General features: G+C 48.0%; 2 protein-coding genes across 5 annotated transcripts in view; both read right to left on the bottom strand.

Moving 5' to 3' along the window:
• KCNC4 (potassium voltage-gated channel subfamily C member 4) overlaps window positions 1–43,898 on the bottom strand; it is a 65,667-nt gene extending 21,769 nt beyond the window's left edge. For 2 of the 4 annotated variants that reach the window (XM_030561197.1, XM_030561196.1), the window contains exons 1-4: window positions 41,876–43,898; window positions 29,846–30,782; window positions 26,283–26,468; window positions 24,928–25,044 (exon numbers count right to left, since the gene is read on the bottom strand). In XM_030561197.1, coding sequence (XP_030417057.1) covers window positions 24,947–25,044; window positions 26,283–26,468; window positions 29,846–30,782; window positions 41,876–42,520 — 1,866 coding nt within the window. In that variant the 5' untranslated portion in view covers window positions 42,521–43,898 and the 3' untranslated portion in view covers window positions 24,928–24,946. The remainder of the gene's footprint in view (window positions 1–24,927; window positions 25,045–26,282; window positions 26,469–29,845; window positions 30,783–41,875) is intronic. The other 2 variants (XM_030561195.1, XM_030561198.1) reach the window with 1 other exon arrangement.
• Window positions 43,899–62,811: 18,913 nt separating this feature from the next.
• SLC6A17 (solute carrier family 6 member 17) lies at window positions 62,812–111,994 on the bottom strand. Its single transcript, XM_030561194.1, has 12 exons — window positions 110,899–111,994; window positions 89,823–90,224; window positions 80,356–80,513; window positions 77,747–77,873; window positions 76,879–77,060; window positions 74,968–75,078; window positions 72,737–72,978; window positions 71,426–71,618; window positions 71,062–71,254; window positions 66,380–66,539; window positions 65,199–65,361; window positions 62,812–64,616 (listed from the first exon to the last, which is right to left on the bottom strand). The coding sequence occupies exons 2-12, from the start codon at window positions 90,106–90,108 to the stop codon at window positions 64,248–64,250; spliced, it is 2,184 nt and encodes a 727-aa protein (XP_030417054.1). The 5' UTR covers window positions 90,109–90,224; window positions 110,899–111,994; the 3' UTR covers window positions 62,812–64,247.
• Between the last annotated feature and the right edge of the window lie 32,185 nt (window positions 111,995–144,179).

Here is a 144,179-nt window from a genome sequence, read left to right as displayed (position 1 = left end):
ACCAAAGACCCCAGACCCCCTGAATCCTCTGGGTGGCCCTGCTTTGATCCAAGGACAATCATAGACCTCTAAACTCAGTGGTTACATGACTCAATGGAAGGAGCAATTAAGCCCATTTTTATAGCAGACATCTACGAACAATGCAGGGACTGCCCAAGGCACATGACTGGTTGCAGCTCAGCTGTGTGGGCTGAGTTTCCCTGACTGCCAATGTAGGAGCTAGGAGATTGATTTTGCAGCCTGTGTGTTGGAAGCAGGAAACCTAGAGAAGCAGTTGTGAGCAAGACCCTTACAGGAAGCAGAAAGACAGAACTTCCTGGACACAGAGCTCACTGGAGTGGCAGGTGTGAGGGTTTCTGAGGTCCTGCTGTTTGCTTGATGCTATGAGTTAAGTAGTTTGTACCTCTCATTCTAATGATCCCAACCCTATAAGGCCCTGAGTATTGGCCAAGCAGTAGGCCAAAAAGACAGTGAAAATTTTGGCCCCATTGGGGGTACTGAGCAGTTAGAAATTGGCCCTACAAACAGATCTCCATGCCTGATGGCTACGTTCTGATAGGATCTTACATCCCCTGCTGGGAAAAGACAAGCTAGCTCACATGCACCAAAGCCATGAGTGAGGTACGCTGGCTGCTCTCATGCAAGGAAAGACATGTCACCAGGAAGATCAGCCAACATGCATTATACATCTAAAAATCTCCTTTTTAAAATCCCTCCTGCTGTTTGTCAGGGTGGGAACCGCCAAGATAGCAGTTGTGGGAAGTTAAAGAACTTGAGAAGTAGCAAGCTCAGTAATGAATATCCTTCAGCTTTGAAAACCTTGGGATTTGTTAGGGAAGCACGAAACACAGGGATCAGGGGTTAGACTAGAAAAAAATAGGAGGGGAAAAAACTCCAAGAATATTTAAACCACTATAACAATCACCCTAGATGGGTTATCTTCAGGGACTGAACCCAGGAGCTCTGGATCTAAGGGCATGTACTGCTAGATGATAAATAATCAGCCCCATTCACTCAGCCAGTGTAATTTAAATCTTCTTCCACAGTCTGACCACTAGAAGGGGACAAAGACTGACTTAGCTCACATGGTACGTAACTAGGCTAGGATGGATTACTGATTTTTTTTTTTTAAAATGTAAGTGTTGGTAAAAAAAAACCAAACCAATATCATTGCCCAGACAGATACTAACAAGGAGTATTTCCACCAAAGTTGACAGCTAGGCAAAATAAGAAAAATGCTGCTTGAGAACATCAAGTTTGATTTAAGGCAGCTTACTGCATACGTTTTGACAGGACATTGACAAATTTGTGTTTTAAGGGTTATAAACCCTTAACTTTTGAATCTCCACATCTACTGCCATTAAATCATTGTCTGACCCACTCAATTTCTGATAACTGTGAATGTTTAAATAGATAAAACTAGAAAAAATGCTTTAAAATAAAATCAATGTTAAAATGATAGAGGAAAATAATAATTCGATTCTGTCAAGCCTATCCCTAAATCAATCCCCAAACCCAGAGGCTGTCTTGTCTGGGATAAAATATATCATCTCCAGCTCCAAGCACAGGTCTCTATCACCTGAGCTAATTCTCCATTTCCTGGTAGAAACAGCATGCTTTTATGCTTTATGTGGATTAGCCACTAGAAGGGGTCAGGACATGCTCAATTGACGAGTTACGTTCATCTGTAAACAATATGTGTGGGAGAAAAATGATTTTGGTTACTTCAGAGGTTTTCTGCTTTAGTGCTATTCTTCTGGCCACCCCCTCGGCCAACACACTGGGACTGAATCAGTGACCTTCAAAGCTAAAAGCCTAGATAACAAGCCGAGGCTCTGTAGCCAGAGGCTGTAACAACTAATATCCTCTGTGGATCAGGCACAGAGAAGGACCCATAAGACACTCTCACCACTGTCACATTATCTTGTGGCAATGAGTTCCACAGGCTAATTGTGTGATGTGTAAATAAAAATAACCTAACACCATGATCTTCAGGTGAAGCCCCAGTGCTCTTTCCTGAGGGTGTATCTCCCTGTGATATAACTGATCCCATGCATGCAGTGAAGTGCCATTTATAGTAAAAGAGATGACGTTATAGGCTTTAATAATCTCTTTGCTCATACTGAGAAAAAAAAAAGTGTCCTCCAAAGCTGAATGGGGAATAAACTAACTCTTGCTTTGACGATAGATATTTCTCCAGAAAATCTGGAGACAGGAGGGAGTTCTCAGTCCTTGGCAGTACAGTAGAGCCAGGAGCTTAAACCGGAGTGAGATCAGAATCAACATTAGTGTAACGCAAGTGGAGCCACTCCCAGTTTACTCCTGTAAGTAGCAGCAGAATCATGCCCCAGGCTTCTAATCGAAGAAACGTGGCTCCTCAAAGGGGGCTTTTCTCCTCTGTTTATCTTCTAAAGTCCTATTTCTTACTCCATGTGAATTCCCCTAATTTCAGTGCTCACTAAATGTAGGGCCCAGGTTATGGAGCTCCTGCCTGCTTTCCCCACTGCCCTGTCCTCTCACCATCCTACCCCAAACTCTCTTCTCTAAGGAGCCTTATACCCCATCTTACAATGAAACCAAGACTCAATGGGACCCTCCATTGTCATCCATAGGGTGAGCGATGCAAATGACCAAACTTCTTCACCCTAGTCCTGCCCTGCCTGCTCCCCTTTATCTGTTGCTTCTTTCTGCAGCTAGTGTCTTAATTTAGGACCAGGTGGAGAGGCCTTTTCCACCCTGTTTTACACTTATGCATACAAGTAACTCCATTAAAGTATACTGGGAGTCAGTGATGCCTAATGCGGAGGGCATTGGATGGGGAATCAGACAGACCTGTGTTCTGCTCCTGGCTCTGTCCCTGACTTGTTGCGGGACCCGGTCAAGTCACTTCCTCTCTGTTTCCTTTGTCTATAGCTCCTTGGGGCAGGGGCTGTCTCTTGCTATGAGTGTCTGCAGCACGCAAGATCCAGGTGGTATGGAGACAAAAATAAACTCTGTGCCTTGGATTTTAAGTCCTTCTGGGCAGGGACTCCATCTTTGTTTTGCAAAGCACCACGTACATTTCTGATGCCTTGTATACAACAAATAATTACAAGGCATGATATGGGAAAATGAGCTTTGTAAGCTTCCCACCCACACAGCTCTATCAATACATTTCAGCCCTGACCTGCAGTACTCCCCGCTGTTCCAGTGCTGGGCTCCCACATACAGCTCTGCCTATGCTCCTCCTTTTTCCAGCAGGATCTCTGGTTTTCCTAGCTTGTACCACCCACACAGCTCTGCTAATCAGCCCTGACCCGCAACTCCCATTGCCCTCACCGAGCTCTGCTGCTGCATCTCAGTCCTGACTTCCCAGTCCCTCCCATAGCCCAGTCCTGGATCCCATCTTGGGCAGAGAGAGAGAGAGAGAGAGAGAGAGAGAGAGAGGCTGCTTATTTCTCTACAGGCAAACCTGACCACCCAGCCCTGCCTATGCTGAGCTCTGCCTATGTCACACAGCTCTGCCAGGTCCTGACGCCCCATGACCACCCAGCTCAGCCAAATCAGATACCTGATTTACAACACTCATTATCCTGTTCCAGACCCCTGCATTGGACAGGATGGTATGATGCATTCATGGTGATGAGTGGGATTTTTGTGACAGGGATTTAGCACTAAAAAATTTCATGTGTCGTCATTGCTTACAAAAGGAGATTCAAACGAGTGATGGAAGAATCTCTAAACGGGTTTGGAATTTGGAGCCATACGAGTTTCCAGAAGTTTGGCGGCTTCGCTGAGCCTCATCCAAACTACGGGGGTTACAAGTCTGTCAGTAATGTCCCAAGAAGAAGATCCCTGGGAGGTAGGGTGACCATATTCCCCCCCACAGGGAAAAATGGGCTATGCTTATGTGGTGTCCCAAGTCCTCTCCCCCCCATGTGTGGAGCTGGTGTTGCTGCTCACACGAGCCCTGCCTGGTGGGGCTAGCATTGCTGCTCCCACACACGCATTTCTCCTCACCCTCCTTTTGACAAAAATGGGTATTTGTCCCATTGATCAGTTGGCAAGAGCAAATGGGACAAATGTCCACTTTTGCCAAAAAAAGTAGGGATGGCTGGGACAGGGCTTAAAAAAGGGACTGTCCTGGCTAAAATGGGACATGCAGTCACTCTACTGGGGGTTGCCATTCAGGAAAGCAGCCTTTCACTCAGGATTCCAGGGATTTCTGCATCCATCCTGAACCATACTAGGAGGCTCAGATCAGTAAAAATGAAAGCAAAAGCCTTTCACACCTCCAAAAAGAGTTGGTTCAGAGATGGCCCCCCAAGACCCAGTTCTTCTATAGATAGAAAGAAAGATCCATTGATTTACCCCAGCAGAGGATCCAGCCCAGAGTTGGGATTCAGAACCAAACTTCGTTGGTCAGCACTGGGATTCTGATCCGTTCCCACCCCCAGCAAACATTCAGGTGGATTTTCACAGGAGCAGTTTTGCTCCCTCATACCTTACTGAAACCCAGATGTCCCAAAACCTAGAGCACTAGTAACCCATAGGGCTCTAGTCTGTGGCAAAGCAGAGACCTGAACCCATGTCTCCCAAGTCTGAGACAATTTGTTTCCCTGCTAGGAGGCTCTGTCCATTTGCCTCAGACCAGCCCAGTCCCCCAAAGAACGGGAAGGCCAGCCACAAAGCTCGTGAGGCTGTATGAAAACCTCTGAGCCACCACGTTGGGCAGATTCCATTGGAATTGCAAGCAGAGTCTGTTATCCAAGTGAAGAGAAGATCTCAGAGGAGGCTGTCAGGAATAGGATAACAGCTCACGCCTCCAGCTGATGGAACTGGTGGGGTGTCAGGGCTCTAGATAGGGATGAAAGGGGGAAGTGTCCTAGGCTAGCAGCGGTGTGGGGTAATCCAAGATACCTGCAGGACCCCAGCACTTGGCAATACCACTCCTGTCTGGATGGGGAGAAGATTGAGTCTGGACCTTGACTTGGGAGTGATCTCCCAGGAAAAGCCAGCTGTAGCCAGGGGCAGAGCTTCTGCTCAAAGCATCCCCTCTCACCTGTGCAAACAACACCCTGCCCTGCTTGTGAAGAAAGGGGCAGTGTTTAAAAGATTCCCGTTGTCCTTCAGTGCAGCTAGGAACACTCCAGCCTGCTCTATTGATTTCTCAGGACACCACTAAGCTTTTAGCTCCCCCAGCTTCCTTTACCTTCCAAGCTGTTTTTGCATCAAAGTCGTGATTGTCCAGGTCCCCCAGCGACTTGCCTTTGAAAACAGCTTCCCTAGTTTGAGAAATTAACCCAGCTAAGAAATAAATAGCAACAAAGGACTTTGTTTAGGCCCATCACCAGACAACAATGCCAAGAGTGCAATCTGCTTTCATAGAATTATTATTTGTATTATGGCAGACACTATCGTGGCCCCGACTGAGACTGGGGCCCCTCACTGCGCCGGGCCCTGCACAGGCCCTGACCAAGGTCAGGGGCCCGTAAGACTATATAGTCCCTGCCCCAATCTAAATAGACAAAGCAGAATTCTTCTCAGAACAGAGAGAACTATTTAATGACTTGCCCAAGGTCCCATACAGAGTCTGTTGCAGATCCAGGAATGGCACCCAACTCTCCAGAGCCCAAATTCAGTGCCATGGCCACAAGGCCAGCCTTCTACTCTGAAGCAAGCTACCCCAAGTGCCCCACACAGCACGCTGTCATAACAGCAGATTCTCACTGAAGTGACCACATGCCCCGGAATGGGAGCAGGATCGGGTCCTTATGTTATTTGCTACAGTAATGTCTCCTCAGGTGCAATCCCAGTGCACTGCCCACTGTCATAGCTTGGAATCCTCCATGGGCATGTCTACGGTGTAACCAGAGGTGTGATTGTAGTGCAAGTAGAAATACCTGTGCTGGCTTTACCCGGGCTAGCATGGCAAAAATAGCAATATAGACATGAGAGTACATGCCTCAAACTCAAAAAACAATTATTCACACAGCTCGACCCACGCCACATTGCTCCGATCGTGCGCATCCTACAATAGATCACCTGCTTTTGTGGTTCTCTTTGTCAAAGAACCTGTCTGAGCAGACAGAGCAGCTCAGGAAATGCTGGAACCTGAACCCACTCAAGCAAAACCAGCACAATATGAGCATGGACAGGAGCCAGAAACCTTCACAGATCCTTTCAAATGTAGGGAAGCCAATCTTGCTGGTTGAAAGGAATGGAGACGTTTTCTTGTCAAGAGGTTTTCAAAGTTGAAACAACAAGTGCTGGGTCCTCAGGGGGAGCGGAATGCTGGATGCTCAGCACTAAAAGGCACAAGCCTCTGTCACTTGAGTCAAATGCTCCTTGGCAGCTGTAGTAGGCTCTTATCCTCGTGAGAGCCAGCCACTAGAGGAAGATAAAGCCAGCCTGGGTTCATGTGGGTTACATGAACATTATTGCCCTCTGGATACCACACAGTTCTCCCTTGGAGACAAAACACTTGCCGGGGTGGAAGAAAGTCCTAGCAAGGGAAATCGCACCTGAGATTTCTAAGCAGCTTCTCCCGCTTCCTCTGCTGAATATCATTACCCAGGCTTCCAGACCTTAGAATCTAACTTTAATCTTTCAGATACATGGCTCTGAAGGAATTTTTCTTTCTAGATATGGAACATGATACTTTCCGGGACCATTTTCCTTCATCCCTTTCATTTTATTTCAGCAAACTATGACAGCCTCTAAAACTGCAGGAATTAAAATACCCAAAGCAGCTCTCTCAGCAACCTATTTTCTGAAGTCACTTCGCAGTTGCATCCCCTGGGCTTGCCTTGTAAGTAACATCTGTTGTTTATGGTTGGGATTTAAAATGGGTTCCCATTAACACATCACAGAGATGGGACAAAAAACACACCTATAATCCCTCCCCCCATCCCATAAACCACATGCTGTTACTTTAAAGCATCCATGTTCCTTGGGATTTGGATGTCTAAGGTGCCCATGGCACTGTGTGTCCTAGGTATATTGATAAATTACTTATATTTCCCCTTTGCAGTTTTAGCTGCTATTTGATATACTGATACAGTGCTGTAATTCTTTTCTTCCTATCCTGAAGTGCCATTTATTGTTGCACTGTGCTGTTGAGCAGCTGCTGTGTTCCACCTGAGAGGTGGCTGCATTTCAACAGTCAGAAAATGGCCCTTGTATAAGTGTGTTGTCAAGTGCTTTGTGGTCCTTCTGGAGGAATCATTACTTTCCATTGGGTTGTGGCTGGGAGGCAAGAGCCTGGCATAACAAGAAGCTATTGTCCAGAAAGCTGGAGGGGGACAACCCAAATCATATATCAGTAGCTTAAAGTTTAGCTAGAGAGCTCTCTCTTTATTCTAGGACTGCATCTTATACCAGTGGTTCTCATGCTAGGGCTGCCGCTTGTTCAGGGAAAACCTCTGGTGAGCTGGGCCGGTTTGTTTACCTGCCGTGTCCACAGATTCAGCCAATCACAGCTTGCCGCTCCAGGATGATGGGGGCTGCAGGAAGTGGCAGCCAGTATGTCCCTCGGCCCGCGCCACTTCCTGCAGCTCCCATTGGCCTGGAGCAGCGAACCACAGCCACTGGGAACTGTGATCGTTGGAACCTGTGAACGCGGCTGATAAACCAATGGGCCTGGCCGGTCAGGGGATTTCCCTGAGCAAGCAGCGGCCCTAGTTTGAGAACCACTGTCTTATACCACATTTGCCTTTGCTCTCTTATTTCCTCATAGGCATTGCTTAACTGACATTTTTTATTGTCATTAAATAGGCACTGCAGATTTTTACTGGCAGTGCTGGGGAAGCCTGGCACAGACTGTTTCTGGGCAATGCAATTATTTTCATAACACATCTATTTCTTGTCCAACTTATCGTTAGGTCTTTCCATTTTCTCAGCTCCTTCAGGACTCTGAGAAACGGAGCAATACTTTGCACATATCTTTCTTCCTGGGATCTAAAAGGGCTTCACAAGTATTAAACATACATGGAGGTTCTGGAAATTAGTTATCCAGAAGAAGAAGAAGAGCTGAAAGTGACTTCCTCAAAGTCATGCTGAAGGCGGCAGTGGAGGAGTTGGTAAAGGAATGTAGAATTTCTGGTGCCCAGTGCTCATACAGGCACCCAGGCACCAGAGTGATGAGCGTGTCAGCACTTCGGTGGCAGGGATCATCTGTTTTTCCCCCGTGTTTGTACAGCACATAACACAGTGGAGTCCTGTTTTGGAGCAGTAATAGGGACTAATGCATAGAGTCAGGATAGAAGATAAGCTGGCTGGCTGCACACACTCATCATTTGTGTTAGAATAGTGCCAAGTCCAGGGTCCCATTGTGCCTGTACCCAGTGAGAGAGAGTCTCCCTTCTGAAAGGCCTTGCAAGCTGAAGAGACCAGACAAGGAAAGGATGCAGAGACTTGCCCCAGGCAGATCAGTGATTAAGTTGAGAAGAGACCCTAGGAATCCTGCCAACCCTCCTGTGCCTTCATTATTGGACCATGCTACCCCACACCTTGATGGACTGCGTCTCTTTTCTGCCATCCACACCAGACCATCACATGGTTTTCCAAGTGGGAGTTTGAATCTACAGCAGTGTGCCGGCAGGTGTGTCCTATGGGTCATGTATGTAGATGTGGGGGTTGTGCCTGGGTATAGGTATGTGCAAACACAGTATATGCATAGACAGGCCTTGTGCAGTGTACTGCATCAGTGTGAGTGCGCACTGCTTGAGGGGAAGTGTATCCTTTGCATGCAGTGCTGATGCATTGTGGGTGTCATTAATGTATGGCTGAGTGCTCATATATAGACACATGATGGGTCTTTGTGCAGTGAGTGTGTACGCACCTTGGATGGGCCTGTGTGCACAATGTATGTATGTACTGAATTTCAGTGCAGCGAACATGTGAACTGTAGCAATCCTAGCCATTTCCAGGGCCTGCCTAGGGTGTGAGGGGGAGAGAAGGGGAATTTAACATACTCAGGCACCATATTTTCAGCAGCATTGACTTAATAAGGCATCTGTTAATATGAGGGAGTTTGAGAAATTACCTTGGATCCATAAACAACTTCAGGAAAAAAGTTACCAATCTAAATTTTGTGAAAATATTCTGATCCCAACACAGCTCCAATCAGGCTTCTAGCTTCAGAGCCCTGCCACAAGGGCTAATTGCAGCTGATTAGCCACAGCTGGTGTGACTCAGGGGACTGCTGATAGGCTAAGGAAGTTTTTATTGCTAAATCACAAGTTCAAATCCAGCTTGGGCTAGCAGCAATGGCCCATTACACCCAGAGGGCCATTCAGTGAGCCATGTGAAGCAATGAGTCTATGGTTTCACTCCAGTCCAGCCAACAGGTGTCACTGCCACCTCTGGCCCTCTGTTCCTGCAAGCAGAGGTGCCAAAGACTGAATGGGCATGAAGACCAAATGATACCTCCAGCCCAGAGCAGATGCACATTTAATTGAAGCTGGCACTGCCATTACTTGGGCCCTGCAGTTAAACAGAAGAATCAGACCCCAAGGCCATCAAGCCAGGATGGAGTTCAATGTGAAAGCCATACTTAGCAACATGTTCTTGTCAGAACTCTGGCAAAGGCAAATGAGCTGCTATTTTTTTTGGAGAATCTGAATAAAAAACTGCCCTGCTGCTCTTTCACAGACATTTCTCCTTAATTGGAAATGTCTCTTCTCCATAGAGCTCTAAACATCATGAAGAGGAAAGGCCCTTTTAAAAGGCTATTCCAGGCTGCAAAAAAACAACCCAACATGTACAGGTCCCCCACCCCAAAAGTTACTTATTCTTTAGGTGGAAAAGGAGAAAAAAATCCAATTGATTCCTCAGTTTGGTGCCTCTCACTACAAAAATCCCTGAATCTTACTCTATTTCTGGTTTCTGTTGCTGTAGAAGCAGGAAGGGCTGCACATTAGTCATGCTTTTTACCAAGTTACATAATGCTAATTCTAAAAATCACAGAGCACAGCTACATGTCAGGTCTAATACACATTAGATGAAACATTAGTAGCTTTGCTGATCATAAGTTTGTCTGCTGAGGGTTTTCCATGCCACACAGAGCAACAGGCTCCTCTTTGGTGTTTGCAGGAGTCTGTTTCAGGAGCTTAGTAGTTAGCTGCAGTGACAGCAAAGAACAGGCTCTTTGGACTTGTAGATGTATCCAATGTAGGGCCAGATTACAGCTTTCAAGTATCTCGGAACTAAGGTTTTCCTTGGAAAGGGGGCAGCAGGTCTGGATTCTATTCCTTGGTCTTCCCAACCTTTCTGTGTGACTTAAGCAAATCACTTATGATTCACAGATGCCAAGGCCAGAAAGGATCAGGGTGATCAATGTGTCTGATCCTGCATAGCACAGCCAGAGAATTTCACCTGCCACTTTCTGCAGACAGTGCAATAACTTACAGTTTCACTAACACAGCTCTTTCAGACACAGATACCTTATTTTGATTGACAGATCTGAAGAGATGGAGAATCTATCACATGATCTCTCCTGAAGATGCCCAGCTACTTACTATGATGATGCACCAGGTATTAAAATCTAAATAGGCTTTTGTTCCTCACTGCCTCAGTTTCCCCATCTGCAAAACCCAAATACCAATATTGACTTATTGTCAGGCTAGAATTTGGGGCATGGACCTTTTTTCTGTTCTGTATTGGTACAGCACCATGCACAATGGGATCTTGGCCCATGGCGGGAGCTCCTGTGTGCTATGGTAATACAAATAAAAAGACATTGTTTGTAAAGTCTGTTGAGATACAATAGATGCCAGGGGAGAAGGAGGAGACATTGTTAGTACTATGAGCTGTGGCCTTTTCTCTTTTCCCTTGGTTATATTAGAGGTGCTAACCATGAGTATTCTGTGACTCACAAACCTGTTAAAATTACCAGAATTGTTAGGTAAATGAATATGCCTAATTACTGAAATCAGACACATGCACTGCTACAGAATAGCTCCATGAAGAGCTTGTTTGAGGTAAAATGGCAGATGAGTCACAGGCATGGCAGAGTTCAGGGCAAGCCTGGCCCCGAGATTGGAAACGGATGAAAATGCAGGGCTAGGTTCTCTTTCAGGCTATGTCCACACTGGCCTGGGCGTGCACCCTTGGTATAACTACACCAGCAAAGTGCTCCTGGGCTGGATGCAGCTGTCGGCCAAAGTCATGCTTTGCACTGGCATAATGAAACCACTCCCTGCGAGCAGAACAGGCAATGCCAGTAAAAGCACACTGGGAACTGCTGCCAGCACGGCTGTCGGTCAGGTAGGGTGACCAGATGTCCTGATTTTATAGGGGACAGTCTGATTTTGGGGTCTCTCTTACATAGGCTCTTATTACCCCCCACCCCCATCCTGATTTTTCACATTTACTGTCTGGTCACCCTACAGTCAGGGATCACACCTCTCCTTGATCCATGTAGAATTGCGGGACTGGAAGGGACCTCGAGAGGTCATCTAGTCTTGTCCCTGCATTCATGGCAGGGCTAGGTATTATAGCTGCGCTGGCATTAGGCTGTAGTGTAAACACAGCCTTGGCCTGCACCACTGCTCCAAATTTGGTAACAGACCCGTGGAGGAGGTGGGGAAGGTACCATGTCAGAAATGGTTATTTAGCACTTAGCAACCCTGACACAAATTTGTCAGTGATCTGCAGCCTAAAGGAAGGCAGCTGAACAGTTTGCAGAGTGCTCCCGGCACAAGTCCCTGCTTTTAATTTTTTTTTCTTTTAATGATCCACAGACAAGCTTGGGGGGGGGGAGGGCGCAGGGGAGAAAGACAACCACGACTTCTCTAGTCTCTGCCCTGTGCTAACTAGGGCTCAGGAAAAAAAAACAAAAACAAAAAACACATTTTTTTCCTTCTGAAAGAAGAGGGAGATTTTTCTACACACTCCTGCGAGCTTGTTAAGCTCGGCAGGGAAATCAGGCCAGTCACACCACCCTTAAGTAGTACCTTTCATACACAGATCTCAGTACTGAGGGAGGTTGGTATCATTATCCCCCTTGTACAGATGGGGGAACTGAGGCAAAGAAGGGAAGCAATTACTGAACAGGTCCCCAGTAAAGCTGGGATTAGAACCCAGGTCTCTTGATTGCCTGTCTAGTGTGGATCATGGTACGTCCAAAACTACAGCAGGAACAAAGAGCCCAGTTGTTGAGTAGTACCCTACCCCTCAAGCTGTCCCATTGAAATAGAAGTGCTCAGCTCTGCTTTGCTAGTATTAGAGGAGGAGATTGGGTCCTTTGATGGGGTCAGTTAAAGCTCTGGGACCCTTAAAGAGACCAAAAACTGGGCTCTGATCCCCTTCCTTCACTTCACTGCTACATCCAACTGGGACATTCCACAAACATCAATAGTTTTCTTCTCCCCTCTTGCCTCCCAATTTTTCAAAGTGGAGATTTGCTGAAATGGACCCTTTCCCACAAACAGTGTCCTTTGACAAATCAGTGTTTTCCCCAGCTACAAGACATTTCGGCGGCGAATTCCTGACAAGTTCTGCTGTGGAATAAGGTGCTACCTAGCATGAGCGAGAGGCTCCCAACCTGGCCCCACAGCGGCCAACACAGAGCAAAGGTTAAGCCGTAGCCAATCACAGAGCAAGTGTGCAGGCCCTGCTTTGAGCAGGGCATTGGACTAGATGGCCTTCTGAGGTCTCTTCCAATCCTGATTTTCTATGGTTCTATGACACAGCATGCACAGGGCACCTGGCCCCATCAGCACACATCTATGGCTCCCAGCACAATAGCCTGCTTAGTACGTCTACACTGCAGCTGGGAGACTAGCTGCCAGCTGGGGTTGTGGATGTCCCAGCTTGGATTCTCTTAGCTTCAGAGCCAAAGTTCCCCCCCACTCCCCCGAGCCAGAACGCTGCTATTTTAAGTGCACTAGCTCAAGTCTACTTGACTTGAGCTAGGACATTCATTCATAGACATATCTTATGGGGGGAGGCACAACTGCTTCCCTGTTTCTCCCCCAGTACAGCTCTTCCTCCCCCATGCTTCCTTAATGACTAGCTCCCCTGACACAGCCAGCTGCCAAAGCCTCTTGCACCTGTAGAGGCTACAGGTTTCTGCCCCAGTGCTCCATTGCTCTAGCATTGCACAGGACTAGGGCTACCATTGACCTTAACAATCCAGTTGTTGGATAGACAAAACGGGCACTGACAGCAAGATGGAGACAGCTTAAATCACCAAAACTGGGGGTGGCTAAGGAGATGGGAAATAGAGGTCGCCCCCTCACCCCTTACGTTACAGTCTCATCTATTTTTTTTTTTTAATTTACTGCATCACCCAACTCAGTGACCCTTTATGTTCCACCCACTCACTTGCACCCACAGCTGTTCTGGGAGCAATTCGATTGAGAAGCTGAACATCCCTGCCCTGTTTTATTTAGGTTACACTTAAGGATTTGAGGAAAGTGGCAAATCTGCACCTGGGATTTTCCCCAAATGCACTTGGGAGAGAATAGATTTGTTCCCCTTACAGGGAAGTGAACGTGGCCAGAAAAACAAGTGGCTAGTGCCAAGGACAGTGCACTCAGTTGGAGGAGAGCACTTCCCAGTTTGATTCTCCTCTCCTGGCACTCAGTTGTCAATGTCAACGTCAACGTGCAGGGGAAGGGCAGAGTGGAGATGCAACATCATGTTGTGTGATGGTGGGGGTAGTGGAGCAGAGAACAGTGAAGGACAATGAAATGACAGAGAGGTCCGTATGCTGTTAGAGACTGGAAGATATTGGAGATTGAGGGTGTTTCAGAGAATAAGAGTTGCAGCATGATGGGAACACAGAGAGGCTCGGGGTATGACAGATATCAGCTATGATGTTCAGACTCCTGGGTTTTTCTATAGGCTTTGTGAAGAAAAAGAAAAATGGACACAAGTGAGGTTAAAGCCAAAGAAACTTCACTGGGCAGAGTCAGAGACAATCATGACCTAGATGTGCAGAAACCCTCAGAAGAGCATCATCAAGATCCTACATTTAAAAGGATCCATTCCTGAGTATGGTCCCCTAGAGACCACAGCCCACATTATCAAAAAAGCTATGAAAATAGGGATCATCAGTGTGGATGAGAATCCTTAAATCAACCTAGAGGGCAAAAAGTCAGTTCAGGAAGGAACTTTCCCTGCTGGAAAGACAACCATAGACAGGGCTTTCAGTCAGAGAGGAGTGAATTCTAAAACCAGTTTTGATTCAGCCATGTTCTCAACCTTCTCATGGTCACTGTCTGTGGATGGTTTTTACCACAGCATGAATTTTAAGCTCATTTGAAAGTCAAGCATTCACGGAGGGTGAATATAGACTGGAATATTCAGTAGTAAATATGTATTGCTTTGGTTAATTACAGAGATCATCCAGTCAGGGCATAGACGCTATGCCCTATGACTCATATAGCAAAACATCTTGGAAGTTTTGATAACAAGTTGTTCCTAGGGGAAATTGAATTCTGCCTCTTTCTCTGTTTGCTTGCAGCCCACAAAATCCTGTTTCATTTGTTTTTCATAATTATTTGTAAGACAAACAATCAGCTGATGATTCGTTATGAATTATTCCCTCAGCTCTCATTTTAAATTGGAGATAGTAGGGTTGATACCTGCTGCTGCTATGTTTACATATCAGGCAAGGCTGGTTGTAAAAAAGAAATCCAGTTGTTTTCCCATGAGAAATTTAAAAAAAAACCGTCATAAAAAAGATTCACACAGAAATTTTTCTATGAAAGACAAAAAGTAAAAAAAAAAAAATTATATATATATATATATATATATATATATATATATATATATATATATATATATATATATATATATATATATTTATTTTTTGGGAAATCAAAAGCAATTTTGCTTATTCATTAAAAAAATTAGAACATTTCAACCAAAATGAAAATTCTCTTTTGCATCAAAAAAAAAAAAAAAAAAAAAAAAAAAACCAAAAAAAAAAAACAAAAAAACAAACCAACCAACAAATTACCCCCCCTTTGGAAAAAACAATAAGTCTCATTGAAAAAAAAAATTATAATTAGCTCAAATATCAGTTCTACTTTTAGAGTCCTCCAGAGTCCACTTCAGGCCTTGTCTTCCCTCAGAAAATCCTGATGCCTAATTAACCCTCAATACAGCTCCACCCGAGGATGGAACATGTCTGTCCTACACTGCATCCTCCATGAACATTAATGACCGGTCCAGATTTTACCACCATTAACACAACCCAAGATTAAGGAGAGGGAAGCTTGCTCAAAGTAAGTGTGGCCTCATTCATGACCGACAAAGTATCCATTGATAACATGCAGGGCTCTTAGAATCATTTTGCATTCACCTGCCAGTCCCAGAGACAATAGATCACTCCTAAGAACCCTGCACTGGGGTTATCCCTTGAAAACAGATGCTTGAAGTTTCCCTCATCACCACATTGAGAACTTCTAGGGAAGGGCAGGAAATCAGTTCTTTGACAGCAAAAACTGTTAGTCAGTCAGTTTGATGGTGCCTGGAAACACTCTGTATAACCATCAGGTTTCTGTGTGTAGGTTTAGACACAAAAGGGTCTGATTCTGACCCCTGATGCACCCATTCCAATTTCAGTGGTGCTAAGTCCTTGTTTACTGGGATATAAGCAACAGCTGAATCAGGCCCACGGTAGAAAAGAGGCTCTGGTTTTGTAGAAAGCCACCAATTGGGGGTTTGTAAAGAAAGATCACTACAGCCAGGTGAACTATTGCGGCAAACAGCTTATTCAACAAATCCAGCCCTTTTTCTCAGGCAACAAGTTGCCTATTAGAGATCACAGTTCTTACTGATTTGAGTTTAAAATATTTGTGAAATGGCCACTGATTTCAAGTGCCTCAATTTCTTGGCCTCAACTTGAGGCCTTTTGGGCAAATGGAAGTGCCCAAAATTAGTGGGTCTTCATAATCATTCAACCAGAAGTTTGTGCAAAGCTGTGTCAGCCTGTGGATTGTTTGCTACTCATGATTTTCTAGTTGTGCTGCTTAATTGGCTAGCAAGGTCACAAGCTAGCTCCCTGCCTGGAGGACAGTAAAGGACTCTGTTTACAGGAGTTTAGGTTTGCAAATTATCCCCAAAAGTTTAGTGTTACTTACCTGATCTATTGCACATTCAGTTCCTCATGAGAAAGTTCATTACACTTGGGCTTTCCCCAAATATCCAGGTGAATTCAGAGATTCCTAAGGTAAGAGGGGACATAATGAACTTTCTCGTGAAGAACTGAATGTGCAGTAGATCAGGTAAGTAACACTAAACTTTTGGGGATAATTTGCAAACAAACTTTGCAAATGGAAAGAGTCCTTTACTGTCCTCCAGGCAGGGAGCTAGTTTGTGACCTTGCTAGCCAATTAAGCAGCACAGCTAGAGAATAATGACCTCTGACCTCCTGCATAGCACAAGCCAGAGAACCTCACCCCAAAATCCTTACTTCAATCCCTACCCTGGTTGAACAGCTACAGATCTTGTACACACCCAAAGTATCTTTATTCAGGACAGTAGTTAAGCACACATTTAGAAGTTAAGAGCATGCTTAAGTGCTTTCTTGAAGAGAGGCCTGTAAATGGGTCCTGCGTCCTGAGCACCCCTTTGTGGTGGCTCTGCAGCACCCTGCCTCAGTTTCCCCCTCTCACAGAGTTCCTCAAAAACTCTACCCAGTATATATCATTTTAAAACATTCTCCATCCGGAAGAAGGTGAGGGAGGTAACAATTAATGTAGTCCATACACACATTGGCCCTCCAGGCCCCAACCCTTCCCCCTAACCCAGGGAGCCCATAGCCATCTCTCCAGAACAATGCAGCACTTCACACCAGCTGGCCCCTTCAGACACCAGTTCTCTCCTTGAGTCAGGTGCCCCCAGCCCAACTTCCCTGTTATAATCCAAACAGCCCCAATCCTTACAGCACTCACCCGTAGCTTCCAGCTGACCTGTGGCTGGCTCAGATGCCTCCAACCTGCTCTTCCACGCTCCCTTATATTCCTGAGCCTGGTCAGTCAGTCACATGACCAGAATCATATGTCCCACCTGGGGAGATGTGCTGATCTCACCACAGGTGGGGCGCTGAGGCCCTTAAGGGGCCAGCCACCCTGTGACAGGGCCCAAGGATGGGAGAATCCACCCCACCCCACAGTAAACTGTTACAGTGGTCAGTTCCCCTCCCCACTCCCTTGTTAAAAATGTGCAGCTGGTTTGAATGATACCTGGCTTATGTGAGCAGGGCTGGCTCCAGGCCCCAGCACACCAAGCACGCTAACCATCAAAGGAAAGTTGCAAAGCATCGGAGGGTTTTGCTATGCTAATTGCCATCAGTGCTGTTAGTTAGGGAGGCTGGTTTCCCAGCAACACATATAGGTGCTAACTGAGGTCAGCCTAATTGGTTTAAAAATGGGTTTGTTACCAAGGAGCTGCATGGAGGCATTTTATAAACAGAGCGGCTGATGGCAGTGGGCACCTCGATGGTCTCTTCCCATGGAAAAGGGCATCAGAGGTTCCACCTTAGCCACATGCAAATACTCAGTGCTCAGTAATGTGCCTGCATGATCACACACGTGCACTGAATGGAGAACAGAAATGCATCGTCGCACATACAAGCACATGGACCCGACAATGCACATGGGTGGGGAGCTGCATTAACTCACGTACTCCTCTACTTCTGGTCACACCGGCACATCACAAATAACTCATGCACACATACTGTGCACTCACTTAGCATGAAAAACACATGGATGTTTGCACATCCATGACCCAGTCCATTAACTCAGGCACACACACTACTAAATGAATTATATACACATTCTCTCCTACATACCTAGCACTCAGATCAACACAGACTTATGTAGGTATCACTTCTGCATCACATATGCACATAATCTTGTAGTTACATAGATGGCAAAACCCTCAGTTGCTTGGTGCCCTAGGCTGATGCAGGACAATGGGACTGCACAGTTACCCAGGCTCTTACCCTCCCTACCTTCCACACAGAACAACCTCTAACCAGGGTTTGGAGGCATTTGAGCCCATGGGAAGTTACTCAGCTGGGAGTGTGGGTTAGAACCCAGGCTATGCTTTAACTAGGGCAGAATCATAGAATAGCAGTATTGGAAAGGACCTCAAGAGGTCATCTGGTCCTACCCCCTGCTCAAAGCAGGACCAACCCCAACTAAATCATCCCAGACAGGGCTTTGTCAATCCTAACCTTAAAAATCTCTAAGGAAGGAGATTCCACCACCTTCCTATGTAACCCATTCCAGTGCTTCACCACCCTCCTAGTGAAAAAGTTTTTCCTAATATTCAACCTAAACCTCCCCCACTGCAACTTGAGACCATTGCTCCTTGTTCTGTCATCTGCCACCACTCAGAACAGTCTAGATCCATCCTTTTTGGAACTCCTTTTCAGGTAGTTGAAAGCAGCTATCAAATCCCACCTCATTCTTCTCTTTTGCAGACTAAATAATCCCAGTTCCCTCAGCCTCTCCTTGTAAGTCATGTGCTCCGGCCCCCTAATTATTTTTGTTGCCCTCCACTGGACTCTCTCCAATTTTTCCACGTTCTTCTTGTAGTGTGGGGCCTAAAACTGGGCACAGTACTTCCGATGAGACCTCACCAATGCTGAATAGAGGGGAATGATCACGTCCCTCTATCTGCTGGCAAAGTGGAAACCTGCCTACTTTCAGTGAAGACACAAGCAAATCACTTGAGTTCTAATAGTCCTCCAATGCCTACCCACAATTCCCCCGAACGACAGAAATTCTCTCGCAATTGACTGAGAAAGAATCCTAGAGCATTTCAGCCCAAAGAACCATGGGATATGCTCAGACAGATATGAGTGAATGCAGAAACAGTAAGGACACAAGTATCAGAGGGTAGCCGTGTTAGTCTGGATCTGTAAAAGCAGCAAAGAATCCTGTGGCACCTTATAGACTAACAGACGTTTTGGAGCATGAGCTTTCGTGGGTGAATATGTCATGCATGTCATGCATCTGAGGAAGTGGGTATTCACCCACGAAAGCTCATGCTCCAAAACGTCTGTTAGTCTATAAGGTGCCACAGGATTCTTTGCTGCTAGTAAGGACACAGTACTGAGGGCAGGACTTAGGAGCTGAGATGCCAGTTTAGACTAACCAGGTTAACTGTGTAGTATAGACACAGCCTGAGGCAGTGGGAGTTAGATGGCTGGACAGACTGCAAAGTAGCACACAGGTGCTGGGTTAGGGGTCTGGCTGCCATGCCTGCTGCCCAACTACAGCCTCAAGGGGATGTGGTCTGCTCATCTCATGGCATTACGAGGCCCTGAAGCCCTCCAGGCATATGGGGCAAAATTTACCCTAATAACAAGGGCCAGCACCAGTGATAAATTTTACCCATAATCTGATTGGATGGTGGGGATGCGTGCTGCTCCTCTTGAAGAAGTACTAAGATGCTTATGAATCAATGTCCTAACATATGAAGTACTAGATGGGGGGCTACAGACCACCAAATCACACTAGAGAGCAGGATGATGGGATCCTTACATAACTATCTATAATGTGTAGGGGTAAAAAACAAACAAAAACAAACAATTGTGACCATGGAGGACTTCAATTTGCGATACACATGCTGGAGGTCTCATGCGGCCAGTATTAAAACACCCTTAAAAAGAACAGGAGGACTTGTGGCACCTTAGAGACTAACACATTTATTTGAGTATCAGCTTTTGTGGGCTACAGCCCACTTCATCGGACGCATAGAATGGAACATATAGTAAGAAGATATCTATCTATCTATCTATCTATCTACACTCACATACAGAGCATATGAAAAAGTGGAAGTAGCCATACCAACTGTAAGAGGCTAATTAATTAAAATGAGCTATTATCAGCAGGAGAAAAAAAAACTTTCATAGTGATAATCAAGATGGTCCATTTTAGACAGTTGACAAGAAGGTGTGACAATATTTAACATGAGGAAATAGATTCAACATGTGTAATGACCCAGCTGGGGTCATCTATTTCCCCATGTTAAGTATTCTCACACCTTCTTGTCAACTGTCTAAAATGGGCCATCTTGATTATCACTACAAAAGTTTTTTTTCTCCTGCTGAGGCTAGATTACCGACAAAGCGCAGTACGGATCACTTGGTAAATGGAGCACAAGCAAACAATATGCATTTTAACATGGCTAGATGTAAATGCACTCATCTAGGAACACAGAATATAAGCCATAGGTGCAGGATGGGGAGCAGAGACTCTGAAAAAGATTTGGGGGCCTGATGGATAATCAGCCGAACATGAGCTTCCAGTATGATGCTGTGGACAAAATAGCTAATGCCAGCCTGGGATGCATAAACAGGGGACTCTCAAGTAGGAGCAGAGAGGTTATTTTACCTCTGTATTTAGTACTGGTGAGACAGCTGATAGGATATTGTGTCCATTGCTGGTACCTACAATTCAAGAAGGATGTTGATAAACTGGAGAGGGTTCAGAGAAGAGCCATGAGAATGATGAAAGGATTAGAAAACCTGCCTTCTAGTGAGAGATGCAAGCAGCTCAATCTATGTAGTTTAGCAAAGGAAAGGTTAAGGGGTGGTTGCAGTCTACAAGCACCTACATAGGGACCAAATATTTAATAATGGACTCTTCAAGCTAGCAGAGAAAGGTTTAACATGATCCGACGGCTGGAAGCGGATGCTGGACAAATTCAGACTGGAAATAAGGCATAGATTTTGAAATAGTGAGAGTAATTAACCATTACCAAGGGTCGTGGTGGATTCTGCATCACTGGCAATTTTTAAACCAAGATTGGATGATTTTCTAAAAAGATCAGCTCTGGGAATTATTGTGGGGAAACTCTCTGGCCCGTACTCTAGAGAGGGTCAGTCGAGAATATCACAACTGTCCCTTTAGGCCTTAGAATCCAAGAGACTTTCCACATCTTTCCCAAGGGCTGCCCTGAACCACCCTTCCTGGTGCTGGCGGGATGAGTTCTGGACCTGCCACCGGCGTGTACCTTCCAGAGCCCTGTGTGTAACTCAGCAAAAGGGCAGGATGTGCACCCACATGCAGGGTACACGCAAAGTGAAACATGCGCACAGAAACATGCCAGTACAGATACACACAGCCATGTTTCAGGATAGCAACAAGTGATTCCCCCACTTCTGCTGCTGAGATGGTTTCAAACACATCATCTGTATGGATGAGGGATTGGGGTCATGCCCTCTGAAGGGAAAAGAGGGGGAAATGCTTCATCTGTGTTAGGATGGGCTTGCCCTTCTCAGGACCGAAGAAGAAGGATATTATGGGAAGGAGAATTATATTCTCCATCTTCCTGAAATAAACCATGCTCAGTTTGCAACATTTCTGCTGGAACCAGGACCAAAATCCTGTCGATGGCTGATATCTGCATTATTCTTCCAACCAAATGCCAATGTCCTGGCTTCCAGAGCTTGCAATAACATAAGTACCTGTCCCCAAATTTGACAGAAGTCTCTCAGTGCGCTGGGCTCAGAACCAAGGTACTCTGAGTTTGGAGCATTGCCAGGGTGTCCAGTACCAGGACGAAAAGCCGCAATAGGAGATTAATTAGGACATGAGCAGTCACAGCTCCCATTAACTTCATCTAGGACTGAGACAATCGAGCTAGAAGGTTCTAATATTTGGATACAAAGGACCCCCCAAGCATATCTAATCCTCTCTCTCTCTCTTCTGGTCCAAAGAAACCTCTTTAAATAACAATGCGTGAAACAAAGGCGGCAGTTAATAGAAACAATCACTAGTCTCCAGGCTAAATGTGTTTCACGAAGCATGTTGAGAAATGGCCATCTCACCCCTGAGAGACCTATCATTCATCACATCACACAGTAACTAGAAGTCACATCTCCAAATGAGCATCTTCCCCAGTTCTCAACCCAAATCATCTGATACCAAGTTCTGACCGCACCTCAGCCAGGAGGCCTAGATGTTTTGGGGAGACATTAAAGGAATGTGCTGGTCCATTTAATTTCATGCACCATGAACAAATGGTTACATTGATTCTCCGAGCTAAGCAGGGCCAGGCTGGGTCAGTCCTTGGATGAGAGATCTCTGGCAACCAAGGCAGATGATATAGGAAATAGTATTGGTGATCCAGTGGGGTGGCTGCGATTTGCTTGGACTTGTTAGCGAACCAGTGCCCCAGCATGGTGTTAGAGGATACTGTGCTCTGTTGGGTGAGATGTCCTGACCACATGTCATCATGAAAGATCCCATGGAGGTTTTCACCAGAGAAGGGACGCCAGTGCCAGTGTCCCACCTAATATGGGTAATTGCAGCCTGTCCACTTACATTTCCCAGTTGCTCCAGCTGGTTAAGGTAATCTCTCCCACTTTCTGTTTTAGAGCACCCTTGGAGTGTTACCCAAGCTATTCTAATGCCACATCCCACTCCAGAGGTGATGCATTTCAGCTGAGGGTGACGGCAAGTTACCCCTGTATGCATAGAATTCATACCTTTGTAAAGCCCCTTGTGCTTGCAAAAGGAACCATATAATCAAGCAGCAATCTTGACTTTATAAAAGACAGCTCAAGAGCCCATTGTAACACGCAATGAAATTTCCTGTTCAGATCCCACTCAACCCTCTACAATTGACTTGTGCAGTTTAAAAGAGAAGAGGTCAGATCTTCAGCAAGTTTACTTCCAGTTTACGCCAGCAGAGGCTCTGTCTAAAGAGGTTTTCCTGGAACGGGAAAAGCCCAGTGTTAATTCTTCCTCGTTTTCCCCAACCTGTTTCCCCATCTGGTCTGAAAGTTTACAAATCAGAGCTGGTTGACATTTTTTTTAATCAAAATATTTGTGAATGAAAAAATATGGCTTCAGGTCCAAAATAAAAAGTTTGCAGAAATTTTTCATTTAGGTCAAAAAAACCCTCAAAACCATTTTTTTGGTGGGAGGGGATGAATTTTTTTAACCCCCCCCTTTTTATTCTTTTAGTCAAAAATATTTTTATTTGGTCTAGTAAACATTGTTGGGTATTTTTGGCTTACAAAAGTCAATTTTTTAAAAACCAAAACCTAGTTTTGAATACTGAAGGAAAAAAGTCCTTTTCAGTTTTGCTTTTTCATTAAAAAGAAAGGCAGGAAAATGTATATAATAAAAAGTGTTTCAATGTTTCCCATGAAAAGTAATTGACATTTTTCTTCCAACTCTCTCAAAAATCTGAAAATCTTAATATCTCTGAGTTTCTAATTCCCTCCTTCACCTGATAAAGCACGAAGCTTCATATGTTATAAATTCCAGCTCCTCTGTGAATCATAGAATATCAGGGTTGGAAGGGACCTCAGGAGGTCATCTAGTCCAACCCCCGATCAAAGTAGGACCAACACCAACTAAATCAAAATATGCAGCTCCAATTTCCTAGCTGACCCAAAACCTGATCTAAATCCTAATGAAATCAGTGGACTTCAGTGCCCTTTGGATCTGGTTCCTAATCTCCACATTAGTGGAGAATAACAGAGGGTCCTTCCATGGCAGAGTCACACAGAAGGCTCCAGCTCTTGTCTCTGCTGGACGAGCTAGAGTGTTTTGGTCTAGCAATGTTGCTTCTACATCACAACAATGGGCTGGCAGCGGTGCCCAGTCCTGCGTAGTGTTGGATTAGCCAGAAGCTTTGATGGCAAAGTGAGGATGGAATTGACGAAGCTACTCAGGGCTCTCTGCATTGCCAGAGACTGGATCTGGCACAGCGACACAGCACTGGATCCACACTGACCACAGGAAAGGCAGTGCTGCTCCAAAGCGCCTCAGAGCTGGATCAGCCACTGCCACGACAAGGGAAACTGGAGTAAGGTGTGTCAAGTGGCAGCCCCTCTTTTGACTCCTCCAGAACCTTGTATTCAGATTCTGGCTGCACTTTTCCCTGCATTCCCTGATCTATGCACAAAGTCACGGGACTGGGACCTCCTTATCAACCTCCTCCTGGTGCTGGCCAAGATGGCCTCCATCACTGCAGCAGGAGGAAGCTGGGTGGTGGGGTGCGGTGTGCTCTGCAACTCTGGGAGCTATTTCCATTGCCTTGTTCAATCACACCTGGGGGCAGAGTTCCTTTGGGCAGTGTCCACTGACGATCTCGTGCCTTTGGGGAGCAGTGGGTGCTCTCCGAGGGTGTCCCCATCTGGTTCCTAGACTTTAAACCTTTGACCTCACTCCCGTTCCTGTTTTCCCCTTCATTGTCCCACACACTCCCTTGTAGCATGAGCATAGCAGCTACTCCCCCATTAGCTTTGGGGGGGCCTTGACCCACCTGTTCCTGGTTGGCAAATAATACAAAGGGAACTGAAGCTGGTTATTTTATTCTTGCTGTAAGAGAACACTGGAACTAGACTCTTGCCACTGGATTAGCCATTCAGACTGCAAGAGAGACTGGCACTGGTGAAGTGGCTCATGGCTCCCCAACCCTGGGCACTGCTCAGTGCTGGCTCATCCAGTCTCTAATGCCACAAGAGACAATAGCGTGGCAGCCAGTGTTCTTGGCTCACACCAAAGAATGAACGGAAATCCCCCACAGTTTGAGCTAAACTGCCTGGGTCCATCCCTGGGACCGTGAGAGACATCTCTGTAGACTAGGCACAGAGAGGGATGTGTAATACACACTGACCCTGCCTACTAGCAGAGCACCTAAGCATTGGCTTATGTTACACCATCAGAGAGAGAGAAAGGGGGGGAATAGGCCATGATGCCTCAGTGGCAGATTTAAAGAACAAAGCCACTGCTCAGAGCTTCTGAGCTCTAAATGCAGCAAGAGAGGACGGAGCCAGCAGATCGCTTTATGCGGCTCATTAAATAGGAAAGAGAAAAATCCTGATTTGATTTATTTTCCAAGTTTTCAGTTAAGCTCTTTGCAGAATTTGTTTATGAAACAACAACATACAAAGTGATCATCTGATGGACTAAAGGATCGAGGACCCAATGCGAAACCATCAGACCTGCACGAACCCACCTGGGTCAATCCCTTTGGGCTATTCAGTCAGATCTCTCAGTAACTTCATTGGCTGGATCCTTGGCTGGTGTAAATTAGGGTAACTGGAGCTAGTTGGAAAAGGCCAATTGTTTTTTGCTGGAAATTTAAAAAAAAAAAGTTTCAAAATTTCTCATGAACATTTTTTGTTTTCTCATTGAAAAATTGAAATTGCCCAACATTTCAGTTTTAGGAAACAGTTTTTGGTACTGAGGTACGGGATTTGAAATCCATAAATTCAAAATGCTTATAGAAAACCAAATATTTTCACCAAAAAAGTTCTAATTTTGATTTCTGTTTTTTCAATTGCAAAACCTGAACATTTTGACCAAACCCCGCCCTAGCATCACTTTTGTGCTAGAAAACATTTTGACCAGCTATAGCTGGAACTCCACGGACTTCAGTGGAGTTTCTCCAGTTTACATCAGCTGAGGATCTAGCTAGCTGAGTGGCATCAGAATGCTCTGTCAGGAAGTGGACAAACAAGATATGGGCAGAGCTGGAGGGTAAGGAAGCTGGCACAAAAGTCAGCAGCTGCAAAGAGAAGAGAAGATACTGGTGGCAAGGTAGCTTCACAGGCAGATAATCTAGCTGGATGGGAGGCAGGTAGATAAAGCAGACCTGATTCTCTGGGCAAAGTGAGCGTAAAGCACTCTCATGCTGAATTGGTAGCTTATTACACGCACTTTGCATAGATGTAAATGATCAGACAAGGTGCAGGGAAGAACCAGTGGTTCTAGGTAATGCTGTGGCTAGTGAAGCAGCTAGGTGTGGATGGGGAAGAAGGACCCCAAGAATACAGGTGAGGATTACGGGTAAGAGAAGCCCAAAGGGGATTCCAATTAGCACAGAAAGACAAAGGTAGAGGGAGATGGAGTAGGTGGGAAGGAAATAATCCTAGTGGTCTCCCGGGGACAGATGTGAAAGAGGAAAAAGGTCACACAGGACAATGGAAATGGATCACACAGTGCACTGGGCAAGCTCTTTGTAAGATCAGCACATGCCTGTGGCGCGCAGTGAAGGGATGAGCCTGAGGAAGCCAAAGCTCAGGGCAAGGTGGCATTTTATGGACAACCTCTGCTCCAGCATTCACTTCTAAACAGCCATTCTCATGCAATGGTGGGGGTGTTTCTTCTGAGAAACAAAGCATTTTGCTTTTGAAGGGGGCTGCTATTGGGGGAGCTAATGGGGAAGTGACTGGGAAATGTCCTCCCCCTGCCTTCCCCCACCCCCAGTGGGAAATCAGCTTTACGTGTCCATACTCGTCCCTCTGTCCTCCATCTCCCCGACCCGCGCTGCCACTCTGTCCACCAGATGCCTCTGGATCTCGTCTGTACCTTTCCGGATGCCACCGTCAGCCGTGCAGGAGAAATCGCTGGCGTTCAGCAGAAAGCAGGTGGCTGCTTTCTTGGTTTTGTCCCTGGTGCTGGAGCGCCTCATCGGCCGCTTCTCCTCGTGCAAGGACGAGAGGGGCTGCTCCTCGTCTGACAGCACTGTGTTGGCATCGCCGTTCTGCTTGGAGTCTTCAGGGCCAGGATGGGAGGGGGCAAAAAGGATGAAAAATATCAATTTTCCAGAGAAATTGACAAGCCAAGATACTTGTCTGCTTGCTTCTGCTACTGGCAATAGGGAGGTTGTGTGGCTGACTGTCCACTAGCTATGGTAGGGCAAGCTTTCCCCTTATGTGGCCCAAGTTGGTGAGTGGAACTGAGGCAGCAATGGGGTTTGCTGGCTCATCCCCCAGAGAATTTAATGCCGCTCTCCCAGAAATCAGAAATAACTTGAGGGGTTCTGTTCAAACCTTCCAAAAAGTAAAAATCCACCATTAGGTAGAGACGGAGGCCACCTTCCAGCAGGGGTAGACCGGAGAATCTCTACTGATTTCATTGGACCTATGTCAGTTTACCTCAGTTGAAGATCTGGTCTAGTAATGCCAATGGAGCTGCGCCAGTTTACACCAGCTCAGTACCTGGCTCTCTGGGCTCAACCCTCAGATCAGTCCTGAGGTGGCTCTGAATTACAACAAATAGCCACCTGCAGGATTGGGAAAACTATCCCCCAGCTCCTTTACAACTGTCCCAAGCTGCACCCAGTGGATTTTGGCTGAGAGCTGGGTCCGTTTAAAAGGGAAATGTTCCATGAGTGTGGACAAACGGGGTTAGAAAGGAAATTCCTGCAACTTTAATGGAGGTGCTCAGGTCCTGTGCTGATGAGTATAAAACACAGGCCTCTAGCAGACCCCACTATTCACCCAGGAGGGAACATGAGCAGGGCCAGATCTTCGGTTGGTGTAAGTCAGTGAAGCCCTTCAGTGGAGCTACAGCAATTTGCTCCAGCTGAGGATCTAGCCCTGTACATGGTGTGAATTTAGTGCTGATGAAGACACCACATTAACAGCCCTGCAGGGTGGAGATTCCTCTGTAGGGCAAGTACGATCAAGGGAAGTAGCAGGGCCAACTTCCCTCACAAACGTCTCAAATATCAGCAGCTCCTGGGGCCAGAGGGCAGTTCAGTCTCCACAGCCCATTCAGTCCTTGTTTTCTCTGCTGAGAATGCCAACAAGGCGGCCTGCTGGTGCCAGTTATGCTAGTGTCTTAGGGTATGTCCACACTGCAAGCGAAAGTGTGATTGTAGCATCGGTAGGCATACCCATGTTAGCTTCAATCTAGCTTGCCTAGGTAACAATAGCTATGCAGACACGATGGCATGGGCTAGCAACCAGAGTACAAGTCCACTAGGGTACATACTCTGGTTACTAGGCAGTAGCCAAGACCACGCCACCACGTCTACACAGCTATTGACACCCACGCTACCATCACCCCTTCACTTTGCAATGTAGACAGCAGCTTTGTGATGAAGACCCCTCTTCACCGGGAACTAGATTAAGACCCAGCCAACTCACTTTCAGCCACAGCTGTTGGTCACCGTCAACTTGCTATTGTAAGTATTTGTTGCTTTGATCTACAGCCTCTCATAGCCAGAACTGAGCTCAATAGATCTGAGCCAGTGACCTAGATGGCTCCAGGCCTGCAACAGGCCAAGCTAAGGATGGCTTTTCAGCTTTCACTCCGGATTCCTTGGCTCTAAGCCAAGCCTTTCCATGCAATTTAAATGCATCTTTTGTTTGCAATTCAAAACTGGAGACAAACATCAGGGGCAAGGCTCCCAATGGAGGCCTCAGAGTGCTTTCCTCTGCCAGCCAGGAGCCTGTAGCAAGAAATCTCAGAGAGAGGCAAACCCCAGGCAGCAGCCACACAGAGCTTAACTACTGCCAGGTGTTGGCACCAGGAGATACAGCAAAAATCAGGAGCATGCAGCAGCTCCTGAGCTCCAATGACAGGCTGTGCTCTGAAGACATCCCAGGAGTGATTCCAATCTATTACCCTGTAATCCATTCCATTGGGGGCTGGCTGCTAACCTTTGCACCCCAAAGACACGTGGATGCTTGGTGCTGGCAGCTCAATGCAGTGCAAATAAGACTGGACAAAACAGCACAGAGGATCTGCCAGATGCCAGTGGGGCTAGCAGGAAAATTTTCGACACAACCGTTTTCCATCGGAAAATGCGGTTTGGTCAAAATCGAAATGTTTGCCAGGATCAGCATCCATTGCAACAACATTTTAGAGGCAAATGTCAAAATGAATCATTTTGAGGTTTGTTGCAATAAAGTAAAACCATTTTGTTTTGCCTTTATCGTTTTGATTCATTTTGGTTCAACGTGTATATTAAAATGCCAATTTTAACATCAAGCTGCATTTGTGCAATTGGGTATGGTCACATTGTAACGTTACTGAAAGGAAACATTGTTACTGTATTGAAACTAACCAATTCGATGGCCCCAGAATTTTCATCCACGAGAATATTTCAAAATGTTTTGCTTTTTGCTGTAAAATTTGAAATTAAACAAAATTTTGAAATGTCGGAATTTCCCAGGGAATAGAAATTCCATTTCCTGACCTGATCCAGACCAAAGGGGTCATTGGAGCAGCTCAGGCAAATCACATGGCACAGGACAAGCTGGGCTAGCTACCAGGGAACAAGGTCATGACATGGGTGTGGCTAGCTACCAGGGCATAGGAGCGCTGCATGGCTGGGCTAGCTGCTAGCTACCACACAGGCCAGGCCAGCTAGGAAGGTGTCAGGGCAACGCACAGGTCAGGCTAGCCCAAAACACACTGAGGCATAGTGCTTGGCTAGTAACTGGCACTCTCGGGCTAGCTGCTAGCACAGAGGTACTTAGAGGATTTGCAGATGGATTAGCGCAATTTCTTAGCTAGCCATTAGCAATGGGAAGCTTGGCACATGCTAACCACTGAGACAGAAATGCCAGCCACAGACAGGAAGCAACACTGAACAAAACTCATCGCTACCACCTTCACTCTCGGGTTAGGCAAAATGGTTAACACACTGGGGTTGCTTCTGATCTCATGAGGGCTTTTAAATCAGGCAGTCCATCAGTGGAGTTACTCCTGGTTTACGCCAGGGGCAGTGAGAGAGGAATTAGGCCCCACTGACTTACTCCTAATCGACGCCAGCGTGAGAGCAGAATCAGGTCTATGTGACACCGTTCCTAATTGCTTTCCAAGGATTCTGCTTCCATCATGTTGCGATCACCTGAGCCAGCTGCCTCTGTCAAAGGCCTGGAATCCCTCTCAAAAAATCAGTACCTGAGTGCCACTGGTCCTTCTTGGGACAGCCTCCCCTTGAGGTGATGGCATCAGGCCAGATTCTGCTCTTGCTCCACCATGAAGCTGGAGTGTCCCCACTGAACCAAAGCAGTCAGCCAAACACCCCAGTGGGCGTGGACTCTTCCCTGGAGTCTCCATTAGGCGGGACTTACATACCTGGCACTTTTTCTTCCCCCACCAGTTCTTATTGACCGTGGGCTTTTGCATCTCACCTGATCGCTTTCGCTCCACCACCACCTCCTCCGCTGCCAGGGGGCAGGTGTCACTCTGCGTGCTGTTGCGAGGCGAGTTGTCCTCGGACTTGCAGTACGTGGGGGAGTCCAGTGGGGCTGGACGGGGTATATGCTTTTTCTTCTTCTTTGGGAGCTTCTGCTTTGCCATAGCTAGTGAGTAGTACATTCCAAAGTTGTTGACGATGACAGGCACTGGCATGGCGATGGTCAGCACCCCGGCCAGGGCACACAGAGCCCCCACCAGCATGCCCGACCAGGTCTTGGGGTACATGTCACCATAGCCCAGCGTTGTCATGGTGACCACTGCCCACCAGAACCCGATGGGGATGTTCTTAAAGTGAGTTTGATCGGTGCCGCTCTGGTCGGATGTCTTGGCCCCAATCCGCTCGGCATAGTAGATCATTGTAGCAAAGATCAAGACCCCCAAGGCCAGGAAGATGATGAGGAGCAAAAACTCATTGGTGCTGGCCCGGAGTGTGTGCCCTAGCACCCGGAGCCCCACAAAGTGGCGCGTCAGCTTGAAAATCCGGAGAATCCGGACGAAACGGACCACTCTCAGGAAGCCCAGAACGTCCCGGGCAGCCTTGGAGGACAAGCCACTGAGGCCTACCTCCAGGTAGAAGGGCAAGATAGCCACAAAGTCAATGATGTTGAGCAGTTTCTTGATGAAGAGCAGCTTATCTGGGCAGCAAATGATGCGCACCAGGAACTCCAGCGTGAACCACAGGACGCATACCCCCTCGATGTAGGTGAGGACAGGCTCCGTCTCCACCTTATTTGTCAGCAGGACCCTTGTGGTGTTGCCAACCACCATTGTCTCAGTCACGTTGACATTTCTATTAAAGGCCTCATGTGTTTCCAGGCAGAATGTCGTGATGGAGACCAGGATGAAGAAGAGCGAGGCAAAGGCAACTACCTGCAAGAAGAAATGAACTCAGTGATTAGGGGAACAACCCGGAGCAGACAGGGAAGGGTATGAAAGCACTTCAGAATAGACTGCCTTCCCCTTATCAATCACTACAAGGGGGTAGGAGGAAAGATACACACTGTGTCCAAATCTGAGGGGAAGGGTTCAACCACAGGACATTCCTGGTGTCATTTATATTTCATACACTCCCTCTGACCCAAGTCCTGCTCTTATCTCCTTCAGTTCCCTCTCAAAGCAGAGCCCAGAAGCTTGCCCTGCTAGAGATCACAGGCAAGGAGAGGATGCCGCCCCTCCAGTGACACCTAGGAGACTAGCACAGGGTACCTGTCACCAGAGCCCAGCATTGTTATGGTAACCACTGCCCTCCAGGACCCGGTGGGGATGTTCTTAAAGTGGTCACCTCTGCTGGGGTCAGAGGTCTCGGCCCTGCTCTACTCTTCATAACAAACCCTGGTGTCGAAGTTCAAGACTGCAAGGACCAGGAAGATGATACAACTACAGAGCGTTTCACTTCTAGCTCCCCTCTTCATCTTAGATCAGGGATCTCGGATGGCTCTTAGACCATTTCCGAGGGAACAGACGAGGACGTCACAAAGCCACCATGGCCTGACCCTCCTGTTGAGAAAAGGTGATGGACTGAACAGGCCAAGGGAAGCTTTCACAGCTGCTAGGGGTGGTGATGTATCTTATAGGACTTTGGCCTCCAAGGCTTTCAAAATGTCAGCCCAGCACCTTCCACCGGTACTACCAATAAAAAAAAGAAGTCCCTGATCCTATAGCTAGGCCTCTGCAGTTGAGGTGACCTGAGTATGTTTGTGCCTTTGCATCTCTCTCAGTCCATTTTCTCTTCACCTGAGCTCGCAGCTCCACATGAGAAATTAAAATTCACAATGCCACTATTCGATCATTAGACTCTCCTCTAAGTTGCAAAGGGCAATGGTGTGGTGTGATAACGACGTCTTCCCCGGGCACACGGTGACCTTGAGTTAAAGCTGGGAGACCCTGGGCTCATCTTTTCCTAGGGTAACCAGTCTGCTCCTCAGTTTGTATGAATGGCAGCCGCTCCATTCAAGTCCAAGTCCCCTCTGGCTCAAGGCCTCCCGGGGCAGAATTTCAAGAGCTCAAGTTGCAGCAGCTCCCATTGAGAACAATGGTTGCTCCTCACACACACCCTCCTGTGCACTATTGAGAACAATGGGAGGTGCTGGATCCTGAACTCAGCTGAAAATCTGGCCACTTCATCCAGGTGTCTGAATGGGAGCAGAGGATGTTTGAAATTCCAGCCCCACAGTGGTTTTGACCTCTACCACTATGCTCTCATTCAAATCCAACCCTGGAACCAAATCTCCATTGAAGCCTCTGGGAGCATCCCAGGGATGCATTTGACCCCAAGCCCAAAGAGACTCAGGTATATAAGTCATCTGAGGGCTGTTTGGCAGTCTAGGTGAGATCAGTGTTGTGTTCCTACTAGTAATAACAACACCTAGTTTGTAAAGAGCACATCAGTAGCTCGCAGAACACTCTACCAAGGAAGATCAGTATCATCATGCATATTTTAGAGATGGGGAAACTGAGGCACAGAGCAAGGCAGCAGCTTGCTCAAGGTACCCCTGCAGCTCAGAGATAGAATGCAGGTCTCTCGAGTCCTAGGCCAATGCATTATCCACTAGATTGCACACACACAAAGCTGCCCCACAGGCAGAGGTACACATCCGAACTGGGAGCCTCAGTTAAAAAGGGCAGTGCTGAATCGTTATAGAAGGGAAGGGCCAGCTCTTCCGCTGATGGAAATCTGCAGGGCTCCAGCTAAAGCCTTAAATCCCACTCCATTCCCAGGGCTAGAATTGGCCCCAGATGAGCTCTGAGGATCGTGTGCTGGGAAGCTTGCTGTGCCCATGTTGTACCCATCCCGTGGACTCCGAGCTCCAGGGCTGCCAGGCCAGATCCATTTACAAGAACTACAATCTGGTGTGACCGCGGGGCGTGTCAAGCTGCAGCAGCTGCTGGAATGAGGTGATGGAGATTCTGAAATGGAACTCCCTCTAGTAACAGATTTGTTTAAGTGTCCATTGAGAATTCACATGAAAGGCTGGTGTAACAGCACCAATTAAAAGCCTTCAATTGCTCTGCATGCAACCTCTCTTGCTGGAACTGATAGTGTTGCTATTCACAGCTCCAGAGTTAAGGATCTGTCTGGGTTTCTATTTGAATAGAGAAATTAATTTTGCTTGGGGGGGGGAGGGAAAGGTTTGTAACTCTAGTGTAAGAATCTCCAGAAATTTGTCAGACCCCATTGCAGCAAGAGGGCCCAGATTTTCAGATGGTGCAAATTGGTGTAGCTCTAATAGCAATTTACACCAGCTAAGCAGCTCCCAGGCTCTTATGTCCAGGCAGGATGCTGCTGTCCATTCATGTCTCACCCCCATTCTGAACAGGGAGGTAGGGTGAGGTGGGAGAGGCAGGTAAGGGATGGAGCCTGTATAAACAGCTGCCAGAGCTGAGATGCCACTAGGGGCGGGGTGTTAATTTTTTGCTCATAGGGAACAGCTGCAAAGTACAATTATTCCAGAGCAATTCCGGCTCTGGGATGATTCTGGAGTCTTGAAGCAGTGTAGGCAACCCAAACCCATAGAACCACAGGACGAATCTGGCTTTCCCGTGCTCCTTAGATAGACCTTTAACCCTTCAGTTGCTGGTTTCAAATGCTTAGCAAAGCTCCTCTACCAATAGCGACAGCAATCAGGCTTCTCATTCATCTAGACTCCAAGCAACTGCAAATAGGCCCAAAATAATAAGCTGGAAAGAAAACGCTCTGCAGAAGACATGGGTTTTATTCCCCAATCAGCCATGCTCAGACCTCCTTCCTGACAGGATTAGTTCATCATGAGTCCATTATCCAGAGCATGTGTTTTTAAAAGCACCTGAAAAGCCTCAGAGCAGAAAAGCCCCAGCCGAGGAAGCTTGCTGAATCTTCTCTGGTTCCTCTATTAACAGCACATACAGGCTTTCCGCTTTGCATGGACCTGATCTGCACTGAAGTGACATGCAGCATCCTATAGCATTGAACACAAGCCTGATTCTGCTAACACTGGAGTTGATAGCAAAACTCTCCGCTGCTGGCTGCAACACGAGCAGAATTGGGCCAAATTAAGTGCTCAGTCTCTTCTGGTCAAGAGGACTGGACCAGTTTGTGTGTCAGACCTTCTTTTGACCATCCTTGTTGCATCAGACCATGACACCACAAGACTGTTAAAAATTACAGGCCAGATCCTCAACTGGAGTGAATCAGAATCAGCTTCCAGCTACCTTAGTTCACACCAGTGGAGGGGCTGGTCCTAAATGCCAAGACTTGAGGGCTGCGGGAGGCTGAGAGGATCTGTATCCCGGAGCCCCATCCTGGGCTCCCCAAGGAAAAGAGAGCAGTTAGAAATGAATGACAACATATTACACTGTGTTCAGTGCAGAGAACCACTGAAGGGAAAGACACTGTCCCACAGCACACAGAAGGAGAAGAAGATGGAATGAATGAGACAGAGAGAGAGATGGAGAAAGTGGCAGACAAAGGACTTCATTTTGACCACCAGTGTAATTTGTCAGCCGGTGAAAACTGATGTAGCTCTGTTGAAGTCAATAGGCAATTAATAGGATCCAGCCCACAATTATTGACTTAAAAAGGACTAACTCCAGATTTACACCAGTGTAATTTAGATCCAAATTAAGCCCAAAAGACCAAACAAAAGAAAGAACAAATGTGATTTTGCTCTCTCTTGCACCAATGTAAATCTGGAGTGACTCTGCATAAGACATTGGTGCTACATTGGTTTTAAACCCAACATAGGGGAGAGCAGAATCAGGTCTGGAGTGTATAACTATCCTCTAAACACAGAAGGGTTGGATCCCCAGCCGATGTGAATTGATGACGTTCTACTGCAGTCAGTGGAACAGCTCCAGTTTTAGACCAGCTGAGGATCTGGTCCGTAATCTTTACCTTGGCTCCAACCTTTGTCTAGTAGCAAGTCAAAGTGTTTTTTTGGTTTTTTTTTTAAAGGGCTCCTTTCTGAGCCTGCTATTTAGAAGGCTCCAGCGTGAGCAAAGGGAGATCAAGTCACAGGAGAATTCCAGATCCCCAAATATTTCATTGTGATTTCAAGGTTTAAGGCTGGAGCATCTTACATGGGCCTGTAGGAGCTAAGTGTCCAATTGCCACTGGCTCTCCCAGTGCCAGGCATGCTCTTTGTCCATGGAGAGCCTGAACACTGCCTCTGAGTGACGTGACCTGCCATGTTCACCTCACTGGGATGCTGACTCAGATTCCCAAAAATGACCATTGAGATGTCAACATTGTTAAATCACTACCCTGCTGTCTGAGGCCAGGAACGGGACAGAGCATATTAGAAAGCGGACATATTACATGTGAATGACCACTCATTCTGGTGCCACAAGTGGGTGGCCCCTGGGGAGAGATTTTCACCCCTCAATTCTCACGATACTCAAGACGGCATCAAACCCAAGAAGCCTAGCAGAGCTCAGGAGGGCTTCTAAATCCCACTAAAGGGGCCCAACAGAACACATGGGATGATATTTAGAACATCTGCATATGTTACTGTGAGCGGCCCCTTGGCATCTTAAAGTGGGCAGGGCTTATTTTGCAGGTGGTTCTTGGAAGTGTCCAAATACCTCCCCTCCCCCTACTCCAAGTGACCTGTCTTTAATACAAGACTAGAAAACAGTGCCTGCTGTGCTGAAGCTATGCCCAACTAAGGATCAAGCTCTCTCCACAGAAGGGGGTGGGGAACAGAGCATAAACTAGGACCAATCTTGCACCAGTGCCAGGGAAGTTGTACTAGATAGATGAGCTAATTGGTCTATGAGCCTGCAGGCACTGATGGTGTCAACTTACCACAGGGGAGAGAGGTTAAATGCTTGTGGGAACCTTGTAAGCAGATGCTGAGTCAGTTGCCAAGCTCTACGGGTGGAGATACTAATAAAAAAACCAACCCACAAACTCTGCGCAGAGCAATATCCCAGCCACTGCACCAAGCAAAGTGCCCCTGAGCTACAATTTAGCTGCATTAAACTGGTCTACTTTCTCCAGAAGGGGCTCTAGGGTGTCTCACAATCCCCAGGCTGGGGGAGGAAATTGCTGCGTGCTGCTTGGGTGCTCTAGCCATTTAGCCAGGATCATTCCCATCAGCCTTTGTTGCTGTCAGGCTAATGCAGAGATAATGCAGAGTGCGAAGAAGAGGCTAGGCTGGCATCTAATCTCCATCTCAAGGGAAGCTGCCTGTGCTTTCTCTTGCTACCCCGGTCTTTCCCTCATGTTGCTTGTGAAAATAGTATGTGGAAGTAAAGACAAGAGAAGAACCTGGAGACGAGTTGTTCAGAGACTTCTAGAGCAGGACACGTGAGTTCGAGTCAGACAGCGACAAAAAGGCTGAAAGCTCCTCAGTCACCTTAGTGATTCAGTGCCAGAGAAAGATGACAGGTGGGCAGCTCTGAGGACTCAGCCGCAGAGATGGACAAGGGCAGCATGAGGTTTCTACCCTGGAGAGAATCCTGGGGATTGCAGTTATTGCTCCCCTGGGACGCGGGTAGGGCTAATGACAGCGATAGTCTCTGGGACACCAGCATATTGTCAATTCATTTCTCCTTGGCTGTCAAACAGCCATCACCTGGCAGCAGCTTCTGATCGCTGCCACTTTGGGCTGGACTTGAATCAGTGATCTGGGGCTGGGGGGAAGGGAAGGCTTCTAGAGCCTAATCGGAAGCTCACCCTGGTCTCTGTGTTGACTTCAATGGCCTGTTGATCAGCCCCTCGAAGCCACTGGCAGTCTTTCTGAGCCATTCAGCCTGAAGAGCGTTGGTGCCTTCCAGAAGTAACCCTCAGTGAAAGGGCTGGTTAGGAAGGAGCCTGGGGTCCAGGAGTGGGAGAGCCCATCTGTTCCTAATACTTCAGTCTTGATACTTCACAAGGACTGTAACTCTGCTTGGGAGATCTTCTATTCCCTCCTTCTCCTACATTTTTAATCCAAAAGGAACTTGCCGCTGCACATCTGGACTGTGGCACAGGAAGGGTTAAGCGCTCATAGGCCTGAATCTCCTCTCATTTGCACTAGTTTTACGCTGGTGTAACTCTATTGGCATCAGTAGAGTAACAATTGACTGACATTGGGGTTAGTGAGGGAGCAATCAGGCCCAGTGGAGATGCACTCGATTTACACTGGGATGAGAAAGAGGGGGAATCAGGCTCCCTTCTTTGTTACCTCCTATCTCTAATCTCAGCCACACCAGCTCTGTGACATCGTCCTCGTTTCACATAGCATCAGAGATGCCTCCAACCTTGGACCTGGGCGGTGCACTTGTCCCACCTGGCTTCCAAGATCAGGGAACCTCACTCGGTTTCCTTTGAACTGCCCTGGGAAAATAATCACAGCCCATCTCATGCTCACCCATTGAGAAAAAACATCCAGAAAGACACTGCTGTTGGGAAGGAAAGGATCAGGCTCCCAGATGAATTAAATAACTGGCTTCTGCCCTGCCATCAACAGAGGCAGCTAATAGAAGGGAAGAAGTGATCCTCATACACTGGCATGTTTTGACAGAAATCCAAAGGATAATTTTTTCCAGCTGATCCTAAATTATTGGTTAAATCAACGAGTGAAATCTAATAAATTTGACATGTGAGGCACGGGCTGGATGGGCTGAGATAAAGCAGACAGCAGACCTGCCCGTTGCAACACAGCAACAGTCCTAGGGACCTAAACTATAGTCTAACAACTGAAAAACTGTGCGGGGCACAGAGGTAACCAGGTAAAACCCTAGCACCGTGTGGCAATAGCACTGTGCTGCAAGGGGCTAAGATGGGGGCACCAGGGCCACAAACAGGGCAGGAGACAGAAGCCATCAGCTGGCTCCCAAGCCCAGACACCCTGGACGTTGTGATTCTGGTGAAACAGGACTCGAGTAAGCAGGAAACGGGCCCGTACCTAGGCAACAGGTAGCTCTCATCAGCTCTGTTCCACACCCCTCCATCCTGTTCACTTTTTGCTTAGCTTTGGTGAGAGCAATTTATTTCTCAAACTCAGGGTATCTGAATGCTCGGTCGCTGACGCGGAGGCCTGCAGGCCAGGTGGGATGCATGAGTCGAGCTACTGTGATCATGTGTCTGTCACTTCTCCACCAGCACCGGAGTGCACTAGATTTACTCAGGGTTCAGCTCACAACAGCAGCCTCGGAGCCACTCTGTCGCTTCAGGAATGCACCCTCCCTTTCACCTGACCGGGGTAATGCCAGCCCCAGGATAGGCTGAATCAGCAGTTCCACACCAGGAAAGACGGCCTCACAATTAGCCTTCTATATAGCGCTTAGATGGCCCCATTATTGGGCAGTGCTATTATCCTCATTGTACTGAAGGAGGACTAAGATAGAGAGAGGCTAAATCTGGGCCGGAGCAGTGTCTTCAATCCAGTTCTCCGAAGTCCTCCGCCAGTGCTCTAACCATTGGACCATCCTTCCTCTCTACAGCACTAGCCAGCAACTCAAAACGTCTGGACTAGCTTTCTGGCTTTGCCACTGACTCCCTGTGTGACCTTAGGCAAATCACTTAACTTCCCTACACCTCAGCTCCTTTACAATGGGAACAGTAATCCTTCCTTTACTTGTTTTGTCTGCTTAGATCATAAGCTCTGCAGGGAGGAACTGTTTTACTGTACAGTGTTTGTACAGTTCCTTGCACCATGAGACCTCCAGGCGCTACCATAAGACAAAGTCTCCCTTCTATTTCATGTGGATGTTGGAGGCTTCCTGCTCTCATATTTCAGGAAGTGTTACTACATGCTGCCATGCTCCACCTCAGAGGTGACTGTATCTTGGTGTCGGGTGACAAATTTTCTATAAAGGGCCAAATTCTTCTAAGCTACACTGCTAGAAATCTGGAGCAACTCCAAGGGTTTCAATGGGCTTATTTTGCATTAACACTGGTGTAAGTAAAGCAGAATTTGATCCAGATTTTTGTAAGACTCTTTGGGATCCTTCAGGATGAAAGATGCTACATAAACGCCACCCTTCTGACTTGGTCGAATGTTTACACTCACTTTGCACCATTGTCAGAGATTTTACAAGGTGTAAGCCAGTGGGGAATTACTCCCAATGAGGAGTGTAAAACAGTATAGCTCCATTGATTTCAGCAGAGCTATGTTCATTTACACCCCTGAGGAGGTGGCCTACTGAGGCTTAGATATAACATATTCTCCTTTCCCCTCTCATTCCCACAGTCAAATAAAGAGTCAAGACTCACTCTGCAAAGACTTCAATAGAGTTGACACATGCTGAGGGTCTGGCCCTGTACCTATACATCCTATATAGCTATAGGGGAGTCACCTCCACACCAAACTGGTTACCGTAGAAGTTCTCCCTGGCCCTACCAAGTCAATCACATCCTCTGAGAAAACAACTTGGGCCAAACTCTGACTTTGCTTACACCAGTGTAATTGGTGCGTTTCCACTCAGTGGGTCCTATTCAGCAGTGGTAAAAGGGTATATGGGATAGATGGGGTATGGGCCCAATTCTCCTCTCACACTACACTGGCAATGCCATGAGCCCCAGTGGAGTTACTCCTGATCTACACCAGGGTGAGGGAGAGGAGACTCAGGCCAAACACTGACAAGTCCTGCCCCAACAAGGAGCATAGGATTGCAAAACTCACTGCCAAGACAACACAAATGTCAGAGGGGACTTGCTGGTCACACTCTCCGGTTCCTTCTCCTCCAACCCCAGAGTCCAGTAAGCTGAAGCATTTGTTTATAATCCAGCTAGTGGAATACCAAGGCCTGGCTCGAGAAGCGCTTCAGAACCCAATCAGATTTCACCACGTGTTTAAACACTCTTCTAGCCCCCAGCCTGTCAGGTTACAAAGAGGTTCCTGAGCACAGCTCCACTGACTTCATTACAGCTACTGATGTAGGTCAGAGTAAAGGTGTCTATGCGACCTAAAGATGGGTTGGAAACAAAGCCCCAGTTTAAACACTCCCAATTCCAGTGTGGCTTTTTGGAACGACACCAGTTATGTCAGCTGAGGATGCAGCCCCAGTTCTTGCCCCGTCCTTTAACCACCCACCATGGCTACCTCCTTTAGTTACTCTGTGCCAGTGAGACTGTGGTCCAGGGGATCAGTCACTGACTTGAGCATCAGGGAACCCATATTCTGTTCCTGGCTCTGAGCGACTTGGAGTAGGTGATTTCACTGCTTGGTGCCTCAGTTTCCCAAAAGAAGGTACCATTTGCCGTCCCAAATGTTTGCACAATGCTGTGAGCTAGTGGAATGGAAAGCACTACAGAGAAGAGCCCAAGCTCACTGCAGCTCTGTGCTAAGTAGACATCTATTATAAAGGGTAAGAAGGAGCCATTTTTATGGTCACTTGTCTACCTAGCTGCTCTATAGCCTCCAAGCCACTGCACCCAGGACATCAACCTCTGCTCCCAATGAGCTATGCCCGAGGCTCCCTGGCAGCATCGGTGTTGCCACACCCCCTGGCTTGAAGGAATCAGAAAAAATACCTAAAGCATGGGTTCCATCAGCAGCACCCTGGCCTGGCAGGGGGGGAAACAGGAGCTCAGGGTGAGGGAAATGCAGTGCAAAAAACTCCTAGGCAGTTGTTTTAAGCAGAGTCTATTTGGGAGCAGCTCTCAAAGCCAGATATCCTTCAGAGCTGAGACAGAGGTTTGGTTCCCTCTTTAGAATGGGTCTCTCTGGAAAGGCTGTCACTGCCTAAGCATTTTATTCTGGCGTCTGTTGGGTTTCCCTTTTAGCTGAAAGGAAACCCTCTCAAGGAGCATCTCACTCTCTGGGTTTGTGTGTGGTTCCTGCCAGGAGCAGGCTTGGAGCTTAGAGTCTATTTTTTGTTGCTGTTCCTTTTTGCACCTCCAAAATGTCAAAAACTCTTTTAGATCCCAAGTGTGTCAGCCTGTTGGTATTTACGAACTGGGTGTGACTAGGGGAACAGACGTGTGAACAGGAGCGGATGAGGGAGCAGGGGAAGATGGGGACATGCGTGGCAGCATGTGTGTGTGTGTTTATATGAGTTGGTAGTGTGTGGGCTTGGGGAGGAGTGTGTGAAAAGAGGCATATGCTGGTGTGGGGGAGGATGAAGATGGATGCAGCTGAACTTCTTTGGGATTGTGTAGGGATACACTGTGTGTGTCTCTGTGTTGCTGTGTACACATGGATGGGTCTGTGTTCATGCATATGGGGGAGTGTCTGTTCCAGTGTGTCAATTGGCACAGATGCTAGTATGCAGGAGTGAGGGAACAGGCAGGAGAGTTTGTATGGGGATGTTCCATGTATTTTAATATGTACAGATGGGTGTGGGTGGGTGTGTTTGCATGAGTCCCCTTAATGTGCACAGATGTGTGTGTGAGAGAGACAGGCTTTGTGGGGGTATGTTGTGGGTCTGTCCACGTCAGTGGGCATGGCTGTGAGAGCACTCCAGTCCTGGACTTTCTGCTGTAACCTTGTGACATTAAACACTGCTTTCAGCACGTAGATCCACAAAGAAGGACAAGAGGAACTGGATAATCCACCTGCCTCTGGCGCCACCTGGAATTCTACCAGGATTTAGGGCTGGCAAGGACTCTCCCTGGCAATCCCTCGGTCTCCAGCAGCGGTGGGATGGCAGCTGGGGACGTGTGTTGGGGGCTGGCTGCTGATCGTTCGGTGGGTGAAATCACCCTTGTGCACAGCAGGAGAATTGGAGTAGAGGAAGTTAGAGAGGAGCATGGGTGGTGGGAGGGAGGAAGAGTCAGCATCTCTCAGGGAGGAAACATGGGGAGGGCAGCAATGCAGCTCAGGTGGGGTGGGGGAGATGAATGGGTGAACCAAGACACTCATGGAGGGATGGCAGATGAATGACAGCGTGAACAAATGCACCCATGGAGTTGTGGCAGATGAATGAGAGTGAACCAATGAGCCCAGGGAGCAGATCAATGAGGGAGGAACCAATGCATGTCAATGACCCTGCACCTGCTCCGATCCCTCTCTCCTCAGCCCTGCCCCCAGCCCCAGGGCTGTCTCTCGCAAACTCACCCTTGCTGCCCTGGACGAGTAGGGATCCTCGAAGAGCGCCCACATCCTAGGCTGCCAGTTGCGGCAGCATCCACCCCCTCCTTTGGCCCCAGCAGCCCCCGGTGACCTGTCGTCCATGCCCAGGCGCTGGAGGGCCATCTCTCTGCCCCCTTCCTCCTCGGCCTCCTCTCCCCCTGCCCCGGGCTCGGGGCTCTCAAAGATGTCCAGCGCCTCCTCAGCATCGCGGTGCTGCCGGTAGGTCATCCAGCAGCAGGGCTCCACGTCGGTCTCATCGATGCCCCAGTAGGTCAGCTCCTCCTCAAAGAGGGGCCCACAGATGTCGGCGGGGCAGTGCAGCTTGCCCGTGCGGTAGTAGTTGAGCACGTAGGAGAAGATGCCCGGGTGGCGGTCAAAGAAGAACTCGTTGCTCTTGCCATCAAAGTCAAAGTTGCTCTGGGCATCGGGGTCGGCCAGCCAAGCCAGGCGGGTGCCAGGCAACGTCCGCAAGGTGCTCTTGTAGGTCTCATGCCTGGTGCCCCCTACGTTGATGGTGATCTTGTCCGACTCTTCTCCTTTGGCCATCTCTTCCTTCAGGCATGTTTTGGAGGGTGGTTTGTTCCCAGACTTGCGTCCACGGTATGATGAGACACACACCGAGCTGATCATAGATTTAGGTGGATGGGAAATGCCCTTTAAACACCCTTCCTGTAGCGAGGAGCGGGGAGGGAAGGGCGACTGTGGGGGGAGGTCTGGGGGGAGCTCAGATTTCTCTCTCCTCAACCTCAGACAGCTCTGCCTTTTGGCTGTCTCATCGATCCCTCTCCGCAGGAGGAGACTGGGCACAGGTGGTTGCTTTGGAGAGAAGGAAGGGGGCAATATAACGGCCTGGAGCCCTTGCTCCAGACACCAGGAAGCAGCAACAAGGAAATTCCCACCGGGAAGTGAAGAACAGTGATAGAAGCTCCTGCCACCGCGATGCGGGCTGAAAAGTAGTGGCAAAGGCACTTTGATTAGGGGAACAAATAGATGTGGCTGTTGGGCAAGCCACAAAAACGAATCTGAGGAAGAAAGAGAGAGAAAAAGAGGGATTTCGACAGCAGCAGCAAGTGTCAGAGTTCCTCTCTTTGCTGGCGATGGCAAAAAAAAGAAAAATCAATCAATCCAACAATCAGAGTCTTTGGGAAAAGATGGGAGAGCTTTGCTCTGCTTTAAAATAGATCTTAAAGTTTGGAAGAGCTGGAAGGAAAGTGACTGAGATCTGTGCTCCAGGAAGATCTCTGACTTTCTCTCTCTCTCTCCCCTACACAAGATGAGTAGAGACCTGGTCCTGTCTATATTTAGAGTAGCTGGTTCCCTGTGTTTATACTTCCCTCCAAGAGAGGCTTAAGAACCAACAAGAACGGCGGCTTTGGTTGATTCCCTGTCAGACACTCCATAGAATCCGCTTCCCAGCAGCCAGCACCGGATGCATCGGGATCCTGGATGGATGCTGAGGAAGAAACACACAATTCGGCTGGATTTCCCCTCCAGGTGCGCTTCGGGGAGAGCAGGGAGCAGAGGGCTGGCTTGGGAGTCGGGTCAGTTTCAGGCAGAGGCGCTGCAAACGCACTGGCTAGGAGACTGCCAGGTCTCTGTCTGTCTCTCTCTCTCTCTCCGAGCCTGGGTTTTTTCAGCCCCGAGATGAGCTCACGCTCCTGGATGGGTGAGCTCCAGGAGCTGCTTGTTTATCGCTCGCTGCCAACTCACGGTCACTTTTTGCCTCGGCAGGAGGGAAAGGAGGCGATCGGGGGGTGGGGGCGCTGGGCTGGGCTGTGGCAGCTGCAGCTTCTCACACCCCAAAGTATCCTCTTGCATCACCCAGCAGGCGCTGGCTTCCCGGGCTGGGGCACGGGGATCTGTTGCTTCTTCTCTGTGCTCGCCACCTTCCCAGGCAGGGCGGCCAGCGAGGGAGCGCTGCAGGTGGCAGCTGCGTCTGGGGTGGAGGCCGATCAGAGACCGCAGGCAGCGGCACAGCCATGTTTTGGGGCTGGTTTGATGAAATTGCCTCCGGCTGCTTGTTGCTTTTATACTCAGCTCCTGTGCTTTCAGTCGGCGCTAGCCCAGCCCCTCTCTCCTCTCCGGTAACCCTTCTCGCCCCGCCTCACAGCTCGCCTTGTATTGATCTGTCCAGCCCTATCCACCCTCACCCGTCTCTACCCAGATAGAGAGTTTACACCCTGGGACCATCTGGGGATCTGCCAGCACTTTACCCCAATGAATTAAGCCTGGCCACACGCCAGGGAGGGATGGAAATGTAATGATCTCCCTGGGGAAAAGACAGCAGAGAGCTCTGGAGGGACCGGCCTAGCTTTCTGCTACTTCAGAGGCTCGAGTAAAAGACCCATTGACTTTCCCCACCCAGCTCCATCCACAGCCAGACTAATAGATGCCATCAGCAGATAGAATGGGCCAGATCCTCAACTGGTGTAAATCTACCCAGCCCAGTTTGACCACGTCAGAAGAGACAGTTAGCAGATAGTCTCCCACTTTCCCTAATGACCTAGCCAGCTGGCATGGGATGTGCCAACCAATGTCCATTGGTGCTCCATTCCCTCCTGGCACCCTGCAAGGCAAAGGGCTCTTTATCCCTCCCAGGGGTATCTTTCAAGATGCCATGATGTGCCAGGGGAAATTTGAGGAGGGTTCAGAAAGTGCCTGGGCTGACCACCTGCCAGAATTGTTGTGCGTGCGCAGGGGATATCCCGATAGGAAATCCAATACCAGGCACTTTCTGCTGAAAATGCACCCCCAGGGGAAAGCTGGACTGCTAGATGTCTGATGGGATCTCAGATCAAAACCTTCCTGTGGCTGGTTTCTAGTGACTGTCCAGGGAGAAGCTAAGGAGCCCAGGCACCTTTGGGGGAAAGAATAAGGGACAACTTCCTTTGCCAAGGCCAGTGCCCAAGGTCCTGGGTGAGCAATTTGCTCATGACCTGGCTGGCTCAGCCTCTCTGCAAATCAGTGGCTTACTGGTGCCATGTTTACCTACATAGTCATCTCTGGGCCTTTAGGAAAGCAGCCAGGTCTGTAGGATCCCAAATACAGTGCTGGCAGTTTGGGCTGAGCGGGAGGCCGGGGCTTTCTGGATGCTCTCTGGAGCAGGGCTAGGGATAACCCCAGAGCTCAGGGAGTGAAGTCTTTCCCTTGAGCTTATTGGGCTTTGGGACCCAGCCCACGGTCAGAGGAGAGATCCAGAATAGGCCAGATGGCTCTTCTGCCTTTGCAGGGAAGTGATGAATGTTACAAATGGCACTTTTCTCTCCAGCCAAGGGATCATCACGTATGAGACGAGAAGGAAGAGGATAATATGCTATGCAGAGGTCACTTAGCATAAAGCGTGGGAAAGGTTCAATCTACACTCACTTCCTGTTCTCTGAGGCCCTTGGCTGGTGTGCACGGGGGGAGTGGGGGTGGCCAGCCCATGGTCCCAAATACACCTCCCTGGCAGTGCTGGCCCCTCCCTCCTTCACTCTTTTTAGCATCCGCAGCCCAAGTACAGCTACCTCCTGCAAGGAATTGGAGGTACCTGACATCCCTCTTTGCAGATCTGCAGAAGGATGAGCATAATTTGGCCCTTAGGCTTGAGAGAAAAATGTTCAATTATGGATCAGGTATTAAAAAAAAAAATCAATGGCAGTACTAGACCCAAACTACCCCACACACACACACACACGCTATCCATGGTTCACTCAGTGTCCTTTTGGGGCCAGATCCTCAGCTGGTGTAAATCAGCATAGCATTGTAACAGTCAATGGAGCTACCCTAAATTTACACCAGCTGAGGATCTGGCCCTGGGATGCTTTGACTGGGAAATCTGCTATGGAAAAGCAAACGCTCTCGCCCCTTTCTAGACATAATAATCTGTCATAACAGGCTATACCCTGCCATTCTTAATGGATGATTGGCCAGAATGAAGTCGGAGTGAAAACTGTGGGATGGGACCCAAAATGACAATATAGACTCATAGACTCATAGACTCTAGGACTGGAAGGGACCTCGAGAGGTCATCGAGTCCAGTCCCCTGCCCTCATGGCAGGACCAAATACTGTCTAGACCATCCCTGATAGACATTTATCTAACCTACTCTTAAATATCTCCAGCGATGGAGATTCCACAACTTCCCTAGGCAAGCTATTCCAGTGTTTAACTACCCTGACAGTTAGGAACTTTTTCCTAATGTCCAACCTAAATCTCCCTTGCTGCAGTTTAAGCCCATTGTTTCTTGTTCTATCATTAGAGGCTAACGTGAACAAGTTTTCTCCCTCCTCCTGATGACACCCTTTTAGATACCTGAAAACTGCTATCAGGTCCCCTCTTAGTCTTCTCTTTTCCAAACTAAACAAACCCAATTCCTTCAGCCTTCCTTCATAGGTCATGTTCTCAAGACCTTTAATCATTCTTGTTGCTCTTCTCTGGACCCTCTCCAATTTCTCCACATCTTTCTTGAATGCGGTGCCCAGAACTGGACACAATACTCCAGTTGAGGCCTAACCAGCGCAGAGTAAAGCGGAAGAATGACTTCTCGTGTCTTGTTTACAACACACCTGTTTATGCATCCCAGAATCACGTTTGCTTTTTTTGCAACAGTATCACACTGTTGACTCATATTAAGCTTGTGGTCCACTATGACCCCTAGATCTCTTTCTGCCATACTTCTTCCTAGACAGTCTCTTCCCATTCTGTATGTGTGAAACTGATTGTTCCTTCCTAAGTGGAGCACTTTGCATTTATCTTTATTGAACTTCATCCTGTTTACCTCAGACCATTTCTCCAACTTGTCCAGATCATTTTGAATTTTGACCCTGTCCTCCAAAGCAGTTGCAATCCCTCCCAGTTTGGTATCATCCGCAAACTTAATCAGCGTACTTTCTATGCCAACATCTAAAACGTTGATGAAGATATTGAACAGAACCGGCCCCAAAACAGACCCCTGCGGAACCCCACTTGTTATACCTTTCCAGCAGGATTGGGAGCCATTAACAACTACTCTCTGAGTACGGTTATCCAGCCAGTTATGCATCCCACCTTATAGTAGCCCCATCTAAGTTGTACTTTCCTAGCTTATCTATAAGAATATCATGCGAGACCGTATCAAATGCCTTACTAAAGTCTAGGTATATCACATCCACCGCTTCTCCCTTATCCACAAGGCTCGTTATCCTATCAAAGAACGCTATCAGATTGGTTTGACACGATTTGTTCTTTACAAATCCATGCTGGCTATTCCCTATTACCTTACCACCTTCCAAGTGTTTGCAGATGATGCCTTTGATTACCTGCTCCATTATCTTCCCTGGCACAGAAGTTAAACTAACAGGTCTGTAATTTCCTGGGTTGTTTTTATTTCCCTTTTTATAGATGGGCACTATATTTGCCCCTTCCAGTCTTCTGGAATCTCCCCCGTCTCCCATGATTTCCCAAAGATAATAGCTAGAGGCTCAGATACCTCTTCTATTAACTCCTTGAGTATTCTAGGATGCATTTCATCAGGCCCTGGTGACTTGCAGGCATCTAACTTTTCTAAGTGATTTTTTACTTGCTCTTTCGTTATTTTCTCTTCTAAACTACCCTCTTCTCGTAAGCGTTCACTATACTAGACATTCCTTCAGACTTCTCAGTGAAGACCGAAACAAAGAAGTCATTAAGCATCTCTGCCATTTCCAAGTCTCCCCGTTACTGTTCCCCCCTCCTCATGAGCAGTGGTCTACCCTGTCCTTAGTCCTTACATTTATATCTACATTATATAGTGCCTGCCATCCCAGGAGATCTTAATGCACTGAGGAACCCATACTCATGCGGCACTATTGGATTGCAGCCCCCTGCGGGGTGCAGGGAAGCAGCCAGCCAGAAAACTAGCTCACATCAGGAGAAGGAAGGGAACTTTTGGCCAATGACACCTGTGCTCAGTCCAAAAATGACATCAGCTCTTTAGTGTGCATGCAGAAAGATAGCGAGCACATACTGTCTCCCCCGAGAGGTGTCCTTAAACTGAGTTCTATGCAGGTATCTCCATCAGAAAGATGAAGGAAGGTGTCTCATTCATCTTTCAGATGAGATGTGAAACTGAGGTCTGGCCCACTTGGTCATTAAAGAGCCTATAGAGTAGGAGAGGTGTATTAACCCCACTGTCCTGTTTAAATTCAGATGATATATTTATATGCTTCTGACTGCAGTTTCAGTGGGATGGATTATTCTGCCTTATGGAAATAACTGTTCTTGCAGGAGTCATTAGGAATCCCTGTTCACAGTCTTATAAAGTTTCTTCCCCCTCCCCTTTCAGTATAGGAGCAAGTGTACAGTCTTTGAAGACATGCTCTTTTGCTATTAGTTTTTGTGATGCAGGTTTGCCTCATGGCAGCTGTTGCAATTAACAGGAAAGTTTGCTCTCTGCCCAAATCTCTCTAACTAGAGCCAGTTCTCAGGACTGAGTTCTCCCTGGGAACTGGCCATCAGTGTTTGGGCTGAGAGGGGATTGCTTGCATGCTGCTTGAGATCATCTCTGTTCCAGGACTGGTGTATATAGTGTAAATAAACAAGTTCCACTAAGAAAATACCTTGGATCCATATCATTGATTTCTCCTCCGGCAGGAAACTGAGCTGGAGGACGCAGATATCTACTACGACATAGCAGAGGAGCATTGATATTGTTGTTGTGAAGGGGGTACCTTGTGAAGCCTGCAGGGTAGAGAGAATTATGGAGGTGGACAATTTAGAGAATGGACTATGGATAAAGCCGAAACCCAGGTTCTATTTCCAGCTCTGCAGGGTGACCTTGGGCAAGTTGTGTTCCCTCATGGTGCCTCAGTTTTCCCACCTGTAAAAAGGGACAGACCTTCTTTGTAAACCACTTTGAGATCTACCAATGAAGAGCACTAGGTAAGAACCAGGTATAATTAGTGGTAACAGTTGCACCCATTATGAGCTGGCCCCTTCCCAAACCAAAGGAACAGCCAGGATGGGGACATTTTGGAGCTTGGGGACAGCTCATCCCGAGCCCTCTCTCTCTCTCTCTCTCTCTCACCTGAATTTAGCTTTCCACCAGCCGTGTTGTGACTCCCCCTTGGGACCCTTCTCTCACTTCTTTCAATTCACCCATTTCAGCTGTTGTGCTGTACAAACACAGTAAGAGAGACAAGGGCCCACCCCAAAGAGCTTACAATCTACCAAGACAAGGGCGAGTGGGATGGGAAATACCAGGTCAGAGTAGCAGAGATGGGAACAGAACCCAGGTGTCCCAAGTCCCTCTGCACAGGGATGAGGACGGGGAATAAAACAGGATTGGAGAGAAGGAAAGGAAGAAGTGAGTGGGCAAGGAGACAAGGAGCACATAGGAAAGGGAGCAAGTGGAGAAGGGCGAGAAAGAGGGAAGGCTGGGTGGATGGTTGAAGGATAAAAAGTAGAGCTGCAGTGTGGGGGGAGCAGTGTGAGTGCAAGAGGGGAGAGAAGCAGTGGACAAAGCACAGATGGGGTGGGGAGGAATTGAGAGAGTCAGGGCTGAAGGAGGATTGTGGGGAGGAAGGATGGGGGATAAGCAGAGAACTCAGGGGTTAAACAGCAGAAGCTGGGGATTAGACGTGGGGAGCATCATAGGAACACTCTGCCCTCTGGTGGGTTTGTGAGGATCTGAAAGTCCTTCATCCCACAGAGATGGTGCTCAGCACCTTTGCATTGTAACAACCCTCCCACCCCAGTGTGGTAAGTCAGCAGGGGCAGAAACCAAAACCAGCTCCAAAGCACCTGGCTCTGCCACTTGAGCTAAAGGAATTACTCCACTAGTTGGCAGCAGTAGTAGGCTGTTATCCTCTATGAGGACCAGCCAACAAAGGGGCACACAACACACTGCTATTCTAATAGTCAGCAGAACAGAGTGAGCCCAAAGGACTTTTCTCAACTTTCTGCATTGACTTCATGACAGATACTGCAGAGCAATATAAACCTATATAGATTAGAATGGTGTTTAGGTTGCCAGTGTGTCATGACAGCATGATGTAAACATCATCCTGTCAGGACAGGCAGGCTGGTCTTCATGGCTCTCTCTGCTCTGGAGAACGAGCTCCTGGAATGCACGGCTCTTCTTGGCTGGCAAGAGGAGCGATGCCGTCACATACCTGCCAGATCGTCCAGTGGCATCAGCGGAGCAGCCTCAAGCTCAGCTTAATTGGGCTCCCAAATCGTTCACTCACCTCTCCTCTCCCCCTAGGGCCAACATCCCAAAGGGCTTCTGAAACCCAGCCCCCGCACAATCTGCGTGTGCAAGATGCTGCCCACGGGCTGCACATCCCCAGCATGTTTCAGGGCCACATGGAGGACCAGACCCTACTACAGTCAGGGGAGCTGCTTCTTTAGCTCAAGAGGCAGAGCTTGGTGCTGGAGGCCACAGTTCAAAGGCAACTGACAGGAGGGTTGCAACAGCACGGGATGCATGCCAGATCTGTGCTAACACCTCAGGTGCATTTCCTAGAGGCCCGGCTTTCTAAGTGTGCAAAGACGGCATCATATAACTGACCTCAGTTCAGGTGCTGTATGAACTTGGGTAAGGCCCTTCATCCTGCCTGTAGGATAGGCAGGATAAGCCTTCCTTTCCCTGCCTTTTCTCTGGTGAGTGGGAGCTCTTTGGAAGAGAGGCGGTTTCTCACTGCTGTGTGTACAGCATCTAACATGAGGAGACGCCTGTCTCAGGTGCTACGCTAATACCAATCATCCTGGGAGGCTCCTACACTGGCAGAGCCCACGGCTGGTGGTGCAGGGCACCCGTATCTTTTAAACGCAGCAGTGGCCCCATTGCCACTGCCTGTGCTGCTAATTTAATTGCTTCCCTTTATCAGTTCCCTTTCACTCGAGCCTCTGCTAATAGAGATTCTCTCAGCTCTTTCCACCCCATAGGTCAGGGCGGCTCTTTATCGGCTCACTCAATTACAGCCTTAGAAGCTGCTCGCTGCTGTGTGATGGACTAAACTGGATCAGAGAGGAGACAACCATGGGGAACATAGGGGTTTGTTGTGAAAGGATGCTCTAGCCTCTGAGAGTTTCAGTCACTCGTGCTTCTTGGGGCTACCACAGGGCTTGGAAATAGGCAGTACCCCAGACTGGGATAGCCCTTGAAGAGAGCTGGGGTTCCTCCTCTATTTTGGTGGATCCTGCACTTATTGGCAGATTTGGCTAGCCTCAGAGATCTTCCTGTTTTGGGGGTTTGAGGAGAACCCAGGCCCATCCTCTACCCTGGGTTCCAGCCCAGGGCCCTGTGGACTGCAGTTGTCTAGGGTGCCTCCTGATACAGCTGCACAACAGCTACAATTCCCTGAGCTACTTCCCCATGGTCTCCTCCCAACACCTCCTTTGTCCTCACCACAGGACCTTACTCCTGGTGTCTCTTAACACTTGTATTCATCAGTCCTCCAGTAGCACATCCTCTCACTCCCAGCTCTTTACACGCACACACCACTAACTGGCGTGAGAGCCTTTTTATACCAGGTGTCCTGATTTGCCTTAACTAATTCTAGTAACTTCCCAATTGGCTACAGGTGTCCTAATTAGCCTACCTGCCTTAATTAGTTCTAGAAAGTTCCTGAGTGTTCTGGAATAGTCCGTTATCTTACCCAGGGAAAAGAGACCTGCTTAACCTGAAGCTAATGTATCTACCATCGACCACTGTCTTTTAGCCATCTGGCCTGACCCTGTCACACACCCCTTGTGACTAATTATCTGTCTCCCATGTGAGAAGGTCACAGGCCAGAAGACAACCCAAAGATCAAAGTGCTAAGCTCAAAGGCCAACAAGCATTTCCCCCCTGGAGCAAGACCTGCAATGTGCAGGTAGGGTCCTGAGGGAGACATGAGTCATGTTGAGCTCTTTGGATTTAGAGAAACAAATCTCACCTCCTAGAGAGAAGAGATTTAGCTGCAGCTGCTGTTGGGAGTTATCTAATACACTGGCCAAAGAGCTGGCCCCACTGTCTTACAGAGGTGCTATGACCCCTCCCACTCACTGGCCAGCACACCTGAGCTAGGATGTGGGGCATGCTGTGACTACCCCCTGGAGCAGAGCAGAAACCAAGGCAAGAGCTGTGCCTAGGGTGACCAGATGTCCCAATTTTATAGGGACAGTCCTGATTTTTGGGTCTTTTTCTTTTTCCTATTACCCCCCACCCCCTGTCCTGATTTTTCACATTTGCTGTCTGGTCACCCTAGCTGTGCCTCTGTGGAGCCCTGGGGTGATGCAGCTCCAGGCGGTTCCTATCTGTGCAGCCTATTTCATGTATAAATCCCTAGGACATTTATATAGAGAGGTTTTTCTTATCAAGTGCTAAGACGTCTCAGTCACTGGCAGCTTGTTCTTCAGCTTTGGACCCCATTTCTACCAGGGCTAGCAGCATCCACTGGGCCTGTGCCCCCACTGCCCAAGGGCTGGGGTCTATATTCCTCAGAGGACCAGGGTCTGAATGACGTTATGTGCATTGCTATAGATCAGGAGTGACGCCACTGAAATTCATGGAGCTGTGCTGATCCAAGAGTGAAAACATGGAGTTTGCCCCAGTGGTCTTGTCCAAAACTTCTTAGTGGCTGGCAGTGAGCCAGTTGTCTGCCTGGTTGCTGCCTTCCACCCCAGAGGTGGCTGCATTTCAGTGGTATCTGGGGGATTCTACCCTAAATTCTTACAGCTCCAATATGGTGCAGGTCCCTAGGCATGCTGGGCTAGATCCTCAGCTGCTGTAGCTCGTGGAAGAGCCATGGCAATGTTCCCAATTTATAGCCTACTGTGGACCTGGTCCCTTGTATCCAGTCTTTCTTCCTCATTCAGTCGTCCCCCCATGATGGATAGGGATTGATCCTCTTCTTTCTCAAGATAGTGAAAATCAGGAGTAACTCCAGGGAAGTGGAAGGATTTACACCCATTTTACATGGGTGCAAGTAAAGAGGGAATCAGGCCCTCAGTGTTTTACTGGTTGGCCTTTTCAAATCCAAATAACTCCCCGATTCTATTACAAAGGCCTATTACCTGGGCTGCTGGGGTTGTATTTTGGGGCACTAAACATCCCATGCATTTTGTCCCAGGAGCAAGACCTGGTGTCCAGGCCAAATTCCACCCAGGTGAACTACATCCTGCTGCTCTAAATTCTGCCTGTGCTTTCAAACGGATGCAGTAGTTTTCCTGGCCTTTGGCGGGTTGCTGTGCACTGTTAAGTAGGGGCCATGCTTCACCCTAGAAGTGGCTGCATTTTGATGCTTTTATGTATAATTTAGTTGGGGATTGGTCCTGCTTTGAGCAAGGGCTTGGACTGAGGTCCCTTCCTACTCTGATATTCTGATTCTATGATACAGGATCCTCCGTTGGTGTAAGCTGACGAAGTGGTGCTGATTTACACCAGCTGAAGCTGTGGCCTGTAATTTGCAGGGCCTGTGATAAAGTGCTCTGAGATTGCATGGCAAGGTCCAAAATCTCAGGAGGTATTTAGGCTCCTCACTTCCACTGGTTGGTGTTTCTGGGCCAAGTTGCTATGAAAATTAATAGTTTCTTATGTTATCACAGAGTCAAGGGCATTTTTAAAGTGAACACACACCATGGCAAGGGTTAGTGAGGAAAGTGACTGACTGTTATTTGCAAATTTCAGACAAAGGGGGGAGTCCTAACAGCTCATGCCCTTTGCTCAGGGAAGTGGCTCCTAGTGATTTTTTGCAGGGAGAAGGCGCCACCTTGTGGCTGCAAGAGGTTTAGACAGAAGTGTCAGCTCCACCTGGGTTTAATCATCCTAACCACCCCCATGCTAGTGCTTTGGGTGGGAGGAAAACTCTCTGAGGCTCCCCTCATGGAGTCTGCCTGGGATCTTTCTGCCCCACCAGCATCCCTAGGGCAGGGGTATACCTCTGAGCAAGCCCTGTGGCTCTAAAATCCCCCGTTTCCCACCCCCCAACCTCTCGGTAGCATCTCCCAGTGGCTGGCTTAGGTGGCTCCCTGCCTAATGTGGTGGCTTTTGTGCATCCTAATCTTAGGTGCCTGTCTCTTCCCCATTTACTGACGAGGAAGCCTAAGCACCTAACTCAGGCTTAGGGGGTCCCATTGTTCTTCCAGTGGTTTTCTAGGCATTTAAAAGTGAGGGCCGGTAACATTGTATTGCCACACCTAAGTCCCTGTGTGCTGAGACAGAGGGGAACTGAGTCTACTTGGTCTGTATTACAGGCAAGCAGCATTGCGACTGTAAGGGGACTGAGAATGGACATGACTCAGGCAAACAGCCCTGAGCCCAAAGAGGGGTGGTTGGGTTCATACCACAAACACGCCGCTGAGTCCCCAGGAGCTGAGATTGGGCCTGTTTTGTGAATGCCACAAGCATGGAGGTCACTGGGGAATGCAAAATAGGCCCCATCAGTGCTTGCCAGAGCCGCACCCCCAAAACGAGGGTGGGGAATTGAGAACAAGCAGTCTCACTGCATGTCCTAGACACAGATCCCTGAGCCCGGGGTGCCCAAATGGGAGTATAAGAGGCATTCTGGAGCTCCCCTTTCCCCCAGTGCTCCTACAGGGGGAGGGGGAGGGCAGGGTGAGAAGAGCGCTATACAAGCTCTAGCAAGTTATGGTGCAATGATTGGGTGCTGCTCATGAAGTCTGCCCGCCCATTCTGCACCTCCTGTCGCTTTTCCCTGTGTGCCTTCTCCACAGCTCCAAATGCTTCTCTGAATGTCTGAGCTTCTCCAAGACAAGGCTCATTTCATCTTCTGGGAGAACCTCATTGCTCCTGCAGGTGCCAAGTGCCAGCCAGTTCAAGCAATTCTCTGCCTCATTTATGAGTTTGTGGATTCTACTGCCATGGTTATATGCTTTCCTCAGATCCTGGCTGATGACTGAAGCACCATATAGGAGATCATATGGCGATCGACCGGGCTCATTAAGTATTATTTGTACTGCCTGAAGGCCCTGACCTCCTGTGCTAATTGCTGTACAAATAGCTAAAGAGATTCCCTGCCCCCGCTCCACCACACACAGACAGAGACATGTAGGGTGATAGATAGACATAGACAGAGGGTTTGTTGGATGGATGGATAGATATTTATGCTCTCCATTAAAATCTCCCTCTTCTGTCACTGCAGCCAGATCCCTCCTTCAGGCTCATCTGTATTGCCCTTGTAATCCCTGCCGTGACCCCTTAGTGCCCTCTGGCAAAGAGATCGCTGTTTTGGATCAGCAGCCCGTGGCAGGCCTGAGAAACTCACTACACCCAACACTTTCCTGTCACTGTATTTATCTGTAAAGAATGCTATGTGAGATCTGAAATGAAAGCCAGGATCACGTTGATCCTTAACTTATCATGGCATGCTGTATGAACGGACGATATTTCAGAAGTTGTGTCTATGTACTAGACATAGGCTTTAAAACCTGCGTCCCAGGCAGAGCCAGCAAACAGGGCTTCCCCCCCACAGGAGCGAAAATGTCTCTTACTCTCTCATGTGTAAATGAAGCATTGTAAGTCAACACAATAGAAGCCCATTTGCACACGACTCAATATGAGGTTGTGAAGTCAATATGAAGCCACCAGACACCACGGAATAGACATTAGGGGGCTTTACTGACTCTGGGGAGAGCAACAATGGAGTATAAGGGGACATCTTTAGCCAATCGCAGAGGGAGCCAAAAAGACAGCACTTTTTGCATCCAGGGATGGTGTCACTGGGTGTTTGCTTTAAGTGCTAACCTACCTTAGACAAGGATTCCAGCCTGGTAAAGTTAAGTTTCGACTTCAAGAAGTGTGTTACGCTTTTTGTTTTATATGTAACCATTTCTGCTTCCATTATACATACTCAGTGTCTCTTACAGCTTAATCTTTGATAAAAGACGTAGGATTGTTCCACTATAAAGCTCTCTCCGTGCAATGTGGTTATAAAGGACCAAATCCTGAGTTGTACTAATCAAGCTGGGAACAGCGACCTTGGTAATTACTTTTGAGTGTCCAGTGCCAGGGGCTAGATACTACAGGGGGACACTTTGTGAGGGGATTGGGGTACACCGGAAAGCACAGTCGGGGCTGGCAGAGCTGAGGAAGTGGAAGTGGCTAAGAGACTAGGGGCATCAGGGAGCTGACCTCAGTTAAGTACCAGCAAGCCTGTCTCTCACTGAAGCCGGGGGGGAGGGGGGGTAACACGGTGACTCACAGTCCTGGGTGCCCCAAGATAGCATCACAGCGGCTCCTGTTTTTCATGTGACATTCCTGTTCCCCGAAGCTTTGAGTTACCCAGACACGGAGTGCAAGAAAGGAAGTCCAGGAGGCGGCACTTGATAAGAAGAGACTTTAATGGGACTCAGTTATGGTTGTTACAGTATCTTTCTCCTACTATACATTTTCCTGCCGGCCCAGGGTGTGCTTTGTAAATACACCGGCTATATTCTACGTGAGACGACGAGTTCTGTGCTTTGCCCTGTACAGTAGGGGTTCATCAGATATGTGCTTTCCAAAGTTTAATCACCACAGCAGCTCACACAACACACCGCAGCCACTCTGAGGGCTCTTCTCTGCTACATTTGGGGCCATCTCACCGTAGGGCACGCTGGCCTAAAGGCCTTGCTACTCAGGGTCAGCCCTTAGCTCACCGGCAACTAGACCTCTTCCCCGCCTCTCTCCCCTGCTTCTTGGCCCTTGTTTCTGCTCCTCTGCGGCTTGATCTAAAGTTCTTGGAAGCCAATGGGAGTCTAGCCATTGTCTGCACCGGGGATCAGGCCCTTGGTTTCCAAACACAAAGGATTCTGGGACATACACCAGGCACCGTGTTTGCCACTCCGCAGTACCACAGTGCCTGCTAGGCTCAGCACAGGAAGACCCCATGCTCAGGGGAATGGAAAGTCTCCCACTGATTCCCACAGCCCTTTTGGTCTGTAGGAATATGTCTACACTGCAAGTTGTGGGGTGTTTGCAGCACAGGTAGGCATACCCCTGCTAGCTTTAATCTAGCTGACATGGGTAACAATAGCAGTGTCAACATGGTGGCAGGGGCTAACAATGCAAATACGTATCCACTCTCCCCAGCAAGCTTGTCTTTGGCAGCTGGCCCCTGCCGAATCCCAGTCCCCTGTCTTCATTCCTATGATTACCCATGCTAGCTAGCACGGCTATGCTTACCCACTTGCAGTGTAGACAGAACCTGCATCAGGTAGCTGACCTGGTGGGTGATGGGTCTGTAATGGTGCCCCACCTCACCTCATTCCCACAGGCTCTCACTGACTAGGAGTGAACAGAACCAGGAGCTGAGGAGCAGTTCAGAACTGGTCTGGGAGTGAAGTATGCAGCCCTGAAGGTCCCCCTTCTACCAAGGGTTGTGGTGGAGTCTCCATCACTGACCATTTTTAAATGGAGGAGGGATGTTTTTTCTAGACGATCTGCTCTAGGATTTATTTTGGGGAAGTCCTACGGCCTGCGCGATACAAGACTTCTGACTAGACGATCACTATAGGCCTTTCTGGCCTCGCAATCTATCAGCCTATGAGGTGCCCCTTGCGGCTGCCTCCTTCATGCAAGGACACCCCTGGTCAGGAAGATTCCCCTCTAGACAGAACAAAAGGCAGAGGATGCAGAGAGAACATCTACAATAATAAACTCCACAAGATAATGAGAACTGGTTCCCATTTAAACGACCTGAGCAAAACACAAGCAAGGTAGGGACTGTAGGATCAGCTGAGTGCAATGCTGAGTCACCAGGTCCTCTATAGGTAACGGGGCAGGGGGATGGCATCACGCAGTAATACTGCACAAGGCCATTAGGGGGAGATGTGGAGACTTGCTCGCCCCATTCTCGCAGTGGCAGAAATGGCATCCAGTCTGTATCGTTCCCAGAGGAATTACACCACCTGTTCAACCACTAACAGGTATTGACAAGGACAATGATGATCTACGGTATGTTACTAAAAGCACGGTGCATGGGAATGTATTGCCAGAAACCATTACCCACCCCACTTACTGCCACCTGGATAGAAATATCACTTCGCAGAGGGGCTGAGCTGCCACTTGGTCCTGCCAGTGGTTTAGCAGCAAAAGGCAAAATCAGCTGTCTGTTTGAGGGACACATAGCAGAGTCAGACACAAGCTTCCAAAATCTCAGATCTGGATTCTGAACATCTCCAAAGTTCAGATCTAGAGTTTGGTAAATAACTGGACCATGTACTAAACCAGAATTGAGATTTTGACCTCCCCACTCTCCCAAGGTTGGAAGTGTTTGGGGGTGTGGTGGGGCAGATGCCCCATAGAGGCAGGAGAAGGGTTAAGACAGCCTTGAAGATACTGCGCAGAACCCAGCCAATCAGGAAGGATTTATTGGGAGAGCCAATCAGGAGAAGGCTTGCTGGAGTGGCCCATATATAAAGGGCTGCTCAGCAGAGCAAGGGGCAGTCTCTTCCTGGAAGGCAGAGAGGGAGGACTGTCTGCTGAGGAGCACCAGAGATACTGTGGGGCTGGGCAGGGTAAGGGAGCTGGTGAGAGTGGAGTTACAAACAGTGCTGGTAGCTGCCACGCAGGCAGTGCAAGTTGGTCAATTCTTCATTAGAGGCTATTGTGCTTGTCGAAGTTGTATCCTGTGCTCGAGTAAACCAGCCTCCCCTCAGCAGACAGGTGCCAGCTAAGTATCCCCTCAAGGATAGGTGGGGACACTTTCTGAGAACACCCCTTATTGCTCCCCAATCCTCACTGACCCCATCCAAGGCCACTAATTCCACAGGGTTTCAACCTATCAAACTTTTGCAATTAGAAAAAAAAAAGTGCATGCAGTCATAATATTGGCTCATCCTCATGTCTGAGAGAGTGCAATAGAAATTGATCATTGGCCATAAAACCCTGCAGATGATCAGCTTTAACCCTTCCCCTGCCAGGAAGAGAGCAAGATCTGGGAACGTACCCTAGGGCATGTTTGCTGTTATAAACAGACTAAAGCTGGTTGTTAATAGAAACTGAAGAGTGGTTGAATTACCGAAAAGTCTTAACATAACATACACATGTAGCATCTATTAACCATAACTCACACACAGCATACAGCACCTAACACTTAAACCCCGCCCTGAACCTAATATCTAGCAAACGCCACAAGCAATACTGTACTTCCACGGAAAAAAAATGAAGGCAGCTCCTGCTTGTGGCTCCCCACTGTGGGCAACATGGCGGGGCAGCTGCCAATCACACACTAGACTAAGAAATTATAAATATCTCAAATATACAATGAAAATAGATCTGTACAGCACTGAGAATGAAAATAGCCCACGGGTCACTTTGGAATATGTTCGTCATTTAACAGAATTTACACCAACATTTACAGAGTAAATATACAATAGAAATAGAAACTATAGATTATTATGTATATATGTATACAGGTGACAGAGCTGTTCTTCGCCTTTCTACCACCACTGCTGACACACCACAAGAAGAAGGAGGGGGACTGAGTGGATTGGTTGCTGGCTCGAAAGCGTTAGCTCAGGAGAGGGTGGGCGAGCTCTCTAGCTGGCATAAGTCAGCATTGTTTCATTAAAGTGGCTGGAACTACTTCACGCCAGCTAGGGATCTGGCCTCATTGACTCCAATTGGAACTAGAGCTGATTGACATCAGCTGGGGATTGTTTGGGGGCAAAATGACTCCAATGGAACTATGACTGATTTACACCAGCTGGGGCTCTGGCCCTTAACTCCAGTGGCAAGACACCAGCAGGGGATTTGGCCCCATTAACTCCAATGGCGCGACACTGATTTGCACCAGCTCGTAGCCTGCTTTGGTGGCTCTGCAGACGCAGTCTGGGAAGGCTGCACCAGGTATAATGCTTGTGCTCCTTTGATAATCCCCATCTTGGGATTCTGGGGCCCAATGGGAGTGAAAAGACCTGGAGGGGGAGAAAGAGAGGAAGTTTGGAAGGACCCATCCCCAGTGGGCACATTATTCCATGACTAAGCACGAGACGATTCCTTGGACCTTTCTGTAAAGCAGGCGGTGCTGGGCCCTGTGGGAGGTGGACCCTGATCTGAAGAGGTGAGGCCATCCCTGTGTTCCTATGCACAGTGGGAAGGAGAATGATTGGGACAGAAAGGGATGGAGAGAGGGAGAGGGATGGCTTTGATTCTGACTGCACATGGCCAGCTGTCCCAGCAGACGCCCTCTACAAAACTCCCCGGGTGACAGGGACTCCAAGCTGCAAGCAGAACGGACTCAGCTCTGATGCCATCAATACCCTGCTCTCCCCAAATTGCCTCTGACCTGCATTTCTGTCCCATCTGCTGCTCTCCTCATCCTGCGGAGTGGGGTCAGATGACAGATTTGCAATTCCAGGCTAAGGTACTGCTCAGCTGAGTGATTCAAATGCCAAGCCTGATTCTCACCTCAGTGCAAGTCAGGGGTAACGCTATGGAAATCTGTGAAGAGACGCCAGTGTAAATGAGAGCAGAAAAAAAGGGGGGTCCTGGTCACAGTTGGTGCAAATCACTGACGTCAAAATGAAATTTCCACCAGCTGGGGATCTGGCTCTGTGTTTCTCCCATGAAGTTTGGAAAAGAGCCAATTCCTAACCCTTCTGATTCCCACTTGGGTTTAAATTCTCTATTATCTGAGGTGGAAATTTCTTTAGGGATGCTGGCGTCCATCAAGCGGCTAATGGATCCTTCCAGGGTCATCCTGCAGCTGCTCCATCCCCATCTCGAAGCAAATGCACCAGCTAGGCAAAATCAGCCTCAGACGCAAAGAATTCGACTCTGCACAGGGCACATTCATCACTTTCACTCTGCTCCAAAGGTTAGCGGGACCCATGTGGTGACTCCTAATGCATTGCTCAGGAAAACAAAGTGAATTGGGAGAAAGAGTATGGTGATGATACAAAAGTCAGAGGAAGTGACACAAGTCTAGTGGCTTGTGGGAACCCAGTGGGTCCTACTGAGCAGAAGTGAAATGGTGTTTGGGTGTAAACGGGCGGGGTTGGGCCTGATTTGCATCTCACGCTATCTTTTCTTAGTGTGTTTATCCTCAACCCCCTGCGAGGTAGAGCAGTGCTGTCACAGCTGGAGAACTGAAGCACAGGGAGACAAAGGCCCAGATCCCGAAACGTATTTTTGTTGATTGCAATGGGAGTTGGGGCCCAAACAGGGCCGGATCTAGTGTTTTTGCAGCCCCAAGCAGAAAAAAAAAAAAAGAAAAAAGCCAGGATCGTGATTGGTGGCAATTCAGCAGCAACTCTACTGCTGCTTCATTCTATGGCAGCAATTCGGTGGCAGGAGGTGGAGGTGCTGGAGGTGCTGCCCCTCTTCATTGGCCGCCCCAAGCATCTGCTTGCGAAACTGGTGCCTGGAGCCAGCCCTGGGCCCAAATATCTTCCAGGATCGGGGCCTGGGGGACTTGCTCAAGGTCCCACAAGACGTCTGTGGCAGCGCAAGGAATGAAGGTCTGTCTCCCGCGCCGTAGGCTAACACCCTAACCCAGAGGCAGAGAAAGACTGCTTTGAATGGGGGTGGAGGGATGGGAGGGGGGCCAGTGAGCATGCAAAGCCAGTGTAACTTACCCTCCCTGGGGCAAGATCTCCAGCTGATGTAAACTGGAGCAAAGACTGTGAAATCAGTGGAGCTATACTACTTTACACCAGCATGGATTTGGCTCGTTGGACCCAATTCTGATCTCATCTACACCACTGGCATCAATGGAGTTACATCAGGATAAAACCACTGTCGGATCTGAATCAGGCCCGTTTGGCATTCTGTGCGGCCCTCATTCAGCTCCAACATGAGCAGGTGTAGCTTCCATTGAAAGCAGTTGGAGCTGTACCCACGTACGCTGGAATATGACCCCAGTATATTAGGGGAGGGTTGGGAGCACAAAATAAAGGAGTGGGATGCTCTACTTCCTCGAATACCCATTTGCTAGTTGTCTCTCCAGCTATGCGCCATTCCGCCCCGTGGTACATAAGTCACCCTAACTGAATGCCACACTGGTGCACGAACACAAAATTATGGCCACACTGTTTCTGACTCAGAAGATTGCAAAGGAGATGTACCCCTTGCCTGTGGTTGCTGAGTCATGTGACCTTACCTTGGACCTTACCTCATGAGTGGCTTAGGGGAGAAGGCCCAATTTTTAGCACAGGGATAGGGAATTGGGTGTCATGGGTTCGATTCCCAACAGTGCCACTGCTTCACACTGTAACCATGGCCCACTCTGTGCCTCCGTTTTCCCACCTGTAAAATGGCTACTGCTACTGTGGGGCTCAATTAATGTCCATAAAGTGCTTCCAGACCCTTGGATGACAGGTGCAATAGAAGGGCCAATGGTTATTATTTAAAGGCTCACAGGTTGCATGAGCGAAGCCTCAGAGGAGATGGACCTATGGGCAGAAACGGTGCTAATGGAAACGAATGAAGCAGCAAAAAGCTCCGGGGCTTTTCACCCATCCTTCAGTCTTTCCATGTTTCCTCAAGAGGAGATTGACTCTCAGCAGAGGGGACAGCAAAGAATGAGAGGGGAGAAGGTCTCCCAGTCTTTGCAAGGACAAGGGGAGATCAGCCTGGCCTACGTGCTGGCATGAAATATCATCGAGCTGGCACTAAGTACAACAGGAGTAAGGAAGGGCAGGTTAAAAAACATACTTAGATGGATGGGAGATACTCACAATTATTTCCCCCACCCAAGCCCTAAATCTCATGGATGGGTGTGACGGACAGGGGCTCACCACCAGACATGCCAAGACCTCGCACTAACTTACAGGAGCCTCCATAACACACAGTGCACGCTGCAACCTACAAAGAGTCCTGTGGCACCTTATAGACCAACAGATGTATTGGAGCATGAGCTTTCGTTGGTGAATACCCACTTCGTCAGACGCATGCAATGGAAATTGCATATTTATACCTGCCTCTGGAAATTTCCATTGCATGCGTCTGACGAAGTGGGTATTCACCCACAAAAGCTCATGCTCCAATACATCTGTTAGTCTATCAGGTGCCACAGGACTCTTTGCTGCTTTTTACAGATCCAGACTAACACGGTTACCCCTCTGATACGCTGCAACCTACGTTTCCATCCTGCTGCAAACTCGGCATGAAGTCTCTGAGCCAACTACACCCCTGCTGTAAGGCCACTGACATCTACGGAGATACACCAGGGAGGAATTTGGACCCTTGATTTTAGATGCATGAGGCTAGTAAACAGGAAGAAACACACACAGTCAGCTTCCATTACACCCAGATGACACCACTCTAAATAAGGGCAGAATTTAGATCATGGGACTCTATTTCCTACAAAAGCTAACCCAAGATTGTAATCAGAATCCAATAACCCCAGCTTCTCTCTACTCATCTCTGTATCTAGGAGGGCTAGGGTATATCATTCACCAGTCCAGGGGGCTTCTTTCACACTGTGCATTGAAAATGAAAATCCTGGGGCTGGAGCTTGCTCACAGTTACCCAGTTGCAAATCAGGAACGACTCCAGAGGTTACTCCTGATCTACACTGGTGTCACCCTGCTCAAATTCTGGCCTGTGGACATGGCACATGCTCACACACCTGAAATAGTGGTTGCACCGGAGGTCCTGTGCCACTTTGGATGGAGTAACACTGTATAATAAGTGGCTGTGCTCACTGCAGCTCAGTTTAGAAGGAGATCCCACCCCACCCTGACATGACTCATGGACATATTCCCCATGTGTGTCTAACCAACATCCATTGTAACACAACAGATACCAAAGGGTCAGCTAGTTGCTGCCGCTCACTGTAAAGTGTTGTCCACTCAAGATGCGTCTGCGCTGGGTAAGAAATGTCCATTAAAGCTGAGCTCTTTGGGTGTCTCCAGAGCTACAAAACCAAAGGAGGTGCCACGACCACCAGCCCAGGTAAAACCCCATCAAGTGATGGCTGTCCATCGGGCTATGAACATGGGTGGTCAAATGTGATCAATGGAATATGAGCCATCTCTTCTCCTAATTAGGGGAAAACAAGAGGAGGAGGAAGAACTCCAGGTTAAAATAGGAAATGTCTTTGACTGTCACCTCATTTTGTATCCCTTCTCTGAACTTCTGATGCTTGGAAATCAAGAGATGCTTGGTTTGGTCTCCAATTTTCTCTCTCTGGAAACACACTGATCAAATTTATTGCAGTGTCTTGTTTCGTTTTCTTTTTTCCTCACAAGGGCAGCTGACAAAGGATCCTGCCTTTTTTATTGGAATTACTGAGAGGGAAATCCAGTGCCCTCCCACGATGCCTTCTTCCCAACCTTGCCCGGGAAATGACTGCTTACTTGCTAACATTCTAGGAAGGGTTTCTTCTTTTTTTCTTTTTGTTCCACAAATGGACAGGATCCATTCCCCAGTTGCCTCCTCTCCTAGCCACTGGAGGGTGGGGGCAGGGCAAGGGCTGGTGGGTGTCCATCACAGTTCAGATTCAGGGGTGCTGGCCAAGTGGTACCCACTCCCATAGCGTCCATTGGGTGCACTGCTCATCTCCATTGGGGAAGCATTTCCTGGGCCCAGGTAGGAACGGTGCGTGGGCATCGGGGATGGAGTCTCGCTGGGCACTTTGCTCAAGATGAAGCGAGTCTCATCATTGTCCTCTAGGTTGGATATGTCCTTCATCATCCGGCCCTTCTTGTAGGTGACAGAGAGAGCGTTGGAGCCATCGGACACCAGGTGGAACTGACGGAGGATGAAGACCACGGGCAGTGGGAGGGTGGCCAGGATGATGAGACAGATGAGGATGGCCATAGCCCATGCTGGGTAATAGAGAAACTTCTCCGCAGCCTGGAAGAGAAAGAGGCAGCTTCACTACAGTGGACATGAGTGTCTACACCTCCATGAAGGTACATGGGAGGTTATCACTGTGGAGTTAAGTCAGGGTCATTGAGGTCTCGGTCCTCAAGGTCTTAGAGAGGACCAGGACATGGTGTATAGGGGAACTTAATAAAGGGAGGCAGGAGACCACTGTCTAGCTCTCTGACGATTCACTTGATGTCTGAGTGAAGGGGGTACAGAGAGATCCATCTACTGTAGGTGTGCTTATTACGAAGGAAAACTTTCCCAGAGTTTGGTTGTCCCTCACCCATCATCTCCTGCCAATTGTGTGGTCTGTATAAGAAGGAAAGGGCAGTTCAGAGCTTCAGGGATGGAGGTGGAGGTGGACAGGAAGTCAATTACTAAACATAGTGGAAGCAGAGAATTCCCAGCTGCTAACCTGGAAGCAAACCTTTGCTCAGTGTTGACCCAGGCATTACGCAGGCAGACTTCCCACGAGGAAGGTAAAGACAGAGTGAAAACTGAATAAGGGCCTCAGGGATGGAACTGTGGAAGACAGGACTCACTAAAAGCTGGTGTTCCTGTACTCACCTCCTCTCTGATCCAAGCGCTGTAGCTCGGTGGGTTGACTCCCAGCTGGATGATGCTGGCTGTCATTAGCACAGCCATGCAGAGGGGAGAGATGTACTTCCAGGCGTAGAAGTAGAAGATGTACGGCCGGAAGCCCAGCATTTCTGTCAGTTCCTGCATGAACCTGGAGAGGAAGGAGAGGAAACCCAAATGGATGGAGCACAAGAGTCCTGCCTTCTCCTTTCCCGCCACTTCAGGTGGAAAACTCCTACTCAGTAACCGTCTCAGTGAACTAAGCATTGGGTGACCCTAGAAATGGTCAGAGGTCAGCTTAGATCCAGAGAAGGATCCAAAAGCGTCTCTTAGCTTTTTGAAGCTCTTGAAGCTGCAGAGCTGGCCTGGGAAAAGTCCACATGAGGGACTCCTGGAATTTCTCCTGGGTCTGGCGAGCCCCCAGACGCTCCCAGGAACAGCTACCTTGGGACTGCAGCATTCCTGATTCTGGACCCCTCTCAAATCCTCAAGTGAAGGGAAATGAAAAGCAATGAAGACAAGTGGAATCAAACATTTCAGACACGGTTTGGTTCCAGGGTGGGGTTACGTTTTCCAAATTCTTAGCCGTCTGTACACCTAGACCAAGTTCTAGATCCCTTCTTTATATCCGGATTAAATGCTATGGCATGCCTTAAATGCAGAAGGACAGAGTCCACAATCATAATGGACCCTTTCTGGCGTATGGGCCAGATTCTCAGTTGCCCTGTGCCTTATGTGGTATTGTATATCAAACCACAGTGGGTGCAATACACGACCATTCCGATCTGTACTTCTTTTGCATGGGTGAAGATGACTCCACCAATTGCAGGCCCAGGGAGAATCTGGCCCTGTGAGCTCGTGACTATCTGTTGACCCCTCTAGGGTTAGATCTCCTTGATGGGACCTCTACAAATGCCTTCAGGACTGGCCCATGCTCTGGTCCTAGCCCTGGGATTAGACCGGGGGGGAATTGTTGATCCCTGCCTCAAGCTTTGCCTATCAATGCTCCTAACCTTGAGGTGCCACCTCAGGACAGAGATAGGTGGCTTGGCACTAACCACTATACCATTACATATTTGGAGCAAGGGGTTAAAGGAGAAAGCTTAGGAATCCAGCTGGACTAATAGAGGCAGCAGAGGTGTCATTATTGCCGTTGCATGAGTTCTTACTTCTTGGTACCATAAATCCAGGCCACGGCAATGTTCTCTAGGATCACCACGACCGTGAGCGGCAGCGTGGCAGAGTAATCATCAAACATGGTGACAAAGTAATTCCCCGAGTGCTGCACGAAGATCAAGCCTATCAGGAAGGCGACGATGCAACAGACAACTGCAAAAAGCACAAGGTCACCGTCAGCAAAAAAAAAAAATCACACTGGGTAAAAAAGCAACTAGAGCTTCCCCTGAGTTAGTGCTTGGAGTGTGCTATAGACCGCCGGGATCTGATTGGGATATGGATAGAGACCTCTTTAATGAACTAAACACAAAGGGGAAATGTGTGATTATGGGGGACTTCAACTTCCCGGATATGGACTGGAGGACGAGTGCTTGCAAGAATAATAGGGGTCAGATTTTCCTGGATGTGATAGCGGATGGATTTCTTCATCAAGTAGTTGAAGTACCTATGAGAGGGGATGCCATTTTAGATTTGGTGTTGGTGAGCAGTGAGGACCTCGTAGAAGAAATGGTGGTAGGGGACAACCTTGGTTCGAGTGATCATGAGCTGATTCAGTTCAAACTAGATGGAAGGATAAACAAATGTAGATCTGGGATTAGGGTTTTCGACTTCTCGAGGGCTAATTTTAAAGAGTTAAGGAAATTAGTTAGGGAAGTGGATTGGACGGAGGAATTAGTGGATTTAAATGCGGAGGAGGCCTGGAATTACTTTAAGTCACAGCTGCGGAGACTGTCGGAAGCATGTATCCCAAGAAAGGGGAAAAAAACCATGGGCAGGAGTTGTAGGCCAAACTTGATGAGCAAGCAACTCAGAGAGGGGATTAGACAAAAGCAGAAAGCGTACAGGGAGTGGAAGAAAGGCAGGATCAGTAAGGAAAGCTACCTTGGTGAGGTCAGAACATGTAGGGATAAAGTGAGGAAGGCTAAAAGCCGCATTGAACTGGACCTTGCAAAGGGAATCAAAACCAATAGTAAAAGGTTCTACAGCCACATAAATAAGAAGAAAACAAAGAAAGAAGAAGTGGGGCCGCTATACACTGAGGATGGAATGGAGGTTAAGGATAACCTAGGCATGGCCCAACATCTAAACAAGTACTTTGCCTCAGTTTTTAATAAGACTAGTGAGGAATCTAGCGATGATGGAGGGATGATAAACGGGAACGTGGATATGGAAGTGGATATTACCGCAACTGAGGTAGAGGCCGTACTTGAACAGCTCAATGGGACGAAGTCGGAGGGCCCGGACAATCTCCATCCGAGGATATTAAAGGAACTGGCGCGTGAAATTGCGAGCCCATTAGCGAGAATTTTTAAGCAATCGATAAACTCGGGGGTTGTGCCATATGACTGGAGGATTGCTAATGTAGTTCCTATTTTTAAGAAAGGGAATAAAAGTGATCCGGGTAATTATAGGCCTGTTAGCTTGACGTCTGTAGTATGTAAGGTCTTGGAAAAAATTTTAAGGGAGAAAGTAGTTAAGGACATAGAGGTCAATGGTAATTGGGACGAATTGCAACACGGATTTACTAAAGGTAGATCGTGTCAAACCAATCTGATCTCCTTCTTTGAGAAGGTGACGGATTACTTAGATAAAGGAAATGTGGTAGATATAATTTACCTAGATTTCAGTAAGGCATTCGACATGGTTCCGCATGGGGAACTGTTAGTTAAATTGGAAAAGATGGGGATGAACATGAAAGTTGTAAGGTGGATAAGGAACTGGTTAAAGGGGAGACTCCAGCGGGTCGTATTGAAAGGTGAACTGTCAAGCTGGAAGGAGGTCACTAGTGGAGTCCCTCAAGGATTGGTTTTGGGACCGATCTTATTTAACCTTTTTATTACTGACCTTGGCACAAAGAGCGGGAATGTGCTAATAAAGTTTGCGGATGACACAAAGCTGGGGGGTATTGCTAACACGGAGAAGGACAGGGATACTATTCAGGAAGATCTGAACCACCTTGTAAACTGGAGTAATAGAAATAGGATGAAATACAATAGTGAAAAGTGCAAGGTCATGCACTTAGGAATTAATAATAAGAATTTTAGATATACGTTGGGGGTGCATCAGTTGGAAGCGACGGAGGAGGAGAAGGACCTTGGGGTATTGGTTGATAGCAGGATGACTATGAGTCGCCAATGTGATACGGCTGTTAAAAAAGCAAATGCGATTTTGGGATGCATCAGGCGGGGTATTTCCAGCAAGGATAAGGAGGTGTTAGTACCGTTATATAAGGCGTTGGTGAGACCCCATCTGGAATACTGTGTGCAGTTCTGGTGTCCCATGTTCAAGAAGGATGAATTCAAACTGGAACAGGTTCAGAGACGGGCTACAAGGATGATCCGAGGAATGGAAAAACTGCCTTTTAAAGGAGACTCAAAGAGCTTGGTTTGTTTAGCCTGGCCAAAAGAAGGCTGCGGGGGATATGCTTGCTCTATATAAATATATCAGGGGGGTTAACGTTAGGGAGGGAGAGGAATTATTTAAGTTTAGTACTAATGTAGGCACGAGGACGAATGGGTATAAATTGGATATTAGGAAGTTTAGACTTGAAATTAGACGAAGGTTTCTAACCATTAGGGGAGTGAAGTTCTGGAACAGCCTTCCGAGGGAAGTAGTAGGGGCAAAAGACTTTTCTGGCTTTAAGACAAAGCTTGATAAGTATATGGAAGGGATGTTATGATAGGATCGTTAATTTGGGCAATTGATCTTGGATTACCACCAGATAGGTCTGCTCAATGGTCTGCGGGGAGATGTTGGATGGGATGGGAACTGAGTTACTGCAGAGAATTCGTTCTTGGGTGCTGGCTGGTGAGTCTTGCCCACATGCTCAGGGTTTAGCTGATCGCCATATTTGGGGTCGGGAAGGAATTTTCCTCCAGGGCGGATTGGCAGGGGGTTTTTCGCCTTCCCCTGCAGCGTGGGGCACAGGTCGCTTGCTGGTGGATTCTCTGCAGCTTGAGGTCTTCAAACCAATTTTGAGGATTTCAATAACTCGGTCCTGGGTTAGGGGTTATTATAAAATTGGATGGGTGGGGTTCTGTGGCCTGCCTTGTGCAGGAGGTCAGACTAGATGATCACATTGGTCCCTTCTGACCTAAGAGTCTATGAGTATAGCTCCTCCAGGGGAACACGGAACTCGGGGTGGGGGAAGAATGGGGTTCTAATAACTCCCCCAGCCTAAATTAATACATCCTCAAATCTACTGATCGAATAGTAAACAACAACAAGCATTCCTGAGCATCAGCAGGAGCGGCGCCAGGGTTTTTGGCGCCCTAGGCGGGGGTCCTTCTGCGCTCCCGGTCTTCGGGGTATTTCAGCGGCGGGTCTCGGAGCGAGTGAAGGACCCGCTGCAGAATTGCCGCCAAATACCTGGAGCGCGGAAGGACCCCCCGCCGCCGAATTGTCACCAAGGGCGGTAAAATGCCGCCCCCCAAATCCTGGCACCGGTCGCCTAAATGGAAGCGCCGGCCCTGAGCATTGTTGAGTCTGGCAACCTGCTGAGACTGCTGTGGCTACAAACCTATGCTAATGCATCGGTCTCTACAGTTGCCTTGTCATCCTACTGTTTGCCTCTTTTGTCACCTGGGCCCTGATCCTGCAAAGTCTTATGCAAGTGCTTAGCTTTCAGCTCTGGGACCAATCCCAATGCAATCAGTTGCAGAAGGAGGAAGGATGGGTCAGTGGTTCTCAGAGAAAAATAGGAAGTTTATTATTATGTTTTGCATTACAGCAGCAAGTAGGAGCCCCAGCCATGGTCAAGGTCCCATTGTGTGAGCACCACACATACATATTGAGAGATAGCCCTGCCATGAAGAATTTCTAAAAGACAAAGGGATGAAGGGAAACTGAGGCACAGAGCAACAACATGACTTGTCAACTGGCAAGAGTTAGTCAGTGGCAGAGCCAGGAATAGAACCCAGGTCTCCTGTGGCCCAGTCTAGTGCCCTCCCTACAATTCATTTCCCTCTGCCTTGGGATTGCTAGGGACAGCAGGTGCTGTGTTAATACTAAATCATTAAATGCATTGAGAAGAACTAGCGATGAACATATATGGCAGTGGTAGAAGGCACACTGTGTGTGTCCAAAATGCCGAGGCCACTGAAGGTGCAGATCTGGATCTCAAACACCTCCAAAATTTTGGGTCTGGAGTTTCAGTTCTGGTCCATCTCTAGTTATGACATATGCTACTTCAATGTTATTTGCAGTCACGGATCTACAGCCTGGCACTCCCAAGAGCAGAAGGAAGCAGGGTTCTTCCCACCTTCCAAAGGTTGTCATCTTTCCAACCCACTCCCAGCGACTCAACAGCCAATCCAGTGCCTAGGTAATCTGGGCCTCACTTGATCCAGAGTTCCATTCCTCCCCCCCACCTCCCTCCCACATTCAGCCCCCTCCTCATCCAGGTTTTGCTCAGGATCCCTCTGGGAGCAAGCTCTGCTCCCCTGTTCCAGCTAACCTTGGGCCCTTCCTATAATGCAGACAGAGAGATGAGGTATCTGTGCACGCTCCTGGGACATCCTAAGGTTCAGCCCTGCTGGTGGAGATGAGCTCTGACTGGGCCTCACAAGCCAGCCGATGCTGCAGTCTCCAATCCTCCTGCTTGAGTCACCGTGCTCACCCCAAGGAAATGGAGAACCCCGTGCCCCCAAGACAGTGCAGCCAGAAAGAACCTCACCTGTGAAAACTTCCTTCCGCACCTTGAAGGTGTCAATGATAGGGGTGGTGATACCTGCCATGGTCCCAATCATGCTGCCCAGCCCCAGGTTTATCAGCATCAGGAAGAACATCACAGACCAGAAAGGAGAAGCTGGGAAGTGGGTCATGGCTTCAGTGAAGGCGATGAAGGCCAGGCCGGTTCCCTGCACTGACTGCACGGGGAGAGAAGAGGGACAGTTGTGTCAGACTCGGGAGAGAAATACACTGGGGACATGTGCACAAAAACAGAAATGCATCAGCAAGCCCAACAGCCACACCTACACCTGAAACCTGCCCCCTACCCCTGAGCTACCCCTAGCTCTGAAGCGACTATCCCCAGGCACCTTGTTGAGCTCATCCTCTAGCAGGCAGGGGTCCAAGCCCAGCTCCTTGAAGTGATCCTCCTTCACCGTCATGATCACTTGGTACATCTCGCTGTAGTCCTTGGCAGTGAGATGGGAGAAGTTCACATGGGGCGGGATGAGATCATGGCTCAGAACGTGGGTGTTTAGGTAGCCCAGGATCTTCTCAGTGTTCCTATGGAGAGCAAAGCTGGAGTCACCCAAGGAGCCCCAACCCTGCAATGGAGATGAGGTGGAATGTGATCGCCCCTATGGGCCAGGCAGGGCACTGTATGTGGAGGCGGGACAGTGGGAGTAAAGCGAGGCATCAGCAGCAACTTTCTCCCGCAATGTAAGTGCGCTGGGAGGCAACCCTGCCATCAAAAGTACTGAGGGTGGCACACTCCCTCTCCTCCTGCATCCAGCGCTAGCCTCCATCTCTGCAGCACTTGCTGTGAGTATAAGGAGAAAAGCTGCCTTGGCTACCAACTCTAGACCATGATCTCCCTGGGATCAACAAGAGTCCGTGCAGCAGCCCCCAGATGCCAGCACAGCTCTAATGCTTGCCCCTCAGGTTTATAACTTTGTCGTAAGTAGAGGCACTCATCCAGAGATCCGAAGGCACTGTGAACTTTTTAGAAACTAGGTATAGTGCTCGCTTCACCCAGCACTGAAACGCAGCCACTTCTGCGGTAGAGCGCAGCAGCTCTTTAACATCACATAGCTATGCACCAGTTGAGGACAGGAGGTGAAAGAGAATCCCATCTCCAACTGAAATTGGAGGAGGAATTTAGAATGTAATTAGCCAAGTTGGATTTGCCTGACAGTCAGGCCAATACCTCCGCTTTAAGCTTGGATTTCCAAAGGGATGTAAGGTCTCATTAGAAGCTGGTGGGAACTGGGTACTTAGCGCATGACTCAGAGAAAGAGCACCCCACAGTGAGTCACCAGCAATACCCTAGACATGGAGATCTCCCATTCAGGCCCAGTATAGCTGTTGAGATCAGCTGCACCAACCAGATATTATGGTTTCATTTATCCCTGTAACAATCTTTTCATCTCTGTTGGGTCATGAGTGGAAACTGAACTGGGAGCTCCTGGATCTACAAGCATAAGCTTTGAATGCACGCGCTAAAGGACTAGGGCCCAGATCCTCAATGGCATTTAGGCACCTAACTCCCACTGAAATCACCCTGTGGGGACCTGGGCCTAGAAGATACTGAATATGCATTCCCATTTGTGTGGGTTCACCCCCTGGGCAGGAGACCAAGGCCAGGAGAAGGGCCCTGGGAAATGAGAGGAATCCACACGTACTCCACCACACATTTCTCATTCATGATGTTGGCCTTGAACCCCAGCACGGCGAAGACCACCAGGGTGGCCAACACGGAGGTGAAGAAGTTGATGAAGGAGACGAGGGTGGCGTCGAAGTGGCAGTTATTGTCCTGCTTGTTGTAGCTGGAGAAAGCGATGACACCTCCAAAGCCCAGGCCCAGGGCGAAGAAGACCTGAGTGGCTGCCTCTCGCCACACCTGGGGGTCCAGCATCTTGTCAAGCTGGGAAGAGAGAAAAAGGGGGAGGAGCCTCGTGAGTCGCCCCATCTCCCTGTTCACTCAGCCAGTCGGGTCCAGGGAAAACCAGCACACCTATCACTGGCACCAAGCCAGTGACGTCCCTTATGGTAATGGATGGGTGGAGGCTCAATATGTAGAACCTTGGGCTCCATGAGCTAGCCGGGCCATGGGCTCATACCCACTGCACCTTGGACTATACTTGATCAGGATTTTCACATATGCATATGGACTTAGAAAAGCAAAGAATATAATTCTCTCCCAAACAAACACCCCCTCTAATGAGGGTAGTAAGCTCATTGTGTGTCCGTAGCCTATTACACCTGCAGACCTCTAAGAGTTAGGTGTCACCACCTCTAATTTACAGATGGGGAAACTGAGGCACTGAGAAGGGGGAATTGCCATACAGTGACCGAGATGGGAATAAGAACCCAGCTTGCTTGATGCCCGAGCATGTCTGTGCTTCACCCATGGGGCCAAAGCGCTTTTCATGAATTTCAAAGCCCTTTCAAAGCAAGTGTGATTAGCTTCCTTTCAGAGCTGGGGAAGCGACTGGCCCAGGGTCACACATTGAGTCAGCAGAACTGGGAATGGCACCCAAGTCTCCTGACATTCACTCAGATCTCCCATCCACTAGACCGTCCTCTCCATGAGCTCCCTGTCTTTAATACTTCCCTTCCCCACTCGTATATAGTTACACCCAGGCATCCGCTTTCCTTGCACTCCGCAGCGAGCTCCAACCTTCCCATCAGGATCACTGGCTCCTGATTTGTCCCTTGATGACTATGCTGTGTTTGCTGCCTGGAGTGCTGCAGGTCCCCGCACTGTGTGGAGTGGGAGCTGGATGCTGAATTGCGTGTGTTCATATATGCAAAGCAGCTGGAGGATGCACAGAGCCATCTCTCTCTAGCTACTTTGAGTACACATCTCCCCTGGTGCCTGAGTATCTTAGGAGTGCCCTACGCATTAACAGTAATTGAGAGCTAATGCCTGTGCAATTAGCCCAATTTGTTTTAAATTCTGCCCCCATCACAGCTTCCCCTTTATAATAAAAGCCAGAGCTGTAGGACTGAAGCGTCTGGGTATCTCTCATCAAGCTATCATCATTAATAGCTTGCAACAGCTTTGTGGGCTGAGCTGATTCATCTGCATCTCAGCTTCATTAATTAATTAGCTAGTTAATTACTTGATACGTAACACTGATGGCTGCCTAGGTTTGTAAGTGTGGAGGTTTGTCTGCCAGCCAGCATCTGTCATAGAGGCAGCCCCATGAAGTTTTAAAATGTAGCCCACGTCAATAAGCACAGAGACTGCAGGTGCCAACCAGCAATGCCCCACCTTGAGCTAAGAGACCTGCCCCACATAGCATTGCATGCTGAGAGCTGTAGTTTCCTCTAGCTGCACCCCTACATTAAAGATACAGTCTGCCCCACTTGTGTAAGTTAGGTGTGGTCTTGGGGTTCCTGACTGTTTCAGTGGCACTGGGTTTAGGCATCCTGATCTCCTGTAGGGGGCGTGTGTAGCACTGATTGTATGTGCATATAGGGTTGTGTAAGGCTGTGTGCAGCTGCATTGCATGCATCTATTGGTGTGTGTGTGTGTGTGTGTACAGTTGTGCGTGTGAATCTGTTTCCTAGTGTGAACCAACTATATGTGTAAATGGGTCTGGGTGCGTGCACAGGGCTGATTGTATGTGTGTAGATGTAGTTGTATGTATGTCCATCACAGTATGTAGGTGTGATTTTGTGTATGTGTGTGCACCTGCCTATGGTTGATATCGGAAGCAGCCTGCTCCCTCCAGGAAAATGAAGGAGCAAGCCAGAAGGAATGGGAGCCTGTATCGTGATCATGGACCTCTGCCCCTATCTCCCATCCAAACTCATCGTGAAATCAGCAGGGCAAGCAGCCTTGGGAAATGGCCCTGTCCCTCTCCGATCAGGCAGAGGGGCTGTACAGCGAGCGCTGGTCACTTACCTTAGGAGTGAACATGTGCAGGATCCCATCTATCGCCCCCCTCAGGAGCAGCCCCCGCACCAGGAAGCAAAGGAGCACCACATAGGGGAAGAGAGAACTGAAGTACATCACCTAGGAGAGAGAAGACCCAGCGTGACAAGGACCTGTGCACAGCTACCGCCTCATGACTGGCACTCCGGCAGGGCCCGTCCTCCGTTCCCCTCTGCACACAATCTCCTGACGGAAAAGGAGCAGGAGGGGGAGAGAATTTTACTTTGAAAGAGAAGCATTGAGCCTCTATAAGTCTGCATGAAACATGTTGCAGAATTAAGGGGCATTGTGCTGCTGGGAATATTGCCCTTCAACACCTGAACACCAGTTCTATCTGCCATGGCACAAGGGGGTGCTGTGCTGCTAGGGATGCTGCCCTCCATAGCCTGAACCTATCCCCTTTATGCTGTAGCATGGTGTAACAAGCCCCCAGTACAGTCTCTCAAAAAGATTGGAACCTACCACCTTTAGCACTGACCTTTACCACTGGAACAGCCTCCATTTGGTTGTAGCAGTAGTAGGCTGTTATCCTCCCTATGACCCAGCCACTAGGGAAGAGCGGGGATGCAACACATACTTGACTGGCACAAGGGGGCCTGTGTGGCTAATGCTGACTACCTGTGTAACCTGGGCCTATTTCTAGTGCTCAAGTGAGCATGCATGAACAGAGTCCAGTGCCTCACACTTAATCTGAGCAGGGAAGTTTGGCTGTTAATGCTCTGCTTTCGTTCTCCGTTTGCTGCAGAGCATCTGGTGCCTCTTTGTATTGCTGGGATGGCAGCTTGGGGACTCTTTGCCCTGATGCTCTACAGCAGAGTTACGAGGACACAGTGTTCTGGCATCTCAGCTGGGATTTTCCCCTTCAGAACTCCCTCGCCTTGCTTAGCGATGAGACGCAGCCTTTTTCATAGCGCCAAATGTGAGCATCAGCTAAATGTTCATTGCAGCCCTTCTTCCCAAGCCTCTGATCCAGCCCTGGTTGGGTCTGGTGCCTACCAATTCCCATTGGTGCTGTCTGCCAACCCAGCAAGACAGGCTGGGCGTTGTGGCAGCTTCCTTGGAGCAGAGTTTCCTCAGCAAAGCCAAGGGCAACTAGCACAATAGGTCAAACCTCACTCTGGGCCCAAATCATCATACGTGGGTGCCCAATGGGTCATAGCCAGGTGCCTGGCCTGATTGTCCCAGGTGCAGAACAAGCACAAGCCCCCCTGAAGTCATAGGGACACAGGACTGGAAGGGACTTCCCAGGGCATCCATTCCAGTTCCCTGTTATCGTAGGCAACCCCATTCATAAAGCTCCACCTTAAATCCAGCATGGGTGTTGGCCCCACTACTCCTATTGGAAGCCTGTTCCGAAACCTCACTCCTCTGACGGTTCTAATTCTAATCGCCAGCCTAGATTTATTCCTGGCCGGTTGATCACCATTTGTTCCTGGGCCAGCACAGTCCTTTAGCTTAAATAGCATTAGCCTTTCTCACAGCTGGTCAGTGGGGAGCGTCAGGTGGCCAGAACCTCAGAACATCAGCTCATTTCCATTAGGGGACCTACAGACTGAGATCTCAACATGGTGGCAGAAGTTAATACCCTGTCACACACCAGGGGTATCTGCAGAGGCCAGTCGTGATGGTTATATCAGCAGGGCCACCTTCCTAACAGGAATAAACTCACTAGCTGTAGAAAACTCCTACCTCCAGGCACAAGCAGCTGCAGACATTCCTACCTTCTCAGACACTCCACAGCTACACTGCTACCCAGCTGCTCTTTTGCAGACACTCCCCAGCACTAGATGCATTTACTCCTTCTATCCTTGGTGCACGTAACGTCACTTCAGCCACTGGCAGGAAACAAGACTCGTGGCTCTGGCCCCTGCTGACCCTCACCTTCCCTGAAGACTGAATTCCTTTGATCACGGCCAATCCCACGACGCTCCAAGCCATCAGCAGGCACAGGGTCATCTTCCAGTTGAGCCCTCCGCTCTCTGAAATGGAGTTGGAAATCTCCAGAGCTTCCCGGTACCAGAAGTAGGTGGTAGCAGAGCTCTTCTCACATTCTGCCTCCACACCTGAAACAAACAAGGGACGTGAGAGTTTGGGTTGCTGGAAAGCACCCCCCTCCCTTGAGGGTAACGTCATTAAGGACCTGCCCAAGTCTCAGGGCAGCCAGCTGTAATTTACAAATGTCTGTAGGGCGCTCGGGGGGGTTGAATCTTGGTTGATTTTTAATAGCAAAGAGGGGATAGAAAGATGCTAACAAATGAAAATAAGAAGTTAAATAAATGGTGCAATTTACACCTGCCATAAAATAGTCCCAAGTATATCAGGGAGATGTTCAGATGTTACTAAAACACTCTGTATTGGGCTCTCAGGAACCAGCTAGATGAACACTCCGAATGCAATTACCAGCTGCCAAATCCATCTGCAATCCCGATAGCAGGCATGCCACAGTGGCTGTCACCTTAGAGCAACCAGGCAAACATGTCCCAACACAAAGTCGTGTCCCACCAGTGGGGAAATACCCACAAAGAGACAGCAAGTGTCCAACGCGTTGCCACATCCCAGCATCCCCTAACCATGAGCATCCCCATCCAGTGACAACTATTAGCAGTGGAAACTACCCACAATCCTGGAAGCAACTCCCCAGATCCAATGCCTTGTCCCAGCAGCTGGAACCATTTGCAACCCTAACAGCTCTTGTCCACGTCCTGTCTCTCAGCACCTGCTGAGCTGGAGAGACAACAAAATTACTCACCGGCCATTGTGCCATTTTTAATGATGGGGCACTCGCTCCAGGGGAGCGGATACTGGAAGGATTTAAAGAAGTAAAAGATGCTCCAGCCGATGATCACGTTATAATAGAGACCAACAAAGAAGCAGACCTAGGAGAGGGAAAATAACAGTGTTTAGATCCCGCGTGGTGCATCCCTCATACAGACCTGACGCTGACTAGGAAACCCTGGGACAAGGCAACTGGGGTGATGAGATGTGGTAATCTGGGCCTGATCCCAAAGTCTGGTGATGTGAATAGAACTCCCATTGACTGCAATGGGCCAATGGATCAGGCCATTAGAACATTCACTTCCAATGACCATGAGAGACCCAGAGCTTTACTAAGATAGACCTTCAGAAAAAGCAAATTTTATGACTGAAGAATTGGAATTCAATCTCGTTCTTCAATCCAAGGTCTAACATGGTCCACTGGCTGGGAGCTGAAGCAAGACCAATTCAGATTAGAAACAAGGTGCATGTTTTTAACAGCGAAGGGAATTAATGACTGGAACAACTGGCCAGGAGCTGTGATGAATTCTCTGGCCCTGGCCATTCTGGAATCAGGATTGGATGTTTTTCTAAAAGATCTGCTCAAATTCAAACAGGAATTCATTCTGGGAAGTCCGATAGCCTGTATCATGCAGGCGGTCAGATCAGATGATTACAGTGGTCCCTTCTGGCTAGATAATCTATTCATTGCCTCTTCCCCGAAGCATCTGCAGTTTGTGCTGCACAAGCTTATTAAATACGTGTTGTTGTCTTTTGCTCTTTATGCAATAGAAACAACGTGGAGAAACCACACAGGCACAGCTGGAGCCCAAATAACTGTTTACTAACTATACACAGATAGGACGGGACTAATCACAGACACATTGCTGCTTGTTTCTAGTACTTTCTAAGACACAGAACACAGCGAGTGTCACTAGACGGTTGGCAAACTGTTTAAAGGGACACTACCTTATTTTCTGTATGCTACAATATGTGATCCAAGCAGGGAACAGGCCCAACCCCACCCAACCCATGTAACTAACAGACACACAGCAATCCTCGGTGAAAATTCTTGCTGCATTATCCTCAGTCCGAGCTTTATTCAGAGAAGAAATTAGGAGAGAATTTCATCTAAATCGGTGTGATCCCTCAGCTGTCTGCTCGCAAGCTGGAAGCAAAGGTGACATTGGCTGAACGAAAGATTCATCATGAATGAGTTGCTCAGCTGTAATTACATTCCAAACTGAATTCTGAATTGCCTGTGTAACCCACTAATCAGGATGTGTTGTGGGTGTCGTCCTCTGCACCTGATCTGCAGGGGACATGAGTCTGACACAAGCCTAATTTGAGAGGATAGCTTTTTAGCTCATGCTGTAAAGACTCATGTTTTCAGCTCCCGGTTCAATCTCTGGTGTTGACCAAGGTGGCAGCTGTCACGTGTTTTTCAGTGAAGTTGTTTTTGACATGTAGTAGCCAAAGCTAAGAAATGAAAAGTTAAGGAAGGAGCCAACAGCTCTGGGTTGCATGTCTGAGGCTGTGCCTGGATTAACACAGTCTATACTGGTGTAATGGACATCACACTCTGATCTCAAACTCCTGCAAAACCCACAGGGAATTGCTTTTGATGGTAGTGCTGTGTGCGCTGGGAAAACCTGGAGCCAGGAGATAATGAGGCTAGAATGGAAGCCATTTATTACCACTTTACAATTGCACCTGCTGCAATGCACCACAACCAAATGCTCGGAGCTCACCTGCAAGGGACTATCTCTGCTAGGGCAATCCAGGATGAACTCCCTCACCCCCGTCATGCCCTGGAACTAAGGTGATTATCTCTATCCATTCAGAGACTATCCAAGGGACTGATTCTGTGAGGTGCTGAGCAGCTCCTAATGTCCATAGGCTCCATTGAGGGCACTCAGTAGCTCTCAGGAGATGCCAAGCCCCCGGCTAGATGGGTCCCTGCTTGTGCTGAACTTTTTCTCTTAGAAGCCCAGGTGAGACTGCCATGTTGAGCCCAGGTGAAACTGACATGTTGATCCCAGGTGAGACTGCCACGTTGAGCTCAGGTGAGACTGCCATGTTGAGCTCAGACTGAGATGGAGTGTTGCACCCCATCACTCACTAGACTAATTATGCAAATGACATTGCACTTTAATTTCTATGTATAGGAATTACTTCCCCTGCTACCAAACTGCAGCCACCTCTGGGGTGGGATGTAGCAAGCTGTTCAACAGCACTCCTCACTGCCCAACAAGCCAGAGGTGAAGAATACGATATCCATTAGCTATGTAGTAGCCCACACTGGCATCTGAGCAGGACATTGGGGATAACACCCTGACTCTTGCAATAAATGCTATGGGATTTTGATACAACCCTGGTTTTACATCTCAACATCCTCAGACAAGTACCTCTTCCCAGGCTCCAAGATGATTAAGGATGCTGCCATGGCAGCTGGAAGTCTATCTTGCTATTGCTACAGTTACTGTAGCTAGGAACCCAGCTGTCTGTGGCCTGCAATGCCCTCTCTGTGACTGGACAGAGATCAACCCTCATCCCCTCCCACAACCACATATGGCACCGGGTGAAACTCATCTGTGCACTCACAAGACAGCTGGCGTATCCAATGCCCCCCAGGCGGGGGCAGATGTAATTCCACACTCCGATGCTGCCCCGGCGGATTCTCTGACCCACGGCCAGCTCCAGGAAGAAGAGAGGGAGCCCAATGATGATGAGAAGCACCAGGTATGGGACCAGGTAGGCACCTGGCAGGAGAAAAAAGGGCCATTACAGATCCCACCTGTGACTGTGAGAGCCAGGGTTCTTCCACGCAGTGGGACAGACATGGAGGGGGAGAGACAGGAGGACAATGGGGGAGGAGAGAGAACAATCTCAACCGTGATGTCTCACCAGCCGCCTGTTCATTATAACCCAGAACCATCAGAGTCATCCCCTGCGCCTGTTGTTTTTCTTACACACTGACAGGTGCCTAGGATACTCGTGTGCAGAGGAAAGAGACACAGAGACACACAAATGTTTACATGGACACCCCCCCCCACATGATGGGACTGACGGACACAGTACACACGGACACAGGAGTCTACACACACATACACACGCACTATTCTGGCACCTACAGACACTTGATTTATCCGCCTGCATTCACACTTGTGGTGGTACAATCTCGCTGCGGCACTCGAGTGAGTAGCTCCTAAGAGGGGTAAAATGGCAACTCTCCAGGCTGGAATGGCTTTCAAGAGAAACCTCATTAATCTCTGTCTAATTGGGGAGACCGGAGCGAAATCAGCAGTTCAAGGAGCGTGACCAGAGGACCACAAAGAACAAAATGATTCACGCTGGAGCTGCCTGCTGATAAATCACCCAGGCATTCTGGAAGGCTCACAGCAAAGAGGCCATTTTCCCAGCATATTTCTGATTCTTACTGCTTGGGAGGCTGTGGATATTTAGATGCAGATTTCTGATGCTGTTCTGGGACACCAAACAAGGACACTCGTGCCTGGTTGGCAGGATGGGCTGGCTAGAAATAAATATATAGCGGCCTCGTGTCATTACCGACCCAAAGCACCTTCCAACAGCAAGCAGAGCCTCATCGTGTTACCAGCACACACCTACCGACTGTGCTTGTGCATCTTCCCCTCCCGGACACCACAATGCATCACACTGAAGCCGCCCCTGCAGCTGATCCTGAGCGACGACAGCACAATTGCTTCTCCGCCCCGCTGAGAGTCTCACCCTGCTCCCAATGCTAACCGTTATCCACCATAAAGTCATACGCAGGCCTGGATTAGCCGCTGTGCATTTGCACAGGGGTCCCCCCCCGCCCACTGACACAAACCTGAGTGGCGCTGGAACCCTGTGCGCCCATTAAAATCTCTCTCACTCAAATTTGGTCTGACCATTCCCCACCCCTGTCCTGACAGAGGGGCAGTGGGGCCAAATCTGAGTGGTGCGGGGCCATGTGAGTGCTGGGCAGGCCATGGGAGCAACCGAAGCTGGGCAGCCAGGATCAGAAGCGACTATCCTAGCCCAGGATGGGAGAGGAGTGCTGCACTGGGAGGTGCTGGTGAACAGCCCCCTGGAAGATCCTAGGGTGGGCAGCTGAGGGGGTGGGGGTGAGTTGCTGGTGGGCTATAGGAAGAGGGAGTGGGGGTGAGTAAGGGATTTCAGGGGGCGGTGGGGCATGGGGTAGGATGTTGGGGCCGAGTGGGGCATGTGGGCAGCTATGGCCAGTGGGGGTCGAGGTGCTGGGGGCTGCGGTGAGTGGGATATACATCAAAGCGGTTGGGATGTGTGGGGGGTTGGGGGGGCTGTCAGGATAAGTGGGGGCTGATGGAGGGTTTTCTGGGGTATATGTGGAATAGAAGGGGAATTCTGGAGTCTGTGGGGTGGGATGGGAGAGCATTCTGGGGGGCTGTCAGGAGTGAGGATGGGGGAAATTCTGGGGTCTGTAGGGGGTGGGAGGGGCATTTGGGTTTTGGTTTGTTGTCTATGTGGGGTGAGGGTGGGAGATATTCCAGGGTCTGTGTGTGGTTGGAGAGGCATTTGGGGGTTTGTTAGGGATAGGGATGTGTGGGGTAGGGTTGGGGGACATTCTGGGGTCCATGTGGGGTGGAGTACATATGGAGCGTGCACTTTAAGAAAGGAGAGGCAGCTTCCATAGTGCACAGGGCCCCCAAATTCTTTAGTCTGGACCTGCCTGCACCTCACACTACAGTCTAGCTCTGCTGTTGGCTGCAACATGTCCTCAGGTTACCACTGCACCTGAGAGAGCTTTCCCGTCACATCAGCCCAAATCACAGAACCCTGCCTTATCATCGGCACAAATGGCCACATGCACTCAGTGGGACAACATCAGCCGATGGCCAAATGACAACATCACTCTAATCCTAGGACAAAGGCACTTACAGAACTCAGATATTACAGTGATCAGCAGTGACAAAGGCTTTAGAAATACAGAAGGGGTGCGGGGGGGGGGGGGGGAGTCTATGAACTGATAGGGAGAGAGAAAGAGAATCAGCAGAGTCCTGTGGCAGCTTATAGACTAACAGACGTATTGGATCATGAGCTTTCATGGGTGAATACCCACTTCGTCGGATGCATCATAAACAGAAAACAACTCCAGTACATGCACCCAAGATGGTAACTTCCTCTCATCAATGATATTAAGGCTTCCTACTTGCATAGTCCCTTTCATCCAAGGATCTCAAAGCACTTTACAAAGGTGGGTGAACTTTACTATCCAGTTCCCATTTCAATCAGAGCCACCCAGAGCTGCCGGATTTCATTATCAATGCTAAACACAGCTTAATGCATCGGTCATAACCTTACTGGACCAGATCCTCAGCTGTTGCAAATAGACATACTCCATTTACACCATTTGATGATAGGGTCTATTATTTCTAGCGCAAACCTAGTCTCTGCCCTTTTTGCTATAACCTCATCCCATGGTAAAGCTAAAACAACTCACTTATCACCCTTTTAGCTACTCAGAACCCCTTGCATTCAAGACAAGTCCACCTCACCACACAGTCCATCACAGCATCCCCTAGTACAAACCTGCCTCTTGTACCCAGGAGTATAGTACTCTGCTTTCTCAGAAGTTTGCACAGGCCATTGCCTGCACCAAAATGCACACGTGTACATGTCTAATTTGCATGTGACATTGCTCTGATTATGATCGTAACCGTGGCAATTGCACATGCCAATCAGGCAAACACATTGCATCATTATGTGTGCTTTCACTGGAGCACACAGAGTTCTGAAGATCTGGGCCAATATCACTCTGTTACCAATACAAAACTGTTCTCTGCAACATATGCACACTTGGTTACCAGGATAAAATGCAGTTTGCCACCCCCACACATCAGAACATTTCCAACACATACCCTCTGGTTGTACCAAGGAGCATGCCCACCACACACCGGCTCTCTGCATCCATTGCTCTCACATCATCCTTTGGCTAACAGGACCCAATGGCAAGCAGCTAACCTGCACGCTGGCCCAAATCAGACAGGTACTTAAGGACATAATGATAATAAATAATATTTTATTGGAATATAATACAGCTGCATTCCCATCATATACCCTGTAAGTACCTTGCTTTGGCTGGGGAAACCAAAGCTACAACTAGCAAGACAAAACTTTCCGATTCTCAAGCAATCTCAGAGATCTTCACCATGATTAGGAAATTCTGGACATTGGCCCATGCCTGAAAATCCTTCAGCTAACTGTTGGAGGTCTCTCAGCTGGTAAACCTTCCATTCTTCAGCCCCCCACCTCCAAACAGAACATGGAAGAAATCTGCGTTGAGGAGACACATGTCAACTCCAATCAGCCAACCACCTGAATGTCAAAGGTTATGACCTTGTGCCATAGTTTTTGCATTGCCAACATGGCTGTGCTACCTGTGTTGGAGCAGATCTTGTCGACACAGAACCGCACCCATCAAATTCAGACCTCTGGGACATTGTAAGAACTGGTCATTTCAGAGAGGCAAATGCATACCAGCCCCCTAACCAATTCTGGCATACCCAAATATTCTTTATAAACTCCCACACCCTGTCCTTTATGTTGGAGATCTGAATAGTCACCACATCAGTTGGGGATACAGGGGGTCAGATCAAAACGGAGTTGACCTTTTGGATCCGGTTTCACTCCATGACCTTCACCTTATCCTGGTCAGACTAATGAGGTATTGTTCATTCTGCCAAGTGGAAGCAAAACTACTCCCCTCCCCTCCCCTGAACCACCAGCACAATCAATCATCCACATCAAGTTATAAGCCAGTGTACTGAACAACTTCTCACCTAGTCAACACCGTCTGACTTTTGCCACAGCTGGAATAACCAGAGCCTCGCTGGAACTGGCCCAGCTTTCCATGTTTCACGGCCCGCCACATCGCTCGGAACGTCTCTAGCGAAGAAGCTGACACACAGTTCTCAAAAGCCATTTACAGAGCTGTCTCCAAGTCAGTCCCAAGAGGCTATCAGACCTATACCCCTGCCTAGATGAGGAGTGTGCAGAACTCCTCAAGCAACGTGCAGAAAGTGGCCACCCAAAGCACCACCCAACCTTTTAGATATTTCTAGAAGAGCAAGATGGGATCAGGCTGCCACAGAACTAAACATGCTAAGATCCAACTGCAAAGCCTGGGCACTAATCAGAAAACTTGGTGCAATTCAGGAGCTTCCAGCATGGGGCTATCCCCCAGCATCTTCCAATTGCCTTGCTACCCACCGATAAAGGACAAGAAGCTTGAAGGAGAGGTGAAGAAGAGATGGTGACAATACAAACAGCACATACCTGAAACCAAAGAAGATTTCCAGCCTTTCACCACAGATGAACCAGAGAAGTGATCAAAACACTGAAAATGGGGAAAGCCTATGGGCTTGCTCATCTCTCCCCCAAATTCCTGAAGAACCTAGGACAAGCTAGCAGGCCATGGCCAGCCATCTTTCTATCTCAAGTCATCCAGAAGAATAAAATACCCAAGAGCTGGTTTAGAGTAAAGTAATAGCCTTGCCGAAAGCAGAGCGAGACCACTCACTCGTAACTAGGGACTGCCCCCTCACTTAGCTAAGCTGTGCGTAAAAATGACTGGAAAGGCTAGGCCTGCTGAGACTTAGCGGTCCCCTGAGTGTAGAGCAAGCCAGGTTCACACCAAACTGCAGGACCTGTGATCAAGCGCTGGCACGCACAGCCTGCACTGAAAGTGGTTTCCAGCCCAGGCAGAAGACAGGTACAGTATCCCTCGATCGCACTGCTGCACAGGGCACAACCCGGCATACAGGCCGGCTGCACAGACTGTCTTTGGCCTTGCCAAAGTGCGTTGTTGTGGCTGTGGAACTGTTGCTGAGAGGCTCCTGGTTCCAAGTTTCACTTGGGCAAAAACACAGCTCCTGGAGGCCCCAGAACAGCCGTCTATCTCAGGGCTCAGAGAGTCACCATAGTATTAACTGACTATTCTTATTCAGAGTCACCATGGTAACCACTTATCTAGAACCCTGAAAATGAAGATGGTACATTACGGAGGCTGAACAGGGCAGTATTAACTGACTATTCTTAGTATTAACTAGTTAATATTTAATACTTAGTATTAACTAGTATTAATTAGCTAATAGTATTAATTAGCTAATAGCATTTACTGACTATTCTTATTCAGAATCACCATCGTAACCACTTATTTAAAACTCTGAAAATGAAGATGGTGCATTACGGAGGCTGAGCAGGACAGGTCCCCCCTCTGAAGAGCTTATAGTCATAGGCTTCATTCCTGCAAAGACACATGCCTAACTTTCTGCACTGAAACAGTACTGCTCGCACTGTGTATAGTTCAGCACACATAGGACTGGGGCTTAGCCAAACTGACCTGTCGTAGGCACTTGCCTGGCCCTCATCATCGTTAACGGACTGAGCCTCATGACCCTCTTGTGAAGCTATTATCCCGTTGTGCAGATGGGGAGCGGAGGCACAGAGAGACACTAAGTGACTGACCCAAGGCCACACAGGAAGTCCATGGCAGAGCAGGGATTTGAATCCAGGCCTTCCACTAACCACTGAACCATCCTTCCTCTCTAGGGGGCAGAATGTATAAATATATGAAGGAAGGAGCTGGAAGAGGGGTAGGGAAAATTGAGATGAATGACAGGACCACAGACAGTGGATATGGGAGTAAGGAGAAGAGACAGCAAAGATGTAGGTGGGGACGGATGAGACAAAGTGAGGATGGGGAATGTGAATAGGCCATGGGCCAGATATTCAGGTGGTGTAAATTTAAGGAAACATTAATTCATTAGGGACCCCCTCCAAATTGCTGGGAGATGGGTCAATGTTATTATACTCATTGTTCCGATGGGGAAACTGAGGCACAAAGTGGTTACATGACTTGCTTTAGATGATGTAGCCAGGAAATGCCAGTTTTTGGAATACAGCCAGGAATCCTGCCCCCGCAGTCATGGCTCACACTTTGATCTCCCTTATAGTGGTGTAAATCGAGAAGTTCTCCATGGAAGTCACAAGACCAGATCCTCAGTGGGTATAGATCAGCGTAGCTCCATTGGAATCAATGAGAATGGAAAATCTGGCCCAATAATTGCATTCAACCTCCTCCTTATTACCAGTACAAACCCACTCAATGCAACCAATGCATATCACTACAGATGCAATGCATGCATATCAGTGGGTACACAACGTAACCCGTGCATGCATATTAGTGTGCATGCAATGCAACCCTTGCATGCATATCAGTGAGGAGGCAATGCAGCCTGTCCACACTTATCAGTGCATATGCAATGCGGTGCAAGCCATGCAGGCCTATCAGAGTATTCTCTCTTTGATCCAAACTAGGTCACTGTTTGCTATGTATGTGGGATCACAAGGGGAATCAGGTGATGGAGAAGCGCTGGCACACTGGAGCTGGCCTGAGATGCTCTCCATCCAATTTGGGATCGAAAGGTGAAGGGCGCGTGAGCAGACCTGGAGTGCGAAATGCTCACTGTACAAGTTCAGCTAGAAGGATGACTCATGACCGAGATGACACTAGAGAAATTTTAATTATTGAGATTACTGCAGCCTTTGCAGCTGAGGAGATGCTGAATTATGCAGTGTTGGGAATAAGGACAACAGGGAGAAGGGGAAGCGTCAGAATAGGCTCCCCAGCTTGGTGACTTGCAAGGAGGTGGGTAAACTGTGATGGAAATCAGAGTTTGGGTCCTGCTGCCTGAATTCCAAACCAGGGAATTTAGCTCTGATGGAGCATCTGAATGTGAGGTCTGGAGATGGGCTACCACCAGTCTGCTGCAGCTTCCTTCCACAGCCTGAAAGGTTATCACTGCAGCACAGAGACACTGAATGGCTGATCTTCCAAGATGCTCTGCAACCTTCTACAGTAGAGCCTCAGAGTAGCGAACACCAGAGTTGCAAACTGACTCATCAACCACACACCTTATTTGGAACCGAAAGTACACACACAGGCAGCAGCAGAGACCAAAAAAATAAAAAAAGCCAATGCAACACAGTTCTGTGTTAAACGTAAAGCACTAAAAAAAGTCCAGGGAAAGCAGCATGTTTCCTCTGCGCAGAGAAAGTTCCGAAGCTGTATAAAGTCAATGTTCAGTTGTAAACTTTTGAATGAACAGCCAGAAGGTTTTGTTCAGAGTTAGGAACAAGCTCCATTCCCGAGGTGTTCGTAACTCTGAGGTTCTACTGTATTGACTTTGTTAGGTGCTGTGGGTGCTCGGCGCTGCAGCAAACTGGGCCCTAAGGGCTAACCCAGTGGGCTTGATACTGCCCTTTGATATTAGTGGGGATCGTGCGAGGTTATCTGAGAGCAGAATCTGGTCTGCGTGATTAGGGACGGGGCTGGGTGGAGGGGCTTGGGCTGGGGAGGGTGAGGAGAGGCCTACCTAAATCATGGATATATTTTGCCTGTCAATATGTAAAATTGTAGCAATTATCAACTGAGGATCTCAAAGCACTTTAGAAACATTAGCTAATGAAGCATCGTCACAGGCTCCTCTGAGATAGGTCACTCTTATGATCCCCATTTTGCAAACTGGGAAAACCGAGGCACAGAATGGTTAGGTGACTTGCCCAAGGTCACAGAGCAAGGCAATGGTAGAGCTGGGGATAGCAGCCAGGAATGCTGTCTCCCCGTCACTGCTCTGTTCACTAGACTACATTCTCTAAGATGGATTCTGATTGTATGTGTGCTGGTGTAAATCAGGAGTAACTCCACTAAAGTAAATGCAATGGTGTTGGTGTGAAACCAGCCTGAGAAGAAAATCAATTCTCCCAATTGCATAAAAACAAAATTCAGGTGTCTGTTTCCTTGTACAGCAGTCACCATTAAAATGCCAGCATTCACCTACACTGTGAGGTCTGACGTCACTGCAATGAGGCCTTGTTCTACCCCTGCAAAGAACAATGGCACAATAATGTGCTCATAACTGTGAATAAATGCTGATACTTTCTAATGGGTATAGATAGATAGATAGATAGATAGATAGATAGATAGATAGATAGATAGATAGATTATAGATGTGGTGTATGGGGATAGACAGATAGAGAGATAGATATTCACTTGGTGTTGATTTCAATGGATCGATCTAGGCTGGTTTACATCATTTGAGGAGCTGACCCCATAGGTTGACCTGATTCAAAAATCAAATGCAATTTGCTTTCCTATAATATGGAGTGTAGAGATGAGCATATGATTGATTTTTTGGTTCTCTGGAAATTTTGGAGAAAAAAAGTTTCATGTCAACCTGAAAACAAATATTTTCTAACTTTTCAGCCAATAGAACAGTCAAAAAATGTAATTTCAGGTCAAACAAAAAGTTTAGTTTCATTTTAATGCTTTTTATAATAAAATTAAAGAAAATTTTAAAAGAAAAAAAATTGTTCCAATCTGGAAAAAAAAAATCAAAACATTTTTCAGTTTCTGGATTTTTTTTTTCAAACCAACAGGTCAGTAAAATGGACACAAATTCGCTAGAAGTTTCTGTATCACTGAATCTGAAGTCTCCACCCACTCACTCCTGAAAAACAGTTTCGGACAAATAGTGGCACAGCCTTCAACTCCTAGTAGGCTAGGGGAGGAGATCAACTGAGCTAAGTCTGCACTGCAATAAAAAACCCACAGAGCCCGGTCAGCTGATTCAGGCTCTCAGGGCTGTGGGGCTGTAAAAATGCCATGAAGGGTTCAGACTCAGGCTCTGAGACCCTCCCCAATCTGATGGGGGAGAGGCCAGGCTCCAGCCTGAGCCGGAATATCTACACTCCAATTTTACACCCCTACAAGCCTGAGCCCCTCTGAGTTAGCTGACCCGGGCCAACCACAGCCGTGCCAGGGGTCTTTTGTCACAGTGAAGACGTAACCCATATGCATTCCAAGCATCCAGATAGTGCATGTGGGTTAATCCTGCCCTTGGCTATGCATTCCCACCTGCTACAGATTTCAGCAGAAGCTGGATGTGTGCAGGAATTGCCCCTTCTCTATCCCAGTGGGGTTGTGTTGTACTGAGCCAGCTGCACCCATGCCCGTGGTCTCTTACCTCCGCCGTTTTTTTGACACAAGTATGGAAACCGCCAGACGTTCCCCAGCCCCACCGAGTACCCGATCTGGGCCAGTATGTACTGCAGTTTGCTGTTCCACGCTGGCCGCTTCTCAGAGTCCAAATCTTCCTCCACATCCTTCTGCTTGTCCCAGGCCTCACCCGTCACGTTCAAGACGCTGCGCTTGTAGTCCACAGGCTCCTCGTGGGCCAGCAGGTCGGCCACCGATTCAGTGACATGCTCGCTGCTGTGCTCTCGCTGCGTCACTTTGCTGTTCTTAGGCATTGAGGGTTTGCTGGCTCTGCAGCCCCACACGTCGAGATAGTATGAAAGGGGGATGGCAGGAGAGGCAGGCTCTAGCTTTGGAGATCAGCCCCTCAGCTCCAGTTCATCAGCGGGACCTGCAAAATAGACACACCAATGGGCAATGAAAGCAAACGGTCTGTTGAACTTTGCTGTGATGGGAGATGCACACCTGACTCAGGGGGTGGGGAGGCGGATCACCTAGTTTGGGGAGGGGTTTCACCTGGATTAGATGGGACTGCTGGTGGCCTCCGAGCTGGTGTGATAGCCAGAGGCCAGATGGCCTAGCCAGAGGTTTCAGGAATCTCACGGCATCGGGACCGTCACCTGGTCCAGATGGGATGGCTAGGGCCTTCAGTGCTAGTGGGAACCTGCACCTACTCTAGTTGCACTGAGATATGACCCACCCCTTCCTCCATTTATATCCCCACAGACTCCTGCTCCATCCGATTCCATGATATTCGGTCTGCAGCCACCGACTGCCTCCTGCGAGGCCTGACGGGCATATCCAAGGTTGACATGATCCCTGCTTTCCTCCAGTGACCCCCGTTCCCATGGCTGCTTCCTGGCCAGCACCTTCCACATCCTGCTTGGGTTAGAGCCAAGGATGGGCATGGAAAATATTGTTCAAGACAAGAACAGGCATCAGCTGTGTTTGTTTGACAGCGACAACAGCCAGAGTTCTCGCTCTCTGCTGACGTTATCAGAGCAATTGAAATAGCCAGGAAGCCCGTAGCTAATTTTTCCAAGGCAGTTTTACAGCAGATAATGTCAACAGATCATCGGCACGATGTACAGAGCCATCACTTGTGCCTTCCCCTTCGCATTGCAAAGCTGCTGCTGCTGAACATAGGATCACATCCTCAGCTACTGCAAATCAGCATAGTCCCATTGACTTGGATGCTGCTCCAGCAACCTACATCACTGGGAATCTGGCCCATTTCAAAGATCTGTGGTAAAAGCATCATTTGAAAGTGTTTCTTAATTAAAATGATGAGGGGGAAAGATTTTTCAAAGCAATTTTCACCAATGTATTTCCAGGGCAGTAATGACTGTCTGGTGGAATTGTACTATTACAGGAAACGCCGTCTTTTGAACTAACCTGCATTCAGCATATTCTGCATTGCACAGGGACCTGATCCCATACCTGTCTTACATGGAGGATTTGCATGATGACAGCATCTAGACACCTTGGTTAGGATCAAAGCCCAAGGTGCTAGGTGCTGCACGTACACAAAGGGAGAGGTGGGCCCTGCCTCCAGAAGCTCACAGTCCAAATAGACAAGGCGGACAAGAGGCAGAGAGTGGAAGTGACGTGTCCAAGGTCATCCAGCAGGTCAGCGACTGAGCCCAGAATAGCACCCAGGGCTCGAGTCCCACTCCAGTGCCCTAGCCAATAGCAGAGCTAGGTTTTGCAGCTAGGGGTGGCAATGGGTCCTTGGTGGTGGGCTGGAGAATGAGCCCACTCTACAGTCACCCAGCAGCAGCAGCAGCTCCTGTCCTGGTGCACAGAGCTGCAGTGCTATTCAGTTGTGGCCCATCCTGATGACGGGGCAGCTGACCCAAATTTGAGTGGATGCCATTGCAACCTGGTCACAGGGTTGCAGTACCATACAACCCTACTGCCATCTCACCTGGAGTGGGGAGCTGGGCCCAGCCTTGAGGGATGGGAGCTGCCACGCCGGGTGAGTGCTGCATGGACCCGCTCTCCAACCCTGCCTTGGCCACAGGAACACACTGCCTGTGGTACCCACACACACCACACCCTACTGCCACCCTTATTCATGCTGGGCCAGGTCCTCAACTGGTGGAAGCTGGTGTAACTCCACTGAAGTCAATGGAGCAAGACCGATTTACACCAGCTGAGGATCTGGCCTGTTCGGCAGTAACTTAAGGTTCAGTCCTGCCCATCCTGAAATCAGTGGCAAAACCCCCATTCATTTTAAGGGGGTGGGATTGGGCCCTCCCTCAGTGATTTGCCCCAATGAAATAAATAGGATTTGTTGCGTAGGAAAGTCCTGTTCAACGTGATCATGAGCAAGAACCTAATCTTTAATAGCTGTCCAGGCTCATCTCCTGTCACCAATGTTCATGTAGCAGGTGTTTTCCAAGAGCTTCCGTGCATGTCATGGGCCAGATCCTCAGCTGGGAGAAGCCAACAGAGTTCATGAGACATCATCTCTTCCAACTGCGCTACCAACTCCTGAAGAGGATCCTCAGCCAGAAGCTGGCAGCCAGACTCCGAGCTGATGTCAAGGAAATAAATCTGTGCTCTGATCCAGTGACCTGTCCTTAAAACGCTTTAGGACTGTCATAAACAGATAAGTAAGAGTTAATAGAACAAAAGTGCTTCATATCTCTTTACCTGGAAAGGGTTAACAAGAACAGTGAGCCTGGCTGTCACCTGACCAGAGGACCAATCAAAGGACAGGATACTTTCAAATCTTGAGGGAGGAAACTTTTGTGTATGCTTTTAGTGTTTTGGTTGTTGTTCACTCTGGGGGCTCAGAGGGACCAGATGTGCAACCAGGTTTCTCTCCAATCTCTCCGATACAGGCTCTTATAAGTTCAGAATAGTGAGTACTAGGTAGATAAAGCGAGTTAGGCTTATGGTTGTTTTCTTTATTTGCAAATGTGTATTTGGTTGGAGGGAGTTCAAATTGGTATTTTGCTGAAAGGATTTTAATTTGTACTTGTATACTTAGGCTGGGAGGGTATTCCCAGTGTCTATAGCTGAAAGACCCTGGACCTATTCCATTTTTTAAATTTACAAAGATAATTTTTACTGTTTTTTCTTTCTCTAATTAAAAGTTTTTCTTATTTAAGAACCTGATTGTTTTTTTATTTTGCTGAGACCCCAGGGGACTGGGTCTGGATCCACCAGGGAATTGGTGGGGAGAAAGGAGGGAAGGGGGAGAGAGAGGCTAATTTCTCTCTGTGTTAGGATTACTTTCTCTCTCAGGGAGAGTCTGGGAGGGGGAAAGAGAAGGAGGGAGGAAGGTAGATTTTCCTCTCTGTTTTAAGATTCAAGGAGTTTGAATCACAGCGATCTTCCAGGGTAACCCAGGGAGGGGAAGTCTGGGAGAGGCAATGGTGGGGGAAAGGGTTTACTTTCCTTGTGTTACGATCCAGAGGGTCTGGGTCTTGGGGGTCCCCGGGCAAGGTTTTGGGGGGACCAGAGTGTACCAGGCAAGAAGGATGTTAACTATTCAAAGTTTAGTTCCTTTTTCTCAGCCTCTCTTTTGGTTTCCTTCTTAAAAGCAAGCAAGCGAGCAATTTTCTTGAAAAAAAAAAAACACTTTCCAAAGAGCCCATGTTCTTTCTAATATTGCAGGGGGCTTTGCATCTTCCCCTGAAGCAGCTGGTGCTAGACCCCGCACTTTCACCAGTTTTACAACAGAATATTTCCACTGACATCAATGGAGTCTCTCCTGATTTACATCACAGGAGTTAGAGGGAAATCAGGCCCAATGGAGTTACTCTTGACTGACACCGGGGTGAGAAGAGAAAACGAAAACCGCAGAGAGTCAATACACAACAAGAAACACTAATGTTTTCTGTCACTGACATAGAAGATATCGGCACTTCACATATCTTGACAGCATTATAAGCAGATCAGGAGGAACAGATGAAGACATTAAAGCCAGCATAGCAAAAGTCAGCCTGGAGAAATGGAAATCTTACCCTCCAAACTAAACTTTGAATAGTTAACATCCTTGTTAAGTCTGTCATGCTATATGGTGCTGAAACATGGAGACCTATTAAGATCTTACCAGCTAAACTCTGAGTTTTTATAAACAGCTGCCTCAGACAAATCCTCAACCTCAGGTAAGCAGGAAAAAAAGTCATCACAAATGAAGAACTTTGGAGGAGGACAAAGCAGAAACTGATAGGCCAGGAAATTGAATGAAAACAGAGGTGGCTAGAACACACATGGAGGAATGACCCACACCACACAACAAGACAGGTGCTGGGCTGGAATTCCTGGGCAAGAGGCAACAAGGTAGACCAAGAACAACTGGGAAACACAACAGGAGCAGAACTGAAAGTCGCCCCGACGGCACGGGAAGAAGCTAAGACCGCGGCAAGAGATCATCAGAGCTGGAAGGCAGGGTGAAGGCACTGTGCTCCACATGGAATAAAGAGGCATGAGTAAGTCAAGAACTAAATAAGGAGTAAGAAAGTCAAGACTGAGAAGAGAATGAAGCCCAATGGAATTACTCCTGATTTACAATGGGGTGAGAGAGAGAAACAAAGCCTTTTGTTTGCTTAAAGATCTGTAAATGTCAACTCTATGGAGCTTTATCAGTAACAATAACCACTTTTCCTCTCCTCCTTTCTGTTTATTCTGCCTTCTCTCCTTTTCTTCCACTGCAAAAGTGTGGGGGGCGAGGGGGATACCTCCTGCGTCTGCAGTTTTCTCCTGGGTCCATTTGCCCCTATGCCCACTCCTGATCCACTGACAATCACTGTATAGCACAATACCATTTCTGCATCCCCTTTGGGCTTTGCATTCTCTGCACTGCTATTCCTTGTGGCCTTTCTCCTGGGAATCCTCTTCCCAGCCTTGGGGCTTTTTCACAGGGTTTACGCCAGAAGGGATCATTCGATCGTCTAGTCCAGTGATTCTCAAACGTTTGCACTGGTGACCCCTTTCACCCAGCAAGCCTCTGAATGTGACCCCCCCTTATAAATTAAAAGCACACATTTTTATATTAAACACTTACAATGCTGGTTTGAGTGTGGAGGCTGACAGCTTGCGACCACCACGTAAGAACCTCACGACCCTCAGTTTGAGAATCCGGGATCTAGTCTGACCTCTTGTACAGCACAGGTCATTTCCCCCAGTGACCCCTGTATTGAGCCCAGTACTTGTGTTAGGCTAAAGCATCTCTTCCAGAAAGACATCCAAGCTCACTCTGAAGCTATCAGGAGATGGAGATTCCACCCGGGGAGCTTGTTTCAATGGTTAATCACCCCCACTGTTAAAAATCTGTGTGTCATTTCCAGATGGATTTTGTCTGGTTCAGCATCCAGCCACTGGTTCTTTCTCCCTGTGCTATCCAGCTCCCCTGCCAGTATAACTGGGTCAGGCAGCAACCCGTCTGGTCGGCCGGCCTCCCTCCCCTGGGTCACATAACCAACCTCCACATCAGTTCCTGTGCGCAGCTCTTGCTCTTCCTCTACAATGAGCAGGCCCTTTTAGAAAGGGGCCATGAAGTAAGGTCATTGGCTCATGGAATATCCATCACAAGAGCAATCGGATTTGTAGCAGCCTCCATGCTGGTGAGTCCACAGAAAGATTTAATCAGAGCAATCAGCAATGCATTAGACCCGGCTTACAATTCATTACCCAACAACTGGGGGGAAAATCAGACAGGAGCCTGGGCTCACAGCCTGCTGTATTTCTCAGAAGCCTGAACAACGGCTGGCAAAACGAACAGCCCAAGTTCATTCTTGGGCTGCTAAAATCCAGAAATAAGATGGTGAATAACCCCTGAAAGAGGTCTAACAAACAGGCCACTAGATTAGGCAGCAAGAGATCTGGGTTCTAATCCAATCTCTGTCACTGATTCAGATTTTAAAGGTATTTCGGTGCCCATCTTTAAAAAAAGTCAGACCTGTCCTCACTCTGTGCCTCAGTTTCCCCCCTCAAATTTTGTCTGTCTTATCTATAGACTATAAACTCTCCAGAGCAGGGCCTGTTTCTTACTATGTGTGTGTACAGTGTCTAGCACAGTGCTCTCAGTTGGGGCCTTCGGGTTCGACTGTCACACTATTCAGAATAAGCCTGGGACATGCAGCTAGTTCTGTGTGTGAACACGGGATGATACATATAGGCCTGTGAGATTGGAAGGTGATGCAGAAGAAACAGCTTTGCTGCCCTGCTGGTGGGAATGAGGGACTGGTTAGCTCCGGGTAGACAGTAAATAGATGCCCACTAGGACATTGGGTGACCTCAGCAGAGAGTCTCAGGGTTGAACGGATCTGGGCTACCTCTGCCCTGGTTTTGCCAGGGCCTCCATCACTGTAGTAGCTGGGCACACTCACTCATTAATGAGAGAGATCTAGCCCAAGATTTTCCAGAGTGACCTTGGCGGGGGGTCTCAACCTGAGACATCGAACTGCGCCTGGTTTTCTGAGGGTGGACACTCAGTATTGACTGAAAACCAGACCCCTTTGACGGGCCTCAAGTTAGGCACCCGAAATCACCAGGTGCTTGGGAAAATCGTGGCTGAGGTGACTTCCTTGAGGTCACACAAGCCAGGCTTGGAGCCTAGATCTCCTGAGTCCCAGCTCAGTGCCTTAACTGCAAGCCCATCCATCTTGCAACACTGCTCAGCGACTGAGAGGAAAGGATTGTTGGCCTGACTCTGGTTGCTATGGGGCAGCGAGGTGTCCACCCTTCACAAACACCATCACACCACCCAGGATCCTTACCAAAGAGACCAAAGACTGAGCAGTCCAGGGCTGCAGACCCTTCCTCTCACCCTCTGGGGGCTGGTTCCCTCCAGGCAGGGCTGAGGCACCTGGGCAGGATGGGAGGAAGCTTGTACTGCTGGGCCTCCATGTTCTGTGGATAAACAGGGATTTGATTTTCCAGAGCTGTTAACCTGGCACCTTTCACAAGTGCTAAATGATCCATCACATAAGTCTTGCAAAACTTCACCATCACCTGTTCCTTTCAATGATCCTTTCGATACACAGGGTGCTACCTTGTTGCTATGGCATCTCCCGCTCTTTAGGAATTCAAGGCAGGAATTACTTGGATTTTTCCTTGCCCTCCCCTTTCCCGCTGCTTCATTCATAAGCCATTTGGAGATAGAAATTGCAGGAAACTCTGTCTACAATCCCTTCAATCAGAGCCATGCCCTGGAGCTCTGGTAGTTGCTGCCTGCATTTGGCAGCCAGAGAAGTTAGCCGTTTCTCGGATTGGTTTCTGCCATCTGGCCATGCTGCCAGGGCGAGGGAAAAGAATCGGAAGAGCTCTGAGGTCTGCTGGGGTAACTCACACAAATATAAGTGAGTGTTCCTATCAGCTGCAAGCGCCAGAAAGTGATGATTAAATGAAGAGGGACAACTTCGTTCCTGGGGGAACTCCACCGATTTTAGCTGAGTTACACCAGGGACACCAGAGTTTTAAAGTGATCACCTCCCAGGGCTGGGCAACTTCAGAAAACCTGATGAACCTGGGTGCCTAAGGTAGGCTGCTCAGTTCCAGATCCAGGTGCCAATTGGTGAAGCTGAGTGCCTTAACTTATACCCCAAATTGGGCAACAATCTGGGCTCTGCTAAGCTGCTCTGTGCTGCTCTGTTGCTGCAAAGCAACCTTGAACCCAACTTTGAGGACTTCCCGGCATATTCCCTGGTGCAAGAGAATCCTCCATAAGGGCAGGGCCACCACAGACGCTCCTGAGTCATCCCCCAATTCTGGCCCATGGCTCAGAGGACACAGCTGACAGAAAGGGACCATCTCTAGGCCTAGTGGATAGAGCACTGAACTGGTACTCAACAGACCTGCATTCCATTCTTGACTTTGCCACTGGCTCATTGGGTGACCTTGCGCAAGTCACTTTGACTCTCTGTGCCTCAGTTTCCCCATCTGTCACATGGAGATAATGAGACTGATCTTTGTCAAGTGCTAGATAAGAGTAGTATCATTACTTATTATGCCCTGGTGATCCCTAGGCATCCAAATAGCCCCTTCGGGGTATAAGAGACACAAGATAGGTGAGGTAATATCTTTTATTGGACCAACGTCTGTTGGTAAAAGAGACACATTTTTGAGTTACACAGTGACCTAAAGAAGAGCTCTGTGTAGCTCAAAAACTTGTCTCTTTCACCAACAGAAGTTGGTCCAGTAAGAGAGATTATCTAACTCACCTTATCTCACTAATGTCCTGGGACCAACACAGCTACAAGAACACTGCAAACAAGCTTCAGGCTACAGGCAGCTGATGTAAGTTAGAGCAGCTTTCGGGCTGTTCTGAAATGCGCGGGGCAGGGACAGAGGGGTGCTTGATCTGGCAGTTGGCAGCCCCAGGATCAAACGAGAGAAAAAATAACATAAAACTGTTCCCCTCCTGTGCAGCTGCAGAAAGCCAGAACTCCAAGCCCTGGGGCTGCCACCCTCAAACATGGATGTATGGTGGGGTCCACCATTGTATTGTTCTATGCAAAAAGCTCCCTACACTGCTGCTTGCTGCAACTCACATCCCCTCCTTATCTTGCCTCGCCTCATCCTTCTGGCTCAGATACAGTCACAGAAAGAGATAGACTGGATCCTCCTTGGACCAGACCATTGGTTCAGTAAGTCCATTATCCTGCCTTTTCACAGAATCATAGAAATGTGGGGCTGGAAGGGGCCTCAAAAAGTCATGAGGTCCAGCCCCCTGCACTGAGGCAGGACCAAGTAAACCTAGACCAGCCCTGACAGGTGTTCATGCAACCTCTTCTTAAAGGACTCCAGTGATGGAGATTCCACAACCCTTCGCGATAACCTATTCCTGAGCTTAACTATCCCTACAGTCAGAACGTTTTTCTTAATATCTAACCTAAATCTCCCTTGCTGCACTTTAAGCCCATTGCTTCTTGTTCTGCTTTCAGTGGACATGGAGATCAATTGATCACTGTCCTCTTCCTAAGAGCCCTTAACACGTTTCAGAACTGTCTTCAGTCTTTGTAAGATTAAAAAGGCCCAGTTTTTTTAACCTTTCCTCCCAGGTCAGGTTTTCTAAACCTTTTCTCATTTTTGCTGCTCTCTCTTCAGTTTGCCCACCTCTTTCCTAAAGTGTGGTGGCCAAAATTTTGTTGCTGAAATCCGTCAGGTGTGGTATTCTGCCTGCATAATGTCTTCAAAGAGAAAACACTATGTTCCATAACTGTAGAAAGCTGGGTTTGTGGTTCAGGCAGTAGGTTCTATTTCTGGCTCAGTCATAGACAAAATCATTGTAGGGCCAGATCCAGAGCCTGCTGAGATCATTGAAAAGATTCCCAATAATTTCACTGGGCTTTAGAAACAGGCTCCTATCTATTCTTTCAAAGCTGTAGATAGAGAAAATGTTTCTACCTGACTCTGTGTCAATCAAGCCCTGAAACCTCAGGGTTCCTGGCACTCATCTTAGCATAGGATGCTCCTTTTGCAGGCAATTTTTCTGCTGTAGTAACTGCCATGGAGTTGTGAGATATTGGCATGAATGACACATTATTATACAATTAAACTATTGTATCAATCTTGACAGAATAGTTAAACAGCTTCACTGTATCATTTTAGGAGACTCCTGATCCAGCAGAGCCCAGAGATCTGACACCGTAGCCTAGCAACCGATGCAGAACGCAGCTTAAAATAGCTTTTCTAATAGAAGCAGGAACTGAGCTGGTGAACTGTGAGCTTTCTTAAGGGGGCAGAATAATGAGGTGAAAGGAAGCAAAACAGTCAGAAAATTGCTCCTTGCCAAGCACCTGTTTCCCCACCGTGCTGCTCTTTAACCCTTTCAGCAAGTCATTGGCATCTGTTCAGGAGTTCAGCCTCTGCCTGACCTGCAGTCCTCGGCTTCTAAGTCATCATGGGCCAGATGGTGAGATCTTTGCTCAGTCCTTATTCAGGGAAAATCGGTGCCATTTTCAGTGGACATCTGTCTAAATAAAAGGGACATTTGCCTGAAAAACTACATAACAACTTTCTATTAAAATATAGGACGTGGTTCTCCTCTCACTCACCCTGAGGCAAATGAGGAGCAACTCCATTGGGCCTGATTCTGTCCTCTCTCACACCAGTGTAAATCAGGAGTAACACCACTGAAATCAATCGAGTTACACTGGCATAAGCAAGATGAGAATCAGGCCTGACTAGGAAGTATTACAGGAATGGATGATGGAGCTGTCCTTGGTGCTGAAATGTGCTCATGGGCTCCAGGGTTAGCTGCAGAACAGTGAGGGAGATTGAAAAGCGAGATCCTTTCCTACAGGGCTAACCAAATTTTGCCTGGCTGAGAGGCCTGTTGGGAGAACCCTGAGGGCAGCACCTAACCTACACAGATTTCAGCCATCCTCCTCTTTAATATGAAATTCCTCTGCTCTTTTCTTCCAGTCTCCCCATATTAGACTAGAAGCACCTCCGGGTGGCACTGCTTTCTGTTTTTAAAAATGGGTGTCATAAATCAGGGGCCAGATCATATTTCACCCATGCCAGTGTACATCAGAAAGAGCTGTATTAAAGTCAACAGGGCCATGTGGGCCAAATTCTCCACTCAGTTATACTAGTGCAACACTACTAACATCATGGGAGTGCAGCAGAGAAGAGAATTTGAGCAAACACCAAGGTGAGCTCATAACAAGGCCTGAATTGCACCCCATCCATTCCCAGGACCCTCAGCATCCCAAAGGGCCAGATCCAAGGCCTATTGACGTCAGCCAGATCCTTTCCATTGACTGCCAGCTCAAAGGCCAGGCCTCCCCTAATCTAAAAGTGTGTTTCAATTCCAGCATTTCTACCACTGTTGATTGAAAAGGGATTTAATCAAAAATTCATCCTCTAAAACAAACAAACAGATAAAGACAAGTCTGATCAGCTGACAAACATGAGCCTTTCTATTCTGATTTGCTATAGAAAGTCCACGTTACTGACAGATGGGGACTTTGTTTACTCAGGCCTTGTGGCATTAATTTTCTTAAAATGTGCACGTTCTCTGTCTTTAGAAGAAAGACGAGGGCATTTCTAGCTCTCAGGTTGCAGTAACCGCACTTATGCTCAGTGGTTGCCACATATTTGCAGTAATATTTCACACGTAACTACTGTGCTGGTTTTTCGGTTCTCTGCCTGTGGAAATGGGCCTATTTGCAGACTGGGCTCTAGAATTCCCCATGGCAAGGCTGAGAGAATTTGCCAGCTAAAGGTAGTTCCGGTGCTGTGGCCGGAATCCCTAAAGGACTCATCAGAGAGCATATTCTCATTGCATATCCATGTCACATGATTAAAGATTGCTGGGCCAGATCCATCCCTAGTGTAACCTCACTGAAGTCAATGGAATTATGCCTGGGATGAATTTGCACCTGCGTCATATAAGCCCACCTTTGGTGTTCCCTAGCTTTGTCCCTTAGATCTGCTTTATCCCCTTAAGTCTGCTAAGTTACTGGTTGCCTAGTATTACTAGACATCTGTACTGTTCAATATTATGTACACCTGGTTATATGTACTGTCTGCCTTTGTGCTGATAGTTTTACTCCAATAAATTGCACATGATGCTGGAGCTGAAAAATGCATTTTTACCATCCAGAAATAGAGATAATGGAACAATGTGTAACTCCTATTGCATTCCCCTCTCTAGCATCCTCTCTGCCGCAGGGGTGCTTTTCAAAGACAGAGAGGGCAGCCCGGAGTCCAACTCCCATTGGAAGACAATAGGAATTGGTCACTTACCTCCTATTTGTGCCTTTGAAAATCTCCCTCCAGAAGTGTAAATAAAACAAAGCTATGCAAATAATGTAGCCCATTACATATGTATATTCAAACAGGAACACAGGGATCACCACGTCAGAACAGATCAGAGGCCTGTATCTTATCTCTAGCAGTGATCAATATCAAATGCTTCACAGGAAGGTGGAAGAAACCCTGCAGAAGCAGTGATAGACTCATAGACTCTAGGACTGGAAGGAACCTCGAGAGGTCATCGAGTTCAGTCCCCTGCCCTCATGGCAGGACCAAATACTGTCTAGACCATCCCTGATAGACATTTATCTAACCTACTCTTAAATATCTCCAGAGATGGAGATTCCACAACTTCCCTAGGCAATCTATTCCAGTGTTTAACTACCCTGACAGTTAGGAACTTTTTCCTAATGTCCAACCTAAATCTCCCTTGCTGCAGTTTAAGCCTATTGCTTCTTGTTCTATCATTGGAGGCTAAGGTGAACAAGTTTTCTCCCTCCTCCTGATGACACCCTTTTAGATACCTGAAAACTGCTATCATGTCCCCGCTCAGTCTTCTCTTTTCCAAACTAAACAAACCCAATTCCTTCAGCCTTCCTTCATAGGTCATGTTCTCAAGACCTTTAATCATTCTTGTTGCTCTTCTCTGGACCCTCTCCAATTTCTCCACATCTTTCTTGAAATGCGGTGCCCAGAACTGGACATAATACTCCAGTTGAGGCCTAACCAGCGCAGAGTAAAGCGGAAGAATGACTTCTCGTGTCTTGTTTACAACACACCTGTTAATGCATCCCAGAATCACGTTTGCTTTTTTTGCAACAGTATCACACTGTTGACTCATATTAAGCTTGTGGTCTACTATGACCCCTAGATCTCTTTCTCCCATACTCCTCTGTCCCCAGAAAATGTGTCTTCCTAACTTTCATATATCCAAGGTCTTATTTAAGCCTCCAAGCAAAGAAATTCAGAACATAAAAGTGAAGATAAGGTCAGCAGTGACTTTGGGAACATGGCACCGTCTTACTCAAGAGATCTGCTCCCTGCTGGGATTCAGTCTGTTACAAGGGTTCTCAATCAGGAAACCCTTTTCCGTACCACGCCCCTCCTGGAGACTCTCTTATCTAGCTGGGATCTAGCTAGGAACCCCTCCCATTTAGAGATATGGGAAGGGCAGGGTGGTGGTTACTTACTGGCAACTGTTCATGACCTGCAAGTTGAGAACATCCACTCCAGTGTCAAATCTGCTGACTTTAAGTGACAAATATTAGTCTCTGTTCATTACTTTTCACTCCTGCCAACCCTGCAGAGCCAATACAGCTCTAGGCGAGTGAGTGGCAGCCTACTCGGGCTCGTGCATTGTTAACAGCATTGTTAACTGTTCTCTGATTGCAGAATCTATATTGCTAGCAAATGACATAGGAGCTGGAAAGAAATTCAGCTTGACGGTCATAGTCCAGCTGGGACTCTGAAGGCCTAGCAGTTACAAAAGTGACCTTATTTCTAATAATAACTTTCAATGGGAGTTAGGTGACTAAATACCTTTGAGGATCTGGACCATAGAGCGTAAGCGGTGCGTAGGTATTATGCTGGCCCTCTGAACAGGGGTGAATGTCACCCTCTGTGAGTAAGTTTGATACAGAGTAAAGTAACATGAACTATTTTCATAATTGCTGCCCAGAACAGACCTGTCTTTTAAGAAACTGAAATCCCATCTTCAACCAGGATATTGCAGTTTACGGGCCTGATCCAATACCCACTGAAAAACTCCCATTGACTTCATGGGGCTTGGATCAGGCCCTAAAGGCACAGGGTGCTGACGGTGAGCAAGAGCGGCTTATGCTGTGGCTGCCTACGCTGTCCTAGCTCTATGGACAGCCAGAGGGGCCCAGCAGTTGTGGTTATGTCTAGCCTGCAACTAAATACCCATGGCTAGCCAGAGTCAGCTGATTTGGGATTACAGGCCTTGGGTTAAGGGGCTGTTTCACTGAGGGGTAGATGTCTGAGCTCTCAGACCTGCCCCCATCATGGAGCTCCAGATCCCAGGCTCCAGCCTGAGCAGCTACGCTGCAATTAAACATCACCTTAGCCCAGGCCAGCCATGGGTGTTTAATTGCAGTGGAGACATACACCATGGGACCCACTCTGGTGCCTTCCATAAGCCTGAAATGTGAACATTTACAAGGGAATGTGCTCTGCAAAATAGCTGCCCAAGGACTGGAGGCTTCTGGGCAAGGCTCCGCATGCTTGCAGCAGCACTAAGGGTGCTGAACTGTTCTCACAAGACGGACACCGTATGTTCCAGTTTAACAAGCCCCATTAAGCCAAGCTTCCTGCTCCGTTATGAATTGTTTAGTAGAGGAGGGAGTTGCTGTGCTGTGTTGCCTCCCTGGCTTTCTCAGGGCAGTAGCCAGAGATCAATATAATGTTGGCTCAGCGTTCTGTCAACAGCAGCAAGTTGAGCTGGGCCACTGCCTGATGGGATAGTGTGGCCCACCTGACCTGGGAGGCAGCACAGATTACAGCAGCCCCTCTGGCCTGTGCATGGGCGAGTTATTGGAAACCAATTAAAACCTTGGGCCTGGAAAACTCCTCTGACACTGCAGTGGAGTAGATCACTTTTCTCCAAACCCTTCCCAGACCCCTCTGCTTCAGCATGCTGCTAATAATACTGAGCAGATCTCAAAGGATTTTACGAAGGAAAGTAGCACTGGCCCCATTCTACATGTGGGGAAACTGAGGCAGAGAGGAAGGAAAGGACTTACCCAAGGTCACACAGTGAATTGGTGGCAGACTGGGAATAGCATCGAGATTGCTCCACTGCAATGACTCCCAGGCTGCTGCCTTGCCACTTGACCCAGCCTCCCACCCCAGGCTGCCTCCTCTTTTCATCCTACCTATCCAGCATGCCTATGCACCCCTAGCCAGCAGGCCTTTAAAAACAAGTCTTGTAACCAGCTGCGAACTGGCTATCTCTATCATTTGAATAAGCAAATGGTGTGTTCCCAGTCAGTCTGCCACATGTAACTCAGAGAGAGAGGGATCCCAAGATCAGAGAAGAATAACTATACTTAGCACCTATCATCAGTATGGACAGGGCCCCCAGCACCTCTGCTTAATGTATTTCTCTTCCCAACACCCCTGGGAGATACAGCAAAGCTATTATCCCCATTGTCAAGAAGGGGGAACTGAGGTTCAGAGAGACCAAGGTACCCACCCACAATCATACAGGGAGCCAGTAACAGAGCTGAGGGGTAAACCCAGGTCTTCTGCATCCCAGGTTAGCGCTCTAACCACTGGACAATCCTTCCTCTCTTTCCCAGCCTCATCTGCAAAGCTCTGTATGGACACGTATAGATTCACCCTCCCAGCACCCCTGTGAGATTAGCAAGCCAGAATCATTATCCTCACTTTGCAGATGGCAGAAACGGAGGCCCAGAGACCCACTCCGTGTTACAGAGGGGAGCTGGCAGCAGAGCAGACCTTCAGTTGCAGGAGTTTGATAGGAATTGAACAAGGAGTCGAGGAATTAGGCTCATGAGAGTTGCAGGTGTGTGTGGCCCCTCTTAGGGAACCAACCCTGGAGCTCTTTACTTAGGCAAAACTCTCATTGACTATAATGGGGGGTTGCCTGAATAAGAGGTTGATTATAAACTTCTGGGTGCCATCGCCTTCTCCTAAAGGAAAACCGGCTGGAGGAAGCAAAGGGAGAGGAAATCACCGTGAGACATCCGCGCCCCCCCTAGTTGTTTCTGTCATGGGTTCTCCCTCTGCAGAGCAGGCTGCAGGGCCTTCTCATGATCCTCGGGGATCTGCACAAATTCTGGGGATCAATGGAAACCCAGACCCATTGGCATGGAAGGCTCCACACTTCCGTTGCATACCCCACTCCAGTCTGCTTCTTAGTGGCACAGCTCCCTTGCATGTGCCCAGAACTCAGATCAGCCACTGCCCTCATTCGGAAGGGAGGCAAGACATTTTTCAAGATCAGGAAGAACTGAGTGACATGGTCTTTTGCCAGGCAGATTTTATTTGGGGCCCACTGTGCTTTGACATTGCACCTTTAAGCCTGTGACTGCTGCTGTGACACATGCCAGCGTGCGAACGTGTTCCCAGCCACCTCGCTCAAAGGGTGATAGGCACTGCTGAAAAATGTCAGCCCCAAGCTAGGCGGAAGGGAAATAGATCAAAGCAACAAAAGGCATTTTTAATAAGGACATTAGGGCCTGATCCTGGGGTGCTTTGCCATTGAGTTGCATGGCTGCAGGATCAGGCCCTAAATGCTGCTTTAATGAGCTAATTGAGATTTAAAGAGGAAGCCATTTATGCAGGGGGGGAGTTTTAATTGGCCTTGTTCCCTTTGTACCAAGGGGCCACATTTCCAGAATTCAGCCTCCTCTTTGGCACCTGCCAAAATTTGCATTTTATGCTCCCAGACGCTACAGAGAGGGGCAGCAACATAAAACCCTAAGCTAGATTTTTGCCTCCAAGTTGAACTCTGGGTGCAAATACGAGTGGTCGTCCCTCTACTGATTGTGCATGAAAATGGGCTGGTCAGGGATGCAAATGCTGAGACTTGTGCCCACAATTTATGGTGCAGGGACATGTGCTAGAGTGGAGTTTGCACCCACAAAAAGAGAAGCCAGGCCTCAACTCTTTTAAAAAATGTCCCCCTTATGTCCTGTAGCGACTGGTGCCCACATCTATCGTCTCTCACTTCACCCTGCAGAGCTGTCCGGTGCCTTTCCTTGTGACACCAAAGGCTGGCTTCTCAGCCGGCGTAAACAAAATGAATGCACTGGTGATATGCTAATTTATACCAGTGGAGTCTCTGACCCCAGAATCTTTGATGCACTAAGAAACAGCCTTTGTTTTTCAGAATTTCCCATTGCAACACTGTCTGCCTCTAGCACTTTTCCTCAGAGGACCTCAAAGCACTTTCCAAGGGTGGGGTAGTGCTACTGGAGTGAAATATGTTCGTTTCCTTCGCTCCCTGTAAAAATGTTGTTAGGGGATAGGAAACATTCACATACTAATGGTCCCATTCTCTATAAGGGAAACTGAGGCACAGAGAAGTGAGGTGACTTGCTCTGGGTCACACACTGAGGCAGGGGCAGGGTAGGGAAGAGAACCCAGGAGGCCTGACTCCTCACAGCCCTCTGCTGTAATCACTAAACCATGTTCATTTTGCTCCCAGATGCACGTTGTGCAGCTCCAGTGTTCAACTCTCCAAAGGCATGAACCAAGGCCGGATTCAGGGGCCAGAAGGTGCCCAACTCACTACCGAGTCCATGAAAAATCAAGAGTCACTTTATCAAGGTAACAGAGAAGGGAAGATCAAAGACACAAGGGGCAAGGGAGTGTCAGCAGTAGGGAAGGCCACAGTTATCTGTGGTGGATCTGGGCCCTGTTCCATCCCTATACACCCCAGCTCTCCCTATCTATTATTTGTACTGCAGCAGCACCTAGAGGTTCCAACCAAGATCAGGGTCACATTGTGCCAGGCGCTGTGCAGACGCATAGGCAGAGAGAGCACCTACCCTGACGAGCTTCTGGCCTAAACAGAGGAGACAAAGCGTGATCGATCCCAGTTGTACAGGTGGGAAATTGAAGCAAAAGATATTCAATCAATGGTGTTAGGAGCTGGGCCTGAGTGACTTGCTCAAGGTCATACCGAGTGTCTATGGCTGAGCAGCAAATTAAACCCCAGTTCCACAAGCTCTAACCACAAGCTCTGTCTCCCTCTCAAAAAGCAAACTCTATGGGATAGGACATGAGACCAGGACTGCAGCATCATGGGTAAAAGTCCAAACTGTGCCACAGACTCAGCGGATGACCTTGGCAAATCATTTAATCTACCGGTGCTGCAGCTCCCCAGCCATAGAATGGATCTAATCCTTCCTTTCCTCATGGAGGGTGGGGGGGTCATGAGGACAGAATCCATTGCTGATTCGAAGGTGCCCAGATACTACAGTGGTGAGAGCTAGACAGCTCAGCCCTAGAACTCACAATGGGGGGAGGGGGGCATTGTGCACACACAGGAACAAAGGAATGTTGCATCCACACTGCACCATGTAGTCCCAAAAGAAGAATTTTGCCCAGATTATGGAAGTGAATCATCTCCTGGCACTGCTTTTACTGCACATCCCCTGGTCTCCTCTCTCTCAGAACAACCACACGTACAATCCAAGCCACATCACTTTGCCAGCCAGACAACAAGAAGGGCTGCTGCTTTCAGGGATGCCAGGCTCCAGATCTGATCTTCCTTTCTTCCTTCCTAGCTGGCCCCCTCGGAACACTGCCATCTGGACTCATTAGGGTTTCTCCCCCTACCCCAGACCATCTATGTTAATTAGTTACATTTAATCAACACACGTGACAACAAAAATGACAGGCCGACTTCTAGCATGACTCAGTCGAAACAAATGGTGGGCACACTCTGTCCCCTGTTGTGGGGTAAGTGTGTTAGTTGATTGATACTGACTCACCAGGAAAGCCTGCGCTCCAGGCAGGGTTGCTAGCTTTAGCAGCAGCAGGGGATGACTTCGCTACCATCAGGTACACCTCAGCAGCTGAAACTGGAGGTGGGGGTCAAATCTCAACAGGGACAAACCATCCTTCTGAGAGGGATCAGCTGCGTGCCTGGCATTGGGGGGGCTTTCCAAAGAGAATTAGGCACTCAGAGCCTGATTCTTTCTTGCCCAGGCACTTACCTCAGGGCAGAGTGGGGATCAAAATGTTACCATTCTGATTGGATAGCAACTTACATTCATGCCCTCAGGCATCCGACCTTCATATACAACAGGCCTATAAATACCTGGATAGATTTAAACAATGAAATCCTGTGTCCTCTGCATGGATGTTACTAATGATGCTGTGGCCCTTTAACTAACAGTAGGGGCTCAGCCAGCAAAACCTTCCCAGGTGCTTTGAGTTCCTGCTCCACCATCCAGGTGGCTGCATTTCATGCATATATCCAGATTTGGGATGCAAGGTGATACCATGTAAAATAATATTCTTAGCTCTTTACTGACAGTCCATTGGATAAAGCCCCCAGGAGCCCAGATGGGGTGGTTATAAAGGAGTATCTCAGTGTTTATCATCCATAACAACATTCGGAGAAGGGGGATTTTCATACTTCATTAGTCAGGAAGCATCTGGACAAGTTTAATCATCTGATTTGGTCTCCTTTCATCTCTCATTTGGTAATATGCAAACATACATCAGCTGCAACAATGTGACACTGAACTTGAAGCCAGTTAGAGCCAATGATCATATGATTCCTTGCACGCTGCAAGCTTTATTACACTCACAAGATGATATTTTTCCTGCTGGAGCAGAGGAGCGCTCCCTCCCCAGGTAACAGCACTAACTTCAGATTAATGACCTACCCTGACAGCAAACTCCTTCTGGAAAACTGCACGTGAATGGCATTCTAATACAGCTGATGCATCCCAAATCACAGCTTCCCCGTTTCCGACCAGCTTTGCCTATTGTAACACAATGAACCTCTTTGTGTGTAAACAGTTAAGGTCAGACTGATCTAACTCACACTGGAGTAAATTCAGAGCATCGCCACTGAACTCAGTAGAATTACTGCAGATTTACACTGGTCCATTTGATTGCAATAGGCCAGATTCTGACCTTACAATGGGTTTACGTTGATGTGACCCCAATGGAGCAAATTCTCCTCTCAGATTGGTATAAATCTAGAATGACCCTGGAGTTAATGATATATTCCAGATTTACACCAGGAAAGGTGCAAACAGCTTTTGGATTGATGTCAGGGAAGCTGCTCCTGATTTACACTGGAGCATGGTAGATCAGAAGTCTGGTCTCCTTTCGATCAATGACATTACAGTTCTCAGAGACTTTAAGGTCAGAAGGGACCATCATGATCATCTAGTCTGACCTCCTGCACATCACAGGCCACAGAGGCTCACCCGCCCACTCCGGGAACAGACCCAGTTAAACTACAGTCCAGTTTTCCTGACCTATTCACAGCATGTTTGGTGAGATACTTTCAAAGCCACACCTAGGCCAAGTGATTTTTTAAATCACAGAGCCATAGAAACGTAGGACTGGAAGGGACTTTGAGAGGAAGGATCAAATAAACCTAGACCATCCCTGACATCCAACCTGCTCTTAAAAACCTCCAATAAAGGGGATTCCACAGCCTCCCTTGGAAGACTTTAACTGCCTTTATAGTTAGCAAGGTTTTCCTAAGATCTAACCTCTATCTCCCTTGGGGTAGATTACACCCACTACTTCTTGAATTTCTACTTTCACCATGTCTGTGTAAGCTCAAATGCTCATCTCTCTCACCAACAGAAGCTGGTCCAATACATGATACCACCTCACCCGCCTTATCCGCTCCCAACTGTCAATTCCCGGACCCAGGTGGGTTTGCCAGGATGGGGAAGCAAGCATCAGATCTTCAGCTTTTAAGCAGGGGGTGCGGTCTTCACGGGAGCAAGCTGTCATCACTTAACCCAGGGCAATGACACTCCGCTGATTTAAGGCAGCTGAGGATCTGGCCCAGAATGTGAGACCTAGAAGAACATGTGTTCTTGGGAGTGCCCAGCGACTTACTGAAAAGCACAAATGCAGGAGGGGAAATGAGCCATCCCTGCACCTCCTGGCATCTTTAATCTGATGAACACACAAATATTACTGCCGATTTTCTGGCCCCGCCCCCCCCCCCGCCTCAGTAAGACTTCTGCTCTGAATTCACAGCATGCAAATAAGGAGCTGGAAATTAAATATTCATTATGGTGGCATGTGCTTTCTGCCTCCCTCCTCAGTGTTATAGCCAAGGTCACCCTGGAAAGCCTGGAGCCTGTTTGCAGTTCAGCAGAGGCATTTGGGAATTCGCAGGATTGTTTCCTGATGCTGGGTTGTAGATTCCACTCAGCCCCACCAGAGGTACCAGCCAGTTTGCCCCAGCTACTGCAAAAAACATTTACTCTTTTACATCACTCTCTTTCTCTGACTTTCTCAACCAGTCCTTCCTGTGTAACCGCTTGGCCTTGTCCTTTGTGGGTATTTTTAGATTCCAGTTGACCCTCATTTCCTTTCTCTCCCTCCTCACCCCCTTAAACCAGCCCCTCCCTGATTTCCTTCTCCCCAAAGAGGTTTGATTCCCCCTTCAGCACCGTAGCTTAGCAACTGGAGTGGAGGCGGGTTGTAATGGTGGAATAAAACAGGCGATCCAGTCTGAAGAGAAGCTCCCTGGGAATGGGGAGAGGAGACCCACCGAGGGGAAGTTGCGGCGACACAGGACATTGTAAGAGACAAAAGCCCGGGCACTTACTGACCTTGTGGCATAAGGAAGGCGTGAGTCTTACCTCTCTCCCTCGGACGCCGCCCAGCTGTGGGGGTGTGAGCGGAGCGCTCCTCCGGGATGCAGGGAGGTGAGCAGAGCGGCTCTCCCACGCCCCGGCACCCACACCAGCCCAGCCCGGGGGCAACTGACCAGCTCCTGAGCTTGGGAATTGGCCTGCGGCGCGGCGCGTTCTGACGCACGGATGAACTCCCCAGATCTCTGCGCGGGGCTTGGACCCGAGCGCGCTCCTCCAGCGGCAGCGGCTGGTCCACGCCGGTACCCTCCCAGCTGCAGAAAGCTGGAGGGCTCCGGGCTGCTGCGGCTCGGTGAAGAGTGCGAGCAGGTCCCACTCCGCTCTGCTCAGCCCGCGTGGAAACACGGCCACATCTCCGCCTCTGCTCAGTCCCTGGGCAAGTGCTGTCACATCCCTCTGGAGCGCCAGCCACCTCTCTGCCTGCGCCCGGATCTGCTGCGACCCCGAGGAGACCAGCCACAGCCTGGGTGAGCGCTGCTTTCTCGCTCCCGTCCCTTTCAGAAAGGGGAGGGGAGGGGGGGACAATCTTTTAGCCGAGAGGGGGTGACGCAGGCTTGAGTCACTTGGAGATGCACGTCAGTGAGAAGCGTTGGGCTAGGGGACAAAGATCGGTTGAGAAGAGAGCTGGAGATACCAGTGCGTGGGAGCGAAATCCTCCCCTTCTGGGACCTCTGGAGCTCTGTGGCTTTTTCATAAATAGCTTCCCCCCCTCGCCGAGTGCAAAACGATTTGGCTGGGGGGGTTGCACAAGAAGGTGAATTTGCGGTGCCAGACCTTTTAGGTGGGTATCCTGCCTTCAGCTGAGGACAATGCCTGATGCTTCCCAGAAAGGCAGAACCTTCCCCTCATGCAGCTAGCCAGTGGGGCAGCTTTGCACAGGGAGTCCTTCCTGATCACTGTGGCAACAAACAGTTTCTGCCCTGAACCATCAGACTAGATTGCCACTAGCTTGTCGTGATGACAATGATGAGCACCTTTTATCTGAAAAAACAAACAAGCATGTACTTTATGAACCTCACCGAATTCAGTGTCATCGAATTTAAGGCCAGAAGGAGCCCCACATCATCTATAAAAGCAGCAAAGAATCCTGTGGCACCTTATAGACTAACAGACGTTTTGGAGCATGAGCTTTCGTGGGTGAATATCCACTTCTTCAGATGCATGTGGTGGAAATTTTCCACATCATCTAGTCTGACCTGCTTAATATCACAGGCCACCAGCACCACCCAGCACCTGCCCAGCACTCCTGGGAGGCAAGTTATTATTCACATTCCCAAATGGGGAAACTGAGGCACAAACAGGGAACATGAGCTGGGAAGAGAACTGAGGGGACAATATCTATTCTCAGGAATACCAGTGTAAATCTGGAGCCCCCCCTTGGAGGTCGATGGAGTTAGGGCATGGATCTAAAGCTAATGAGCTTTGAATCCAGACCTAACCCTGCATTTACACTGGTGTCACTGCACAATTTGACACCACATCTCCTGACTTCCACAAGGGCCCTCTACCTCAGTTACCGATGTCCATACAGATCATAAAGTTATCCAGGTAAATGATTCTGTTGAAAGCTTCTGATCTCCATTGATGAGTTATAATGAGGCCTTCAGCTGTTTATACCAAAAAAGGCACAGCTGAACAAATTTGATATCCGCTCTTTAGTCCAGGCAACGGTGGCTTCTTGTGTTGGACTAGTTTGTCACATAGCTACTTTTGTCACTCCAATCCACATATTATTATTTCTATAACAGTACCTGGAACCAGTTAGAACGAACGGCCCAGGATAGAGGACTCTGGAGATCTGTTGTTGGAGGCCCATACCCTGATTGGGGTGATGGGCATGAGTGAGTGAGTGAGATAAAGATCAGGGCCCCCTTGTGCCATGCACTATACATACACATAGCAAGACAGAGTCCCTGCCCCAAGAGATTACAATTGAAATAGACAGCCAACAGAAGTATTACCATCTCCCTTTTACAGACAGGGAATTGAGGCCCATGGGAACTAAGGATGGACCCACCTCTGGTTTACGTCTGCACTTTTGAAAAGCCCAGGTTATGTGACTTGTCCAAGGTCACACAGAGAGTCTGTGGCAGAGCTAGGAATTGCCCCCAGATCTCGAATCCCAGCCCAGTACCCTAATCACAAAAGCAGCCTTCTTCTCTAACAAAGGCTGCTGGGAAACCTGCCAGTTGCTAGTATGTGGAAAATAGCAGCCCAGAGTCCTTTTATACCCAGACCACTCTAAGCTTATAGTCATGACAAGAGAGAAAAGTAGAGCGAGGCTGACCAGCTCCTGAGTTCATGGGCCATATGAATTATCCAAGTTTCTTGTTCCAAACCTCTCTCTAACTCTGCAGCAGAGCTTTTCTATTTCGTTATTTACACACATTTTCAGCTTAGTAGGCACAAAACTATTGATTCTTCCCCCTGCATACACTTTCATGGAGAGAATGATCAAATCCATCAAATACGAGAGGCCTTGATCCCGATTTCCCTCTCTCTGACCCAGGGGAGAAACTCCACGGGGCCAATTCCCTCTCACTAACCCTTGTGTTGATCCAGAGTAACTCCATGGTGCCTGATTCTCCTCTCACTCATCCCAGCTTAAATATGGAGTAACTGAACTGAAGTCAATGGAGTTAAACCAACATTAATGAGATGCAATGTGTGCTGCTGGCATGATGGTTCAACCATCATTGCTGCTTTCCAGGCAAAATTATCCTGCCATCTCTGGGCCTGCCACTCCTGCCAGACCAGGCTAAACCAGGAATAATCCATCAATGCGACTCCTTGGATTTCAATGGTAAGTCAGATGTGAAAGCAAAATTAGTACCTGGCGTGTTTCATCATCCGTTATATAAAGGGCTGCTTCACAGAGAGAAAATAACTCATGCGCTGGAGTCTGCACTGGCTCCTGGTTATTTTCCAGGTGGGAGTCAGGCTGTTGGTTTGCATTTTGACCCATAAAGCACTAACCAGTGTGGATCCTGGCGACCTGGTCGCCTCTCTCTACACATGACATCAGGGGAGGCGCATATATCATTGGACCTTTGCAGCCAGAGCCAAAGGCCACTGAAGTTAATGGAGAGAATAACAGGGTGACCACCTCCAGAGAACCCCCTCCTGGTGAGGGGCAGCTCTGCAGCAGCACTGCCTCAGCTTCTCTTTTGCAGGGCTCCCCAGAAACTCCACAGCATGGTTTGGCTACTGTAGTGACTTGGCCTCCTCCTAAACCATTAACAAAACTCCACCCCTTTCAGGGCATACCAATCCTAAAACAAGCACAAAACCACACAGACTTCATGCCAGTTTCAGACAGGGCCAAGCCCCTAATTTTGGAGGGCTTGGTCTGTCTCATCAGCCCACCTTCTGTCTCTTCTTACAGCCCTTCCCAGGACTGTTCAGTGCCTCCACCGCAGCTCCTCCTAGCCTCCCTCACATTGCTTTTAAGTGAGCATCCGCTCCCATAACTTGCTTCATAGAATCAGAGGGTTAGAAGGGACCGTAAGGGACCTCTAGTCTAAACCCCTGCCACGATGCAGGACTTATTGTATCTAACCCATCCCAGACAGACGGCTCCAGCCTCCGTTTGAAAACCTCCAGAGAAGGAGTTTCCACAAGCTCCCGAGGGGTCTGTCCCATCGTCCTACTCTTCTTACAGTTAGGATGTTTTTCCAGAGATTTACGCTACATCTGCTGTGGTGTAGTTTGACCCCATCACCCCTTGTCCTGCCCTCTGTGGCAAGAGAGAACAACTTTTCTCCATCTTTTTTAATGGCAGCCTTCCAAGTATCTGAACACTGCTATCATGTCCCCCCTTAATCTCCTCTTTTCCAAACAAAACATAGCCAGTTCCTTCAATCTTTGCTTGTATGGCTTGTGTTCCATCCCTCTCATCATCTTTGTCACTCGCCTCTGGAGCCTTTCCAGTTTTTCCACATCCTTTCTAGACATTGGTGACCAAAACTAGACACCATACTCCAGCTGAGGCCTAACCAGCACTGAGCAGAGTGGTACTATCGCCTCCCATGACTTGCCTGCTATACCTCTTTTAATGCAACCTAAAATTGCATTTGCTTTTGTGCAACAGCATCGCACTGCTGACTCCTGCTGAGGTTGTGATCCACCACAGCTCCCAGATCCTTCTCAGCAATGGTGCTGCCAAGCTGGTTATCTCCCATTCTGTATCTGTGCATTAGTTTTTTCTTCCCTACCTTACATTTGTCTTTGTTGAATTTCATTTTGTCGTCTATAGCCCAGTTCTCCAATTTATCAAGATCCCTCTGAATCTTAGCTCTATCCTCCAAAGTGTTGGCAATGCCCCCAGCTTTGTGTCATCTGCACATCTTTTCAGCATGCTCTCTATTCCTATATCCAGGTCATTAATAAAGACGTTAACACCAGACCCAGAACAGATCCCTTGACACCTCCCTCCAATCCAACATCATTCCATTAATAGTTACTCTTTGTTTGCAGTTGTTTAACCAATTATGTATCCACCTCATGGTAGTTCTGCGAAGCCTACATTTCTCCAACTTACTTATCAGAACGTCATGTGGGATTTGTGCTTCCTTCTCTTCCCAGAGGCCCAAGACCTCTTCCCCTATCTGTCCCAGAGGCTTGATTGGGTCACATGACCTTCATTTTCCCAACCTGGCTGTGTCACAGGTGGGACTTAAAGTCCAGCCACTCTGTGTCAGCCAGCTTGGATGCATGTGGGATCCAAAGTTCTAACAGACTGGGTGACCATCTATTAGGGGGACTCAGCTAGCACTGTGATAACTTGACCAGAGCTGGATATAGTTCAACATCTGAGCATACACAGTGGTTCTGTTAGGGCCCACTCCAAAACACATTGAAGGCAGTGGAAAGAGTCCTATTGACTTTGGATCAGGCTAGCAAATGCTCTGCCTGAGTTGAACCAGGCTTTCATGTCGCTGAGCCAACTACTGTTGGGTGATATTTAGAAGTAAGACTGTCATAAACAGATAGTTAAGGGTTAATGTCTCTTTTACCTGTAAAGGGTTAACAAACAGGGAACCAAACACCTGACCAGGGGACCAATCAGGAGACAAAATACTTTCAAATCTCGGTGGAGGGAAGCCTTTGTTTGTGTTTTTTGGGTTTTGTTTGTTCTCTCTGGGCTCTGAGAGTGACCACACGTACCTACAGGCTCTCTTATCTTCTATTCCAATTTTGTGAGTACAAAGGTAGAAAGGCAGTATAGTCTTTTTATTTGTTTTCCTTTATTTGCAAATGTGTAGTTTGCTGGAAGTATTTTAAATTGTATTTTGCTGAGGGGGAGGCTTCTTTCTAGTTTCTATAAGCTGACAGACCCTGTAACTTTTTACCATCTAAATTGCAGAGATAAACTTCTACCTTTTTTCTTTCTTTTTATTAAAAGCTTTGCTTTAAGACCTGTCTGATTTTTGTCTCCTAGTTAAGGCTCAAAGGAACTGAGTCTGTACACACCAGAGAATTGGGGGGGAGAAGGGAAAGAGAGCAGGGGGGAGAAGGGAAAAGTGGATTTCCTCTTTGTTTTAGATTCACAGAGTTTGAATCTGGATTGCCTCTGGGTGAAGGGAAAAGAGGAGGGGAGGAAGGTATCATTCCTCTCTGTGTGGTGATTCAAGGAGTTTGAATCACGGTGATCTCCTAGTGTACCCAGTGCGGAAAGGAGCTGGGAGGAAGAAAGGAGGGGGAAGGGAAATGGTTTATTCCCCTTTGTTGTGAGACTCAAGGAATTTGGGTCTTGGGGTCCCCAGGGAAGGTTTTGGGGGAGACCAGAGTTTATCAGGCACTCTACTCTAAGTCCTGATTGGTGGCAGCACTACCAGATCTAAGCTGGTAATTAAGCTTAGGGGAATTCATGCTAGTACCCATATTTTGGACGCTAAGGTTCAGAATTGGGAATTATATTATGACAAAGACAGTGACAGCTCAGGTCAAATGTGTCCCTGCTGTAACTCCACTGAAGTCAGGGGAATTATGGTCCAGATGGAGTTGGCCCCATTACAGCTCTGGCTCTTCTGTCCAGAAAGGCTGTTGTACAATCAGAGTTGTCATCTGAAACCAAAGTTATAAAAAGCACATGGGAGAGAGGCCAGGGTGCATTTACGACTCAGACTGGGATGCATTACAATGCATTGAGGAATTTCTATTTCTGTGTAATTAAATTAAAGTTCAAAGTCAGCAATATCCAAACTGACTCCGGTGCAGGAACTCAGCTAAAATTCAGTAGCCTTGCGCAAAGTCCTGTCAGACCCACCAAGGTGACTGACAAGCATCACTTTATTCTATCTTTATCCTTTTGCAGGGTGGATGTCAGTGTTTTTTTCTGCAGTGGGGGGTGAAACATGCCAGCCTGTTTAAATCCTGGGATGGTGGGTGAAGGCCAGCAAAGGGACAAAAGGCCCACCCCCCAGATGAGGTTTGGGGACCTAGCACCTAGAAATACTGGGTTGCCATCCCTGGAGACCGAATCCTTTGTGCAGCCACAATGCAGGCAATGACACATTACCCTACTGTGCACCTCCACTTTACCTCATTACCCTACCATGTGCCTCCAATCTCTCTCAGATGGGTAAGAAAGAAGTCCACATGAAGAATCTTCAGTGTGCCTTCATTTTGTAGCACAAACTTGACACCTAGACTGTGCTTGGGAAGCTGAAGTGGGGCCAAAAATCCTGAATTGTTCTACCCTGGTAGAACTATGAGGTTTCTACCACTGACTTCTAATGACTCTGCCCACCAACCCTGTCCATGCCTGTTCTTAAACTCTTGGGGGCCTGATTCTGATCTCCCAGTTAAAATCAGTGGAATTGCCCTGGGGCAGATGGTGTCACTGAAATCAGAATCTCTGCCTTGCTCCCTCTACCAATGGGGTTACAGTGGGTGGTTGTGGGGGTGTTTGTGTGATGTAGACATGTTTTCTTAAACTAAAGGATCCATGCTTTCCCTTCACTATAATAAGCCAGATCTTCAGCTGGTGTAAATTGGCATCACTCCAATATGCCAGTTTACAGCAGCTGAGCATCTGGCCCGTTTGTGTGAGAGAGACAAGGGGCCCCTAGAGGCATTGGAGAGGGATGTGGTGAATGAAGAGTTTAATCAGCTATTTAGGGCATGACTCTTGGTATACCAGAAAAAAAAGCAGCAATGGGCCTAGGTGCAAAGGATGGACTCAGATATGCCCATGTGGGACACCACCTCTGGGTCCTCTGACATACTCCACTAGGTTTGAATGTAGGAACAATGTTGGCAGCATCTTCCTGAAAGAGACATGGGACCAAAGGATCTATCCCCTGGCAGCCACAGCTCCTTTCTATGCTGCCCTGGCAGGCTGTCCCCACCTAGAGAAACCCAGCTGGCGGGTAGCTTGCACTACCGAGACACCCGCACCAGCCACCACTCGAGCCAGATGTTTCACCAGCAGAATCTTGGCCCCCTAATGTTGAAAGTCTGGAGGATGCTCTGGTCATGGAGGCGATTCACCCTAGTCTTTTTTTCTCACCCCACATCATCGGAGTAAGGAGTCAGGATAGATTTATATTCTGGCCACACGTTTATCCTCAGAATTGCAGTTCAGAAAAGGAGAAGAGGCGGGAGACTCCCCTGCTCTGCTTTCTGTGTTCAGCCAACAGTTCAGACCAGGTCGGGGGGCAGGTTTGAGAGAAGCCAGCATCTTGTTCTTGAGCAGTCCTTGGACTGTGGATGGCCCCTCACACTGGGGCTAGCTAGGGCAGAGTCTTTTCAGCCAAGGGCATTCTCGTCTATGCTGTTTGCATCTCCTTGATCGGCTAGAGCCCAAGTTCACTGAGCTTCAGAGCACATTGCAAAGTCTATTTCTTTGCTCAGCCTTTTCCTGATTGAGCAGAGTGTGTTAGGAGAAAGGGAACTGCAAGTTTAAGGGGAGAAGGGATTGTGAAGAGCTATTTTATTATTGTTGACATGCCATTTTAGATTGAACATAGTACATCCTTATAAATGATCAGTGTATAACCAGCTAGAGGGACAGGATGGTCCCGTTATTACAATTAGGGAAAACAAATAAATACAGTAGCTTTGGCTTTGCATTTCTATAGCCTCCTTCAGGTGAGGATTTCAAAGCATGGATATTATTTAATTAACACCCTTTTTTGGCAGCTGATTGGATCCATGCTGCAGCTAGATAAACTGAGGTAAAGAGCGGTTATGTGATTTACCCAGAGTTAAACACGGAGTGATAGTTAGAGCTGGGGATAGAAGCCACTCCCCTACAGAGCCAGGGCTAAACTCAGGAGCCTTCCATAAACTGTTCTAACCCCAGACTGAGGCCTACTAGCAAGACCAAAGAAACAGTCTGATGATGATGAAGATGGTGATACCAGTGAGGGAAGCAAACGGTGCAAAATCCAGGCAAAGGGCTTTGCATCCATGGTTAACATTTCTTTTTTTGTAAAAGGACACAATAAGGAATTTGGCTTTGATCAGTCTGGCTGGAATAGGTTAAAGATGGGCTGAGACAGAGAAAATTACAGTGAGCCTTGTACTTTTCCAATGTCAGTTAATGTACATCACCAAGAACCCACTGAATTAATTCAGAGAGTCAGTGTGAGTAATGCCTTTCCTTAAAGACCAGTACCTTGGAGGCACAGTAGAGACTGAATACAATAGTCTAATATAGGCGCATTTCCATAATTGCACAAACAGCAGCCTATAAATAACTCGCCGAGTTTACAGCTGCTCTCATGTGATCCTGATCCCTGCATCTTCTCCTGCCATCTATCACCATGGTGACGGCATCACATGGCCACCAGCCATTCATTCACAGCAATTTCAAGCAGTCATAGGGAAGAGGGGGTGTAAACAATGAATGATTTTAAAAGATCAAATTTCTGATATTTGGGAGGAAAATACAAAGTGCTGGTTTGATTGAAATGTGTGATGGGAGAATGACAGATCCTCCTCAGAAAGGAGGCTGGAGAAGCATGTTGATGGGCACTATCTAAATATGATAATAAACTAGGAGAAGGAAGACAGACAGAACCTGTTCCAGAGCTTAGCCACCCTTAAACGTAGTTTATAGTTTTTTCCAATATCTAATGTAAATATCCCTTGCTGCAGCCTAAAGAAAGTCCTTGTCCTCCTCTTGGTGGACATGAAGAATTGATCACCATTTTCTTTATAGCAACCTTTTACATATATGAAGACTTATCAATCTGCTCTTTTCTAGACTAAGCATGCCCCGTTCTTTCACCCTTTCCTCACAGCTCATTTTTGTTCCACTCGCCTAGACTATCTCAGTTTGTTTACATCTTTCTTAGAGTTGGGTGCCCAAAACTGGACACAGTTCTCCAGGAGAGGCCTCCCCATGCTGAGTAGACCAGGGCAACTGCCTTCTGTGTCTCCCATTCCCTTTTAATACTCCCTAGAATGGCATTTGCCTTTTTAGCAACAGCATCGCATTGTTGACTCATAATTAATTTGTGAGCTACTATAACCTCCAGATCCTTTTCTGCAGTACTACTGCCTGGCCAGTCATTCCCCATTGGCACTTTTCGTCTATAGATCTTAACACACTGTACAAAGGGGGTCAGTATCATTAACCTCTTTTTATAGATGGGGAAATTGAGGCACCAGGAGATGAAATGGATCGCTGAAGATTATACTGTGTGCCAATGACAGGGCTGGGAGAAGAACCCAGATCGGTTAAATCTCTGATCTGAATGTTCCCAAGGCCCCTTCTCAGAAGAGGGGGTCTTTGGGGAAAAAGGGGGTCACAGTAACTTAGCAGAGGCTGAGGGCCAAATTCTGATTTCACTTATACTGGTGAGAATCAATACTTACTTCCCTGAAGTCACTGGTTGACGTCCTAGCTAGCTCCCTTGAAGTCAATGGCAAAACTCCCATTGATTTCAGAGGAGCCAGGATTTCACCCCTTACTGTAATAATCAGTTTTTATAACACTTCTCAATAGCAGATCTCAAAATACTTAACAAAATAGATCTTTATAATTAGCCCCATGTTACAGATGGGGAAACTGAGGGATAGAGCAGTGAAGAAGTTCAGCCAGCAGGCTAGTAGCAAAGCTAGGAACAGAACTTGCATCTCCCAGTCCCACTGCAGTGTGCCATCCACTAGGGTGCACTGCTTCCCCAGCCTAGCTTCACTAGCAAGGTATTTAGTCTGTGTTCCTCACCAGTATCAGCTTACCCGAGAGCAGAATTTGGCAGTGCGGCATTAAGAGACTTACAAGGCAACACAAATGCTCAGTTGAATTAAAGGGATAACTAGCGACAAGAGAATCTGGAAAAACCTGGTACAATTGGGACAAGGAGTTAGACCTTGAACGTTGACGGGAACCTGACTGGAACTATCTGAACATCAACAACAACAATACTCTTAGACAGCGAGGGTCCATAGTGCCGAACATCCATAGCCACGTTGCGTGGCTTCATTCCAGATGTATAAAAGCTCCACAGGGTTATTACTGAGCTGGTGCAGCCAGGTTAATTGCAGACAATCATGTGGCCACTGCCAGTCCATTGCCAGTCCAAATCCCCCATTGACTTCAAGCCTGATCTTCAGGCCTCAATGTGTGATGTCTGTCACCGAGGTGGGTACCTGACCATAAAGCACAAGCTGGCAATGACCAGTGAGGACTTCAGTCCTCTCCAGGCCACATTTCAATAATAGATCCCTATTTTCCTGCAAAAATCAAACCATCTTCTGCTCAATGGTTGCTGCTGGCAACACACATGAAAGGCCTCCTGCTGTCTTGTTCAAGCAGTATCCATGTTTCAGATCCGTATAAGAGGATCGGAAGTACACAGGTTTGACAAAAATCAGTCAAATCGCCTTCCTTTGAACCTCCTGGGGCTTCAAAACTAGGACGAAAGCTTTGTGAGACGAATCTTTTCCCCTGGGGGGTGGATTTCAGGCAAGTGTCATGGCAACAGGCAATCTTGGGGGAATTCAGCCTTTTGCATCAAGACAGGCAGGTGAAAAAAAATCACCTTTAAAGGACATTTATGTGAATTTTTCCAAACCTCAAAAAAAACAAATCCAGTTTGAGTTCAGACTGAGGTTTGCATCGGTTCTTGATCTTCCAGACAGTAGGTAGGGCCATGAATAGTTTCCTTACCCTACCCTCCATCCCCTTAGAGATAATAGCAAACCATGGAGACAGCTACAGCTAATTTGGGCCCACAATCACAATTCTTAACTAACTAATTGTGCACCGAGACTTGGCTCTGAGTTTCGATTGCTAACCAACCAAACATGACCCTGCAGCTGCTCACCGGTCATTGCTACTTCAACAAATGTCACCCAGGAACAGCCGGAGGTTTGTTAACCAGCTAGCGTAGTTAGCAAGGGGCAGATGGGCGCCGGCTAACCCGCCTGTGCAGCTCAGAGAGAAAGCACAGGGAAACTGCTTGCTGCTGGTTAGCTGGGTGCTGCCAGAATCTTGGGAAAGGGAGCAGGGGAGCTGCAGAAGCAGAACTGAGGAGCTTTGGGAGAAAAAGCCCCTAGGTTTGGCTGATGGATGTTTAGCATCCTTCCCCAAAGCCGTCTGCCTGGCTCAAAAAGACTGCTCATATTTCACAGCTATCATGTGATTTTTCCAGGGTATATTTTAAGCCTCATCTTGACGTCACACCTTCTTCTCCATCTCCCTGGGATCCTGCTCTGTATATTTCCAGGAAAACAGGGACCAGAGCTTCATCTTTAACTCCATCCTCTTTTCCGGCTAGCAGGGCACTGGCTAACCTGGCCATAAAACAACAAGAATTTCCAGGAGGGCTTTTTCTTTCTCCATCTATGGGTATTGTGCACACTGCAAACAACAAAACCCCATGCCAACACAGTAGCATCTCTTAGAGCCAGACTCCACAGACTGCAGCTCACACTCCGGCATTGAAAATAGCACCATAGACATTCCCACTTGGCTGGAGCTGGGGCTGTGAGACCCACCCCCTTGCCAGGTTTCAGAGCCTAAGCAAACATCTACACAGCTATTTTTAGCACTGTAGCATGAGCCTGAATCTGTAGATCGGAGCTGTGAGACTCCCTGCTGCGGGGGGGGGGGGGGGGAGGGTTGGGGGGGAGGGCAGTGTAGACTTACCCTTGGTCCCTCGATCACTCCTGCTGTCTCTTTTTTCCTGGGGCATAGCAATCAGACCCTCCATTCTCCTTAACCGCTGCACAGAAAGCCTTATGTTTCAGCAGCTGAACAGAGCTGGTGATGAGGGAGTTGATACTCAACCCCCCCCCCCTCTGGTAGAACAAGAGTTGGCTGGAACATGAAGACTAAATCACCAAGCCAGATACCTATTATTTATATTAGGGTTCTAACCTCAGCAGCTTGGAAAAAACCCTCTGTACCCATCTCAGAAATCTGCAAAAATAACACTAAACCCCCTCCTTCCTTCTGTTCCATTTGGATTTCTTTTTCTTTCTCCATCTATGGGTATTGTCCACACTGCAAACAACAAAACCCCATGCCAACACAGCAGCAGCTCTTAGAACCAGACCTGTACAAGACACATCTCCCGCCTTCCAGTATTCACTTTCTGGTCCCCTTTCTATTCCCTTGTGCCATCTAACCTTGCCCAGAGCAGGCCCAGCTAATGGTTCCAAAGCAACCAACCAACCAAACCACACCAACCCGCATCCTGTCCACACCAGCGTTCCCAACATTGCTAGCACTGTACCAGCAGAGACAGAGTCCCCAGGCCTGATTATCCTCTGATGCCAGAGCGGATTCCCGGCAGAGCAGGTTGGGAATTTTTCAACTAAGAGGGTTTTTGTCAGAAAATGCGGATTTGTCAAAACTAAAAACGTTGTGGGAAAATATCTGTCTTGGTGAAGCTTTAGTCCAGGAAGGTTTCTCAGGCCAAGCATGAAATCTCTGGTGAAAATAAAAGAGACAGACAACCCAGAGCGGCCAGATGGGTAGGGCGCCCATAGAAGAAATGCAGGTTCAAGGCCCTGGTCTGAATCAGGCAGGACAGGAACTAGAATCTGAGTCTCTCAGTGAGTGCCCTTCCCATTGGGATATAGGCTGCTATTGAGTGGTGGGTCTGTCTCTCTCTCTACCCCACCTCCACCCTTCCAATGCAGGACGGCAAAAATATTTGAAAAAACATTTCCTGCCTAGCTCTAATAAGATGTGTTTCTACTGAAGTCAGAGTTACACAGGCATAAGCGAGAGAAGAAACAGGTTCTACACACAATTTGAACTTGACTGTGGCCAGAGAGGGCTCTAACGTGCTTTGGCGGATCAGAGTAGATGGAGCCAAATTGGATTGGAACAACCAACTGTAACTGAGGCTAGTTCTGGACATTCGTCTAGCCTGGATTGGCCCCATAAGTTCTAGCCCCATAAAGTTCAGTCTGTGTTTGAGTGTGATTTTTAAATACAGTTGTTTAGCCAGTATAAATGGAGAAATTACTGATTGCTAGATCCTCCTGCCTCACTGCGCTAGGCACAGTATAAACACATAACCAAGACATAGCCCAGATCCTCCAAATCTGCTTTGGCACCTAACTCCTATTGCTTTCAATGGGAGTTAGGTACCTGCACATCTTGGAGGATCTGGGCCATACACCCTTCAGTCTAACCTCCAGTCTTTCTATTGGCTTTGGACCTTGCAATGGGGCATGGAGTGCCACCCCAGCAGAGACATTCTTCCTCGTAAGAACATGCTTAAGCTTAGCAGTTCCCTTCTTCGAGACCCAGCAGCTGTGCTCAGACCTGTACAAGACACATCTCCCGCCTTCCAGTATTCACTTTCTGGTCCTCTTTCTATTCCCAACCTCAGCAGCTTGGAAAAAACCCTCTGTACCCATCTCAGAAATCTGCAAAAATAACACTAAACCCCCTCCTTCCTTCTGTTCCATTTGGATTTCTTTGTAGACGTCTCACAGGGTGCGTCAAAGAACATTCTTTACTCCCTACCAGCTCTGCATCTTTGTTCCAAGGTCACCTCCAATGGGAGACCTCCAAGGAGCACTTACCTAGGTGCTGGAGAAAGCAGTCTCCATCATCCAGTATGTGACACTCTCCCCACTGAACCAGCATCCCAGGGTGGTGCTAGGGGCACCGTGCTGCAGGAGGTCATGTGAGGAGATGTAGAACAGAGGCTTGACTCCCAATCACCTGTGGATAGGAAAGGTCTCAGGGTCTTGTCCACAAGAGGTGATATCAGCAATTCCATTGTCCCAGCCAAATTCTTACATCCCACCTCCCTGCTAGTCTTCATTTCTCCTCCTGTTTCACAGCAGCACAGACTTGCCACTGTGTTCCACCCCCAGATGCCATTCAGTGATAGGTGGACAATCCCTGTTCAGATACAGGGTTTGAGAAGTGCCAAGCACCTGCAGCTCCCAGCGGTGTCCCACTGATGACCATGGCCTCATCCCTCCCACCACACACACACCCCTCTTGCTGCCCCTTTAATCAGTGCAAGGCCTGCAATTATGCATGGTCCTGCCATCTAGGACTTCTTAGTCCCATGCCTTCCTGTGCATCCACTCAGGTGCCAGATACAACCAGGTCCTCAATGATCTTCCCTGTTGCAACGACCAAAGCTAAACCAGGAGGAATGGCTTATGCAACAGGTTTCAATTCCTTCCCCCCCCCACCCCCCCCCACAAAGGGGCCACAAGCTCAAGCCCCAGCAGGGCATTTCCCCTTTTGAATGGGGCCTTATAAACCAGGGGCATTCGAGACCACAAGGTTCTTTTCACAAGGACTCAGACTGGGCTGAAAGCTCACCCATTCATACAATGGGTGACTGTTCAGTGCCATCAGTTGTCCACCTGGCTGCTGCCATCTCCCCCAGAGGCGGCCGCATTGCAGGGGCTCTCTGTGGATATTGACACGCATCAAGCATTGCACAGGGACGCGACTGGAGAAACTGGTGGCCCACATCAGGACCGAGCGAAGAGGCTCCTCAGGCAGGTACAAAGCAAGGATGCTTGGAAAAACCAGAGGTGCAAGAAAGAATCTGGAGCAGAGCAATGGCAGCCCCTGCTCACATGGATCCAATCCCATAGTTCCCTAGTTGTGGAGCTTGACCTCGGCGGATTGACGCTGACTTTGATTAAGGGCTCGGCCTGTCCATAAAGGAATTTAACTGCACCAGGCTCCCCCGAGGAGGGAAGGATCTGCTGTCTAGAGCAGGGCTGTTGACCGCACTTAAGAAGCAAATGGACAGGGCTTTAGATCAGTGGGAGCCCTGTATCAGTGAGCGCTTTATGGCTCATGCCAGACCATCATTACCAGGGAATTTATTGCCTCCTCAACAGGACCAGTTGGGGAGGGTGGCAAAGGGTCTGTTTAAATGACCCTGATGGGGCAGCGGGCAGTTGGGACTAAAGAGGAACCATGTTGACAGGATGATTTCAAGGTCCCTGTCAACCTTTCCTTTAAACTTCTCCCATTACAGCTTCATTAGCTAAGATTTACAGCCTTTCCCAGCCAGCGTGCAAAGCCAGAGCAGGCAGCAGTAGGCTCAGGGACAGCTGCTGGGAAAGCATCAGGGAGGTCTGGAACAGGAATACAGGAGCAGAGCAAAGATCACGGTTCTCATTCCCAGGGAGGTAGCATGACGCAGTGGCCAGGAGACTCGAGACACCCGGGTTCTCCTCCCAACTCAGCCACTGTCCTGCCGTGTGCATCTTTAGGCAAGCTGCATCCCTGCTCTGTGCCTCAATTTCCCCAGCCTCTAACCTTGCTACCATCTGTCAACAGCCACTCCACGCCCCAGAGTGGTTTGCCCCATCTCACACCCCAGCCAGGTTATTTATCATCCCCACCCCTTCCAGGGCCATAAGAGCCCAATAAATCTAATGCCCTTAACCTAGGCCTTCAGCTCCACCCAGGGATCAATAATCCTTTTCTCCCCTTGCGTCAGGGTTGGGGGGAGGGAAGCTTTGCAGCCTATCTTTTGGGATCAGCAGGGAAACCCAGGCCCTCCCTCTCCTCTGGGTTCCAGCCCAGGGATCCTGGATTAAGCAACTAGGGGCTGCTCCCTCAGACTTGCTGCTGCTTCCCTAGGCCACTTCCTGCCTTCATCTGCCTCCCAGTCCCTTTCACATAACAGATCCGGGGCTGGAGTCTCCTGCTCCCTGTGCCACTTTGTGGCTCATGCAGCGTTGCCTCAGTTTCCCTAGTCAGCTCCAAATGTTCCCTTCTCTCCTGCTACCCTCCCCCTGCAAGACCAGTCCTAATGTTCACACTCCCTACTGCAGCTTTCCTCAACTCCCTGCAGTCTTTCCTTTATAGGAACTACCCAGGCTGGTTCTCCCCAGCTGGGTCTAATCCTTAACGACCTGTCTGATAGCAGGTGCCACAGAACAAGCTAACTGAGCTTCCTTTAACCCTTCACTACCAGTGGGGGGGTTTATACACCCCACCATCGCAGGCAGGTTAACATGGGCAATGAGAGGGGAGGAGTCTTTCCTGGGAGAAAGGCAGTTGGGAGAGAATGAGCGATGCTGGGACAGGGGAAGGTGAAAGAAAACGAAGATGGAAGAACAGTGGAGAAAGAATAAGGCTAAAATGCACTGTGAGGCAGTGATTTAGTGGAAGTTAGGAGCCTAAATACCTTTCAGGATCTGGGCCAAAGAGATGGCTAGAAAATGCCATTTTGTCAAAATCAAAATTTTCTGCAGGAATGTGTCAATTTCAACAACATTTTACTTTCAAAAACATAGAAAGGAAGCATTTTGGCAAGGTCAAAAAGTTCCACCCCTGTGGCTTAGGACACAGGACTCTGTTCTCAGCCTGGCCATTGACCTGTTCCATTCCCCCTGGCTCTTCCATTTTGACAGTTTGGGAATGGAATGTTTTGATTTGGGGTTTTGAAATGAGTTTTCGTTGCAAAAAATTTAATTGTTATTTTAAAAAAGGGTTAAATTTTAAAAATTGTAACCCAACCTTTGGCTTTTATTGAAATGAAACCCTTCGATTGCCCCAAAACAACATGTCACTTCATTGGGAAGTTTGAAATTTGACCTTCTTTTCCGCTCCCCCCCACCCCCCCGATTTGGAAAGAAAATAAATGAGGAAATCATGGAATTTCCTGCAGAATGGAAATTCTGGTTCCCGTGCAGCTCCCAACTTGGAAGTCCACAGGTCTGTCCTTCCAGCAGCTGAAACTTCATAAAACAAATAAATGCACAGAGATGAGATAGGAAGGAGGAAAGAGAAGAAGTAAAAAAGTGGGTAGGGAGAGGGAGCAGCGAAGGCTGAAATAAGAAAAAGAAATGAGAGAAAAAGTCTAGAGGAGGAGACGTGAAAGAAAAGGAAGGAGAGGGGAAGTGAATGAAAAAAAAGCAGAGAAAGGGAAAAGATGGGGGGGGTGAGGGGGATGCAAGCTGCTGGAGCCATCTGTCATGGGCTATTGGATTCTTTGTGTGTGTGTCAGTTCTGTTGCCTGGGCTTTGCTGTGAGAGCTCCCACCTGCTGCCAGCTGGTTCTGGGAGCCAGCCTGCAGTCACGCTTCCTACCATGCATGCGCACACAGACTGTGGGTGGAGGGGGGAAGCACAGAATGAAATTGACCATGATGGAGGTTGAGCCAAGCAGCACTCCTGCCTGGTGACACTCCATGGAAGGTGAGGGGGCTGGTTTCTCCTTGGTCCATGGAATCAGCTGCTGCCCGACACCGCCTCTTCCTCCCAGACAGGATGGGAGTGAGACCAACCGCTGGGCAGTGGAGCTCCTCCCTCCAGTGCCATGTGTGAGCAGACTCAGTGAGTGTCCCGTTATGCCTTGGTTCACTGGCAAGGCAAGGAGGTAAGGTCAAGGGACTAGTGTTTGGATCTGTGGCCTGCAAAGTGCTTAATCCATGTGCTTTGAGGAGATGGCACGAAATAGTCCGTGTCCTCTTCTAGGACTCCTAGGATTCATACCAGGTATCACAGAGGACTCTATCACACCTCTGATAGAGCTGGCTGGCCCTACGTTGCCACTAATAAATCCAATTCCTGCCCCTTCCACACCCATTCCTCTAGCTACCTCGTTATCCTGCTTCACAATCACTTCAGAGGGTCGGCTAATGGTAGGGGGGCGGGAACCGTCCTGCTCACTCCAGAAGGTGAGCTAGGACTCCTGGGTCCTATTCCCAGCCCTCACTGTGTGACCTTGGGCAGGCCCTTTTGTATTGAGCCTGTCCCCTTTTCTGGCCAGTGTCACCTTTGACAGCTTAAAGTGTCTGGGGCAGATCCTGTCCCCTGCCAGGCCCCTTTGCACTGCTGTGGTGGCACAAAGGCGGTAGAAAGCTGGCCTAACCTGACACCTGAGGATTCCCCTAGCACTAGGAAATCCCTGGTTCATATATCTGGCCCCATGCCAGCTCCATTATATCCCCTGCCTCAGACGGCATGGCTGGGCACAGCAGCACTCTGATGATCGCTGGCTACTGTGACACACCCACGGGGCTGTCACAGAGTGAGGGGGAGTCTAGTCCTGCACCCCTCTTCCTGGGACCCACAGTGACTCTCAGCCAGCCAGTAAAACAGAAGGTTTATTGGACAACAGGAACACAGGTTACAGCAGAGCTTGCAGGCACAGTCAGGACCCCTCCATCGAGTCCTTCTGGGCTTTCAGGGTGCTTGGATCCTAGCCAGGATACCCTGAATTCCGCTCACACAGCCCCAAGCCCAAACTAAAACTGCTTCCCTCCTGCCACTCCCTTCCTTTGTCCTCCTTCCCAGGCAAAGGTGTTGACCTTTCCCCTCCCTTACCTAGCTCAGGTTACAGGCTCCGGTATCGTCCATCCCCTAAAGTCCTCCCCTGCTTTCCCATTCCTCACACAGACAGCCCCTACTCTATCACAGCCCCATTATATCCCCTGCCTCAGAGGGCATGGCTGGGCACAGCAGCACTCTGATGATCGCTGGCTACTGTGACACACCCACGGGGCCCAAGACTAGCTGGCATAATGTAGAGCAACCCCAAGGATGCTTTAAGTTGCACCGGGGACAGAATCAGCTCAGGGATTGAGGGAAGTGAGGCAGAAAGGTAGTAAAAAGCTACCTCTTCTCCCTCCCTGGGGCCTCCGCCAAAGCCCAGGATTGGGTCCTTGGTATCTTGGCTTCAGCACCTGCAGAATGAATTTAGCAGTTAGCCCTGCGTGAAATATAGGATGCAAAAGGCAAAGAGAGATTCAGAAGCATTGTGAGGGCTATAGCACTTTGAGCCCTCCCAGTGGAAGAACCAGGATTACCCCTCGTCCTGTGCCGCTCCTTGTTCTTCTTCATTAGTATTTATATTCCAGAAGTTTGCCCATTTTCCCGTTGCACTAAGTGGTGCACAGACACATCGTGAGAGCCAGCCCTGCCCTCCAGAGCTTTGAGTCTGAAGAAAGGAGTCAGACGACGTAAGAGACCATCCCTGCTCTACACAATGTGAGACAAGACATACCTTGAAAGGAGGATTATCCCCAATTTACAGACTGCTATCTGAGCATAAACTTTAAAGGCCCAGATCTTTGAAGGCAGCTAAGCACCTAATTCACACAGATTTCAATGGGAGTTAGGCACCTAAATACCTTTTGAGGAACTGGACCCTAACTCCCTTAGGCTCTTTGGAAAATCCCAACCTGTGTGACTTACCCATACAGGGAGTCTGTGGCAAAGATGGGAATTGAGCTCGGAGCTGTTCAGCCCTTGCCTAACCACAAAACTAGCTGTTTTCATCTGGGCCGGACTCCCTCAGCCACTCAATAGCTACTCCAGCCACGTTGCCCACCCCTCTCTCCTCCCACTCACTTATGCCCTTCCTGTCCTGGGTTCACCCAACTCTCCCGCCTCTCCCCCTCTCCATCCCACAAGCAATTGGATTCCCTCCTATAAAGCCGTTCTCATTTTGACAATGACCCATTTGCCGCAGAGATCCCATATTTTCCGGGGATGGAATGTTAACTTGCCTAAGAGAATAGATCGTCTAAACAGCTGATGGGCCACACATCAAAGCATGGGAGAGTGAGAAAAATCACTGGGCTATCAGGGAAAAAAAAGTATCAGAGGGGTAGCTGTGTTAGTCTGGATCTGTAAAAGCAGAAAATAGTCCTGTGTCACCTTATAGACTAACAGACGTATTGGAGCGTGAGCTTTCGTGGGTGAATACGCTCTTCGTCAGATGCATGTAGTGGAAATTTCCAGGGGCAGATATATATATGCAAGCAAGAAGCAGGCTAGAGATAACGAGCTTAGTCCAATCAGGGAGGATGAGGCCCTCTTTTAGCAGTTGAGGTGTGAACACCAAGGGAAGAGAAACTGCTTTTGTTGTTGGCTGGCCATTCACAGTCTTTGTTTAATCCTGAGCTGATGGTGTGAAATTTGCAGATGAACTGAAGCTCAGCAGTCTCTCTTTGGAGTCTGGTCCTGAAGTTTTTTTACTGCAGGATAGGCTACCTTTAAATCTGCTATTGTGTGTCCAGGGAGATTGAAGTGTTCTTGTCATAAACAGATAAGAAAAGTTAATAGCACAGTAGTATTTTATCTCTCTTTGACTGTAAAGGGTTAACAAGTTCAGTAAGCCTGGCTGTCACCTGACCAGAGGACCAATCAGAGGACAGGATACTTTCAAATCTTGAGGGAGGGAAGTTTTTGGGCTGTGCTGTTAGTTTTGGTTGTTGTTCACTCTGGGGGCTCAGAGGGATCAGATGTGCAACCAGGTTTCTCTCCAATCTCCCTGATACAGTTCTTATAGATTCAAAATAGTGAGTACTAGGTAGATAAGGTGAGTTAGGCTTATGTTTGTTTTCTTTATTTGCAAATGTGTATTTGGTTGGAAGGAGTTCAAATGTGTATTTGGCTGGAAGGAGTTCAAATTTATATTTTGCTGAAAGGATTTTAATTTGTACTTGAATACTTAGGCTGGGAGGGTATTCCCAGTGTCTATAGCTGAAAGACCCTGTACCTATTCCATTTTAAATTTACAAAGATAATTTTTACTGTTTTTTCTTTCTTTAATTAAAAGCTTTTCTTGTTTAAGAACCTAATTGTTTTTTTTATTCTGGTGAGACCCCAGGGGACTGGGTCTGGATTCACCAGGGAATTGGTGGGGAGAAAGGAGGGAAGGGGGAGAGAGAGGCTAATTTCTCTCTGTGTCAGGATTACTTTCTCTCTCAGGGAGAATCTGGGAGGGGAAGAGAGAAGGAGGGAGGAAGGTGAATTGTCCTTTCTGTTTTGTGATTCAAGGAGTTTGAATCACAGTGATCTTCCAGGGTAACCCAGGGAGGGGAAGCCTGGGAGAGGCAACGGTGAGGGAAAGGGTTTACTTTCCTTGTGTTCAGATCCAGAGGGACTGGGTCTTGGGGGTCCCCGGGCAAGGTTTTGGGGGGACCAGAGTGTACCAGGCACTGGAATTCCTGTTTGGTGGCAGTGCTACGGGTACTAAGCTGGTAACTGAGCTTAGAGGAATTCATGCTCGTACCCCATCTTTTGGACGCTAAGGTTCAGAGTGGGGAATTGTACCATGACAGTTCTCCTACAGGTTTTTGTATATTGCCATTCCTAGTATCTGATTTATGTCCATTCATCCTTTTCCGTAGGGACTGTCCAGTTTGGCCAATGTACATAGCAGGGGGGCATTGCTGGCATATGATGGCGTATATTACATTGGTGAACGTGCAGGTGAATGAACCAGTGATGATGTAGCTGATCTGGTTAGGTCCTGTGATGGTGTCGCTGGTGTAGATATGTGGGCAGAGTTGGCATCGAGGTTTGTTGCATGGATTGGTTCCTGAGCTAGAGTTACTATGGTGCAGTGTGCAGTTACTGGTGAGAATATGCTTCAGGTTGGCAGGTTGTCTGTGGGTAAAGACTGGCCTGCCACCTAAGGCCTGTGAAAGTGAGGGATCATTGTCTAGGATGGGTTATAGATTTGTGATGATGCATTGGAGGGGTTTTAACTGGGGACTGTATGTGATGGCCAGTGGAGTCTTGCTGGTTTCTTTTTTGGGTTTGTCTTGCAGTAGACGGCTTCTGGGTACACGTCTGGCTCTGTTGATCTGTTTCCTTATTTCTTCGTGCGGGTATTGTAGTTTTAAGAATGCTTGGTGAAGATTTAGTAGGTGTTGGTCTCTGTCTGAGGGGTTGGAGCAGATGCGGTTGTACTTCAGTGCTTGGCTGTAGACAATGGATCGTGTGGTGTGCCCGGGATGGAAGCTGCAGGCATGAAGGTAGACATAGTGGTTGGGGGGGGGGGGGGTTGGTACAGGGTGGTATTAACGTGACCATCACTTATTTTCACCGTGGTTTCTAGGAAGTGGACCTCCCGTGTAGATTGGTCCAGGCTGAGGTTGGTGGTGGGGTGGAAGCTGTTAAAATCCTGGTGGAATTTTTCCAGGGTCTCCTTCCCATGGGTCCAGATGATGAAGATGTCATCAATGTAGCGTAGGTAGAGGAGGGGTGTGATGGCCAGTTTATATCCATTTGTTCTTGTGTCCACATTGGTACTAAGCTTAAATAATTCCTCTCCCTGCCTAAAATTTATCCCTCTGATATATTTATAAAGAGCAATCATATCTCCCCTCAGCCTTCTTTTGGTTAGGCTAAACAAGCCAAGCTCTTTGAGTTCCTTTCATAAGACAAGATTTCCATTCCTCAGATCATCCTAGTAGCCCTTCTCTGTACCTGTTCCAGTTTGAATTCATCCTTCTTAAACATGGGAGACCAGAACTGCACAAAGTATTCCAGATGAGGTCTCACCAGTGCCTTCTATAACGGTACTAACACCTCCTTATCTCTACTGGAAATACCTCACCTGATGCATCCCAAGACCGCATTAGCTTTTTTCATGGCCATATCACATTGGCCGCTCAGTCATCCTGTGATCAACCAATACTCCGAGGTCCTTCTCCTGTTACTTCCAACTGATGAGTCCCCAGCTTATAACAAAAATTCTTGTTATTAATCCCTAAATGCATGACTTTGCACTTTTCACTATTAAATTTCATCCTATTACTATTACTCCAGTTTACAAGGTCATCCGAATCTTCCAGTATGATATCCCAGTCCTTCTCTGTATTGGCAATACCTCCCAGCTTTGTGTCATCCGCAAACTTTATTAGCACATTCCCACTTTTTGTGCCAAGGTCAGTAATAAAAAGATTAAATAAGATTGGTCCCAAAACCAATCCCTGAGGAACTCCACTAGTAACCTCCTTCCAGCCTGACAGTTCAACTTTCAGTAGGACCTGTTGTAGTCTCCCCTTTAACCAGTTCCTTATCCACCTTGCAATTTTCATATTGATCCCCACCTTTTCCAATTTAACTAATAATTCCCCATGTGGAACCATATCAAATGCCTTACTGAAACTGAGGTAAATTAGATCCACTGTGTTTCCTTTGTCTAAAAAATCTGTTACCTTCTCAAAGAAGGAGATCAGGTTGGTTTGGCACGATCTACCTTTTGTAAAACCATGTTGTATTTTGTCTCAATTGCCATTGACCTCAATGTCCTTAACTACTTTCTCCTTCAAAATTTTTTCCAAGACCTTGCATAGTACAGATGTCAAACTAACAGGCCTGTAAAAGCAGCAAAGAGTCCTGTGGCACCTGATAGACTAACAGACGTATTGGACCATGAGCTTTCATGGGTGAATACCCACTTCGTCAGATGCCTGTAGTTACCCGGATCACTTTTTTTTCCTTTCTTAAAAAAAGGAACTATGTTAGCAATTCTCCAGTCATATGGTACAACTCTGAGTTTACAGATTCATTAAAATTCTTGCTAATGGACTTGCAATTTCATGTGCCAGTTCCTTTAATATTCTTGGATGAAGATTATCTGGGCCCCCCGATTTAGTTCCATTAAACTATTCGAGTTTGGCTTCTACCTCAGATGTGGTAATATCTACCTCTATATCCTCATTCCCATTTGTTATCCTACCATTATCCCTAAGCTCCTCATTAAAGACTAAGGCAAAGTATTTGTTTAGATATTGGGCCATGCCTAGATTATCCTTAATCTCTATTCCATCCTCAGTGTTTAGCGGTCCTACTTCTTCTTTCTTTGTTTTCTTCTTATTTATGTGGCTATAGAACCTTTTACTATTGGTTTTAATTCCTTTTGCAAGGTCCAACTCTACATGGCTTTTGGCCTATCTCACTTTATCCCTACATGTTCTGACCTCAATAAGGTAGCTTTCCTTGCTAATCCAGCCCATCTTCCACTCCTTGTAGGCTTTCTGCTTTTTCTTAATCACCTCTCTGAGATGCTTGCTCATCCAGCTTGGTCTACAACTCCTGCCTATGATTTTTTTCCCCTTTCTTGGGATGCAGGCTTCTGATGGTTTCTGCAACTTTGACTTGAAGTAATTCCAGGCCTCCTCCACCTTTAGATCCACAAGTTCTTCAATCCAATCCACTTCCCTAACTAATTTCCTTAATTCTTTAAAGTTAGCCCTTTGAAATAAAAAACCCTAGTCCCAGATCTATTGTTGTTTATCCTTCCATTTAGTTTGAACGGAATTAGCTCATGATCACTCGAAGCAAGGTTGTCGCCTAAAACCATTTCTTCTATGTTGACCTCACAACTCACCAAAACCAAATCTAAAATGGCATCCTGTCATAAACAGATAGCTAAGGGTTAATGTCTCTTTCACCTATAAAGGGTTAACAAACAGTGACCTGCAAACACCTGACCAGAGGACCAATCAGGAGACAAGATACTTTCAAATCTCGTGGAGGGAAGCCTTTGTTTGTGGGGTTTGGGTTTGGCTTTGTTCTCTCTGGGTCCTGGACGGGACTAGAGGTGCAACCAGGTTTCTGCCAATCTCCCTGCTACAGTCTCTTATCTATTCAGAATTGTAAGTAAGAAAAAGCGGTCATAGTCTTTTAATTTGTTTTTTGTTTCATTTGCATATGTGTACTTGCTGGAAGTAGCTTAAATTGTGTTTCTGCTGGAGAAAGTTTCTTTCTATTGTTTATAAGTTGAAAGACCCTGTAACTGTTTACCATCTAAAGTGCAGAGATACACCTTTTACTTTTTTCTTTTTTATTAAAAGTTTTGCTTTTTATGACCTGTTTGGTTTTTTTTCTCCTAGTTAAGCTTCAGGGGAACTGTGTCTGTACTCACCAGGAAATTGGTGGGGAGAAGGGAAGGATAAATCTTCTTTTTGTGTTATATTCACGCAGCTTGTATTGCCTCTGGGTGAGGGGGAAGGTAACACTCCTCTCAGGGTGGTGATTCAAGAAGTTGAATCAGGCGATCTCCTAGTGTTCCCAGGGCGGGAAGGAGCTGGGAGGAAGAAGGGAGGGGGAAGGGAATGGTTTATTTCCCTTTGTTGTGAGACTCAAGGAATCTGGGTCTTGGGGTCCCCTGGGAAGGTTATGGGGGGACCAGAGGGTATCAGGCCCTAAAAAGTCCTGATTGGTGGCAGCCTATCAGATCTAAGCTGGTAATTAAGCTTAGGGGAATTCATGCTAGTACCCATATTTTGGACGCTAAGGTCCAGATTTGGGAATTATACTACAACACATCCCCTCTTGTTGGTTCTTCAACTACTTGGTGAAGAAATCCTTCAGCTATCACATCTAGGACAATCTGAGCCCTATATTATTACTAGCACTTGTCTTCCAGTCTATGTCTCGGAAGTTAAAGTCTCCCATGATCACACAATTCCCATTAGTGTTTACTTCTTTAAAAACATTAAAGAGGTCTCTATCCCTATCCAAATCAGATCCTGGCGGTCTGTAGCACACCCCAAGCACTATCTCAGGGGAGGCTCTAGTAGCTTTCTTTCCCAATATGATTTTTGCCCAGACAGATTCTGTCTTATCCATTCCATCATTTCTTATTTCTTTACAGTTAACTTCATCATTGATATACAATGATACTCCACCACCTTTGCCTTTATTTCTGTCTTTCCTAAACAGCACATAGCCTTCAATACCTGTACTCCAGTCATGACTACTATTCCACCATGTTTCTGTTATCCCTATAATATCCGGTTTTATTTCCTGCACCAGTAGCTCTAGTTCCTCCATTTTGTTACCTAGGCTCCTCGCATTAGTGTACAGACATCTTAATTTTTGCCGTTTGGCTTCACTGTACATCAGATTTATTGTTGTGGTACCCATTGCTTCTATCCCCTCCTCTGCCTCTTCTTTGACACAGAGCACAATGACAGGAGAAATGGTTCCCGGAAACTGCACCAGAGTGACTGGCTTCATTTTCTGGGGAATAACTGAGAGTCTAAAGCTGCAAAACATCCTCTTTGTGTTCTTCTTTGCCGTTTATTTCTGCACGCTGGTGGGGAATGTCTGGGTGATTGTGCTGATTAGCGTTGACTCCTAACTCCATAGCTCCATGTACTTTTTCCTCAGCAACTTGTCACTCTTCGATGTTGTCTGCTCCTCTGTGATTGCCCCCAAGGCAATGCTCAGTTCCCTAGTGACGAGTAAAGACATTTCTTTCCCTGGGTGTGTGGTTCAGTTTTTCCTCTTCTCCTGTGCCAGCAATGAGCTTTGCCTCCTGGCTGTGATGGCCTATGATCGCTTTGTGGCCATCTGCAACCCACTGCTTTATTATGTCATCATGTCCAAGAGAGTCTGCTTCCAGCTGGTGGCTGGCTCTTCCCTAAGTGCCTGTGTCAATGCTACTGTGCATACGTGTACTGAATTCAGTCTGTCCTTCGGCCACTCCAGTGTCCTCGATCATTTCTTCTGCGATATTCGCCCACTCCAAGAAATCTCCTGCTCTGACTTTCGCACCAATAAGCGACTGCATTTCATCTTTGCAGCCATAGAAACAATAGGCACCGTTTTCACCATCCTCATCTCCTTCATTTACATCATCTTTGCCATCCTGAGGATCCGCTCCACAGCACGAAGGCACAAAGCCTTCTCCACCTGCGCCTCCCACCTGACTGTCATTTCCATCTTATATGGGACCATGATCTTTACATGTTTACAACCCTCATCTGGCAGCTCAGTGGACTGGGAGAAAATGGTGGCCGTGTCCAATACCCTTGTGATCCCCATGCTGAACCCCCTGATCTACAGCCTGAGGAACAAGGGGGTGAAGGACATCCTGAGGAGGATAATACCCCAGAAAATTATTCCTCGCTCTATGTAAATATGGGGACTGGTTTTTCTGATCAGTACTGGAGTGCAGATATGAACTAGTTCTCGCTCATTAAGTCATTGTGCAGAAATTTCTGTCATCATGTGACTTACAGGAGAAAACAATATGGAAATGGAACTTGAGCCCGATAATGAAGGAAGGCGCCATTTCCCTTGAAAAACAGTGTCCAGTAACTGTTTTACAGCTTCTCCTTTATGCACTGATATGTGATTTCTGCAATATAGACACCTCCCCCTGCTTGTTCCACTACCTTTTGAACTATGTTGGTTAACTTAGCAGATGATATAAAGAGGAGATGCTCAGACTGTAATTATTTCCATTTGTCACCGCTATTATCTCAGTTCCCACAGCCCTCTCCCCGACCCAAATCCCTGTACAATTAAATAAAGGGAGGTGCACACGGAGAGGTGTTTTTATAGCTAGATAGTCAGACAGGTGGTTCTGTTCTGGAACACACAGGTAGACACTAGACAGAGGGATGTTTTTCTATGGGGCTAGATAGACAGAGACATGGTTATGTCTGGGATTAGATAGACAGAAACACACCATTAGACACACACAGGAGAAAGGAAGGATGCCAGAGGTTATCGCAGTCGCCTAAGGCTTGAGAGGTCTGAGTTTAAATTCTGCCTCCACTGCAGACTTCCTTTGTGATCTTAAGCAAATCACTTAGGGCCAGATCTTTTAAAGGGATTTCAGTTCCTAATTCCCATTGAAATCAATGGGATTTATGTGGCCTAAATACCTTTAAAAAACCTGGGTTTAGTCTCCCTTTGCCTCTGTTTGTCACTTGTAATATGGAGGTAAGAGGAGGAGTGTTGTAAGCAAGACACAAGAAGTGATTCTTCTGCCCTACTCCGTGCTGATTAGGCCTCAACTGGAGTATTGTGTCCAGTTCTGGGCACCACTTTTCAGGAAAGATGTGGCCCAACTGCAGAGAGTCCAGATAAGATTGACAAAAATGTGAATGCCATGTCTCTGTGTGGCTCGCAGAAGCAGCAGCACATCCTCAATCCAGCTTCTATGCACAGGGAAAGCCAGGAGGCTCCACACGCTGCCTGTGTCCCAAGCACCGCCCCTGCAACTCCCATTGGCTGGGAACCAAAGCCAATGGGAGCTTCAGGGACAGTGCCTGCAGACAGGGTGGTTTGCCCACCCCTGGTCTAAGGCCACACAGTGTTCGCAGTTACATGGCCCATGATGCTAACCACCATCACGCCCTTGTTAAATCTTCAAACAAACCCCTTCGTGCTTCCTCCCATTCTGCCCCCGACACTCGGGACGAGCTCCCTGTAAACATCAGCAAAACAACCTCCTCAACCCAGGGACTGTTTGACTCTTTAATTATTCCCTGTCCAGCAGGCTTGTTGTCTCCTTATGAACTTGCTTCCACAATGTACCAGTTCTGTGGGATGCTTTGCTGGGTGCAGGTTGTGATCCCACAGTGTTCATCTTAGGCAACTTTTGTGAGCCTGGCCTGGCCTGCTTGATAATAGCAGGGCCACCCGGGGAGTGAGGGGGCAATTTGCCCCAGGCCCCGGGCCCTCACGAGAATTTTTCGGGGCCCCTGGTGTGGGGTCCTTCACTTGCTCCGAGGGACCTGGAAACCTCTCACATGTTCCGGGCCCCCAGAGCTTCTTCTGCTCCCGGTCTTCGCCAGGAGAGGGTCCTTCTGCTCCAGGGCAGAAGGACCCCCCCCCCCGCCTGCGAATTACCGCCGATGCGGGACCCGCCACCAAAGTGCAGCTGGGTCTTTGGCGGTAATTCAGCGGCGGGGTACCCTTCCGTTCTGGGACCCGACGCTGAAGTGCCCCGAAGACCCACGGCGGGGGCCCCCCGCTGCCAAATTACTGTCAAAGACCCGGCTGCACTTTGGCAGCGGATCCTGCTTCAGCGGTAATTCAGCGGCGGGGAGCCCCTGCTGTGGGTCTTCAGGGCACTTCAGTGGCAGGTCCCGGAACAGAAGGGCCCCCCGCTGCCAAAGACCCCAGGTCCCTGGAATCCTCTGGGCGGCCCTGGATAATACCTGCCAGTGACTTTGCAGCACAGACATGACCTCTGTGTTTTCATTTAGGGTGACCTCTTCACACACCTCAATGCTCTCGGGTGGGTTATCCCTATGACATTCAGGCCTCAGATCAGAAACAGGGGCTGTTTTACAATCCTCTGCACAGAATATCATCTTGACAACGGCTTCACTGATGTGATGCACTTTTAATCTGTTTATATGCACAGTCCGAGGCGCATCCCTGCTGCGGGGCCTGTGTACATTGCAGGTAACAGCGTGACCCCTCCCTACCATCTCAGAAGGCCCCTCCCATCAGTTTTGCAATTTGTATTTTTCCATGAGGAGTAACACCAGAAGCAGATCCCCTGCATCAAATGATTGCTCACAAGGAGAGCAGAACCCCCTTTATCCCATCGAATTGGGACCAGGACCAGATTGGTTAACCAAAACGTCGGATAATCAGCTGAATGGGAACGTGGCAGGCTGCAGCGCCATCTAGGGACCATAGGAGAGCTTGTCCACTTCTGGACCTGTGTGCACTGGTTTTGGGGTTAATACAGAGAACCGGATAACGGAGGTTCAGATAAACAGGGTTCTGCTGAATTGTGATCATCCCATTCTTTCCGAGCTGCTTGGCTTCTAGTGAGGCTTTGCGTCACTATTCCAATCATGGTTGTAAGGAAACTTAATTTAGGCTCCTCCCCGTGAAAGGGAAAGGAAAAGTGAAGTGCTTCAGTAAGATCAACGTTACCAGAATGAAATGGTTCCATTTTTTTTGTTTCAAAAGGACATTTGGCTTCATAAGTTTATTTTGTTTTTTATGAGATTGTGCCTTTCATGTTTTGTGGCACACAAGCAGACAAGTTAGAGAAAACAAAATACTCCTGCTAGACGTTCGCGAAGTCTTGCTAATTTGTTTCTTAGGAGCCAGAACAATAACACGTAAGAACTCAAAATTCCTCCCAAGGCCGTCTGCCAATCAGAGTGCAGCACCATTACCCCATAAGTCCCAGCACTGGACAGACGAGGCCATCTCTTACCAAGGACATATGTTTTAGAAATGGTGGAAAGGCTGCTGAGAGGAAACATGGACTCCTTCACCACCCCCGTGAGAACTTGAGACTCTGTCTTCGCCCCGAGGGTCTCTGACCATCTGCGGAGAAAGCGCTACATCAGCGACAGTCCTGAGGAGGAGGGAGCGACCAAGGGGAGCCCTTCGGCCCAGACATTGATGGATAAACCAGAACCCAAAATGCAACTGCTTGTGAGACACCCCAATGAGCATGGTGGTCTCTCTTTGACCATTCCCTTAGAGATAGAATGTGATTGAGGCTCGGGGGAGTCACTAGTGGACAAGGTGAACAGAAAAGACGTCCCACAGGTAAATGAACGATTAAGAAGCAATCGCTTCTTAATGGGTAAGGAACCGGGGGTTGTGTAAATCTAAAAACAAGCAGTGGGCTGCTTACACTGTTTCTGTTCTGAAAATCTCTTAACAGCTCAACGTTGCCTTTCTAGATGGCTCGGAAGTCCTGGACAGTGTTGCATCAAGAAGGGAAGATGAACCAGGGCCACCTTGGTTTTGCTCAACGCTGATACAAATTGTTGAAGAGGACTCTGAGGATGATGGCCATGCGGTGTTTTGGAGGAGGCTTGGCATAGAACTAACTGGGCCAGTGCCACATCGTGAGCATAAAAAAGTCATGTGGACTATTGTACATGTTGCTGTTTATGCTGCCCTTAAGCACTGCTTTAGGGAAAAGCTTTGTGAAGATTGTGAGGGCCGTGTCATAGATGCACCAGCCCAACGGCCCCATGACTCGCTGACTTGCACTTCAGTGGATATCAACTGCAAGCTCCAGGGCCTATGTGCTGAGCTGAGTTTGGAAAGCTGATTAAACACTGTTATTGCCAGAGGTTATGCTGTGCAATGTCTGTGCCTAAGCCAAGAACATTCAGCGCAAGTGGGGACCTTGATCAATGCTCTGCAATTAAGTGGAGCCCCTGACCGTGTTTTAAAGAAAATAACCTGCTTACAGCTGGAGTGGAAAAATTGCAGGCATCTTCAGGTTCATTTTCTTTAAAACACAGTCAGGGTCTCCACTCAATTGTACAGCATTTCTCCAGTTATGGCAATCATGTGAACAAGGATGTGTGTATCACTATTTGTGGTTTTTTTGCTATAAAACCTGTTGAAAAATCTGTATTCAGGGGGATGCCAGTTCGCTGGTGCTCCACCGCATGTTCGTAATAAAGGGACCTCGGGTGATTCTGATCCAAACACAACGCGGGATCGTTTTTCCACAACACGGCGTGATATTGGCCATCTAGTCCGCACAAAAAGTTACAGATCCCTGCTTAAGGAAAAGACTATTTGTAAGGAATCTAAAAGGATTCAGTTGGAGAATGGTGAGGGGACAAACACGCGATAGAAAACTTGGTAGCTGTAAATTAAAAAAAAAACGCTATTGAAAAAGGCTTTGTGACTGTGTTTGTGTTCGAAGGCCTTTGCCCCTTAAATGAACTAAAAGTTTTCATGAAGCATCTCGGTTTGGTTTCAAGGAGCTGTATGTCTTTTAAATACAAAATCAATTGTGTGTGAGAACCTAGAACTTGTGGGTTTTGTGTGTAAAAGTGACTCATTTACAGCAAAAAGCTGAAATGTATGTTGTGGGTGGGGGGGGAAAATCCTAAAAAATGTGCTTACAATAAAACAAACAGGTTGTTCAGACCTGTGTTTGAGTACAATAGAGTTGACTTATCATGTTGAACTGAGTGGGTTTAACCACACCCCCCTCCTCACTGAATAGCCAGGGTTACTGCGATTACTTACCCTTGTTTCCATAGGGTTAAATTTGATGGAGGTGGATGGTGAGTTCTGATTAATATGAAATGAAATAAAACTTCAGGAATTCGCAGATGCTATTGGACAGTTTAAATACAACTGATGGAGTTGGCAGAACTCAATTGGACAGTTTCAATATGATCCCAGGAGTTGGTGGAACACTACTGAACAGATTAAATATGGCCCTGGAGTTGGTTGAAGGCTATGGTTCATTCTTTCTAGAAAACAACCGCACCCTAAACTTTAAGCATGAAAGAAACGTGTTTAAAAAAAAACAACTCAAGCCCCAAGACATTCATTGATATCTGCAAAGGGCCCCCCCACTTGGAAGTATTGTTCAATACTGTAAGAAGGACCCACAGAAAAATGTATTTTAACTTACAGAAAAAAAGAAAAATGGGGAAAAAAAGCCCTGTTGTGCAGACAGCTTGGTTCCCTCACCCCAGATCACAACAGGGTATGCTATGGGAGGGGTGCCTAAAGTCCTTAAGGATCTATTAGTTCAGAGCTGTGGTGATTAAATTAACCTGCTAGCTACTATGCTGAAATCTGTTTGAAACAATGGGCTCAGATGGTATAAAAACCATCTGTTAGAGACTGTCCTTTTCAACAAAAACTTTCCTGAAAGGCTGCTGGACAACAGACAGAGGTAAGGCTTGCTGGCTTTAACACTGAAACTATACATTGTATAATGCCACTCTTTGGCCAGGCTGTCTTAGGAAAATAATGGTGTTTATCTTTATTGCAGTGTGATCTGCTTAGCATGGAACCAGTAACTTTAAGCTGCCGTTCACCCCCAGGCCAAAGTAAAAATCATTTTAAATATAGTTGTGCTTAATACTGTTTTAAAAAACTTTAAGTATTGCACAGTTTGTACAGGGATTTGGTGGTAATAGTAACGAACATTTTTGCTTGTTCTTTAACCTGAAGGCCCAAACACACACTGGGGGAACAGAACAAGCATGTGCCTGCAACACATAATCCCTTAGTAAAATGGAACTTTTTTGCAACTGACTTTTAAATGCATGGGGAGGGGGAGGTTATTGAAAAGTATAAAGGGCTCAGAGCAGGGGTGAAAGTAACTTCCAGGACTTACCAGTACTGCCGGAGTCCTGAGGGGGCATGGCCTCAACCAGAAGAGGCGGGGCCTCTCAAGATTTAAAGGTCCTGGAGCATCGACTGCAGCTGGGAGCCACAGGACCTTTAAATCAACCCGGGACTCAGGGGCAAATTAAAGGGGCTGGGGCTCTGGCCACCGTGGAGCCCCAGGCCCTTTAGATTCCCCCTGCAGCTGTGGCAGCAGGGTTCGGACGTGGATTTAAAGG

The sequence above is a fragment of the Gopherus evgoodei genome, chromosome 4 (assembly GCF_007399415.2).
Source record: "Gopherus evgoodei ecotype Sinaloan lineage chromosome 4, rGopEvg1_v1.p, whole genome shotgun sequence".
Lineage (NCBI taxonomy): Eukaryota > Metazoa > Chordata > Testudines > Testudinidae > Gopherus > Gopherus evgoodei.
Note: the sequence above shows the minus strand (reverse complement) of the source record. Positions and strands in the feature narration are given on the sequence as shown.

Bases quoted from the DNA above. Each gene is read 5' to 3' on its own strand.
- SLC6A17 (XM_030561194.1), bottom strand. From the start codon at position 90,108: ATGCCTAAGAACAGCAAAGTGACGCAGCGAGAGCACAGCAGCGAGCAT. The intron at 77,874-80,355 runs GTGAGTGCACAG...TCCCTCTCCTAG, and splicing joins TTGGATACGCCAGCTGTCTT to GTCTGCTTCTTTGTTGGTCT. The intron at 77,061-77,746 runs GTGAGTAATTTT...TGTTTGTTTCAG, and splicing joins TAAAAATGGCACAATGGCCG to GTGTGGAGGCAGAATGTGAG.